This window comes from Elaeis guineensis, chromosome 1 (assembly GCF_000442705.2).
Source record: "Elaeis guineensis isolate ETL-2024a chromosome 1, EG11, whole genome shotgun sequence".
NCBI classification, from domain to species: domain Eukaryota; kingdom Viridiplantae; phylum Streptophyta; class Magnoliopsida; order Arecales; family Arecaceae; genus Elaeis; species Elaeis guineensis.
In genome coordinates this window covers 169,474,439-169,618,617 of record NC_025993.2, presented here as the reverse complement: position 1 = coordinate 169,618,617, position 144,179 = coordinate 169,474,439, and the positions used below count along the sequence as shown (strand labels likewise).

The window sequence follows — 144,179 nt, the reverse complement described above, 5'->3', positions numbered from 1 at the left end:
TCGGGAGTCGTCGGTCGGGTTCCCCGACCGAGCTCCCTGAGTCGGATTCCTGGTCATTGTACCGGAACCGAATGAAGAAGAAAGAGAAGAAGAGGAAGAAGAAGAGGAAGAAGAAGAAGATGGGACCACGAACCAGATGGATCCCTCCGGAAGCAAGAGAGCTCTGCCCGCGACGACTGAGAAATCGCCCGGACAAAGTTTCCCCAGCGAAATGGCAAATGTGGGTCATGGGTCCGGGAGGTCCTATATATATAGGGCCGACCGACGGCCGAGATGCTTCCGCGCCGATCGAAGGCCCTCAGATGCACGACGCGTGGCGCTCGCCGGTTGGCGGAGTATTCGGCGCGCCCCGTCCCGGGACGGCCGCACCGCCCACATTAAATGCCGGAGGGGGCGCCGGCCAACCACCTCGACACGCGGCGCGCGGGGCGCGGTTCCGCATTTATGCGCCGCGCCGATTCGCGTTCCCGATGGGACGCCTGACAGCGGCCCACACTTCCGCGATCGGCGCCGAATATCCGGCCGTCTGACGCCGTATCGTTCAGCGCCCGATCTTCTGACACCGACGTAACGTCTGACGACGACAAGACGTGACGTCTGACACCTGACGCCGACGTGACTTCTGACACCGACTAGACGTCCGGATCGCTTGGCATTTATAAGGCGTCTGACGTCGTATCAGCCGACGGTACGGTCGGATCTATGCGTACGACAAATCCACTCCCAGTCGTCCGGGATTGCTGCCCGAATGAAAGCATCGGCCAGCTCACCACCCGACTTAGGAGTGGAGGGGGGCAACTGTTGGGGGATACCCACCGACCGACCGACTGGCGGCCCGACCGACTGGCGGCCCGACCGACCGACTGGCGGCCCGACCGACCGACTGACGGCCGGAAGGACCGACCGACTGGCGGCCCGACTGACTTCTGCCCCAACCGACCGATTGACGGTCGGGGCGACCGACTGACGCCACTGCCGGCCATTCAACGGTCCATCGCCGACCGGAGATATGTCGGGCGTATCCATCCCGACCGACTGAACCCTGAGGTCCGATGGCCGACTCACGTGAAACTCGCCGACCGACAGAGGAACCCGACGCCACTCTGCTGGCCACCGACCTAGGGTCGGCCGACTCCTCCGATCGCCGTACAGCCGCCAGACCTTGTCAGCTCTGACAGCGACATGCGGCACGGCTACCTAGGGGCATTGTCCCGTTGAGGGCATTGTCAACCCTGGTGATTTGACAGCCGCACGGCGATATGACATTTTCACGGCGACCCTGACAGTCCACAGTGAGTTGACAGTTCCTCACTTGTCCGCGCCATTAATGACGGCGCCATACCGTGCTCCACTATATAAACCGGGGAAGGCAACAGTGCAAGGGATCGATCCGCTCCGTCTCTCCCAAAAAACGTAGGCTCGCTCCTCCCTCTCTCTTTCTCGATTGAGCTCTCTCTTCATTTCACTGTTGCCCAGTCACCTCTCTGACTTGACCGTCGAGGGTCCCCGCCGGAGCCGTCTCCGGTCAGTGCGGACTTTATTTTGCAGGTGCACGCTTCCCGGCGATCAGACGACGAGGCGATTGGCCGCAACAAGCTTGATTGGATTTGAGTGCAAATTCACTTGGATGCGGCAAGAAAGAAAAAAAAGCTAGAAGTACTTTCAACTTTTCATCTCGATTCTTAAGGTATCCTTACCTTGTAAAGGCAAGGAAATGCTCCAGAACAAAATATATAAGGCAGACTCTCTTTCGCTTAAGATTGTGCTCGAAACAAGGATAATAGATTTCTTCCCTGTAAGGCAAGGAAATGCTCCAGAAGGCAAGAAAGAAAAGATGCTTTACTAAGAAGTTCTTTCAACTTCTCATATCCATTCTCAAGTTATCCTTTTCTTGGAAAAAGGCAAGGGAATGCTCCAGAACAAAATATATATGTAAGGCAGACCAGCTTTTCGCTTAAGATTGTGCTCTAAACAAGGACAATAATAAATGAGTGAGACGGCCTCAAAACCACGGGAACCCTCCGCTGCCAGCGCCAGTCACCTCCCCATCTTCCAGGGCATGGACTTGCTGGAGCTCAAGAAGCGGGGGCAAGACCTCCGATCGTGGATCCGCGTCGACGCCGCGACTGGGAGCTCGCAGGTGATCGAAGTGGACAAGTTCACGATGATGCAGCGGTGCGACCTCCCAGCCCGCGACCTCCGCCTCCTGGACCCACTTCTCGTCCATCCTTCCACCATCCTTGGCCGGGAGAGGGCCATTGTCATCAATCTCGAGCAGATCCGCTGCATCATCACTGCCGACGAGGTGTTCATCACCGACTCCCCCGACGTCCATGTCATGCAGTACGTTGAGAAGCTCCAGCACCGTCTCACCGCCCAATCCGGGGACGTCCTCACCGGTGGGTCCACTTCACCGGATGACCTCCCCTTTGAGTTCCGGGCGCTCGAGACTGCAATCGAGGCCACCTGCACCTTCCTAGATTCACAGGTGCCATCTTGATTCCCTTGTTTTTCGCTTTACACTCCGAAGGCTCGTTTGGTTCATGGTCGTAGGGATATAGTTTTGATATATTTGATTAATCATGAGAAAATAATTTATTTTAAAATAATTTATGTTTGGCTGAACAATTATTTTTTTAAAAATATTATATAAAATATCTATTATAATAGATATAAGATTAGACCTTTTTGCTCCCAAACTTTATATAAATAATAATATATTATAACATTAGATCATAATAATTTATTATATTACTAAAATACTAATATATATCCATATTATATTAATATAAATATTACATATTCATATAAATATTAATTAATATTAATATATTATAAATATTGTAATATTCATAAGAATAACATTTAAATGATATTTTCAAAAATTTGTATGCTTCACAATTATATATTTGCAAAATCATCATCATTATCATTATTCTTGATTTACAATCTTAAAAGAATATTTTTGGAAAGAAAAAAAATCATCAATTTCCATCCCGTAGGAAGTCTCAAAACTCATCTCTCCCATGCATTTTCACTTTCATTATAAGAGCTTTTTACATTCTCTCTCCTTTTAAAACTCCAACCAAACAAAAGGACTCCTCTCCACTTTTCAAGAATTGCCACTTCCTTCCTCCACTTTTCACAAACCAAACGAGCCCTAAGGGTATGTTTGGTTAAGGAGAGTTAGTTCTGAAATAGGAATAGAAATGAGTGTCTCTCGTGCCAACCATTTGATTGGAGAAAACCCTATTCCCATTTTGATTATCAAGGAAGAATGAAAATGTCCTAATACCCTCAAATCCAATTCCAACTCTTATCTGGTATTTAAATCCCATTCCGATTTTGGTCATGAACCAAATGCATCAAGAGATATGGTCATTCCGATTTCCATTCTAATCTCTTCCCATTTTAATTCCAATTTTGATTCCGATCGTGTATCAAATGCACCCGAGGGCATGTTTGGTTGGTGGTAGTTGGACTCTAGAATGGGAATAGATATGAGTGACTCATATTCTAGCTATTTGGTTGGAGGGAGCCATTCCCATTCCGATTCTGGGGGGATGAAAATGCTCCAATCTCTCAAAATCTAATCCCTACTCTCCCCTAAGATTCAAATTTCATTCCGATGCCGACTCTAATTTCGGTCACAAACCAAATATGTCTAAGGATATAGTTATTATGATTTCTATTCCAATTCATTTCAATTCCAATCACAAACCAAACATGCCTCAATTTTGGCTGAAGAGGTCAAAATGAGTTCAGAGTTTGGGTGGTTGATGCAATATTGATGTGGGCAACCTTATTTAAACTACTTCAAAAATGAGGATTTGGCGCAAGGTTTATTTCTTGGATCTCAAAGATTCTGATAACTTCTACTTCTGCTGTCCTTCTCAACAGCAACCCAAGAAAATGATTTCTGAGCAAGAGAGGTCATAAACAAGGTAACCCTCTCTCCTTACTTCTATTCATTTTAATTACATGCATGCTATACAGCATGCGAACGATACATTACTCTTTTGTCGGACTACAAAATCCCAATTCAATATCATAAAGTTTATATTATATTCCTTTGAACTGATATCTGGTCTGAAAATAAATTTTCTCAAGTCACAACTGGTTGGATTGGGACTAAACTCAAAGGAATCTCTGGGCTGCGCCGTAATCTTGGGTTGTAAGAAATCTGAATTCCCAATTCAATACCTAGGTATTCCGCTTCATTTCAAATCGTTATCTAGGAATCAATGGAATATCCTAGTGGAGAAGATTAACCGGAAGCTCTCAAGGTGGAAAAAAAAGGTTCTTTCCATGGCCGGCCGACTCACTCTCATAAACTCAGTTCTTAGGACAATCCCCATCTATTGGATGTCGATTACCAGACTGCCAGCAGGTATCATCAAACAAATAGATTCCATCTATCAGAACTTCCTCTGGAATGGAACGGGAACCATTCTACCTTCAAGATATTGGCAAAATGGTCTAAGATTTATCACCCCAAAGTTCTAGGTGGATTTGGCATTATAGATCTTAAAATCTTCAACCAAGCAATGCTCATGAAATGGTGGATAAACTCTATTCAGCTAACTAAGGACCTTGGAAATCTCTGATACAACACTACTACTACCCAAAAGGGATAACTTTTACTACATCTTCATACCTCAGGTGGAAAGCCTCTACCTTTTGGAGGTCAGTTATAGATGTGGGTAACCTCATTATCCCATTTACATCTGTTAAGGTTGGCAACGGACAGCACACCATGTTTTGGATCGACTGCTGGATTACTGATCCTAATCTCAAAACAATTTTTCCTACCTTATATTGGCTGGCTATAAATAAGGATTGCACAGTTGCATCCTTCTCAAACAAGGATAGTTGGTCTCAAAATTTCTTAACCCTCACAAATTTAACTGCCCAATCCAATTTTCGGGAGTTAACAAGAATGCTGAGAAACTTCAGATTATCAAATCAAGAAGATAGAAGACTCTGGAAAAGGTTCCCTACATATTTATACTCTGTATCGGCCTGTTACAAATTTGTCATTCATGGAGGAGTGGTTTCCCATTTTGGAAAAATCATTTGGAAGCTTCCGATTTCGGAAAAATGCAAGTTGTTCAATTGGTAGTGCTATAACCACAAGATTCTTACTGTCGAAATCCTAAGAAAAAAAAGGATTTCACGGACCTAGCAGATGCTCCCTTTGCTACAATGATAATGGGTCAATAGATCATATTATGCTCCAGTGCAACTACTCAGCAAAGGTATGGAAGAGGACACTACCCAGATGCCACATCGCCGACCTTCCACTTAACATTGAAGACCTCTGGGATGAATGGATACAGAAGCACCGTAAATCGATAAAATTAGAGTATTGGAAATTTTCGCCTTGGTCACACTATGGACTCTTTGGAGAGAAAGAAACAATAGACTTGCAGAGGTTACGTGCCAAGAGCAACGAAGCCTTCCCACCTTCCACCAAACACGTGAGGTATTGTTCGCTCTAGAGCGAGGCCCAGGTCATCAATCCGGTGTTATAACCCCACCCCTCACGGTTTTGCCCCGCAAAAGGCGCCTCACGTGGGCAAGGGGGAGCCCGTGCTTTTAAGCAGTAGTCGCTCTTGACTGTAACCGATATGGGACTTTCGAGGGCTCAGCCTCCCGATGCCCGACCCACAACACAGCCCCCCCCAGTCAAGAGGGACTGCGGCGAGTACAGGGACGGGTTTCCACAAACGGTGCCAATGAAGAGGTTACATGCCAAGAGCAACGGAGCCTTCCCACCCGAAGAGGTTACGTGCCAAGAGCAATGGAGCCTTCCCACCCTCCACCAAACACGTGAGGTATTGTCCGCTCTGGAGCGGGGGCCAGGCCATCGACCTGGTGTGATAACCCCACCCCTCACGGTTTTGCCCTGCAAAAGGCGCCTCACGTGGGCAAGGGGGAATTCGTGCTTTTAAGCAGTAGTCGCTCTTGACTGTAACCGGTATGGGACTTTCGAGAGCTCAGCCTCCCGATGCCCGACCCACAACAAGACTATTTCACTCTAAGGCTAGATCCCTTAGCGAGACTGTTCGGATTGTTATTTTTCTAACAAAAGATTGGACAAAAAACTCAAACATGGAAGATCTACGTTCATTCCTCTCAGGCTTCTACACAGACAGCTTTAACGTCGATGCCTCTCAAAGTTTCCCTTATTTCAGCCTTCACTAAAGCAAAATATTCTCTTGTCTGTGTATATAAAATACTCGCCCCTTCCCTATAGATACGTAGGTTGGAGAATGAATGTTTACTTCAAACCTCAACTCTATCTGAGGTCATTGGGAACTGAATTATTACAAGTAACACATCTTTATGCTTTATTGTTCCCAAGGGCAAAAATCCTCTCGATGATGGGGCACCCACATGCAACTCCTTTAACATCCTATCTCCACCACAATGGGACAAAATTTTGTATAAAAATATGCATACTCATTAGGCTGTACCTATATTTATTATATAAAATTGCTGACAGGGGGGGAGTACCTTAGAGTATTTTATTGTCCTAATCCAAATTTAAAATTTTTTTATCAAACTAATGCATGTTTGAACTTATTTATTAAACTAATGCAAAAGCTAAAAATGTTATTTGGAATGATGTTTTTTGCTGAGAAAATGCCATTTCAAATGGTGTTTTTAGGCCTAGTCAACCTCCCCACTGCAGCCTACATGGAATCTAAAAAAAAAATTGATTTAAAAATATCATTCCGAATGGTGCTTTTAGCGCTGTCCCTTACGGTTTGACAGCTAGATTGAACATCTGCATCTTGGTGTTCAGACAGCGGTTGTGCTATTGGTGGGTCGGAACAATACCAGTTGGATTGCTATTCAGATTGCATCTGAGATTGTTGGAGCAATACCGGCATTTTTGTTTGCTTGTAAGACTAGTATCTGAATTGTAAGTACTATCTCAATTGGTTGCTCCGGTAGTGACAATGATGGTAATAATGACGGTGATGTCGGTGGTGCCTTGGATGGCTGCGGTGGTGGTGGCATCTTAGATGATCATTATGTCGGTTGGGACTCCAAACCTGAACTTGGACCATTTTTATGGGTAAATAGTCTTAAAAGAGTGAATGATAGTCTTGGAAGATTAGTCGAGTCTACTCGAAGTTAGTCCGAGTCGACTTCTGAAGTCCTGACAGCTTGCTTTAGCTTAAATTCATAACACAACACTTGAATTAACTCACAGCTAGTGCACATATCTGTTTAAAATTTTTAAATCCAATTCATCCCCCTCCTCTTGGGTTGTCTAGCTAGATAACATATTTTTTTTGTTGGAGCATGTCCCTTCAACTGACACCTTAACGTGATATGTTTCTCCCATACATTAAAGAAGTGGAGCTAACTTGTCTAAGTTTGTTTTTTACTATTTCAAGAGATGTAATTGAATTATTCGACATATTATTATTTTTTATATTTTGATTTATATAGTCCTTTTAGCGTGGCATTTCTTCTTTCAATCTTTCGAGACACATGTGAAGATCTGTATCCATGTCCACAAACCATAGCATCCTAACACTTGAAATTAAACAAGCAAAATATCTAAAGTAATCTCCGATAGAAACAACAATTAATAATATAAGATAGAATAAAAATGTCAAGTCTACAAAAAGAAATCTCATAGTGCTACAAATCCAAAAAATACTAAGTCCCATAAGGACGTCGTGGTGCCCGTGGTTGCCTGGACCTTCTCAGGAAGGTTCTCAATGGTCGCTCTTGCTTCTGTGTCATCTGTGATAACCCCTTAACCCCCTTAATAGGTGCTGCCGGAGCATCTGCAAGCTGAATGACCCCTTCAACCCCCTCATATGGATCCAAAGATGGGCCTGTAACAAAAGAATCATACTGACAGAGGACTGGAATAGTCCCTAACTGCTCAGACCATTCAAATGAAGACTCATGATGCCAACTGAGATCTGATGCTGTCATCTGGGGCACGTAGGAAGATGAAGGCCTTGGCATCTATGGATCAGGTGGTGGCATATGTACAGCATGCGGCGATGATATCTGCGGAATATATGGTGATGGCATATGTGGAACATATGATGATGGTGTATATCTCATATCTGGTGCATCTCCTGCTCTATATCAAGGCATGATGATATGCTCATAGCCAATTGCCATCAATATCTCTGAACATGATCTATCCACCTCCCACAATATCTGAGTCCACTCGTCTTCATCAGTCGTAGACAGAGCACAACGAGTGTCCAACATAAGATCCGACAAACGATCAGTCTATATAATAAAAATAAAATTAGCAATATATTATAGAACATAAAATAAAGAATAACAGAACTACATAAAATATTTTGCATTAGAGATGGACTTACCACCATCTGCATTGTCTCTCCCTATCCCTGATATCCGAGTTTTAAATAATTTGACCTCCCCACTAATAAAAATGGGTAATGGATCGGTACCACTTCATGTACTCCCGATCGTATGAGATACCCCTAAGAATAGGCTCACCAGAAACAATATAATGTCAGCGATCGTGCCATCTCTCAATATAGGTGGCATGTGTAGTATTCCGAACCATGTTGGACCTGCCTCATGCGTCATACCATAAAGAGCAAGTCCTGTGTCGCACATCTGTGGTATCGACTGACGTAGACCAAACTGTCTGAGTACAAGGTCTGAAAAATGCCACTCTACAACATCAAAGCAAATGAGAGGATCCATGCCATCCAAATATCCTGCCCATCAGGCACATATCTGGCAAACACGCTATAACATCCGGTGTGTAGGGCTCTCTGAAGAACTGATAAAAAAATAAATATATCTCCATTAATAAATATAAGTTGAATAGTACTTAAATTTTTTTTGAAATAATAGTCATAAATGTGAAATAAGTTACCCGTCTCTTAATATCATCTAAGCAGTCTAATTGATCTTTATAAGCACGTATGATATGGACGGACACATCCTTCACACAAAAAGAAACATTCCATTTGCAGATGTTGCTATTATAATTTGACTGTAACTAATTGTAAAAGTAAAAATATAATGTTTATAATATGAACTTCTTTCACCTAAATCCTCACAGTGCATCTAAGATGAATCGCATATCTTGGTCCATCCCTGCCGGTCTCATCTCTAAAAACTGCTGTCTTTTTGGATGGAAAATAGAAAATCTCTCCCAAGCCCATATCTAAAAATATCCATAGATAAATCATGTAACTAAATTATATAAATAAATATATATATAAAGTTGAAGAAAATGTATACCTATAGTAAAACTAAGAACCGATGTCTGATTGTGTAGGTCTGGTGGCTCTACAAAAACTTCGATGTAAAAATGTGAGGACTACACTCCCTCAACTCATGCAGGCCAACTGATGAAGATCCTCCAGTAGAGGTAAATACATCAGCTTCACTAGAGCCGATGATGTATCAGGTAAAAATGATCCTTCAAGCATACGCCAAATCTGGCTCCAAATGTACTGTTGAACCATCTCATCGGAAGCATCATCTAGCAACTAAAAATCCGCATAATAATCGAACAGCCATCTCAGCCTAAGTCTACTCCCCTCAAAAGCCTCAGTCGGAGGTGCAACCCTCAATAATCGCTCGCAAAGTGACTGCCACTGCGGTATCGTAAATGCAGGATCATGACCAGTAACTGGCAAACTGTCGACATGTAAACCAGTCAGGATGCTGACATCATGTAACGTGATGGTGGTCTCCCTAAAAGGTAAATGAAATGTATGACTCTCTACGCGCCACCTCTGAATCAACGTAGTGATCAAACCTACATCCATCTGTATCCGTCCAATACGATAGACGTCGTAAGAATCCAACTGCTGCAAAAGCTGTAAGATTTTATCCAAAAAAGGTGGGGTGCATGTCCAGAAAGACCGGTCTGACCGTCAACATCTGATCTGTTGCATCTCCTGAAACAACACCAAACAATGGAAAAGGTAACACCATTAATATCAAATTAATCGGAGCTGCTTGAGTGCAAAGTTAATCACCTCCCTTCATATATGCACTCTGATCTATGATCTGCCTGCAAAGTCAGAATGCTATGATCCCGAGGCCCTAGATGCAAAATGCAATGAGACATGATGGCTGAAACAACCTGTAAAACATATTCAAAAGAATATGGCATACAAAGATATTAGAAAATTCTCAAAGAATAAGGCAAAAGAAAAACATCAGCTCCACAATCAAAGGCACGAAATATACAGAACAATACATAACTCTGCACATACATAGAACAAGGATTCATCTCTGGACATATATTACACAACAGTTGAACTCTGAAAATACATAGAACAATGTACAACTCTGGACATAGACTACACAATAGTTCAACTTTCGAAAATACATAAAACAATACACAACTATGAAAATACATAGTGCAATGCACTCTGTTACCTTAAATTTCTTCCACTGCTTGAAGTTGATGTGTGTTGAAGTAATCTAGGACAGCGACGACGATCATGATCTTGTTCCTTACAAATGCTATAGTGATTCTTGCTTGTTATTTGCCTATTATCCATCTCATTTTGAAGTCTTGTTGACTTTGACCTGTCTTTCTGCTTAGATCTCAAACGATGATGATCAGGAATACATGTGAACATATGTGTGCACCTCCAATAGTCTTCATATGGTAATAGATAAAACTCACCACTCCAAGCATTCATGTATGCCGCAATTGTGTATGCATCATTCACGAATCCACTAAATATACAGTAATTTCTTGGTACATAGCTAAAACATGTGAATAAGGATATCTATAGATGCTCTACTTTCCACAAGAATATTTTTTTTTAGTTAAAGTCACAGTATGAGAATTTTCTCCACCTTTTGATCTTGTGCTTGCTCTCCTCGTAAACACTTCATATATGCCTCTTTGGAGGTTGAATGTTGTTACTTTGTGCTGGTTAACTTTAACTTGATCTTCAGCAATCTTAATTGTAATATGAGGAGTAAAAAAACTATTTGGATTCTTCTGCATATATCTTAAGGCTTGAGTAGGTCTCGTATTAAAGTATTTCACAAAAGGATAAAATATCATTTGAACATAAGTTGTAATTGGCACATTTTTAGCTTCTCATAAGACACTATTAAAAATCTCTGACAAATTTGTAGTTAAGACATCATAGCACGCGGGCAGAGTGGTGGCCGGGAGGGAGGGCCTTGGATGGAAAGAGGGTTGGGGGGTGGGGGGGTTGGATGGGAATAGGGGAACAAGGGGCGGAGAGGGGGGAAGGGAGGGGGGCACAGCGAGAGGGCGTCGGATGGGGGAGAGGGGGGAGGTGGGTGGGCATCGGTTGGGAGGAAGAAGGAAGAAGCTAACCAGAGGGGGGTGGGGGGCATCGATGGGCGTCGAATGGGGAAGGGCATCCGGTTGGAAGGCAAGCGGCAAAGCAGTGGTGGAGTGGGCAGCAGTGGAGTGGACATAGGGGTTTAATGGCTTCTGAAAGCATCATTTTGAATGGCGCTTTGGTGCTTTCAAAAGCACCATTTTGAATGGCGCTTTCAAAAGCGCCATTCAAAACGGTGCTTTTATTTTTTTGGGTTCCACGTAGGCTGCGAGGGGGAAGCTGACTAGGCCTAAAAATGCCTTTAGTAAATAAGTTCAAACGTGTATTAGTTTGGTAAAAAAGTTTTAAATTTGGATTAGTACGGTAAAGTACTCGCGTGCCTTCTTGCTTACCTCAAAAAAAATATTGATGTGGTGCGGACGACTTTTGATTGGCCTCCCTCTTGTATGAAAAATGGATTTAGTATTTGAGACTAAATCAGTACTCATTAATATGGTATTGGATTGCTTTGTTATTGGATATATGGTATCGGTACCTTAAGTGTTCTTTTTGCAGGCATATAACATACTAATGGAGTTGATGCTGGCAAAAGCCTGTTAAATGGATCTTGATTGATCATATAAAAGGAATGTTCTTTGGAGGATAAATATCATGGAAAAGTTTGTTAACTAAGACATTGGCCAACTTGCCCATGTTCTTATGCTTCTTTAGATGAGTAAGTTATTTGGACTTTTCGGTAGTACTTCAAAGGGTGATTGAGTTTATTTACCATTTCCTATCCTAGGCCATCTGATTCAATATGGACACTTTGGATTTGTCCACTAGCAACCACTTGTAGCCAGTTATCTGCATGGCTAATGTGGCAAATATATCAAACTTTGAGGTTGTTTTAGTATTGAACAGGATGACAAATTCAATAATTATCTTGAATTTATAGTATTTTTTCGAACACCCTTCTCCCTCAGTCCCGAATACCAATGCCCTAGGAGGGACACATGAGGAGGTGGAGGCAAAGGAGTGCTATACAAAGAGGAGGGCCAAACGAGGAGTAGATCTCCTAAGGCATAGGTGGTGGGCAGTGGCAACAGCGGTGGCAGCTGCATTGTTGTCGGAGAGGAAAGGTGAGGAGGAGGTGAGCATGTGAGGAGGAAGCAGTGACGGTGGTGGAGAGGGAGGGGAAGAGGGAGTGGAGGTAGTGGAGGAGGAGGCGAGCAAGGAGGAAGCTTTATTGAGATCTGCCACAAGTCCACTCCTTGGAGAGGGGGAGGATGTCACTCTCAGCCTGCCACCATCGAGCCCACCCTCCTCTTTCATTCCATCACCAAGATCCACCATTGAGGTGCAATGAACTCATGATTCGAGGACCTTATGGTTCTCAGCCTCCTAATGTACAAGTGAGTCCTCGGCGTCTCCTCCTTTGCCACCTTCACTCCCTCCTCTTCTCTCCAGTCTCGAGTATCCTCGCCTCTTCCTCCTCGCCTTCTCTCTCTAGCACTATCACTATTGCCACCTACTGCCTACGCCTCCAGAACATGGTAGGGAATCAACGCTAAAATGAAAGAAAGTAATAAATTTTTATAAAAAAAATAAAAAATAAGCACATCCAAAATAATAAAATTTTCCTTCTTTTTAAGAAAAAAAAAATGGTAATCCAAATTTAACTAATTACTATCCTGCTTAGAATGAAATCCCCCTAAATAGCCTCATTCATCAGATGGTTAAGATGTTTCCTACTTTTTTATAGAAAATTATAAAAGAGTACCATAGCATCTTCCAAGTTATTTTTCTATGGATAGTATTTACATATAAAATGGGAGAAATCTTATCCACCTAAAAGGTCGATAAGTTATTTTTCCATTAGCCTACTAAAATAATCTTTTTATTTTGTTTCTAAAATACCCCTAATCCTAATACTGTATTATATTATTATTATATTATATAATAATATATCAATAAAGTATAGTAATATAATATCATAATATATATCATATATAATATTATATATGATATTATATATAATATATTTATATATTATTATATGTATATGTACACACATGTATAAAGGATTATGAAAAATATGGATAAATTTTAGCAACTTATCCGGGTAAGTAGTAATACAAAAGAACATGGGCAGCATATTCCAGAACCACTTTTCAATGTATAAAAGAATATGGATAAATTATTTTTCTATCTAAATATTGTATGAAAAATACTTACCCAAGAAAATATAGATTTTCAGATAAGTTTTTCACCCACCCCCCTTAAAAAGAATGGGCCCTTTAAAAAGGACTTGTGATTCTACTTTAGTAAAATACTGAATCATTGCTGCTACAGAAGTTGTTGGATTGGCTTTCGTGTTGTTGTTGGAGATGCCCGAAGAATACTTATTTCTGGAAGGAGCTTTAGTGGCATTGTTCGCAGAATTTTGAATTGAAGGGTAACTTGGTTGATGGTGAGTATGCTTCATGATTTAGAAGTGTACCACATTGACCATCAAAGGACATGCTATGTCTATGAATGTTGAAACCAAATTATCAATAGTCCAATCCAAGGTATTGGATTGCAGTGTAAACAAGACCATCATCACTAATCGGTAAATAAATGCATGCCACCTCGCAATCTAGTATATTGACTTATGAGGATCCGTGTGGGCATGTATTTAGTCCTACATCAGTTATTCATTGGAAAGATCTTGGATACTTATACAGGGCTAAGAAATCCAAATAATATCTTCTGACTAGCCTTTTTGGATAAGGACTTGGATTGTTATAAATAGTATCAGAGTCGACCCAGCCTATAACCTATATGGACTAAGGCATATTGCAGCATGAGTTCACTGGGGCTAACTATGGGCTGATCATGGTGTTTATGAATGGATGCATAGATTTAGATCCTTAACCTGGTAAGGACATCAAGACTTAAAATAGAGGGAGTACGTGAGGATCCGTACGGATATGTATTTAGTTGCACATCGATCATTCGGTGGAAAGATCTTGAGTACTTATATAGGGCCAAAGAATCCAAATAACACCTTCTTACTAGTCTGTTTGGATGAGGTCTGTTTGGATGAGGTCTTGGGTTGTTACATGACTTGATATTCTGGAACAATCAAGATACCCTATTGACTTGAGCAAGAGTATCCTTAAGATGCATGATGGGGTCATGAGTGGTGTTGCTGTGATGCTTCGAATGAAATTGACAAGGTCGGTCCAATACCGAGCTGGAGTCTAGTGGTGAACCAAAGTGGTGTAATCTGCCAATGAACCTACAAAGAAGTCCACGAATCAAAGAAGAAGATCCTCCAGTTCAAGACCTTCGATGGTTAAATCAGCCGGAGCTCAAGAATAGATAGTGGAAAAAAGAAAAGTAGGGAGTAGGAGGAGTGGAGTGAGAAGAATAGAACTCAACTCCCTTTCAATGGAGGAACTAGAGAACTGAAGTTTCGGTAGAGTTTCTATCTTCAGAATCAAGTTCCAAACTTACCTCTGGAGACCTTTCTCCTCTTTATATAGAGGAGTTTGTTAGGCCATTGAAAGAGTTTGTTAGACCGTTGATAACTACCTGATTCAGAGGATCTTGTTTGTTAGGTGGTTTTAGATAACCATCCTAGTTTGTTAGCTGTTGGTTATAATAGATTGGCCAACTATAGGGAGATCGTGGGTTAACCCATGTAGAGAATAGTTAGCTCAGGGATTTTACTGTTGCTCACGGGAGGTCGGTCAAAATCCAATGTCCTTCCGATCTCAACTAGATGTAGATGTGGATGGATCAATTGGACATCGATATGAGGTCGGTATTCACCCGACCTGATTTGGAATGATGCTTCACTTGGAAATTAGTATAATGCGAATCCTTTCTGGTATTGCCACATGGCCAGAGATCGGTTAGGTGCACCAACAAGTGGAAAGAGCATATGTCTGAGTCAAACTGGATAATGTTTCATTGGAAGTGGATGCATCATGAATATGAAAACAAAATCAAGTGAGACCGAACTGTGACATAATTTCAAATGCAAATGCAATTGATATGGCTGACCAGCTATGAAAGAGAGAGAATTTTGTTTTTGTCAGGCAAAGATAATATATAGACAATTTCCTTGACAGTAGGGAGTTTATTTTTGCCTCTTTTTGGTTGCTGGACTTACTCTCATATAGCCTCTTGCTTTCACTTTCACAAAGAAATTTTGTTTTTCATATTTTGAAAATGTAGTGAAAGTTTGCCACACACAAAGATGACTGAAGAGATTTAGAAAATCAAACATGGGGTCAAAGATAAGATGATTTGAGATCTCTGGACCATACCTTGCGAACTTCTTTCTGCTTGCAACAGTTATATTCTTTTGTATTCACTCACGCTATGCTTCTATCAAGATCCTCCTGAAATGTAAACTTCCTATTTTTCCCTTGCTTTCCTCAAGTCTTTTGGCTAAACTGTTGGTTGAATCTCCTTCAAAATGGGGTACCTCTTCTTGTTGTCCATCACCCAACATTAGCTTGCATCACTTATTTTGACCTTAGAAGACTTTGAAGATAGCACAGTCAAAAAGAGTTTGAAGATAGCGAAGCCTCATCTGAAAATTGGCAGTTACCAAAAGTTAAGGGTAAAAGTATGGCCAACTCTCCTAACCACAAAGTTTTGTGCAAATTTGTCCTTTCAACAATCGGACATTACAGTGTATAAGGATCACAAATGGCAAACCAAAGAAAACATAAAACTTCATGTTTGTGGGGCTTCATAACCAAATTGGGTAGTTTAAAATGCATTCCTTGGTGTATTAGTGGCATGCTGACTTAGCATTGGAAGATCTAGATCATGCTATGCTGTGTCGTTTGGTGCCAATACTTGCATGTATTGGCATATCAGCAAGCTAAGTACTATTACACTGTTGGCTCTGTGCTAGAGCTGCATTTTTTGATACAACACATCATGTCGTGCTTTGCTGAAATCCATTGATAGAATAAAAGAAGCTTTACTGAGAAGTTCTTTCAACTTTTCACCTCCATTCCCAAGTTATCCTTATCTTGTAAGAAGGCAAGGAAATGCTCCAGAACAAAATATGCAAGGCAAACTACTTTTTCGGTTAAGATTATGCTCTAAACAAGGACACTAAATTTCTTCCCTGTATTTCTCAGCAAAACCTTGGATAAAGATGTTTCTCTTAAAAGATATCAAAATAGATCATGGAAGCCGTCCACCATAGGTAAATGACCACCACATCATTTATCTTTTGAAATTATTGCATTATACTATGCCCCTCTAAGCCTCAACGAATGTTGAGATTTATGAGCACATGGTGCTCATTCTTTCACAAGGGTAATCATAAAATTAAGGTTATGTGTGTTTGTAGCACACTAGCACTTAATAAAGACTCCATGCTGAATTTGAAATATACAGGATATTGTACTAATTGTCAGAGTGTGAAAAATCTATAATATGAAATGCATACAGAAAATTCTTCTAAAGTCTTCCCATCCACCCTGCTTGGCCCTCAAAATTCAGAAACAAATGTGTGCCTCTCTCTCAAACACTTAGTAATTATGCGAGTGGCAAGAGATGATTGGGCACTATTACATCACTTATAAATAACTTTGTATTGATATCATTTGACAAGATGAATGCATGTGGATTGTGTAGTCGTATTCAAAAATTGTTGCTGAGAAGGTGCATCTCAAAACATTTATGTTATCAATAGAATAACTCATCCATGGATGGATTCCTTTATGCATCCATAAATAGATGTCTCCTTGCTTGCTTACTCTTAACAATAACCTGCAAGAGAGATCGTTTATTTATTGGTTCTATAATTCTGAATTATACTATATACCACTGAAGTTCCGGGATTTTATACTCATGTCTTACCCACTTGTTCGACCAATTACCCAATGTGTATGATTAAATGGCTCTGTGCTGAACTGCAGAAAATTGATATCTCAATTATTATCACCACAGGTGTCAGGAGCCCACTGACTATTGCTGACAAACAGAAAATATTTGAGATACTATATGTATCTTTTTACAAGAAAAGCAATTGATGCTTTAAATTTTTGAGAAAGCATGAATCAGTCTTTTTAATTTTCAAGAAAATATTGAATGAGTCAATGTTAGATACCTTTTGTCACCATATGCAAAGGTGCTGTTGACAAGTGATTTAATTCTGAAAGCAGTTTTATTTCCATTTTCCCTGGTGAATGCATCCTTGATATTGCAAATGTATGCTTGAACTTAGTTCGAACCAGTTCATGAGACCTGATGTTGAATCTTCACCTCTATGTTACTTATTCTAACCTGAATCTTTTGTTTTCGTATTTGACTAATTGTGGATGTGATGTCTGATATTCATCTGCTGAAGTGCATAACGATTATTTATGGTTCGTGGCTTTCTGATATTAATATCATATGTGCGTGTCTGCATTTTGTCCCTGTATAGAAACTGAAGATGACTGTGAAATTCATTAGGTTGCTGCACTAGAAAGTGAAGCATACCCTGTATTAGATGAGCTAACATCAAAGATCAGTGAATTTAATTTGGAACATGTTCGTCGATTGAAAAGAAGGCTTGTTGCATTGACTTGGAGAGTTCAAAAGGTAGACCCGTAACATCAGCTGCCGCTTAGCAATTTCATATATATCTCTCCCTGCTGTTTTTAATACCATTGAACTTTTGCTTGGATAGGCTCGGGATGCGATAGAGCAGTTGATGGATGATGATGGTGATATGGCTGAAATGTATCTTACTGAGAAGAAAAGACGAAAGGAAGCATCATTCCACGGTGACCAGTCTATCCAAGGATTTGATTCTATTGGTGCTGGAGTATCAGGTTCTGTTCCAGTTTCACCTGTTTGTTCACCACCTGAACCTCAAAAGCTTGTTGAGGAGACCTTGATTCTTGCTAGAAGCAGACAAGATAATATGAAACGTTCTGACAACACAGAAAACGTAGTGGAGTTGGAGATGCTGTTGGAAGCTTACTTTGTGCTCATCGATGGCACTCTTAACAAACTGACTTCGGTAATCAATGAATTTATTTTTATAGCTTTGTCTAGCATAATTTAAATATCTAAAGATTGGTTGTCTGCACTATCTTTTCAGCTAACGGAGTACATTGATGACACGGAAGATTTTATTAACATCCAACTGGTATCTTTCCCTTCTCCTGAGTTTTATGGTTAGTGCTGTGCCTTGCTTGTGATTATATTTGTAAGTTGGACTCCGGCTCCACAATGGTCATGGGTCCTGTTGAGGTCTACTGCCCAGTCGTACCGACCCCATCTTCTCCACCCAGCGTGAGGTATTGTCCACTCTAGAACGGAGCCCGAGCCTTTGACCCGGTTAACACCCCGCCCCGCATGGTTTTGCCCCGCAAAAGGCGCCTCACGTGGGAGAGGGGGAGTGGTAGTACTTAAGCAGTAGAGTCCCTTGATTGTATCCGATATGGAACTTTCGAGCTCAATGCTCTCGATGCCCATCCCACAACAGAGCCCCCCAGCAAGGAAGTCTACTGATGCAGGTAGGGAACGGGTTCTCACAGACGGCGCCAATTGTTGAGGTCTACTGCCCAGTCGTACCGACCCCATCTCCTCCACCCAGTGTGAGGTATTATCCGCTCTGGAACGGAGCCCGAGTCTTTGACCCGGTTAACACCCCGCCCTGCACAGTTTTGCCCCACAAAAGGCGCCTCACGTGGGAGAGGGGGAGTGGTAGTACTTAAGCAGTAGAGTCCTTTGATTGTATCCGGTATGGGACTTTCGGGCTCAATGCCCCCGATGCCTATCCCACAACAGGTCCACAACCGACCACTCCACCTCGCACTGGCTTTTTATCATATTCGTTCATCCTCATGTGCTCATCACTCTATAAATTAGTCATGAAGAAGAAAATTGAAAGGGCAAAGGAGGCGTTTTACATAGGCGTTTTGCTCCATCAATCATGTGATGGGTCTCAAGTCTTAACTCGTTATGAAATAGTCCTTATTTCAAACCAGTATATAAGCTTTTGTCACGTGTTCTTCCCTCTAAAATAATCATGCGTATCGCACAAACTGAATGCTAGTGTTGTCGATAAAAGAATTGATATTTGTTTATCTTTTTTTTTTTTTTTTTTTGGAGAAAAGATATTTGTTTCTTATTTCTTAAACTGTAAAGTAGCGTATGTTCATCAAATGACCTGAATTTCTCTGCTTTCAGGACAATGTTCGGAATCAGCTGATCCAATTTGAGTTGCTGCTAACGGTTGCAGCATTTGTCATTGCCATCTTTGGGGTTGTTACAGGGATCTTTGGCATGAATTTTCCAGTAACATTATTTCAAAAATCGAGAGCATTCCAATGGGTGCTAATAATTACTGGAGTGTCCGGTGTAGTTATATTCTGCTCCTTCCTAGCTTATTTGAGATACAGAAGATTATTCCCTTTCCACGTACGTCTCAGATATAGAAAGTGGTTTCTCTCGGCGCTATCTGCTAGGCCTCCAGAAGCAGCAATTGCATAAGAGGTCGTCATATTTTTATCTCCTATATACACACGCACGCACGCACGCACGCCATTCTTTAGGTTTGTGGAAAAGACTAGGGGATATAATTAATATCACTACTGTACTGTAGGAGGGAATGTACCAGTGACGGTTCTTATTTTATTCATCTTAACCGACTTTTGCAATTTGTTTCTCCACGGATCTTGTGGACAGCAGAGATTTGCAAAAGTTGGTTTGTCTGGCTTTAAAGGAAAATTGGGTGAAGTTCACGAAAGTGTATTAAGTCAATGTTGGCTGAATAAAATAAGATTCAGTGTTGTGCCAGCGTCTCAGCGGCTTATATCAGGTTCCACGTTCTTTAGAGGCATTCTGGGCGAGGAGTTTCTTGCTATAATTGCAGCATTGGTTCCCACATGCTTGGTAGGGGCATTTCAATACCCTTGCATTCTACCAAAAAAATGCCCTTCCAAAAAGAAAACAAAAAAAAACGTTTTTCCAGTTAATATAATGCGCATTACCAAACGCGGTACAACCTTGTTACAAGTAGTACTTATATGTGAATTTCGCAAGCCCTGTCCTGAGTTTTCTTACTTTCTGCGGCACCTTTTTTTTTAAAAAAACAAAAATTCTAAGGGAATTGTTATGGTGTGGGTGTGTGTGTATTGGAAAGTGGTGGTTCATCCTAACCGTTGGTTATCAGAGGAAGATGAATGGCCAGCTAATATCGTGGATTTTTGTTTTAATGCATCAAAAGTATTTACCTAGGACTTTTTTTTTTTGGTAAACTATTTACTTGGGACTTTGTAAAGCAGCTGTTACAAAAAAAAAAAATCCCATCGGTGCTTTTCATCACTACATTCGTCCCCAATCTGACGTATATCGTATCTTAAAAAATTAAGACTAAAAATATATCAGATACGAACATATTCACATCTATATTTATTTTATTTAACAAATATTCATATAGATAGAAATATCTGATATAAAATTTTATATCTATATTTATTTTAGATAAATATTGGTACAAATAGGATATCAAAAATATGGATATAAATAAGGATATAAGTTGGATGATTAAACTTTATGACCACATAATCAAAAATATTATTAAGCAGATGATAAATAAGTTAATAGTATGTTAATATGGTCATTTATTTTTTTTTTAAATTTATGAGTGCTATATAAAATTAAATAGATTACAGGTAGAATCAGATATTTAGATAAGAATTTGGATAGTTGTTATTCTGTTGTGCTCTAATATCACTTGTTGAGGGAGGAAAAAAGAAGAAAGAGAGAGAAAAATATTATAAATAAATCAAGATAATGTGGATTGACCTCAAGTCTATCTCCATGGGGCATGCAAGCTCCACTATGAGAGATAAAAATCAAACAAATACAAGAGAAACTCATCACTCAACTTTTGTACAAAGATCTCTCAACAAGAAGTCTCAAAACTCTCACAAAAACTCTCTAAAATCTCTCTTGAAGCCTCTTTGCACGATCAGGATGTCACCGGCTATCCCACATAATAAACGGCTCGTCAATTGGAGCTATATAGGCTCCAGAATCACCGAAACAGTGTTAAATTAGGGAACCAAGTCTAAATCAAACCCTAGAACGATCCGTGGCCATTTGATCGTGACCGACTCGCTATAGAGCCATCCGATCGTGCGTTACAACTGTCCACAGTTTTGATCAAGCCCGAATTTCACCCAAACCATCCAATCTCGATCAATTGAGATATCAGCCATCGGATCGTGCAATTCTCTCAACCATCGGATCTTCATCGGCTGCGTTGTCAACCGTTGGATGGCGCATCTGCAGCAACCATCAAATCCATGCCTAGAATGCATCTCAGCCACTCATTAGCGCCATCGTCTGCAACTATCGGATTTTCATCGGATCGGCTCATAGCTGTCCGATCGTGCACTCACAGCCATCATGGGATAGTACCCAGATCACATCTCAGCCACCCGTTCACACCCATCGTTCCTGCCATCGGATCGCGCTTGGAGCAATCCCCGTTGTCCGATCCATGCACGACTATTAGACCACACCAAACCTCGATTCATGGTGGACTGAGCAAGCTAGTGCCCACACTCGCGGGCCATGCTTGCCTGGGCCGGCCCAGTGCGCTGCGCTGCTGGGCGCGGCCCATGCCGCCACCGGCTTGCGCCAGCCCATAGGCCATACCATCTCCTTCCGAGCTTTCTTTGCATATATCTTCACCATCAGAACTCTGTTTGGATTATTCTTAGGCTCGTTGAACTTATTTTTTCATCCTCGACCTCGTTCTGGGCTTGTTGTGGATCGAATTTCGAGATATTTTTCTCAATAAGCTTCATCTCGACTCAATGTTCAGCCTCTATCTGTCTCTGAGAGCTTGTGATCCATCTCGCCCTCATGTCCTAGGGCATGCTTGCTATCTCATGAATGGACAAATGTGGGAGTCGAGCCAGACCGCTCGATCCCACCTCCATCATGGACTATGACCACTCTAACCAAAGACCTGTTTGAGAAAATCTCCTGTGGCAATAGAAACTTCACTCTGTGATATCGCCTCTCGTCCTCTCGAGTCTCGTATCTCGTGCCTGATCTACCTCCACCTGGAGCTCCATCTCGCACTGGGTTCCTTCTGACTTCTGAAGCTCCATCTCGCATTGGGCTCCCTATCAGATAGTAATATTCTCTCGTCCTCTTTTTTCCCTCCAATATCATCTTATCGCCATGTAAAATCTTCAGAACACTTCCATCAACTCTCTACCTATAGCCGGTCGAATCCAGTCTGCTCAGTGAGATAAGATTTTGTCTGAAATCGGATATGTATCAGATCTTCCTCAATTTTCTCACTGCACCATCATGTGTCCTCTAGCTACCGTCCCGATACCTTTGATCGCACAGCTCGATTCATCCAATAGATGAACAGTGCCCTCACTGTTCTCTAAGGAGTTAAACAGCTTCTCTCTGCAACATACATAATGAGTGCGTGCAGAATGTAAAATCCATTGTTGGGAAGAAGTAGATATCTCATTAGATATCACTAGGACATCATCCTCTGACTTGCTACTGACTGTCGCTGCAGTAGCCCTCGTCCGATCTCTGAATTGATGGTAATCTCTGACATAATGCTCCAACTCATCACACCGGTAGCACCTGATCTTGCTGGGGTCCCTCGTCCTAGACCTGGATCGTCCTCCTCGCGATCCTTTATCGCTCTGTCTACTGCTACCTGCTCTTTCAGAAATCACCAAAGCTGAACTGCTGTCATCTAAGCTCGAAGCCTGGTTCTCTTGCTTGAGAACCTCATCCTAAAGAATCGCTACAATAATCTCGTCCATCTTGATGGTGCTCTTCCTCACTAGAAGAGCAGTCATCAAGGACTCATGTGAAAGAGGAAGTGATGCTAGCAAGATCAACATCCTGGTCTTCTCTTTAACCTTCTCACCTATACTGAGAAGATCGATAAGAATCTTTTGAAAGTGGCTGAGATGCTCCTGCATGCTCTGTCCCTCATCCATCCATAGTTGGTAGAACTGTCTTTAGAGAAAGAGAGTGTTGGTGAGGGACTTCGTCATGTATTACTCCTTGAGCTTTGACCACAGCACCGTCGAAAAAATCTCGCCGTGTATATGAATTACCACCTCATCTGTTAGGTATAAGTGGATGGTGCTCGTTGTCTGCATCTGTAGCCACTCTCAAGTCTTCTCCTCCATGGTGTCCAGCTTCTTCTCGTACAAAAGAGTGTTGATCAATCTATCTTGGACGAGCACGTTCTTCATCCTTACTTACCACAAGAAAAAATTGCTCTTTTCATCGAACCGATTAATCTCCACCTCAATTATGCTTATCTTCTCCATCTCTAATCTCGATTAACACCACCTATACCTGGATCATCTGGTACCACTTGTCTATGATAACCAGATTTTGATATCAATTATTGTGATCTAATACCACTTGTTGAAGAAGGAATAAAAAAAGAGGGAGACAAAAATATCATAAATAAATTAAGGTAATGTGATTAAGCCTCAAGCCTACTTCCACAGGACATGCAATTTTCACTATGAGAGAAAGAAAATCAATCATTCTTCCACTTAATTCTTGTACAAAGATCTCTCTATAAGAAGCCTCAAAACCCTCATAAAAGCTCTCTAAAATCTCTCTTGAAGCCTCTCTACACGATCAGGACGTCACTAACTATCCCACGCAATAAACGGCTCATCAATCGGAGCTATATAAGCTTCAGAATCACCAAAATAGTGTTACACTAAGAAATCGAGTCCAAATCAAACCCTAGGATGATCCGTGGCTATCCGATCATGGCCGGCTCACACCAGAGCCGTTTGATCTCGCATTACAGCCATCCACAGTTTTGATTAAGCCTGAATTTCACCTAGACCGTCCGATCTCGATCGGTTGAGATATCAGCCATCGGATTGCACAATTCTCTCAGCCATCGAATCTTCACCAGCTGCGCTGTCAGTGTTGGATGGCGCATCTACAGCAGCCATCAGATATACGCCTGGAACGCATCTCAGCCACTCATTAGTGCCATCATCTGTGGCCATTAGATTCTCATCAGATCGGCTCATAGCCATCCGATCGCGCACTCTCAGCCGCTGTGGGATGGTGCCCAGATCACATATCAGCCGTCCGTTCGCACCCATCGTTCCTGCTGTCGGATCGTGCCTGGAGCAATCCTCACCGTCCGATCCATGCACGACTGGTAGACCATGCCAAATCTCGATCCACGGTGGATCGAGCGGGCTGGTGCCCACGCTCGCAAGCTGTGCTTGCCTGGGTCGACCCAACATGCTGCGTTGCTGGGCCCGACCCGTGCCGTTGCCAGCCTGCACCGGCCTATGGCCCCTCCAATTGCCTGTGGGCCGTACCATCTCCTCCTGGGCTTTTTTCGTGCATATCTTCATTATTCGGACTCCGTTATTCATCCTGGACTTCATTTTGAATTTATTATGGATCGTATTTCGAGATATTTTTTTCAAAATATTCATATCTAGTTAATTATTTATTTATATTCATACTTATTTTAATGATATGTTATAGATATTAATTAGATATTTAAATTTTTATTTATATCTGAATAAATACAGATTAAAAAAAAAATCAAAACGAATGTTACCCGATCTATTTTTATCTAAAAAAAAATATTCCACGTTACACTGTCCCGCAGTCGCCTGCGAAAGATATCAGCGCGACGTGCACCCGGAGGAGATCCAACGGCTACATAAATCGGACGCCCCTGCAGTATGATGCCGCCGCGTGGCGTGCATCGTACGGCACCTTCGCAGACACCAGCGCATTAAACCGCTTCCGGCTGCCAATTTTGAAGCCCCACCTCTGTCCTCCTCAGAGGCTATTTCTGTAACTTCGCTTGTTCTCACTCCTATCTCTCGAGCGGGAAAATAAGAGGGTGGAGGCCGAGTTTATTTCGCCCAAGTCTCAGTTCCTCCAGATCTAATCTCTACTCTCTCGTTCGCCCGCCTACATTCTGTTCCCTTCTCCTTCTCTCCCCGTGAAGCGTCTTCTCCGCGTTTCTTCTTGCAGTAATGGAGCGAATATATGTGACGGTGAGGGCGAGACCTCTCTCGATGGAGGAGGCCAAGAACACCCCTTGGAGGATCTCCGGCAACTCCATCCACCTCGCCAACCAGTCGACCAAATTCGAATTCGGTAGGGTTTCTTCTCCTTTTCTCGTTTCTGATTTTAAACCCTGGGTTTTAGGTTTCTTGGTCCCAAGTTAATTTCATCTCCTCGGTTGGCAGATAGGATTTTTGGGGAAGACTGCAAGACTTTGGATGTTTACGAGGCTCGGACGAAAGATATCGTGGGCTCTATTGTTCGTGGATTCAACGGTACCCTAGTTACCGCACCTCCCATGAGCCTCCTTCCGTCCCTTTGTTTAATCTGTGTACTTTGTTTCTTTGTTCGTTCGTTTTCTTTCATTTGGTGTCACTTTTTTCTTTTCTTGATTTCTTTCATTATTCATGTATGTGCTAATATTTTGTACTTGTTTCAGTCCTCTGATTTGACGGGATTGCAAATTATTATCGTGATGTATGCCTTTGTTCGAAAAATTGTTCCGCAACTGATTATTTCTCGTAATTCCGCAACTGATTTTTCTAGCTGCACCTAAAGTGTCGAGCAACATATTGCGACATATGGGTGAGCGTTCCAGTATAGATAATGCTGTCTCATAGTAGAGATATGCCACTGGGAATGTGGAACATGCTAAGGGCCTGCTTGGCACTGTTTTTTTTTTTTCCTTGTTTCTTTCTTTCTTGCTTTTTTTTTTTTAATAGAAACATGGAATCCAATGCCGAAAACATGTTGGTTGTTCTATTTCTGTTTCAGTTTTTTGAAGCAACTTCCATTATTTCTAGCTTCCAGTTTTTTTAAAATTGGGTTTTCACCCTTATCCTCCCAACTTCTCTTCTTCCGCCCAATCTTGCCGTCAGCCCTATCTCCCCTGCCCAACTGCTTCGGCTCCCCGAGCCTTGTCGGCCATCTCTCCTCTTGATGCCAAGCTATCCCTCATCCTTAGCCCTACCATTGGCCCCATTCCCACTTCCTTTTCCTCTACCGCTCCCTTGTCTGCCTCTCCACTCGACATCTAGCTCTCTCTTGTCCTCAACCATGTCACTGGCCCCATCCTCCCTCCTTCTCCCTTGTCGCCAGCCACATCCCTGGCCCTCATTGTTAAATAATAATTATAAAAAAAAGAAACAAAGCAAACATGTTTTTGATTATCAGAAATCTGAAAAAAGAATTCCTGTTTCTAGATTTTTTTTGTTTAAAGAAAAGGAAAAGTGACGATGATGCCAAATGCAGCATAAGTTTGCATCAACTGACAATGATGCCAATTGCAGCCTAAGTTTGCATCTCGTTATAGCAACTTCATCTATATACATGTATAGGTCAGCGGTATCTAATTTGCGCTACCAATTGAATAAACCCACTTTATTAAAAAAAAATGCAAATGGTAAAAGTCCAGTTTATATAAGTTAGCTCCTGCACTTCAATAGAAATTTGAGGGTAATTTTTGAATTTCATCAGGCATATTCATTAAGGGAACCTATTACTTGGTTTGTTCTGACTATTGCATTCATATATAATGGGCATTGACATACAAGTTCACTGTTGGAAGGCTGCCAAAAGATTGTAGTTAGTAAATAGCCAAGTGAATATAATTGGTCATGGAGAGGATTGCCTTGTTCTTACTCTAAGTGGAATGGTCAGGTATTCAGGCTTATGAGACTGTCATGTTGTAAGTGTCTTGCTTTTCCAATTTGATCATTCCTTTTTTCATCAAAAAGTTTGTTGCACTGACATAGGAGTGTTTTACACTGCACAATTAGCATTGATATTTCACATTTTAAAACATGTGAAGAAGGCTATCGATTGTAAATCTTCTTGGGTGATCTGATTACCTGGTAGTGTTTGCAATATAAAGGTTGGATTTTTCTGATGGTATTATGTTGTGACCAAAAAATCAGGGTAGAGGCTAGTGATTTAGGTATTTTTACATTAAACATGAATGTTTTGATAATGGGGCAGTGACTTATTTGGTATTTGTTTTATTGCTGCCTGGCAAAAGAACTTCTTTATCTGCTAAAGTACTATCATCTGTTGCCTTTATAAAAAGCTGACATTGTTGTAACTGGCACACAGTCATTGTCACCATTCACTTGTATTTTAACTTTGTGATTGATAAACTTTGTCGACATTTCATGTCTTGTAATTAAGTTATTTTTCATTGGACCTCTAAACCATAAATCAGCATGAAGGTAAACATCTGTACTACAGGATGCATCTGTACTGTTTCCATTTTCTCATGTATAGTGATAAATAATTTAATATTAAATTTTTTCCTTATTTATATTTCCAATCAAATTGATGATACCATTAAACATGGCATTTGTCGTTTTATAACATCTCATGTGTTGTAAGTGTAGATTAATGCTTGGTTGCATATCCTTTTCTTTTTATGTTGCGGACAGGTACTGTCTTTGCCTATGGACAAACAAATAGCGGTAAGACATATACAATGAGAGGATCTGTCGCTGAACCAGGGATCATCCCTCTTGCCGTGCATGACTTATTTCAGAGTATCCAAGAGGTGTTTTTTTTTTTAAAAAATATAATTATTCTCTGTATTTCTATCTATCTTTCAATCTTTTCCTTCTTGTTGTCTTTCTGTATGCTTTGTGCTGACAAGATGTTGTTTCAAAGCTAGCTAATGTGGAAGACATGCTTCAGTGTTTCCGATGATACTTGATCAGTAAGCGCAAAAAGTTAATCTGCTGTATAAAATACCCAGTGTGACAGTTTAATTTCCAGTTGATGTTTCTCTTTTTTCTTTTTTTAAAATTAAAGCATGATATTCTGGGTTGAAGTATAACAATGCATAATCAAGATCCAGTAATTTATGAATGACAGTTTGAAAACACTGTGTTCTTATCCTGGACTAATGGACTAGTAAATTCACTGCCTGCCTTCCTTCTCCTTTAGTTGTGTATTTATTACTAATCACTGCAACCAGCCTTATGGATGAAGTTTCTGAGACTTTGTCCTTACATGCAAAATTGTAGATCTTCTGTAAGACCAAACAATTTCATTGAATTGAGTATGACTATATGTGCTCAAGCCTTCAAGACATTTTGAAATGGAGAATCTCTGTAGGAGAAGGTGCTATCGGAGAACAATTATCAGATTGAGATTTGAGGGGATGTGACTTGGTCAAAAAGGGAAGGGACATGGAAAAGAAAGAGAATTTAAACATTACTTCCTTTATCAACATGCTCCTTTTCCAATTCTTTATTCACATCTTCTATCCTGGTTATTCGTGTACCTTTTTTTGCCATTTCCTGATCCTCATAATTTTGACATTTATGCACAGTGCAACACTATTGGCTTTATCTTATATTCATAACTCCTAAATCAGTCTGATATATGCAAGCCCGACCCTTGTGCAAATTAAGAAATTAATCTTTGATACACTTTAGGCCAACATTGTTCTCTTACATCCTGACCCACAGACATCATTGACTGTAGTCTTATCCTATATAATTCCTCTGAAGCCTTACACACGCATGATGACCATACAGCACTTAAAAATGCCTCTACTGCATCCATCTGTATCTCTAGAAATTTCTCTGTTATCTTTTTGTTCTGATACAATTCCTTAGCATATTTTGCTTGGTGCAACTCCTAAGCCTTTTTAAGCATGTTCATTCCTTACCATTTCTTTTTTCATCTTGTTTACTTTGATCATTATAGTTGCTTAACATTCTAGACTAGACAACATTCTGGGTCTTACTGCCTTTTTATGAAAATTTTCTTAACTGGCAATATAGCAATCTCATCACATTGTATAAGCACTTCATCACTTTATTATTAGGATTTTTAATTCGATGTTATGTGTCTTGATTTTTTTTTTTAATTTTTATTTTTTTGAGGTTTGGGTGGGGTGTTGGTGGAGGAAAAATATAGTGGTAATATGAGATCAAACTTGAAACCAAGGTTTGCCATCTCAGTATCAGATTTCGTACTAGTAAAATCCTATTATAGTGTCGGTATGCAGTTCGATATGGTACGATAGTGTCGGTATGGGCTGGTATGGCTTACGGGTATGGGGCGGTATGGTAAACCATGCCTAAAACCCTGCCCAACAGGAGAGCATGCCAATCAATTGGACATCAAATGCCTTTTTATCCATCCACTGTTTTGTTTAGTAATATCACGATGGTGAAACTGCCTGGAATTTGTTTATCATGAACTCATTTTCATTCTTTTTCCTACATAATTTGCATCTTCGATACTCTGTTCTTGTTTTACAAATATTTAGACCCTTAATCTCCAAGGTTTAACTCAATATTCTCAATATAGCAGACTCCGATGCCTCTCTCATCAACTAATGTTGTATCCTGTGCATAAAAGTACACCGTGCTTTCTCATATTGCGTCGCTAAGTCACATGATTTTTCCAAGCGTATTGTGATAATTAAGGTTGAAAAAATATAAATTTTTTGACCACAGAAATTTGTTCCTTTCTTTTTCCTTTAGGATTTGGATAGGGAATTCCTTGTTCGCATGTCTTACATGGAAATATATAATGAAGAAATTAATGATTTGTTGGCTCCAGAGCATCGGAAGCTACAAATTCATGAGAGTATTGAGGTATTGAACATCCTGACTTATGTTAACATATCAGTATTCTCATTACTCATCAAATAATTCATCCCTCCCCTCTTTTTTGTGACTTACCTCCTTTTTGTTGAAGAGGGGCATATATGTTGCTGGTTTGAGAGAGGAAATCGTTACTTGCCCTGAACAGGTCCTTGATTTAATGGTGTTTGGAGAATGTAGGGCTCTCTGTATTTTTTCTTCATTTGACAGCACTAGTTATTTTCTAACAACTGAAAGATGATATTTATGTTTGTTTTCATCCATGCAGCTCATCGCCACATTGGAGAGACAAACATGAATCTTTATAGTAGCAGGTCTCATACAATATTTCGCATGGTACTCATCATGCCTTGGACCCACCCTATATATTTAACAATGAAGTTCTTTAGCCTTTTTTATTTACTACTTAAGTGGAACTTCAGATAGTTGAGAGTCGGGAAAAAGTTGAAGATAGTGATATTGTTGATTCTTGTGATGCAGTTCGTGTTTCTGTTCTGGTATGTGATGAAGGACATATTAGCCTTTATCACCTTTCTCTTCACTCTTTATTTATTTTTTTTATTCGCTTTCTCTCTCTCTCTTTCTCTCTCTCTCTCTCTCTCTGGGTATTGTTTGGATTGTCACCTTATGAGTAAACCTGAGAATTTTCTTGGTATGTTTAGAATTTAGTGGATTTAGCCGGTTCAGAACGTGCTGCAAAAACTGGTGCAGAAGGTGTGCGTCTAAAAGAGGGTTCCCATATTAATAAAAGCCTATTGACCCTTGGTACTGTTATAAAAAAGCTAAGCGAAGGTACAGAGAGCCAAGGGTAAGATGTAAGATTTGCTGCAATGGTTATTTTGACTAATCCTGTAAATTGCAAACAGTTCCTTACGGTGAAAATGTCTGATAGGGGTCATGTTCCTTATCGGGACAGCAAGCTCACTAGGATTTTGCAACCTGCACTCGGTGGAAATGCGAATACTGCAATCATATGTAACATAACGCTTGCACAGGTATGTTAATTAAATTGCCACAAATTCATTAGCAAGGACTGATTTTGTCGTATTAAAATATGGTAAGCCTTCGTATAAAGATCTTACTCTGTATTGTTTCCTTACCTTTCATGTTATTATGCTGATATGAATTCGTTAGCTATCTCATTCTTGATTCACATGATTATATCAGTAGCATTTTTTTGAAGTTTTATCACTGAACTAGGCCTCCAAATTTCTCCTTATGCTTAGTTCTTTATACTTATCATTAGTAGTTGCGTAATCAAGATCCAAGAAAGGATGATTTATAGCACATGTTGATTGCTGTGACATTCTCTGAAGCAGAAAACATACTTAGAGATACAATTATGCCTTAGGTAAAATAGCAGTAATAGCTTTTCACTTGGGTTATATGGTAAGAGGAATTGCCTAGCAAATGTAAGAGAAATTTTGAAGTGTTCACTTAGAGGAGAAAAAATTGGAGCACCTAAAAGATTCTTCCAAGTTGAAAGAATGGAATGATCTCATTTAGCATAAGCTTCTAGAAAGTAGAAAGAACAAAGAAATATTTGCTGCTACTTAGAATGATTCAGCATAGAATTGCCTAGTCATAAATGTAGAAATAACAAGGCTGTTGACAACTTTATGTTATTAGATATTCTTGTGCAACATGTTCAACTTATTACAAATCATTTAGGAAGAGTTTCATAAGGAGGGAACTATATCTTTAATTTCAATTTAAATATAATTGTCCACAACATTAAGGTGAAAGACCCAAATCTGAACTGGGTTGCAACATATTAATGAAACTTAGATCGTGAGGACAAATGTCTGATGCAGTCTGTCAATAACCAGATATTCTCCTTCTCTTGGCTGACTGTTAGGGGTGCATGAAAAATATCAATTACTGACATAGATAGGCTAATGTTTTTTATGGGGAAGTTTTCATGACCGAAGAAGGGGTTTCATGGATCCAGTCATGTATTAGGATTAAATTTTTGCATAGATCAAAGGGAACAAGGTATATGGGACCAAGTGTATGATGCAAAGGTGTTTAGACAACAATTATTTAGGATGCCAAAAGGATAAGAATTGACATGAGAGTGAGGATATAGGTCAAATATTCCAAGCAGCTCATGGGACATATCAATAATGAGGTTGGAGTATCTTATATTAAACTAAAACGTGACAGGGCCAAAATAGCTGGGATAATAGGTGGTTTAAAAAATGAGAGGGAAAAGGTGAAAGAATGTACCTTAAAGATTAACTGAACGAAGTGTTAATCCAGTGTTATACAATTACATTCATTAGGCAATGCATTGTAGAGTAGGTTGACATTTGGGGACCAGGATGGGAAGTGATATTTCTGACTCTCTTTTCACTTGGTTGGAAGAGTGGCCAAAGATGCTCCATGATGCTTGGGGATGTGAAAGAAAGATAAGGTCACCAGTCTTTTATTGATTGTAATGAAGATATGCTGCATTTATGTATAATATTGTCTCAAAGTTCGTCACTTTCACCATCTAGGAAGTAGCTACTTGGAATTTCATATTCTACCAACGAAACATGTGACACCATGGTTCCGCTCATGAATTTTTCTAGAGCTGTCAAGTCTCCTCAGATTTAGGCAAACTTTTTGATGATTGCTGAAAATAGTTCTTGTGAGTTTGATGATATTTTGCTAGAATATCAGAATATGGTCAGATCTAAATTGGTGGCCTTTAATGAACTAAAGTGTGCATAAATGACATGATGGAATTGTTGAGGATATGTTATTGGTTGTTCTTATTAGGGCCCTATCGGCCTCCAGAACTGTGCAAGTGTTGTGGCAGTGTACCTCCATGGCAGCATTGATGTTGAGAATATATTGGAGCACTGATAAATATCTAGAATATTCATGATGAGCCAAGTAAGTTTTTAGATTTCCAGTGGAGATGTGCCTACACCAAGGGCTGACGCACTCGGTCTGCATGTGAACATAATCGCAAGGGGGAAGTGGTTGTAGATGAGTTTATTAATGGTATCCTGAAGTACACTATTGGCAAATAGTGTAACATTGGTTCATGATACGAAGACATTTTTTGAAATTTAAACTATGAGGCATGCTATGGAGGATTATAGCTTAAGGAGCATATAAAAGGGTTCTAAGAGATGTAATTTAAGGAGTAATAAGAAAGATATACCTATGTAGAAAGTTATACAGAAATGGTTCATGAGTTGACATGTATGCTGGGAAAGTATCAATTGTTTAAAATAGTAACAGGGAGACAACTGAATTTCAAGTAATGGTGGCTCTAGACTAAGGGCACTAAAATCTGCTATATTTGTCTATTATACTTGACCTCCCTTTGTCTCTAGTTTCTTGGTTGGTTTGCTTGTTAGGTTGTTCCATTATTTGAGGCAATTTCTATTCTTTAAGTTGCTATTTTTTTAAATGCAGGTTCATACAGATGAGACAAAAAACACTCTTCAGTTTGCAAGTAGAGCTTTGCGTGTTACAAATTGTGCATGCGTGAATGAGGTCACTCTCTTTTTCGATTTATTTTGTTCACTTTAATTGTTCATGCACTACTAAATTGTCATGTTTGTTGTTTTTCTTTGAAGAGAATTAGCTTTTCTATATGCATTTATGTTGTTTCCATTTTTGATGTATCAGACTGTTTATCAACATAACCATGTGTTAAATTTTCTGTTCATTAACAGATTTTGACAGATGCTGCTTTATTAAAACGCCAGAGAAAGGAAATTGAGGAGCTTCGAGCAAAACTGCTGGTTTGTGTTGTTGCTTTGGTATGATTTTTTTGTATATACATTCAGACCCTTCATGATAAGCATTTTTTCTCGAAAAAACTGTAGAGCTCTCACTCAGAACATTTGGAGGAAGAAATTCTGAACCTACGAAACACACTATTACAGGTCAGTGATTGTCTTTCTTTCTTCTTTTGTATATTTCTTCTCTAAAAGGACAAATCTATTGTTTGTTGTTACACACATTCTTAAGTCAGAGATATTCTTTAGAGTGAGCTTGAGAAGGAGAGGATTGCTTTAGAGTTGGAAGAGGAGAAGAAAGCTAAAGATGACCGCGAGAGGAGATTGCTAGAGCAAGCAAAGAAAATTGCAAATCTTAGTTCATTGGTTTTATGTTCGGAAAGGGATGAGAAGAGCACATACCTCAGTAAGGTTACCATTTTTCTGTTCTCTAAATGATTGCATGTTATGATTCATCATCAGTTCTATGAATTTGAATTTTCTAATCATTTTATATTTAACTTATTATAGTTTTAGATAATTGTCATTTTATGTTTTTTAGTTCACTGATTGACCATGTGGTTTGTCTCTTGGTCCAGCTTTTCATTCTCTTGCTCAAGCTACCATAATGCCTAATTTTCCTTGTGCGCTTGTTAATTTATTTCCATGTTATAGATGAGAAATTTAGTCTACTTTTTCCAGCCTTGTTTTCTAACAAAATAAAATGAGCTAAGAGTTTCAATGCTTTCTTCATTAATTAGGTATATGGTGGATTTAATGCTAGACCACTATCTGATGGGACATCGTTTCTTCTAATGGTTTATAAATTATAATGCAGAACAATTTTTCTCCCAGTATCTTTTATGACCACTCCGTATTTTAAGGTTAAAGTATTCCTTTGTTTCTCTTCTTTTTGTTTCCTTCTCTGGTTTCAGATGTGTTTTTCTTTCTGCAACATACCAAATTATCATGCATGTGCCTGATCGTAAAATAATTCTAAAATCTCTAACCTGATTAATAGCAACAGTACTCATCTTGGCATTTGCCTTTTATATTTTTGTATGACTCATCTGATCTGGATACACCTAAGATATTATTCAGTTTGTTAGTAGCCTGTCTTTTTATGAAGTATATGTTCTGTATATTCAAGATTCTTAGCCCAACTGTATGAAATTAACAAATCAACCATCTTTTTCTGTACATCAACTTTGGCATTTTATCTGTTAGCTTGTCTTAATTTGCAGAATAAAAGACGGGTTACGTGGTGCCCAGGACCCTCTTCCAGGAAATGTACAAATGAGGTAAATACTTATCATTGCACCTATGGTTATATAAGATATATCATGTTGTAGCCTAACCACTTCCCAATGCACGTATTTGATCTATATGGTTCCTCATACTCCTATTTCTGGGAGTTCAGACTTCCACAGTTAAGAGTAGTCCCTTTAAATGATTCAGTTATGCTTTTTATAATCTTATATGAATTCCATTTGAATTATTTTTTAAGTGAAAGCCTTTTTAATTAGGAAGACAATTTTAGAAATTAAACATTACATACTTCAAATTCAGGTCCACACTCCAGATCAGGCAGCTAGTATCATAGAGCCTATTGTACACGAGCGAGATATGAGTTTGCCACTTCCTTTTGAAGAATTAATGCATGAAAATGAAGCTGCAATGGATGAAAATAATGGTGATGCCTGCTTACCTGATAGTGCTGAGAATGAAAATGAATGCAGGGACTTTCTTCTTCCTGATGCACATGCTTTGTTGCATGTTACAAACAGAAGAAAAATGCACATCAAGGTGGATGGCTCATTTCTGGTGTTTTGATGATTTCATTGTTTTCCTCCATTTTGATTTAGAAGTTCGACACTCAATTGCCTAAATTACTTACAGGGAGGTCGTGGATTGGTAGTAAATCATGCAGAATATGAAGACAACATTTTAGAATATGATGCTCAGGTTCCCGTTCTTCCCCATCTCTGCTTATATGCTATATTCCCTTTGCTTACTTGTAAATACAACATTGCTTCCATGCAGAAAAGGAATAAGGAGAGTGAATCTGAAAATGCAACCAGTAAGTTTGTGGAATCAGAAAGCACTCCTGGAAGGACAAGTTTCATCTCTTCGGCGAGTCAAATATGTGGGAGTGCATCTTGTGAAAGTAAAAGCTTAACTGCAAGAGAGTCAGAAGCAATTTTTGTGATCAAACAACTCCAGGATCAGGTTCTTTATAGGTCAAGTACACTATTCAAGTTTAAGATCTTAAATCTGTATTATGATTACATTATTTTTTATTTCATGTAGATTAAATCACTAGAAATGGAGAAGGTTGCAATGCAGAGAAATTTAGATAATGTTATCGAGTTGGCAACTGAACAGAATGCTTCATTCAGAGAGAAGTATGAAGAGGTAAAATCTGGCAAATTTTACTAGAATCTAACTTTATTTTGTGACGCAAAACTTCTTTTGCTTGTTACAGTCTTTAGTTGGTGTAGTTCAGTTTCCAGAATATGAGTTACCTAAATTGTTCATAGTAATCAGGCCTGTTCCTTTTTTTTTTTTTGGTCCTGGACCATGAGTTGGATTGCCTGAGTTGCCAATTCTCATGATTTTGAGTTGCAGTGAATATTAGCCTTTTTTTCTTTATCCACATCGATGGTTTATACATGTTCAGTTTTCTCATCCCTGTTGTCCCTGTGTTATTTTGCTTTGGCATGTTATATCATCCATGCATGCATCTCTTATCAAGCTTTATATTATAAATATTATATTGTAGTAGTTTTAGTTGTTACTTTGTATTGTTAAGTAAAGCAATTATTAATTCATTAAGTTAAAACTCTCCTTAAAAATTGGTATCATTGTGCACCATAGATCTGTAATCCTGAACCTTCAATCAAAGAATTGTCATGAATATATCCAAAGACAAGTGATGTCAGAAATAGACTTCAGGTCGTAAGTTGTGTTACATGGAACAAAGAAGTTTTTATCATGCTACAATCTATTAAATGCCACTATATAGTTGACTCAAAGGAACTCATACACCTCCCATGTGAAAAACGCATATTAGCAGGACCTAGTAAGTTTGTGAATATATAATTGAAACTTGTGATCCTGTGAAAATCATGAAAATGCCAATGTGCTTTAAAATGGAGATCTTGTTGAATGTAGCATCTTATCTTGATGCTGTTAAAAAATGGAGTCACTATTATCCCATGCTTAGTTCTTCTTGTAAGGAATTACTGTTATACAAATCACACTCACTAGCATTTATTTATTATTTTTTATGGAGGTTACTGTTAATCTAAGGTTTTAAAACAACCATAACGAGATGCTAGATTGTGGTCCTTTACTCAGTTTTGTTGAATGAAATGGGGAGACTTATCTCCTTTCTCTTCGGCAAGGTGAAAATTAGATTCATGAAATGGGGAGACTTCTCTCCTTTCTCTTCAGCAAGGTGAAAATTAGATTCATCGACTTATGACTCTGTCAGATTTTACTATGCATGTGGAAGTCCGATACGATCAACTAAATGAAGTCTAGGGATCATGTGTGTGTGTTTGCGTGTGTGTGTGTGTGTGTGTGTATGTATATATATATATATATATATATATATATATATATATATATATATATATGTGTGTGTGTGTGTGTGTATACATATACATACATATATATATATATATACATGTATATATGTGTGTGTGTGTGTGTATACATGTATATATATGTATATACATGCATAGATATGTATATACATGTATAGATATGTATATACATATATATAGATATGTATATACATATATATACATATGTATCTATATCCATATACATATGTATCTATATCCATATACATATGTATACGCTTGTGTATACATATATATGTATACGCATGCGTATTCATATATATGTATACGCATGCGTATACATATATATGTATACGCATGCGTATACATATATATGTATACGCATGCGTATATATATATATATATATATATATATGTATCTCTCTCTCTATATATATGTATGCATATCTCTTTCTCTCTCTCTCTCTATATATATATATATATATGTATCTATATATATATGTATACATATCTATATATATATGTGTGTGTGTGTGTGTGCGCGCGCGTGCGTGCATATCTACACACACACGTATGTATGTATGTATGTATGTATCTATCTATCTATCTATCTATATGTATATATGTATGTATGATAGATATATATAGATATACATACATACATACATATATGTGTGTGTGTGTGTGATTATGTTATTACATGCTAGTAGACATTTGCCATAAAATTCATCCACTGTCATTTGCGTGGCATTTGATTGTGACTTAGTCTTGTATGCAAAGTCACATAAATACATTTCATTCGTCGGCATACCTTGTAAGGATCAGCTTGATCCCTGCAATCTTAAAGGAGGCATCGCTAAAAAGCTTCAAGAGGGCTATCTTGTATGAAGTGTTGTGATTATCTTTGGATTTTTGTTATCCACACCTAGTAGCAAGAAACTTCTAGCTAGGGTGCTATGCCCACTTCAACAAACTTGTCCTTCCACCTGTTCCTTGGTGTTTCCTTATTCTAAACTTTTTTAAGGGATTTGCTCCACATCCCTGCATTAGAAACCATTTCTAAACCCGTTTCCACTTTTGTTTACTACTTACTAAGATCTACAAAACACTTGTATGTTGTATCTAAAACATTATTAAAATGTTGTGTACAAGGAAATTGATTGTTTGGGTCAGCATGTACAAACACGTATGTTTGTCGTAGTTGTTGCCTTAATATTCCCTTTCATCAAGCTGTCTTTATTGTCTTTCTCATTTGCTTAAGCATCAAAGATTTTCCATGTAGTACTGTTCTCTCAGTTGTTTGCTCTGTTACCTTGTATTATGCTTATTTTTATTCTATGTCCAAGTGAAGGATCATGACCTTGGGCATGCATTAGTTGGGTCTTGTTTTCTGAGGCTTTTATGCATCGCAATAGTTTTGTCTGTTAGAGGAAGAATTACTTGTCATACACTTCTGATAAATATTTAAGGGAACCAATTTCAATTTTTCTTGTCAAGTCAAATGTCGTATCTTCTTTGGGAAGTTGAATGCTGTGGAATGTTTAGGGTTGAAAATGAGGATGCAGAGGTTTCTGGGGCAATGGCAAACCATTTGAGTGTGTTTAGTTTTCAATGAAATCAATGCCTTGATGGCATTGGGAGTTCACATTATGTATCTTGCATATTGGCAAACATGGGTCAGTTTGATAGAACTGTAATTTTTTCTAGTTCAGACATATGGGCCATAAAGCAGCGTGCAGATTAATTCTTATTATCCTTGTATGATCCTCTTAAACAATTTTTTCTTTCTTTCTTTGCAGTTGTTTGGAAACTAATAGAATGGTTGTGTGGTGTAGAGTTGCTAAAGTTTCATTACCAATTGAAGTATTGAACATTAAGAATGAACCTTAATAACTTACTTTCTAGCTTTTACTAGATCCCTTGACAGAAAAATTGATCGTGCATACAGTTCTCAGTTTTATACTTCTTTATCATCTGCCATTGGTATGGGAGGTTTCCTAAGATTATTTCTTCCTATCAGTTTGAAACCAATGTATAGTCTTGTCACATATAATTGTAAGCTGTTTGAATTAAAAGTTTGATATGCCATCGATCATTGTCTCCTTTTTTGCATGTAGCTCCATCAAGTGGCTCTAAATGCACGTGAAGAGGCTAGAGTGGCACATGAACAACAAGTATCTCCTTGCCTATCTGTCATTTTATGTTATATTCATACCATCAAATCATTGACTTTTACTTGTTTTATTTATTAAACCCTTATGAATTCTTCCAAATTTGTGCTTTTCTTATTGGGATATGTATACTTCATGAGATTGTTTTAAGGTTCTTATTGGATGAAACTTTTATTTACATGGCATGTTTCAGGAAAGTAAAGTTGATTCATCCAGTAAGATTTTGATGGAAATCCAAGATATAGCATTGCAAGTTGATCATTCAAGAAATGTGGTTGATAATATTACATCCATTGTTGAAGAACTCCTGCAAAACTTCTCCATCCTATCAAATTTTTTCCTGGTAACATGTAAATCTAGCTGTTGTCTCCATCTATTATACACTACACATACATGATGCAACGCACACAACACACGTGCACACGTGCGCATGCACACATTCACATTCTTCCATTTGGAATTGTCCGAATCAGAAGAGTGGTTATTAGTAGCAATTTTCCAGATTATGTATGTTCTGTCAATAAAATAAGACATAGATAGCTGCCTTTGCCTTAATATGATATCGACTTTAGATGCTGCAATTTTGAGCACTGTAACTTTTATCTTGTCTGATGATCTACACTTTGTCAGGGGTGGGCCTTGCTGCATCTGCAAGGTTGCTCCATTATGTCCTTAGAATCATGGGTTCAAAACATGGAAACAACTTTGGTGCACACGGGAGTAAGGCTGCATACATATGACCCTCCTTAGACCCTGCAGTAGTGGGGGCCTTGTGCATTGAGATGCTCTTTGTTTTAAAAATGCTTTTGCTAATCATTTGAAAAATGTAGACTATGCTTAATCAGTCTTAGTTTTCACTACTCAAAAATGATGACATTCTTTTTATGCTCATGATCATGTTTGCTTGATTAGTTATAGTTCATAATTTTATTATGTTTAGTGTTAAATGTATTTTGGAGGTCTTAAAGCAACACATCTCTAGGATATATGGTGGCTATCATACCAAGAGATGCATCCAATCTTCTTCTGACCTTTGATTATGAAATGGTGCAACCCTTTATGAAAGAGTTGCATGGTGGGATACTCTTAAAGCATTATATATTGTGGCCTTTTTTGAGTTCCACTTATATGGGTTCATGGTATAGCCGAGGCACATGTCAGAGTATGAGAAGTTTGTGAGAGTACCCATTTTGATCCACTGATATTAGGCTTTTTCTTTGTACTATTCATGCAAGCATTTGTGCTCAAACTAGTTAAAGTTCACCCTTGATTTGTATTGTTGAAGTGCTCCTCAAGGCAATCTGGAACTAGTTCATTGTTCCTTGGGATCAAAAAACCAGTAAACCACCACAAAATTGTTTGCACTAAGTTAGGGTGAAATATTTACTCTAAAGAGAACTTCCTCTATAATGTGGATTAAATTGAGCGACATTTTTCTGATTTTCATTCATGCAGAAAATATGAAATACATTTTAGTTAGTTGTATTTGAGTTAGCAAAAATGAATTTCCTAACAATATTATTAATTGGTTACATGTTTTACACGGTGCACAAACTTTGTCTCCTGCTTTCTGACAAACATGAAAATCTGCACAATTAAAAGTGACCTGGTCAACTGGTTAGGTTAACCTATCAAACTCATTAACTGAAAAACCTTAATACTAGCTTAATCCAGTAACCTTGATGGTTCAATTTTTTATACCATTTCATTTGACAATTGTTGACCTGCTTGGCTCATGTCTTAAAAGTGAAAAGAAGAACGTTAAACTTAACTAGTTAGAACTTTGAATGTGAACCCTAATTCAGGGTATCTCATTCCCCCTTCCATATCCTTTCTACAATTATCTTAATCTAAGGTTAGGGTCCTGGGATTTGTTTCTTTTGATGCAAGATTTAGGGTTTTAGGGCCAAGAATTTACCTTTCTTGTTATTTCATGCAGGAATGAAAAGAGATTGCAAGTACTCAGGTTAGCATAACCTCAACCCTCATCTAGTGGTCAACTCATGGTTGACCAATGATTGAACCACGAACTCATGACCTGGAAACTAGAATAGTTTAAGCTTGAAAATATCAATTTACTTTTTCATTTAAAGGAGATTACAAATCTTTAAAAGAGGCACCTTCCAATAGCCTGTATAATACCACTACAACAGTCTTTGAATGTGACTGTTCTAAATTGTCTGATGAACTTAAAAATAAAGAGTTAAGAAAGATGACATATGTAGTTCCTAATGACAGCTGATATGATGTTTACAGTGTAATATCTTAGGTATGCTATTGGAGGAAGCTCATTCTTTAACCAATATGGGGAAGTCATTAACAACTGAGAAATGACATTGGCATGTGCAATGTAGCTATGGAGATCCTAGTTAGCATAGCGGCTTGGACTTGTCCAGATGGGTCCATAAAGAGGAGGATGATGTAATAAAACTGATATAACATTGTGACAAGAGAAAATTTTTATCCCTGCTCTAAAAGAACGCCAATGATTATGCTTGAAGCTGGTGTCCTGTCAGTAGGATAAGGCTTGTTGGTTATATTTCAATATTTTACCTGTCATTTGCTGCCACTAAAATATAATGCGAGTCTGCTTGTTGCTAGTGTTTTCAATAGGCCATTGGAGGCAACAATTTCTAGTATCAAGGTGTTTCATTATAGATTGATCAAAATGGGTTGTAAATCATTCTTACCATTTAGCTTTGTGCTATGACTTCCTATGGAGAAATAGCTTTAAGATGCTTTTTTTTTTTTTTGGGTTCTTGAATGCTTCTTAATATATTCACAATTTTCAACTGTCCCCTGATGTTGATGTACGTAATGGTACGGATCGCTTATCTTGCCATGTGATCAGAAATAATGTCATGAAAATAAATCACAAAAGAAGCAAGAAGCTAATTGGAAGTAAAGGATGCAAAATCAGTGAATGAAAGTAATGTATTTTTAGTATTTTATGAATAAGCTAATGGTTCAAGATAATTGAAGGCATCAGACCTCTCATCCTATTGAACCTTCAATGTCACACCTTAGGTCTTCATAGTGCTTTGGTCAAAGTCATCTGACATTGTACCAAGCTTCTTTTGACTCCATATGCACCCCGGATTTATCACACAACATCACACAATGCAAGAGATTTGAGAAGAACTCAGGAGAAGAATATTATTGATGCATAAAAATTTGAAGAGTACATGTGCATTCATAGGTTGTAGGGCCATTTACATGAAGATTGATGGATGCTTTCAAACTCTTTCTTAAGTTTTAACTTTTGAAATAACATGAGGAAATTCTACTTCGAAACAAATTTCCAGAACTAAGCACTATGGTAGATTAAGTTTTCTGATTGTAAAACTTGTGCTGCTAGACGTTTTACATGGCAAGGAAAATGTTGTCAAATTTTGCTAATTCTTTTACTGGTGGGCTTGCTCTTCACCGGCTAGCTTGTCGCTGTACTTTTGTTTCTGATGGTGGAAGGGGGCACCATTTGGATATTTTGACGGCTGGTCATCCATCATCAGTTGTTTGGACACACAGATGCTGGCATGTCAGCAACTTCTGGATCCTGCTCTCAGCTCTCTGTGTGCGCGCGCGCGCGCGTCTTTCTGGTGCCTTTGCACTGCTTCTAATGTGCTGAGGATGTTTTTATTTGGGAGTTTCTAGTGATTGATAACTTGTCAAGTTTGATCCTGGTGTTTAATAAACATCCTGAATTGTAATTATTCCCTGGCTTTTTTTTTTCCCCTTTTTTTATAATTGGTCCTAGCTCTTACATGCTTGGTATTGCTTACCTTTATATTCCTGTTGCTCAGATCTACTAAAAGGCCCAATTGTCGACATCATTTGACATTGCAGCTTTTGTTCTGTGCTAGTTCTGGTTTTCTAATTTTCATTACTGCTACTACATTTGGGCATATCTGTTGAATGCTGTTTTGACTTGTGATGATGCATAAGTTTACATATATGATGCATATTGGTTAACATTGTTATTTTCTATGAGGTGCACAATTCTGATCATGCATAAGAATAAATGGTTTGGTGCAGAATTGTGAGTTAATGGTTTTTGGTCTTTTCAAGAGAGAGTAGTGGTTCAGAACATGCATATTCCCTGTTAGGGCACAATGATTGACTTCTGTGATCTTAGATGCAAGTGAGTCACCACAACTGTTCCTGCTAAGAGAAATATAGTTGCTTTCTTTTCCACGTTCTTAGCTTCATGACAGAAGCTGGCTTTGCTTTCATCTAAAGCTTCTCAAGGGTTTGTGTTGTTTATGGAATGGACTTCTCATTCTAGTCCACCTAATCTTTGTGCTCCTCCTGTTATTCGCAATTTACCTTTTCTTTTCTATAGCTTGTCATATCAATATAGCCAATTTGATTGTGTTAGCTAGGTAAAAATTTCTCAGAGCTATCTTGCTTGTTTTTCCATGTTTTATGTTTATGTTAACCTTGTTCATGTTATGAAGGAACTCAAGTCATTTGCTAGTGAAGATGTGGAGCAGTTCAAGTCCATCATTAGCAGGCATGAGAAAGCATGCGGATTTATGAGGAAGAGAATTGATGAACTTGAGCTAGAAAAGGTGTAATTGAAATATCTTGAGATTTGGCTCATGTTACTTGCTAAACAAAAATATTTTAGGTCTTGACTTGATGATTTGGTTCAAATGCAGAACCTCTTGCACAATCAATCTGTCGATCACCAGAAACAAATCCAGGAGCTTAAATCTGATCTGGATACCTGGGAGAAGGCTATGGCTGTTAGTGACTATCTATTTATCCTCATGTCTTTTCTTTGATAAAATTGTGCTATGGTAAGGTTTTTGATGATTTGTTAGGAACGTGGTCTTCAACATGATTTGGAGAAGGATGAGCTCCTCTGTCAAGTCCTCGGTCTCCAGAAAGAAGTATCATGCTTATCATCTTCTTCTTTAACAAAGGAAAAGGAAAATCTGCGAAAGGAGCTTGAGAAGACAAAAATGAAGTTGAAAGACACAGAGTTCAAGCTCAAGAATGCCATCAAGGATAAAATAAAACTTGAGGTTTTTTTAGGCTCTGTTGTTTTTCTCTGCTCCTTTTCCAATCTTGTGCTTGCAATTGACTTGTTTATGTTGTTCGGAAAAAAAAAAAAAACTGTCCACAGAGTGAGAAAGCACAAGCTGAACGGGAGATAAAACAATTGCAAAGTCAGAGGGCTATTCTCGAACGCAATATTTGGAAGCGTGACTCTCTCATTGATAGAAGGCGTGAGTCAAAATCAACTGATTTTACTAAGCCAAAAGGAGTTAGCAGTGTAGTTGAGCAAACTCTCCAGGTGAGATTTACTAATCTTGAATGGTAGGACTGAATCTTGAAATTGTTCTATAGGTCTGTGATCTGTCTTTTACATATGAAATGGTACATTAATCAAATATTTTTGTTCTCCAAGCTAGAGACTAGTTGAGCTTGTTGGGCGAAGTTACCCAAATTCATTTTGCAACAGATTTGTAATTTAATTATGATTTGTTTCTCAAAATAGTACAAAGCATATCAACTGAAAAGGCAATTTGAATCCACTTATGTTCTTTATATTATTTGAGTAGATTTTCCTTGAAAGTAATGAGTGATTTAATGTTATCAATGCATCCAAATGAAATGGGTAGTGCTGTTTTCAGTCTGACTTTTTTAATTATGTTCTCTAAGAGCAAGTGTTAAGCATAAATATTCATATCAGCTGCTTTGGAGGCCAGCAACCCAAATTTATATCTATCAGCTGGACAAAATGACTGGTATAAGCATTGTATAATACAAAATTTAAATTATGTATATGGTATACATGTATTTCCCTTTTTTGCAACTGGTCAAATAATGAAATATGCAGAGGGTTTGCTGGGGAAGAAGCTATTCGAATGTTGCAGGTTTATGACACAAAGTTCCCTTTTTGTGTTTTGAAATACCTATTCTAGTTTTGAGGTTTATTTTGGTCAGCTCTGATAGCTTTAACCTGATATACGTCCTATGGTATTTTAGATAATTTACTACTAATTTCTTCCCATGAATCTTAAAAGTGGCGTGATGGCTTATGGTGGGACTGCATTATTGAAGTAGCCTAAGGCTATCTGACCATAGCCCAGGAAACCTAGATGATCACTCTGGTCTATTGCCAGCAACTGGCCAGGCAACATAATATGGTCACCAGATCATCTTTGACTTCATTTGTATTATCACTATCGTAAGATGTCTCGAGGCACGCATGGTGAACATTTTGTTTGAGTACTCACTGACAATTAAGAAGACTAACTGTATATTATAACCTACAAAATCTATACCAAACTCAGTAAAGTATATAGTATATACTGAAGTCATAGATAAATAAAACATAAAAAAAGGAAATAATGCATATCATTGTTGTTTTAATTCCAACAGTAGAAATTGTTGAGCTTCCATGGTCATTCAACTTACTGAAAGGCTTGAGGATGGATCTAGCATTTTGAATAAAAAAACCTTTTGGGAATGATTATTTAATACTTTATAGTTCAATTTGATTTTTCAAGGAGGTGCAGTTGATATATCCCACTTCCACATGGGCATCGACATGTTTTTTATATGAAAAGCATAAGAAAATTATATTTTATGCTAGGCTCCTGTCATATGTTTGATGGTGGATTTATGATTTTTTTTTTTTAATGGATGTGCATCATGGTTTGCTCCTACATTTGATTTTAGATTGGTACAAGTCTCATGCCCCCATCGTATTACAAGGATTCTGCTGCACAGATTTTAATCTTGAACTAATATCAAAGTTTGTATTGTTTGTGTGTGAGAAACCATGTATGGTGGACTCAGACACGTCTAGTGTCCAAGCATGCAGTCACCATCACAAGGTTGATGAGAACTTTTAGTGATGTTTATGGTTGTACGTGAACAATTGCGATAAGGCTTGTTTATCTTTGTTGATTGTGGTGCCTTAGCCTTTCTGCTAATAATCATGCTTGCTCTCTTATATTCATGCAATCTATCAGTCAATAGTTTAATCTATTTTTTTGGACATTCCATGTTGAGCTTTTAGGAAGACTACCAAAAGCTCGAAGTTCACGCTTTTGAGATGGAGGCTGAAATTGCTTCTTTAAAAGAAGCTTTGATAAGTGCAATTGGAGAAAAGGAAGAAGCCTTTGCGAGAAATGACTTCGTGAACTCAGAACTAGAATCTTTTTCTGACAAATTGAATGAAGCAGATAGCAAAATTAAGTTGTTAAACGAGGAGGTTGCTGCCGTGGTATGCTTGATTGTATCTCCTCAAATTTATTCAAGCAAGGCTTCTTTATTTTTATATTTGTCAGTGTGCTTTTTTCTCTATCAGTTTGTCTATTTCATACAAATAATTCATTGGCTGCATTTTGCAGACACAAAGGTTGCATGAATCTGAATTCTTTTCCAAGAAATTGGAAGCTTCTCTTGATTCACTGTACAAAGAGAAAGAAGAGATGGCAATGGTGATAAGATCCTTCCAAGTACCTCAGAAAGGAATGCTACTTTCATTTTTTTTTTTGTATAGTGCCTAACTGTTCTCATTTGATATGCAGCAACTTACAGATGCCCTTCTAGAAGTGGAGGCCGACAAGTCAAGATGGTCAGCCAAGGAGAAAGCTTTCACTGAGGCCAATGGGAGATTAAAGATATCCAATGATGAGATTTTGAAGTTATCAGAAGATCTATCAAAGGTATTCTTAGATATGAGTGTCACCTTAAGCCCTGGGCCATCAATTTTGTTTCACTCTAAGGTCGATTATAATAAATCTATTAGCTTGAGTTTGTCAGCTTTGCTGAGCAAGGAAGAACATTCTTAATGCTGAAATAGAAAGAGAAACTGTAGCTTCACTGATGCTGTGGACTACAAAGTGGATGTTTACTTAAGTATTAGGATATCATCTTAAAATCTATCAAAAGATGAAGGGGCATTTTAGTTAATTTATCATTTTTGCCCACAGGAGAACAAAAGGAAAGCTTCTACTACCACCAAAAAAAAAAAAAAATGGAACATGAGAGTAACATGTCCACTGTGTAAAATTCATCCTGCTAAACTAGAGATATTCCATCTCAAAGCTAAACTTTGTTACCTGATTACATTTGATTTATCATTGTTATTTATATGTATTGTAACATTATATTGGAAATAATTATTTGAAGACTCAAGGCTTGATCACTTCGAATATCTTACTGCAGGAAGGAAGAAAAAATTTTCTAGAGCATGAGTTCTTGTCATTCCTCTTTGTTTTCCTAATACTTCTTCTAAATTTCAAGTGATCTCTTTGTATCATTGAGGTTAATCTTCTCATAGATCATTTTGCAGCTATATGTTTCTTTGACCTTGTCTCATTAAATATTATACTTCAACTCTTTATAACAGTTAACTAAAATCTATTATTGTGGGTTATGGATGGATGGTGTCTCTCTTTTTTTAACCTGAAATGAGGACATGTTTGAAATTGAAAAACATAGAATGTGGAGTGAAAACACTTTATTCAAATTGATGCATGTGACTTTGTTTGTCCTAATGGGAAAGGGTAAGTTCTGTTCCTATTATTTCTCAAGAGATGTGCAGAATTGATAGATACGTCATTTGCAGATGATATGATGTCATTCTTCGATCAGAGTGTTCAACATTAAACTAAAGTATGGGAAAGCTTTGAAAAAAGCCTAAACTCAAGTGAACTTGTTAGAATGTAATATTAGTGGAGATATAGACAAAAATGAGGGTTTGGTCAAATTTGATAGCCAAGAAGCGCTTGAGTAAAATCATTTTCTTTAGCTGGCGTGGATTCAAAGAATCAGGTTTTACAAATTTGGTATGATAACTTTCATAATCACATTGTTGATTCAGCTTTGGCAGACTTTGTTGGATATATGTACTAGATTGTAATACGACTTGCCAAAGAAAGTCTTTTTTTTGTTATCTTGGATCTAAGGTTTTAAATCTCGTGAGACGGGATTGTTTCGATTTTTTCATGGAATGGGACGCGCCGCTGTCCTACCCTATCTTGATACTTAGGACAGAGGATATCCCAAGATGTCCCAATTGGGACGTTGGGATACTAGTGGGATAGCCCTGTCCCGACACATGGGATAGTATCCCGTCCCGATGTCCTACGGGATGTTTTGCTGGGACCTGAATTCTTGTTTGGATCTATGAGTCATAAGAATGGAGAAACAAGTGGACATATTTAGTAGTATCAGAGTAAGGTGGATGTAGTGGAGAGTTGCTTCTTGTGATGTTTGATAGTTCACACTCAAGGCTTAAGGAAATATGCTATAAAGCAACTCCAATGCCTGCAATATGTATTCATTAAGAATGGGCATTTAATAGGGCCCAAATGTATAAAATGAAGTAGAATGATGAATAGATCGATGTGCCTTAGGAAAAAGGAAGCATGTTAGCAGAAATAATTGAGGATAAAATGTGTGACATTGTCTTAGTATGGACCTGGAATCCTTTGAGCAACCACCATGCAATTATTTGTCATTTCATTGAAATCTATAATCAACCTTTTGATCAGATTTTGCTTGGCTGAGTGTTTGAAGCATGTGTATAGTGTTTGATGAGAGTAATTAGTAACAAACTTTTAAGTTCTGTGGGCAACCTAGGAATGTGTCACAATGAGTGGAAGTATGTTTCATGAGGCCTTTAAGTTGTACATAGATAACTACATAGTTTTTGCCTCAGGTACAGCATTAAACATGAGGCCATGGTAACAATCCAGAAGTAGCTATACCCTGATGGTAAGAAAAGCTCTAAAACCTAATATTTTTCAGAGAATTTCCTTGCTTATCTTTAGCATATCTAATGGTATATACATAAAGGACTGGCTGATCTTAACTGCTGAGACACACAGCTATTACTGACCCTTGAGTACCCACAGCTATTACTAATTCTTTCTCTAATGGTCCTCGAGCACACACAGTTATTACTGATCCTTTGCAAGATCATTATGGGACCTTTCTGAATTGCTAATCCATGTTAGACCAACATGGAGATGTGCTCCATTTTTCCATTGAGGCCGTACCTAAATCTGTGCTTGAGAGACAGCTCTCCATATGCTGATAAGGGATTGATTCTCAAGAAGAAAGGAGCCGTGGTGATCCTCTCCAAGCTGCCCATATCCCAAAGTGAATACAAAGTTAGATCTACACTGGATGTCACCTGGATCGCCACATCTATTCTCCTGAGGATAAGTTTGGTTTCAGACTCCAATTTGAGCAGGAGTACGCCATGCTCATTCAGTGAAAAGAAAGCCTATGTGGCTGACTATCTTTTCTCAGTATCTGATTGCCGGTTAAAGAGAATTTTCCTGATCATCCCGTAAGCTGAGCAGGGAATTCAGCATCAGATTGTCGGTTAACTGACCACAGGGCTTTGGATATTCTGTATCTATCAACTCACCATGTTGATGGAATATTAAATTTTGCTTTATAGCTGAAAGATTTGTATATCTACAAAGAGACATCAATTTGCTACATTGAACATGATATTTCTGCAGCAGTGGAGGCTTTGGAGTTTGGAGGGATGAAGATTTTGTGACAAGAAAGAAGTCATGAACTGCAAACATGTTTCATTGTTTTCTGCAATAACTTCTTTTTGAACTTTGAAACTGAAATCCACTGGATCACATTAAAGATGGAAACCTGAGAGGATCCTAAGTTTCCTGTTTTCGTTATATTCATTCCTTGTGGTCTAGAAGATCTAAGTTTATGTACTCCTAATAGTCTATGAGAGCAGTCATAATGATCTTAAAGGCAATTTTTAATTCTGTTCACTCACAGCTGTTAATGGCCTGATCTTATCTCCTTAACAGTTGGATTCTGATTAATAGCAATCTTTGTAGGATTAAAATAATGAAAGTCACTGTTGACCCCTGGAAGCATAACTTCTAATTAAGAAAATTTTCATGTTTGATTTTTTCCTAATAATATGTCCTCCATAAGAGATCCAATATGTTTGTTCATGCTCATATATGGAAAGATTAATCTTCATGGCAAATACCATTGCTTTTTATGAGATAAACTTTTTGCACTGGAATCATGAATGCAGCTGTTTTTTGCCTAGTGAACTCTTAGGGAAATGATACTTTGTTAGTGAGATCAACCGAGAGTATAGTAGAAAACCCCTTTTGACAAACTGACAAGCAGTGAACAAATAGGATCATAATGGTCTTGTGGAGTGCTGTAGGAGACAAGTTACTGCCACTTGTTTATGCAATAATGTTAAATTCTAAGGTCAACTGTTGGTAATGGGGTCTGGTGAAGGTTGACTCTAAAAAGAGTTGGTTATGAATTGAAGGAAGAGACTTGTTCGATGGATTATCACTGTAATTATTTCGCTGTTTTTTGGCTTTTGGAGATGCTTGTTCTATTATATCAAATAGCCAGATCATTGAGATTATGCATCTCATTTGTTGACATCTCGTATCTGAAACAACAGCCCTTTTGACTCTTCTCATATCTACACATATACATTCATCCTTATATTTTATATACAGAATCCATGTGAAGTTGCCCATTCAAAATTCTTGATGCAGATAAGAAGATTAACCTTGTTGGCTTTTCATCAAGTAAATGGTGGTTTGCTAATAGTTTGGGGGGTGTGTATTTGTGTGCATGTGTGCAGCTTACTGTCATTATGTACCTAAATTACTGCTATTCAACTAGTAATGTTTCAGTGGTTGAATTTAGCAACTGACCCTTTGATACCTTCGTGCCTACACTGACCCAGTTTGCACTAGTCAGGTGTTATTTGGCTTCTTATGCATGTTTCTTCTATGTAACAATTCTAAGAATATGTCATTCTTTAGATTTTGGCATCCATGTTATTGCTTTTTTAACATAATAAATAACAGATGCAAGATTTGCATGATTGACTGAACTTGCACTGCACACTTCTACATATTATTCTTATCATGGCGATTCTAAAATATAGGTGAGACATGAATTGGAGTCTTGCAGAGAACAATGTAGGGTACTAAGGGAAAGATTGGTTCTTTCTGAGGAAAATGCAGAAAGAGACAGAGAGTGCAGGTTTGTCAGCTTTTAATTTGTACCTTTTGCAGGAAATGCAGCCTATGTTATTTGAAATGTAACCATGTAACTGGTTTTTATATGCACATACATTACTCCTTTCAAATACTTAGCAGTAATTTATTGTTACCATTTGGAACTGGCATGCAGAGAGTTCTGGCCATATCCTATTATGCTTTCAGTAAAAAGTTCTGTTCTTTTTGTAATGCAAAAAAATCATGTCCATTTTGCCATTCTGGTAGATAGGTGGTTGTAAAGATCTGTTCAGTTCTTCTATGGGACATCCTCAATTCTGATCACATTTTTTAAGGAAAGTCATGGATTTTGTGATGATGAATAGTAAATGCTCTTATTTGTTCTCTGTTTAATCATAACAATTTATGTCTATGCTGCTACTAATTGAGATCACTCTATAATTTTGTGGATCATGTATCAAGGAACATAGAGAATAATTCACTGAATGGAAACAGAATCAGCTTCTGTAAATTCCAGTAATTGGGCGCAATTTTTTCCTCTTTTCGCGAACTTGTTTCTTTCAAGTGTGAGATAAAGTAGTGAAGTCTAGGAGCCTTATATTCCTGGCAACTGGCCACAATAAATTTGCTTTATAATTGCTTCTACTTCAGATTCAACTTATTAGGGTTCCTTATTAACTTAATTTCTTCTCAATGAAGCTCCTATTCTGAGTTAGCCTTTCATTATAGGACTTTGGTATATATGCAATCGTTAGTTGTTTGCATCCACTTAATCAACTTAAGAAGGAACTCAGTTTCATGACTGATCCTATGAATAATGAAAGATTTGTCTATAAACTGACAAAACTACCACCACAAGGCCTTAAATATACAAATTACTTTCATCTTGTTGAAAGTTTCCACATGATTTCCATACATCTACATGCACAATGACATGAATGCCTTGGTGGAGATTGATCGGTGAATGAGGAGGTGCATTCTACGATACAATAAAATATATGCCTGCAATAGTGCAATTACAGAACCTCCACTATTGTAGCATTACTTTTCGGCATGACTGAGTCATGTACTTAGACTGTCAATGAGACTTTTAGAAGCAGCACTGGAGGAGGAAAAGGGAAGGCTTCAAAGAATGATCTGAGTGCTAACCAGTAAGCATGATTGGATGATTAGGAGCGCTATGGCTGGTGGCTGTGGTAAAGATATAATACTGGGGTCAACCAATGAAGGTCCCAATATTTAGTAGCCATGATTGAGATTCTATCCTAAGTAATGACCATACTTTTGATGCCTTATTATCAAGATTAGTCATCTCCAAATATATGGATGCATGTGTAGAAAAGATGTCACCTCCAATGCAGGCATATCACCTCTGAAGAAGAGTTTATAGGGTGAAGAAAGTACTTGAAAGTTCATCCATCATACCTTACAACCTCTGCAGCTTGTTGACTTTGCTAGACAGTTCCATTGCTGGTTATTTTGTTTGCCATAATACGTTGTCACCAGCCTTGGCAGCATTTAGGTTTAAGTGTTGATTTGACCATTTCATAGGTTTATTTTGTACTCGGTATTGTCTCTTAAGGCTCGCTTCAATACCAGACCACACTGCTAGTGACTTCTCTTATGTCTCCTATGACTTACTATAAGCAGCTTCTGGGGTTACTAATCATTTTGCGAGTTGCTTCCTTGGTAAGATACAAGCTAAACTGCATCTAGGCTGTCACCTTGTTTCACATCCTCAATGCTCCTCGTTGTTAGCTGCAGTAATCTCCAATGTTCAAGATCTTTCATCAATGCTTCGCTATCCTCAAAAATCTCCATTGATTGGCTTTTATACTAAGGGTTGAAGTTTCTGAGAAAATTGAACATCCAATATGGATAGCTTTTAGCTGGAAGCGGCAAAAATTGACTCTGATGCAAATTCTGGTGTTTTTTCTCTTCTTTTCTAAGGACGAGTTTGGGCTAATTTCTTCACTGCTTTTAGTTAGATAATGACAAACTTTGGGTCATTTCTTCCATTCTTTATCTGGTGAAAGAGGCGGCTTAGTTTTTTTTGGTGAAAAAGGAAACAGCTTATTTGTGAATGGGTAACGATTCTGGAGTATGGAGAGCATTTCTTAACATCAATCATAAACAATTTCTTCTACATGCGAAATAGCCTTTTCTTTTCTCTTAGGCAATTTTTGAGGGGGGAAGATGAGAAAAAGGGTCTACAATGTAGAATCGTAGATGGAGCCCAGTAGCAGATTTTGCTCACAAGATCTGTGCTTGGATATGCAGGGACTGAGCTCAATTTTGTACATATTTAAATTTCTGTAATTGTACTTATATTTTGAGACTCCATAAGTTACAATTCATAAGTTGATAGTTGATATGATGGTAATCATCATTAAGTTCTAGTATATTTGTTGTTTTATTCTTGTTAATTTTGATTTGATAGTATTTACATTCTTAATCAAATCATTGTCAAACATGTGAGTGATATACTATAGTTTGAGGTGAACATGATTCTTTAATATATGTTAAATGTATTCATTGTTTAACAATAATTTTATAATTTTTGGCTTTCATCATGGAAACTTTAAAAACCATTCATAAAAGATTCCGACCAATATAAAATACTAGAAATATGAGTGGTATATGCTGTCTTTGGCTTATTTTTATTTTTGTATTTTTGTATTCTTTCAAGTGTTGACTAATTTGCTGAAACTTCATCTGAAAGTGAGCTTTATTGTTGTAGTACAATTTTAGTATCTCCTTTTCCTAGTAGTGGTCTATTATATTCCACATTTGTTATAATATTTGAAGTATGACTCAGCATAATTTTGTGAACAGGAATGGTGAGGAGGGGTTTGGTGGAGGTAGGAACATGTACCTTGTCTTTTCCAAAGTCACAACATCATTCTTTTACTCATGAACTGCAAATAGACAAAAAAAGGGTCCTTATATGCCGTTAGTCTATAGAGGGAGGGGGTTACATTTGAGGAAAAAAGAAAACTTCTGTTGATCTGTTATTGATGAATTACTGCTTTGGAGTTGGCGAGTTAGATATTGTTGTATGAAGTATGTATTATCATTGTGGTTAAACGATGACGAAATAGTGGAATTTGTGGATATTGATGCCATTGCATAAAATTTGATTATGTTTATCATGAAAACATATTATGCTTTTTTTACATATATGTAGAAAAGTGTGTACACACACACACACACACACACACACACAGACATATACATACATACATACATACATACATATATACATATATATATAGACACACACACACACACATATATAGATATAGATATAGATATAGATATAGATATATAGATATATATCATTTATCATATCCTAACTGTACTGTGTCCTGATTTATAGGTGCAACCATATGATGTGGTACCCATATCCCTTAATTATGTTATGCTTTATAACTTTTCATATTCTCCTCTTAGATGATCATTCATTACGCTGTTGCATTAATACACATGCACACTTCTTCTTGCATGATGTGCCATCAGTAGGTTGGTCCTCACACTAGCAACAAATGAGGTCTATCTGTTCATCATTGTTTGCTACATCCATTTTTGACCTGCAAGTTTTGCTCATATGCTTCCAGACATCACTGAGGGTCAGCCAGTTTTTCAAAACCTTTTACAATACTCTGATTGTTGGACCTTTCTATTCAAAGAAGTAAAATTTATTTACTTGTTGATTCACTGTCCAGGCATGTAGAGTGGTGTCTGCATTGCTATTCTGTATATTTATCCATCAATAGATATGTCATTGATTTTTAATGTACTAACATATGATTTTTCTCTGTCACACAGCACAATAAAGTCTACAGAGATTGCTCAGTTAAGAAATGAGCTTAAACAATACATAGTTGACAGTGTTGAACATGATAATGTGAGTCTTTCTGCAACCAACTAGTTCACTTCCAAGTTCAGTCAAACTTATATAAAACAATAATGACTTTTGATACACATTCAGGTAAAGTCAAAAGTTGAGCTGCTGTCATCGGAATACCATCTTGCTTATGAAGAGGTGCAGAGACTGCAAGAGCAATTGATCATCCTTACCAGAGAAAGAGATAAATTATCTCTTCAAGTCAACGAGATGGATACAGGATTCATTTTGTTAGAAGATTACCAGGTTTCACCTGTCTTAACCCATATGCAGAACATAGAGGCATCTTGTACACCTGTTACAATAACCATGCAAAGGAAAAAAAAAAAAAAACTTTCCAATTTCTTAATCTCAGTCCTGCTTGTGCTGGTTTAGTGATACACCACATAACATTGTCTAACTGGACAGAATCTTAAGAATCAGCTTCTCACGGTGACAAGTGAAAGAGATGATTTGATGTCTAAAAATGAAGAGATGAACACAGTAATAGTTGAAGCAGAAGTTCTTAGAAAAAAATATGATGACATGGTAAATCATCTGGTTTTTCTTTCAAGCATGAGCTTGGCTTATTTTCACTGATGCTTTCCCATTTCCTGCATTTCTTTTGTCTTCAGTTATTGAAAGCCAGAAGAGATTCAGATGAATTTGCTAGAACGATCTCAAGTATGGAAGTCAAGATGCATACTGTGAGCTCTCTTTTACTCTCTTTTTCCCCCCCTATTTCATGTTGACATGCATGAAAGAATTACAATGATTGTGTTAGCACAAGTAAATTAATGTTTTCTTTTCTCAGAGGACACAAGTATGGTAATATTATGTAGTCTTAGTGGACTTGTTATTTGCAGTTATGCCTGAGTGAGCATTATATTTTCCTGTTGTTTCACAATATAAATTGAGAAGTTTGGCAAAGTACACCTGACAGAGAGACTACTTGCTTTGATGTACTTCCACAACATGAAGCAAAAGTCACTAGTTATTTCCTACTCAGTCATTTTCTTCATCTTGACCAATTTTGTTTGATAAAACACTATGGATGTTTGTTTGTTATTTTTAAAATGGAGAATGTAATTTTCTTTTATTGTTTTACAGCATGTGTTTATAGTTGGAATAATTTGTATTGATTTCTCTATTTGTTGCACGAAGGAAACTCACTCAGGGTTACTACTAGCTGTTAAAGAAGATTTGTAACTTATTGGGTAGAAATAAATTGAACTTGCTCTGGTAGACCACTATAACTTGGTTGATTTACGCAAGACATGCCTGAGCACTAAGCCATTCTATATTCTTAATAAATAGCACAAGGCTTTATGCAGTGGCTGTTTTACTTTTCATTGACTGATGATCCATTTATACTTTTTATCCATGTTTTCTTTGCCAACAAGTTTTGTGTGGATGGCCATTGCCAATCATTTGCTTGTTTAAGTTATCATCATACATCAATATCTATATAGATATAAACAACTTGTTGTAATTTAAATGTTTCATCAGAATACCATTACAATAACTAGCATGTCTTAAGATATTTATTTCAGCATTTATTCCTATCATGGACTCTGTCCTCTGATAGCATAATGTTTCTTGTGTCAGTTCACACAAATTCCAGAAGGGTTTCCTTAGGTCTATCTATCCTAGCCTTTCCTACTGGTATCAGCTTGTTTTTTTCCAAAAGCTCCTCTATCCTTAAGTTATACATGCCCATGCTATCCCATACAATGCTTAAGCATTTTACCCATCACTGGTCCAGCTTTTGCACTATTCTGTCTCTCTCAGTTTCAATTAGTAAAAAACATCTTCATGTTTTAGTCACGTCCATCTTAGCTCTCTCATCTTCACTGTCCTAATTTGTGATACCCTCCAACTTAGTTCGAGCAAAAGAAAAAAAAAAAGAAAGATTCTTACCGCTTTTGGCTTGTTTCCAAATGGTGCTGAGCTGTTTTGACCCATGTTATGAATGGTAAGACTCCCACTACTTGACACCAAGTGGCTCACCAGTAGCTGGTAGACCCAATGCAAGTGCTGGTATTGGCTTGGCACAGGCTGATAGTTAAATCCATCTTACAATAGTCACATTCCAAGTGTGATTTGCTTCCATTTTTTGAAAATATGAAGTATGCTTGAACAAATATCCTTCATTGAATGTAACATAATACTCGAGCCATTACTTGTAACAAATACCTAGTTTCATATCATAGAACCAAGGATATGGATTTTATTATTTTCCCTCCCATTTGTTTAGGACAAGTTTTATTTGCTCTATAAATACTGTTGTATTAATATTTTTTTTTACGTTATCAGCTTGTGACCATGTACAACATCAAACTACATGCGATCAAATTCTGTCTTTAAGGATTTCTGATAACTGAACTATGTCAGCTAATATTCATGAATTGAACTCAAATTTGTACTTACAGGATGCTTTGAACTACAATAAAGAGAAGACAAAGCTCAGAATGCGGCTTCGCTCAATGCAGGCAAAGTTAGATGCACTCCGTGGTAGGTACAATGAGGTGATGGATGAGATGGGTCTCATGAACAACAAATTTGAAGAAGCATCCACCAAGTTAAAGAAGCAACTTGCCTCCTACGGAGTTGAAATACTTCGCTTAAAGAAGCAGCTTTCAACTGATGAATGACTTCTGGTAGACATCATTATATAGAAGAATAGGGATCCCTAATTGTGAAGCAATTTCTTGTAGACTTGTGTATTATATTTTTGGTTGTCTTGTTCATGGCTTCAAGTGGGTATAAATGTCTGAGTAATTTTACAATATGTAAATTCTGCCAACACTAATTATAAGCCTGGTGTTTATCAGCGTTTTGCATTCAAATTAATTCTGTATTTTCTGTTTTTTTTCCACCAGCTGTCTTTTCTATCATATGAACTATAAATATCATCAATATCATTCTCAAAAAAAAAAAAAAAAAAGCATCTACACTTATTCAATTATTTTTCCATGGTAGACGATTCTCCAAACTATTTTTATTCGAATAGGTTGTTCACAGGCTTGCAACCATACAATTAGCATCATGAGTCTCTCTGAACTTGTTCATGAAATACTTTGGGTTAGTTGCTGCCATTTGTCCAGATGGTTGTTGCCATTATTCTGTTATTGACTCTCCCTTGCTTATTCTTTGGCGAGCTTTATAAATTAGTTCTGAAAACTGCTTCCACCTCACATTGCAAAGTAATGCTTATTCTTTGACTCTCCCTTTCTTTTCTTTCACCATTTGCATGCCATGTGACAGTATTCTTATGTAAGTGGCCTCTGATATCCAGCCAATATCAAAATAACACTGTGGGTAAGCCTCGATAAGGCTAGGTAAGATTACAGAGCCAACGTCAAGCCATCGGTAGTTTTCTCCTTGTTAATTTATCATGCAGTGCTGTTTTTTTTTTTTGCGTTGTCAATATAAAACCCTGAAAATTTAAAAAATAAAGAAACATTACAAAGTTTAATTTGCATAAATTCCTCCATCCTCAACACAGACCATAGTTGTACAAAATTCGTCAGATAATTTATGGAAACTATCTGATATTTTAAAATGAAAATTACAGCAGGAAAAACGGAAACAGTCGACAGCAGTTTGTCGCAGATGGAGTTCCGGCAGAATACGAGATGAAGAAGACAAAAAGTAACAGAGGCCAAATCGGGGGAAATCTGATCTTCTCAAAGAGTCAAATATCACTTGAAATAATTCTGATTCCCTGCTTATATTTGGCCAATGCATCCCTACGGAAACCTTGAAAGAGGCGCTGTATGGTGCAGGCCAAGCAGATGTCCGAATTATCCAGGTTTTGTAGAAGCGGACATGACCAATACAGTTCCTAGTAGCAGTCGGCTTACCAAATCTGCCAGGCCGTCCAAATTCCTATCAAACTATTAACCAGTGTAGTCACCATTTATCACCGACTTCGAGTTTCATCACCAGACCCTCCTAAAAAACTTTATATCCGGTTTTCCAGATATTATTCAACCAAGAATGACGGGTCTAGCACCTAGGCGGTACCTTTTCAACGGGGTACAACCCCATTTGACAGTTCCAATTGTTCCTCCAAACTCTCGTCTATCAAGAGTCAGAGTAGAAAGAGCCACTATCAATCTTTTTAAGAAGAGAGAGCGAATGAGAGAGGAATGCAACACCATGTTGGCATTTCCAACTAATCATGAGGCTGGCAGAGCCAATGCAACCCATCCAGCAAGTCGGAGTACATTCTCCGGTCCATCGCCCCCCTCCTCCTCCCCAATTCCTCGAGCAGCTCGAACGCCTCCTCCGTCCTCCGTTCCCTGCACAAGCCCTCGAGGAGAGTCCTGTACGTCAAGATATCGGGCGCCATCGAATTGGCCAGCATATCGAACAACACCTCGATCGCCTCCTCGAACCTCATCTCCAGTGCCAGACTGCTGATCAGTGCCATGTAGACGCTGCTGCTCGGCACCAATCCCTTCTCCCTCATCTCTTTGAAGAACCCCATTCCTTGATTGATCCTCCCTTTCTCGCACAACCCTTTGGTAATGTAGCCATAGGTGAACTCGTTGGGCTCGCAACCGTAGAGGCCCATCTCCTTGAAGACCCGGATGGCCTCGTCCATCTCTAAGCACCTGGAGTAGGCCTTGATGATCAGGTTCACCGCGAAGGTGTCGGGGATGACCCCCGAGGCCTTCATCTGCCGGACCAGCGACCGGACGGCGTGGAGGTAGACGTAGGAGACCGGGGGCTTATTGAACCGCCGGAGGACGGCGCTGAGGAGCATCGAGTAGGTCTGGAGGTTGGGGCGGCAGGCGGCGGCGGAGGCATCGCGGTGGCGCTGCTGCATCTTCTTGACGACGTCGAAGGCGCGGGAGAAGAGGTGGCGGCGGGAGCAGCAGAAGTGGATGGCGGTGTTGAAGAGGGCGAGGTCCGGGGGGCAGGCGCCGGCGAGGATCTCGTCGACGAGGGCCTCGGCCTGGGAGAAGCGGCGGCCGGAGACGACGATGTGGAGCATGGCGAGGTAGACGGATGGGGTGTGGCGGTAGCCGCGCTGGAGGGCGGTCCACCGGAAGAGGTCGAGGGCGAGGTCGGGATCCGACTGGGCGCGGAGGGCGGCCTCCACGTCGTCAGCGGTGAAGCCCGGGCGAAGGCGCTCCACCCAGCTCTCGAATTGCTTCTCCAATGGGGTGCGGGTCCGACGGCTAGGGTTAGGGTTTTGGTCTGGATTCGGGTTTATAGGGGAAGGGTTTTGGTCTTCTAAGGAGGGGACTGAGCAAAGGGTGCGGGACGATGCGAGGAATGAGAGGGGATTAAGGCTAGGAGGGTTAGGCTTTTGGACGAACAGGCGTCGTTTTGTCTCGGAAAATATGGCAGAGAGGAAGCGAAAGCGATTGGACCCGACACCCATTGGCAACGGAGTTGGAGAAGACGACGCAGTAAACTGGTACACCAGCTGCTGCTTAGTTTTATGGCGCACGCCTTACTGGGCTCAATAAATTAGAAATCGTAACTGAGCTTGGCCCGGCGACTGATTGCTTGTTCGCTTCCGTCGGTGGTGAGGGCAATGCCACGGCAACTCAGAAAAAGGTCACGCAGTTATCTTGCACCGATCGCTTCGCACACTTCTGGTGCTGGGTGCTGATTGCAAGGAAGCAATGAGAATTTTAATTCTCTAGGGTTTAAGAGTCGAGGTGAGTTAAGCCCTCTCTAGGCTAACCTTCTTTCTCTACATATCACACATTGCATGGTTTCTAAGAATGCGAATGAGAATACACCAGGTAAGAACGTCCAGGCTCTTCCCATAAACCAACGAAATGGACCATCCAATGTCTTCCGCACATGGACAAATGCTTCCAAGGTTTTTCAGAGGAGTTGATAGGGCAAGAGTAAGAGGACTGATCACCATCAAATTTGTACCAAGAACAAGAGGAGTTGATAAGCTAACATCCCCCTCTCTCGTCACAGTATTATTTTCTTCAAAATTTTCTTTAAAATTTGTGCGTGAGCCAATCGCCATGCGTTCGTGCACCACACGCACCGTGTGCGTGGTGCACAAAGAATTTTTCAATACCAAGTACCAATATCAGTGTCCAATGTGAGGTCAGACCACATTAATATTATAGAGTAATTCTTTGTGCACCGCACATAATACTATTACTGTTGGATGGATGTCTAGTCAGGACATCATTTTTCAAGATCTTTTCAGTACCACACAATACAGCAGGAAGAAAGAAGAAATAAAACAAAACAATCAAAATGCGTGGATCAGTCACAAAAGAGTTTACCTCCATGGGGCATGCAAACTTCACTATAAAAAAAAAATTTTATAAAAGGAGATCTCACCTTCAACCCTCGTACACTCAATTTCTCTCTCACTAAAAGTTTCTCTCACAAAAGCTCTCTCTCTTGGAAGACCTCCTGAACCCCTGAAATACCTGGCGTCCGCTGTCCAAGAGCCTCCTGCTCTTTCTCTCTCTCTCTTCTTTGGGTTCCTTCTCGGGTTCATGCCGCCGCAGGTTTCCGTGAGAAAATCAGGCCAAAAGACCACCACACCCTCTTTCTGTGCCTCACAGGCCCTTTTAAAGAGTTAAACATGACTTAGATTAGGTTTAGGACTCCTTAATCAACCCAAATCAAGTCTGTGGATCGTCAGATCAAGACCGAAAACTTTCTGAGCCGTCCGATCACGATCGGTCCACGAAATAGTGCTGTGGACTGCGAGAAATGCGTAGAAAATGCCCACGCGGTCCACGCGGTCTGCCATGGACCATTCGATCCACCATGGATCGGGGTACAGGCCCAGGCAAGGTACCCGGGCCGGCCCGCGCATGCGGGCCTGGGCGCACCCGCGCGTGGGCCAGCGCACGGGCTGGGCCGAGCACCTGGGTCATGCGTCCCGCACGTTGGCCCCGCTTGGGCCGCGCGCCGCCGCCTGCGGCCACACCGCTGCCGCTCCACCGGCCCGCCGCCGCCGGCCGCCAGCGGTCTTCCGCCGCCTCGGGTCTCGTGCCGACTTCAAAAGCTCGTATCTCCTCCATCCGAGCTCCATTTGGGATGATCTTGGTCTCGTTGGACTCCGTTTTTCATCGTGAACCTCGCTGTGGGCTCAATATGGGCTGAATCTCGAGACGTCAAATCTTAACAATCTCCATCTCGACTTGATATTCGACCTCCTCCAAACTCCGAGAGCTTCTAGATCTCCTCGCCCACATGCCCTGGGGCAATCGCCTGCTGATCATGGATAGGTAAACATGAGAGTCGAGCCAGACTGCTCGATCCCATCTCCGTCGTATGCTGTGCTCCTCCTGACCTTAGACCTGCTCGGGGCATTGTCCTGCGGCAATAGGAATTTTACCTTGCGACGTCGCCCTCGTCCTCTCGAGTCTCCTATCTCGTGCCCGATCCGCCTCCTGGAGCTCCACCTTGCTCTGAGCTCCACCTGGCTCCCGAAGCTCCACTTCGCACTGGGCTCTCCATCAGGTAATAATGTCCTTTGCTCTCCTTCTTCCCCTCCAGCACAATCCTATCGTCGCGTAGCATCCTCAGGATTCCTCTACCAGCTACCGTCCTGTAGCCTCTCGAATCCAATCTGCTAAGTGAGATAAGATTTCGCCTGAAATCGGGTATGTATCGGACCTCCTTCAATCTCCTCACTGCACCATCATATGTCCTCCAGTTGACCGTCCCAATACCTCTGATCGCACAGCTTGATCCATCCGGTAGATATACAGTGCCCTCACTGTTCTCCAGGGAGTCAAACTGCTCTTCTTTGCAATATACATGATAGGGACATGCAGAATCTAATATCCACTACTAGGAAGAAGTAGATACCTCGTCAGATATCTTCAGGACATCTCCATCTGAATCACTGTCGGTCGTCGCTACAGCAGCCACCGTCCGATTTTTGAGTTGAGGGCAATCTCTAGCTAGATGCCCCAACTTCTAACACCGGTAACACCTGATTTTACTCAAGTCCCTTCTGGACTTGGACCGCCCTCGTTGTGATCTCCTATCGCTCCGTCTACCACCTTCTACTCCTCCAGAAGCCACCAAAGCTGAGCTACCACCACCTGAGCTGGAAGCTGGGTTCTCCCTCTTGAGAACCTTGTTCTGGAGTATCGCCGTGGTGACCTCATCTATCTTGATGGTGCTCTTCCCCACTAGAAGAGCAGTCACCAAGGACTCGTATAAAGGGGGAAGCGACGCCAGCAAAACTAGCGCTCTGATCTTCTCCTCAACATTCTCGCCAACGCTGAGGAGGTCAGTGAGGATCTTCTAGAAGTGGCTTAGATGCTCCTGCACGCTCTATCCCTCAGTCATCCGCAGTTGGTAGAACTGCCTCCAGAGGAAAAGAGTGTTGGTGAGAGACTTTGCTATGTACAACTCCTCGAGCTTCGACCACAGTACCGTCGAAAAAGTCTTGCTCAGCATATGGATCACCACCTCATCCGTCAGGTACATGCGGATGGTGCTCACCGTCTGTATCTGTAGCCGTTTCCAATCCCGCACCTCCATGATGGTCGGCTTCTCATCGCACAAGAGAGCATCGATCAACTCCTGTTGGATGAGCACGTCCTTCACCCTTACCTGCCACAAGGAGAAATTGCTCTTACCATCAAACTTGTTGATCTCCATCTTGATTGTTCCTATAGTCTCCATCTTCAGTCTTGCTCACCATCGTTGCAATCTGCGTCCTTGTACCACCTTTCTCTGATACCATTTGTTGGGTGGATGTCTGGCTAGGACACCATCTCCCAAGACCTTTTCAGTACCACGCGATGCAGTAGGAAGAAAGAAGAAACAAAACAAAACAATCAAAATACGTGGATCAGCCACAAATGGGCTCGCCTCCACGGAGCATGCAAACTTCACTATAAAAAAGAAATTTTATAAGAGGAGATCTCACCCTCAACTCTCGTACACCCAATTTCTCTTTCTCTTTGGGTTCCTTCTCGGGTTCACGCCGCCGCAGGTTTCTGTGAGAAAACTAGGCCAAAAGACCACCACACCCTCTTTCTGTACCTCACAGGCCCTTTTAAAGGGTTAAATATGACTTAGATTAGGTTTAGGACTCTTTAATCAACCCAAATCAAGTCTCTGGACTGTCGGATCAAGATCGAGAACTCCCTAGGCCGTCCGATCGCGATCGATCCACGGAACAGTGCCGTGGACCGTGAGAAACGTGTGAAAAATGCCCACGCGATCTGCCATGGACCGCCCGATCCACTGTGGATCGGGGTACAGGCCCAGGCAAGGTGCCTCGGGCCAGCCCGCGCGTGCTGGCCTGGGCTGCACCCGCACGCGGGCCCGCGCATGGGCTGGGCCATGCGCCCGCCTGGGCCACGCGCCGTCGCCGCCGGCCATCGGCGGTCCTCCGCCCCTCGAGTCTCGTGTCGACTTCAAAAGCTCGTATCTCCTCCATCCGAGCTCCGTTTGGGGTGATCTTGATCTCGTTGGACTCCGTTTTTCGCCGCGAACCTTGCTGTCGGCTCAATATGGGCTGAATCTCGAGGTGTCAAATCTTAACAATTACACCGTTCTATAATATTGGGGCACGTAGCGCATTCAGATGGGACGAACATTTAATACTGTTCAGCTTTTTATTTTTTTTAATTTTTTAATGATAAAAATACTCTTTATGACTTTCTAATATTTTATATGACTTCCTATAAGTGACTTTCTATGAATATATATGATTTCCTATGAATATATACTGTTCAAAAAGTCATATAACTTTCTGTGAATATATATGATTTTTTGTGAACATATATATGAATATATATAAATATATATAATTTTTTATAAATATATATTATTTTTTATGAATATATATAATTTTTTATGAATATATATAATTTTTATATGACTTCTCGTAAATACATATGACTTCTTGTGAATATACACGACTTCTGCGAATATATATGGCTTCCTATGAATATTATATGTTCATAAAAATTATGTATGTTAACAAAAAAAAAATCATGTATATTTATAAAAAAATATATATATTTATAAAAATTATATAATATTTTAAATAATATATATTTATAAAAAATTAATATTATCATTGCTGAAAAATTGAGGAAAGAGAAAAAAAAAAAAAAGCTGTGGCACAGTAACATTGCACCGCAATGCACAAAGAATTACTCTTACCGCGGTCCATTCAGAAAAATTATGGGCTGGGTGCATGCTGCTGAACTGTTTATAGTCAGATCCGGGTAAACGTTCTCGTAAATCCGACCCGTTACTATCACAGAGAGAAGAGACAATGAACGAAAAACACGGTAAAAGCCCTAGTTCTGCTGCTCTCCTCCAGAAGTCCTTCGTTTTTTTTTTTTTCAGATTTCTTGAGTTTTCGTGGGTTGATCCTATCAGCGAATCGAGGAATTTCTAATTCAAGGTGATTTTGCTTCCAGATATAAGAATTTGATCTCTTCCAATAATTGATACGTATATCTGTGAAAATACTTAAAGTTGTAGTGGCTATTTTTTTGAATCGAAATTGCAGCGCTTTCATCTTGAGGACATTGTCGGGTTTATTCGAAAATTAGTAATTTTTTTCACGCGCCGGTGGTATTATATGATTTTGATCTAAGATTTTTTTTTTGACCAAGATACTTTCCTTATTGCCTCATCTTTAGGTTGCAATGATAGTTTCGAGGAAATTGAATTCATGGGCTTGTACTTATATGCTCTTCGACCTTTCGGATTTTGTTTAATTTTACGATTGAAAGCTGGTGATTATGATTCCTTAGGGTTGATGGAATTGTTTTGTTTTACTGAAAAAGGAAACTCATTTCTTTGCATTTTTCTTCGTCTATTTTGTTCGATCCCACATTTACCAATTCATCATGTTGTTGTTTGTTGTAGTTTGAAGATTGTAATCTTTCTACATTGCGAAACTGAATTTTGTGTTCATTATTTAAATGTATTTCTTTCCAAATATCTATGCGCTTACAAATACATATATCTCAACTCACATTTGTTTCCTTTTGTTAGTCATTACTATATCCAAATGATAATTCCAGATCTTTCTTAAGTTCTCCAAATAGCGACTTTCTTAGAACCTATTTCGCCATGCCAATCAAGTGGATTATAGTAGTGTAATCACTGCAAGATAGGCAAAATTGAATTTGCATAACATTCCTTGTTTTCTTTTTCTTATCGTTGATTAGTGGCGAGGTGGAAGTGGATTAACAGCTGAAGCACTGTTACAGCAATGGTGGATATTTGGTGGTCGTTGTTGGGGGCTGCCATTCCAGCTGTTGTAGCCGGGCAAGCCATTAGAGTGAAGAGAAGACGAGCTGAGGAACAAAAGCTTAAGAGTGCTCGAGGGCGTGAGAAGAACTCAGATGATATCTTTGTCTGTGAGAGAGTCTGTACTTCAAAAAGGATGCTGAAGAAGGTTGGCGCATTCTCTAAAGACCCAACTCCTGATACATGTGTTACTGTTTGTGGTGTTTCTGAGCTTGATGCTTGTGCTGATGCTTGTGCACGGACTGTTTGTGTTAACCAACACCAAGTGCCCAATTGGAATGACATCTGCCTCAAACGGTGCCAAAGTGAATGCCTTAAGCTTTCTTCATCTTTGACTCTTTAGAGCATTTTTTGTCATGATGGTACCTTCATGATTTTACCATTCCAACAGAAAAGCAATACTTTCTTCCCTCTTGTTGATTTAATTAGTGGATCATGGAATTTGTTGTTTGTTTGTTCTTTTTGGCTATTGTTATTTTATAATTAATTTTTTGTTACTTATCTAGTTTTATAAACTATTGTTGTCTTCTAATGGTTTTGAATCACTTTGTATTATCTGATATCTTAACATGTGATCCCAACTAGACATTTTTTCAATGGTTATTTTTAATTTATTTATTTTATTTTTTTGGTCAGTTGAATTGTTAAGACATACATGCATATACAGTTTCAAAGTGTCAGTGTGTTCTTCTAGGGAGTTACTGTTTTGGACCTTGTTAATATATATATATATATATATATATATATATATATATATAGAGAGAGAGAGAGAGAGAGAGAGAGAGAGAGAGAGAGAGAGCTTGGCTTGGCTACACTCGAGTGGATCTCTACTCAGATCTGTTCAGGTCTAGATTGAACAATGGAGATCCTACATCGATGATCTGAGCCATTGGATATAATTTACTATCTCTAAATTTTTTACATACAAAAAATCATGTGATTGGGAGACCTTAGTGTATGCATCAAATGGTCGAAAATTTGGAAGTTTAAATAGTACAAAACAATGCATTTTTTTTTTTTTGACTTGATGTATAGGTTATGAGTCCAAACCACATGATTTCTGATGTATAAGCAGTTTAAAGGTTTATCACGTCTAGCTGCTTGAATCATCAATATGGAATCCTCATCGTCTGATCTAGACTTGACTGGATTTGAGTGGAGATACGCTCGAGTATAGCAAGTCTACCTATACATATATATTTGTTTGATGCATCAATGCCATTTTAGGAATGGGGCTTGTTTATTCTTGCTATATTGTCTAACCTCAGTTATTGGAAGGACTCACTAAGCGGTATATATAGTACAGGCATTATTGTACCGATTGTTTGTTGATTTTCTTTTTTCTGATTTCCTTTTTTTGAATTGAGCTGTTGAAAGAACTCACCAAGCAATATGAAGTAATGTCTACATGATTTTGTACTGGAATGTATGCCAATTGTCCTTGTCCTTTAGATATAGTGTTTTTGTTTGAGAGCACATTTAGATTTTTTCCCCCTTAATTTTTAATTAATGAAGCGACTACTACATTTAGTTTGTACATCTTAATTTTTAGTGTATGGTGGAAACATCATTATTGAAGCTGAATATTTTGCTTGTAATTTTGGTCCTAAGCCCTTGATTTCTTGCACCTACCATGTGATTTCTTTCGCATACTATCTAGTTATCGGAGGTTTGTAATTTGTGAACTTACAAAGAAATAAAGTGATATAAGGTCATGGCATTTGTCATAGTTGGTAATCTGCACATAATGGTGGTATATTCCAGTTGTTTCATGTTTATATTGAGGATTGACCATAAGAAATGGCTGTGTGCATATTTATTATTATATGGCTTCTGGAAGTAAAAGCATAATCATAACCTTGTCCAAACTATTTTCCATGAAAATTGTGGAACTATAACGATCAAAACCGATGTCATTGTTCTAATTTTTCAGAATGATTTTCTTTTTGCGTCCGTGTATTCCAAGTGCCTGTGCAGTTGTTCCAATTGTTTTCTTGACTTCCATCCATGTCCTCTCCTCAACTCTTTGACATGGATTCAGTTGCCTTTCTTTACAAATGCCCCCTTGAATGTTGGTATTATCTTAATTGATGTTCGGCACATACAATCTCTATTTGTTATCTACCATTTTATTTCACTTGGTGCTGCTCTGTTGCCTCTCCTAATAAACTCATTTCTCATCTTATTGATCATAATTATAGCTAGGCATTCATCTAAATGTTGACCTCTGTTATCCATCTTGTTTGCTTTATTGTCTTGCATTCTTTATCTTATTACATTTCTAGTCTTATTTTTCCATACTTTAGTTTTTTCCTTTACTATTTTATGATGCTCTAGAAGTAATCCCTCTTCATCCTTTCTGCTTGGATTCCTTTAGATGGCTTCATCAATTTGTTCATTCTTCAATGTACCCTTTTCTGGTAGTAACTGCATTTCCTATTCTTTCTTTCCCGAATTCATTTCTTGAAGTTGCATCCATTATGACAATGTTCCTTGGATACTGAAGCAAATGCCTGATAAGTTATTTTTCCGTGAGGAAGTTGTTCAGCAACATGTATTGAATGGTAAGTTTCTCCGTAATTGAATTGAGGCATTTAATGCTGAATTTCAGTATTCGCCAATCAAAGTTTCATGACTTCATACTATCTTACGGTCTTCATCTTTGCAAGGGTAAAGAACAATTTCCAATTGATGTCATATTTCCTTGTTTCCTTCACAATCCGCAATGTGGCATTGTTAATTAATTCGGTGTTTTGTTTATGTCATGAGGTGTGCATTGATTAATGAATTAGAATCTTTGTTACTCTCAACAATACCTATTATGGAGATTCTTCGCTTTTTCTTGTTTTCATTTTTATTTACTTATTGGTTAGCTTGTGGGGATTCTTTAGGCTTGCTTGCTTGCGTGCTGAGCCTATGAGTTGTTTTATAGTGGGCACCGACCCTGAAAAAAAAGAAAAAAATCCCAGTAAGCACCAATTTCCCCTGCATCATTTGTTAAAGCTGCTATGAGAACCTATGTAGTCATGCTTGTAGTCCTACATTGGATTTTGGGCATTTATATAGTATCAGAAAATCAAATAATATTTTTTTATTAGTTTTTTTTGGATGAGATCTTAAGTCTTTATAAATAGGATAAGAGGAGACTCTGTTCATAGTCCATGTAGATCAGGGAATATAGCAACATGGCACCATTTGGGTTATCCATGGGTTGGTCATCGTGTGTCTGATAATGATTGTAATATTTGTGATTGAGTTTAAATAGACTTTAGATCTGTGGCTGGATGATGACATCGGAGCTTAAAGGGTGGGAGTGTGTGTTATTCCATATGAGCATGTGTTTAGTTCTACACTGATGGACTAAGTAGATTGTGGATGCTAATATAAAGTAAGGAATCAAAATAATATTTTTTGGCTAGTATTCTTCGGTGAGATTCTAGGTTACAATATTTTTCTCGAAAAAGAAAAAAACACTCATCTCCCTTGTTTGAGGAAACTTGCAATCTTTTGTTGGAAAAGAAAGAAATATGCAATCCTGGGTGGCTCGAAGAGCCTCCAAGTTACTTTGTAATTGATTCCAACCATTTAAAAAAAAGATCTCAGTTAGCACCTGTCTCCCATGCATTATTTGTGAAACTTGCAATCTTTTCTGACAGGTGTTGGAAAACTTGTGATCTAGGTTCAATTCTGCCTTCATGAGGGTACGTGTGTATTTAGGGTTGGGCTTTTCCCGGGCGGGAGGAGGGTGCTGTAATTGATGTGCTATCGTAAAAGCCACGCTACGATTTTATCATTGAACTTAAATCTCTATCCTAGTTGAATAGGGTATCTTTTACTCTATTGATATTTGGTATGATGTATTTTACTTTATGAATGGCACTCCGGTAAAGGATTTTTTTTTTTCCAATTATAACATCTAATTGATAATCATTGCAATAGCCATAACTTTATCCCTCCGACACTTATTTTTCTGTCCTCAAGAGAAATATGGCAAAAGCAAAACATAACCTGAATTACAAAACATTAGCAGCAATGTTATTTTCTTTCCAGACTATTTCTTGAAAAAAGTTGTGAGCAACCAACCAGTTCTTGTTTCATTTCATTATCATGCATAACTGGAGAATTATTTGGTGAAACAAAGTTATCATGCATGAAAAAGAAAGCACCACCTTCTTTTCCTTTCCATATATCCCAAAAAATGAAACAAATCAAATTTTATAAATTCAAATTTTTAATATAAATCAACTTAATAACTGTTTTGCACAGAAATAGTCAGATATTTTTTGGTTTTTATTTCTTAATACAATGACACGTATTCAGAGGTCTCCCAACAAAATTTTCCTTGTACCCAAATATGAAACCGGTAACAGTCTAAGTATATATTGCATCTTCAAAAGATGTTTAGTATGCACGGTTGGATCATCCACTAATTGCTATGCATGTTGAGTGGGGGTGGTAATTGGGTCAGATTGAATATGGATCGGATCGATGCAAGTCGGATCAAAAAATTATCAATTTAAATTCGATCTGTTTATTAAATAGATCAAAAATTTAAATCTGAATTTGACATACTTATTAGACAGATAATCTGATCTGACTTATTTATTTATTTATTAAATAAATTAAATTAGATTAAATAGATCAAATATATTATATAAATTAAATATATCGAATTAAATATATCAGAAATAGATTAAGTAAGTTTTAAATAGGTTAAGCAGATTTTAAATAGATTAAATAGATTAAATAAGTTATCTGGCTCAAATCGATCTGAATATTAAACGGATCAGATATTTGAAATACAAATTTGATTTAAATATTAAATATATTAAATAGATCGATTTGTTTATAATTTGAATTCGTTTAGCTTAAATTCAAATCTATTTATGGTAGATTAAATATGGATTGAATTGGTAGATCAGATCATATTTTATGGATCTTAACGTAGAAAGTACTTTGCCGATCTGTCCAGGGGGTGATCCATCGAAGGACGACGAGTTCTATTTTTCCGTAAGGGTAGAACTACGATCCATGAACAAAACTATTCAAGAATCTAAATAAGTAATATTTTTTTAAAAAATCAATTTTTTCTCAAAATTAATAATTAAATAAGTTATATATAATTTTAGAATAAATTATTCAGGCCGCTCTCGAGGTTTGAATAATTATATAATTCCATCTATATTTCGAAAATATGTACATGACTCCCTGGCCAAATGGAGAAAGTTAAAATTTAAAAAAATAAAAAAATTTATTAAAATAAAAAATAAAAAATAATTTAAGATTCAAATAGATTAGATAATAATAATGTTAGTAAGCCCATTAGTTTATTTAATAGAAAGATATTGATAGAGGTTTATATGGCATGCATATAGCAAAAATTAAGTAGTGGAATATATTTTTAAAATTTTAGATAAAAATTTATAATTATTCAAATTTTGTGAGTGATAATTATAATTTATTTATAATTTTATTTTTATTTTCTTTACAGACTTAGAGTAAAATATGAAGAGCATTCAAAGCTTTGTTCTTTTTTTTGGGCCTTCGTATTTCAGAGTCAGAACGAGACCGGGTCGGTGATGAGAGGCTGAATCTTAAACAAAAATTAAAATAAAAAATAAAAGCAAAAATTAAAAGCTGCCGAATTCCCGACCGTTATGGCCCCGACAAAAAAGGGTGGTCCCCATTGGAAACGGCTGCCGCAAAGCAGCCCAAAAATGTGAGCCTCCTGCTTTTGCAACGAAGACCGTGACCAAGCTGCCCAATCTTTGATTCTTTTCCAACGGCTAGTTTGCCCTTTCCCCCAATTTAAATAGAGCCTAATGCCTTCGTCTCTCCCCAACCTCAGGTCACCATCCAAAAGCCACCAAAGTCCTTTAATTAAGCCTTCTCTCTCCCTCCTTTTGCTACTAATCCATGGCCTCGCTGCTCTCCTGTACCCTCCTCTTCCATACGCTTCTTCTCATCATCAGCAGTTCTGAAGCTAAAGACTTCTTGGTTGGAGGCAACACCGAAGCATGGAAAATCCCCTCGTCTAAATCAGATACCCTCAACCAGTGGGCTGAGGCAAACCGCTTCCAAGTCGGGGATTCCCTTGGTAAATTTCAATCCTCTCCTCTGCTTTCTCCTCTACCATAAAGCTTCAAGACCAAAGCTAACATTTTTAACTCTTCTTGACCCAGTCTGGAAGTATGACGGCCAGAAGGATTCGGTGCTGGAGGTGACGAGGAAGGACTACCTGAGCTGCAACACATCGAGCCCGATCGCCGAGCACAAGGATGGGAACACGGTGGTGAGGCTCCCACAGTCTGGGCCGTACTATTTCATCAGTGGAGCAGAGGGGGCCTGCGAGAAAGGGGAGAAGCTGATCGTCGTCGTGATGTCGGAGAGGCACCGCCAGTTTGGTGGGATCTCCCCTGCACCTTCCCCTGTGGAGTACGATGGTCCGGCGATGGCTCCGATGAGCGGCAGTCAGAAGTTGGCGGTGGGGATTAAAGGGGGCTTGGTGTGTGCTCTGGCTCTCATGGGTTTGGTGGGAATGATTCTTTGAGGGATTGCTTGATATGAATTTTGGTTATTTTTGGGGAAGGGGATTGGATTTGTTTCATTTTATTTATATAGGTTTGAGGTTTCATGTTCCTATGATACATAGCCGAGACTGCTTGTGATGTTTCTTCTATTGATGGTATACAATTTATATGTTGTCCTCATTGTTTTGAGCATTGCTTCCAAATATTTTCATGATTGTTTTGCTTATGAAAACGTCTCTGGGCTTCATCTAATTTTTGCGCACAAAAGATAGGGATTTCCCAACTATCCATATAACAAGAGTATGAAATTATGTACAAGGAACGAGCACAAGACAGGGGAGGAAGAGGCTAAAGAAAGGGGCCCTAACTTGGTCTGGCAAAATTCTCTTCTTCCAGTCTTCTCAAATCCTCGACCATATAACCATAATTAACAGAACCCAAGCAGTTTGAAATTTCTTCTTTGCGCTCCATTTTTTTCATTCCCATCATTCCAGAAAGATGAAGAGAGATCCTGGTGATTTTTTATCTTTTTTTTTTTTTTCCTTTCACTAGCAGATTTATAATTCATGAATGGTGTGAAGAGGAAATAGAGCGAAGGGAAGGCAAGCATGTGATCGCTATGAATGGAATGTGTGGTGAGTGCTGGTGGTTTTCATCTTTTAGCGCAGATGGGCGAAACATACTTGCTATTTTGGATTTTTAGTTCAAGCAAATTTTGTATCCGATGCTCTCCGAAGAAAGAGAGAGTAGTCATAGTTTCTTCTTCTTCTTCTTCTTTAGTCTTGGTCTTTTGGAGAGGATAAAAAATGTGTTGTTACTTAAGTAGGAGGATTGGTGTGACACACGGCATGGATGCGGGGAGCAAAGAGAATAGGACTGGACAAAAATTTCTAGTAGCACGATGGAAACGGATGCATGGACTAATGAGAAGACCATGAATTGGTTAGGACACTAAAGAAAAAAAAAAACTATTTTTATCTTTATTATTAGATGCTAATAGCGAGAGAACAACAGATTTTTTTTTTGAAACGGTTCAGTCGGCGACTGCTAAATCGCTTCCTTTACTTTCGCACCGCAGGCCAAACGCAAATACTGGTGTAATAACCAAGATTTAAAAAAATAAAAAAATAAAAAAATAACAGAGGAGGAAGAAGACTCCGAACCGGAGTCTTCTTCCTTCCCATTTCCGGCGAAATCAGACTCGAGGAGTCCGGCTAGGGTAGAAAACCTCCTCTATAAAGACCTCCCTTTCCTCCGTTAGAATCTTACAACAAAACTTCAAAGAAATTCAAGGGATTTGAAGGATTTTTGGCAAAAGAGAGCGCCGTGAGGGTTGATCAGAAGAGAAGGGCCGCCGGAGCTGTTTTTGACCGCCGGAATAAGATACGTTCCTTCTTCCTCCCTTTCGGATTAATCTCTCCGGCCTTTGGGTGCTTGGAAGCCGGCGAGATGCCGGTTCGGGCTCAAACAGGGACACCCCTGTTTACATTTTGTTTTTTTTTCTCCCCCGTGTGCCATCGGCAACAGCCACCGTTGGGGCTGTCACCGGGGCTGTGGATGCATTGCCGTCGGCTGCTGTCGGAGGGTGGCCGGAGTCGGCCCTCCTTGATCGCTTAAGGGTGAGAGGAGATGGAGGGGGACGATGCCCCTGTTTTGCCCCAAAGGAACCCACGGGAAAAGAAGAAGGAAGAAGAAGAAGAAAAGAAAAGAAAAAGGAAAAAGAAAAAGAAAAGAAAAAGAAAAAAGAAAAAGAAAAAAAAAAGAAAAAGAGAAAGAGAAAAATAAAAAATAAAATAAAATAAAAAAAAAAGAAGAGAGAAAAATTTTCTCTCTCCTCTCTCTACCTTCTTTCTCCAATTTCTCTCTCTAGATTCTCTCTCTATTTTCTCTCTCTAGATCTTTCTCTCTTTTTGTGGATTTTATCTCTCTAGAATCTTTCTCTACTCTCTCTCTGATTACATCACAGATCCTAGAATAAATTTGAAATAAAAATATGATGATTTGAGATTGCTCCGAAATTCGTGCGGTAGATCTGATCCCAGTTCGATCCTATTTGAAATTTGTAACACTTGATTCATATTGAGTCACCCTGATAGGACCTCTGATGATCTCGATCATGAGTGCCTCATCGAAAGGATACGAAAGTTTCTCTCTCCACTTTCTCTCTCTACTTTCTCTCTTTAGAATTTTCTCTCTCTTCATGAATTTTCTCTCTCTATAAGTCTTATGGATCAGTGGAGGATCCAGATACTTAGATAAACCCTAATTTTGGTTAATTCTGAAAGAGATCCTCGATTTGTGTTATTAGGATCGATTATCGGTAATTTCTTTATATGTGATTTTTATATTGATCAGGGTCATGAAGAGATGATTGTCCACATATGATATCGAGTGAAATATTTTGTTAAAGAAATTCATAAATCAAAAAAGAAAATTGATTTCTGTGCTTGGATCAGTCACTGATAAAGGTAAGAATCCCTGTACATGATCACTATTATATATGTGCTATTTTACTGTTGGTCTTGCATTATTGGTTTTGCATTGTCGGATTTGAGATCGATGAATTTATTATATCTGAGATACTGTTATTTGATTTTGAGCATGAGTATGTTATATCAATATATATGTGTTGGGTATAAAATTCCCTCAGCCGAAGTTCTTGGCGGGATCGACCCTCTGTACTTTCGACTACTGTTGGTGAACTCCCGTCGCTCCGTCCACGACTCCTACTGCAAGGAGGACTCCGCCCGGACTCCTACGGGAGCCGGGCTCCATCCACGACTTCTACTGCAAGGAAGACTCCGCCCGGACTCCTACGGGAGCCGGGCTCCGTCCACGACTCCTACTGCAAGGAAGACTCCGCCCGGACTCCTATGGGAGCCGGACTCCGTCCACGACTCCTACTGCAAGGAAGACTCCGTCCGGACTCCTACGGGAGCCGGGCTCCGTCCACGACTCCTACTGCAAGGAAGACTCCGCCCGAACTCCTACGGGGGCCGAGCTTCGTCCACGACTCCTACTGCAAGGAAGACTCCGCTCGGACTCCTACGGGGGCCGGGCTCCGTCCACGACTTCTACTGCAAGGAGGACTCCGCCCGGGCTCCTACGGGAGCCGGGCTCCATCACCAACTTCAACTGCTGGTAAGTCTTGTCCGGACTCCTACAGGAGCCGGACTTCGCCTTTGATTTCAATTGCAGGAAGACTCCGTCCGGGCCCCTACGGGAGCCGGACTCCACCTACGACCTCAACTGCAAGTAGACTACGTCCGGACTTCTACGAGAGTCAGACTCCGTCTTCTATTCCGACTGCGGGAAGACCTCGCCCAAACTCCTACGGGTACCAGACCTCGCCACCGACTCCAACCGAACTTCGGCCGATAAGTCTGGACCCCCTGACAGGCCGTATTAACGGCCACGACTCTGTTCCACTCACTGCGACGGACCCTGCGTAGCTCCATTACTCCCTGACAGGCCGTATTAACGGCCACGACTCTGCTCCACTCCCTGCGGCAGACCCTGCGTAGCTCCATTACTCCCTGACAGGCCATATTAATGGCCACGACTCTGCTCCACTCCCTGCGGCGGACCCTGCGTAGCTCCATTACTCCCTGACAGGCCGTATTAACGGCCATGACTCTGCTCCACTCCCTACGGCGGATTCTGTGCGATTCCACCACTCCCTGACGAGTCACGACAGCGGACGCTGCTCCACTCCCCGTAACTGATTCCACATGGCGAACCACGGCGATAGCCACGATCCCGCTCCACTACCCTCCGTAATAAATTTCTCTTGATTCTGGGCAACCCACGACCAGACGGTTTCAGGCGTCACTATCAATCTGTTGTCCCCTCCATCTATAAAAGGGGAACCCCAGATACGTTATTCCATAAGCTCTTGTTTTTACCTAGAAACTCTGCTAAAATTTCCGTTCGAGTGCTCCATTCTTGTTGAGGCAGAGAACTGACTTAAGCGTCGGAGGGTCTTGCCGGAGCAACCCCACCTCCGGTTTAGACTTCTTTTGCAGGTCCCGACGGTGACCGCGACTCCCTTGACTCCAGCTTCTCCGGCGCGAGCGAATTTTTGCACCAACAATATGTATCAGAGATTGATAGCATGATTATATAGATATGACATATCTGAGTTGATCATAATACAAGTCGGAATTGATTTGATGAAATCAATACATAATGATTAAATGAAAAGAAAGAGATATATAGTATGGACTAGCCTTGTCATGTGGAACAGCTCACCAGGAGCTTATGCCTGGGACAGCCCCCACTGGCTTATAGGTGAATCAGCCGGCCAGGAGCTCATGCCTGAGACAGCCTGCCAGGAGCTTATGCCTGGGACAGTCTCTCACGGGCTTTCGTACGTGGGACAGCCAGCCAGGAGCTCATCCTGGGACAGTCTTGAAAGACTTTTTAAGTGGATTCGATCCGGATAATGACTGAGGTATAGACTTGGATAGTCCAGAGCCGGAAAGAAACTGCTAAGAATCATGTGATTATGAAAGGAGAAATGAAAGATAAGACATGAAATAATTGTTGAATAAAAGTGTTTCATCTGTTAACATATGATGATGCATCTATTTTAACAAGACAGAAAATTTATGAATGTTTGCATTATTCTGGACATTGAATATGAGATTTTATATTTTATTGCTTATCCTTATTTTCAGACTATATTACTATATCAGTGTGATATAGAAATTCTTATTGGGCTGTAAAGCTCACACCTCTTCATCTTTCTTTTTCTTCTCAGAGTTACAGGACGTTCATGATTGGCTATGGCTTAGATTTATGGGTGAGCAGATGGATAGATAGAGTGTCATAGTACCTGATCAGATGATTGAAGAAAATTAATTTGTAATTATGCAAGGTTTTACGAATTATTGTTGAAATTAATTGTTATGGATGTTAAGATTGTAATGATTTATTTTGGCCTTGCATATTCTTTAGGGCTTACTCTAAGGAGTGTGCGGCCATCACGTATCCGATCCGGATGTTGGGTTCGGGGCGTGATAACTGATATGCAGTATCTTTTCCTCGACTCACCTAAACGGTCCATCCGTTCTATATGCATCTCTCTGACTTCTATAATGCAATAGAGTAGTTTTAATAATTTTGATTTCTTCCAGTATCACCGTTCAAGTTGTAATCTGTAAAAATCAGGCATCCATTATTTGTCCCAAATAACTTATTTTGCTATCCAACCACCTTACATAAAATTGTCGATGGCCAAGCACAATTTGTCGGTTATATAGAGACATAGTAGAGATAACCCTTTCCTAAATAACTCAAACTTTTTAATTATATGGAGGTTTAATTATTTTAAAAATCTTAAACTCTAAGGAAGTTTTCATTTTTACCATAAACTTTAATTTATCACAACCGAAACATCTAACTTTTAAAATATTATAATTATTTTTCTAATTAACTTATTTAACGATAGTGACAAAAATGCTTATGCACTATCATATGATGTTTAAGTTTAATGGATACTGATGTGGACTCCTTCTTTCTTTTCTCTTTTTTAAAATTTTTGTTTCTTATTTTCCTCCTTTACCACCTCCTCATACTATCATTAGCATCTTCATCTACACCACTATATGCTTCAAACCCTCTATCATGCCTATCACCGCCATCAAGACTACCTCCACCATGCCATCAAACCCACCATCACTATCTCTTCCATCATCCATCGCTGCCACTACCATTGATATATGGCACAAAGTTTGTAAAAAAGTTTTGAAAAGGATTTTGGTGTCAAATGCTCCGGGTTGGATCTTTGTGGTCAATGGGAGTCTTCAAACAATAAATTTTAATTTTGAAAAAAAAAATTAAAAAAGGTACATTGGTAATAATGGGATTTTGATTTCACTTAACTATGGTAAGATGATAGAAATTTTGAAGAAAAAAGAAGAAAAATTATGAATTAAAAAAAAAATTTAAGTTCATCCACTAAATTTATAGCACAAAATAAGTCCAGAAACATGGGCTAAGGTCCTGTGAAGCTTAATCTGCAGAAAACATAGAAGACAGAAACAAACTTTACTTCAGGCTAGTGGTCCTTTTAGTGCTCAGTGATCTACTGATGGAGACCTATGGTCAACAAAAACTCAAAAGCCAATATTTTTCCTCAACACAACTTTCGTAAATCTGGAAGGGCCTAAACTCTATTTGTTGTTATTTGGTATGGGCCTAAGATCCGTAACTTATTGGACTCAGTTTTAAAAATAAGCAGCGGATAGCATCCAGCTACCTCCTATTCCCATCAAAAAAAAATTTGTCATAAGTCAAAAGGATAGATTACAAGATCAAAAAGGATAAATTTGATAAAATTGAAAAGCACAAGAGGCTTAGTAAATAACAGTTGAACTATAAATCCACTACTTTCCGTACCTTAAAATCCTTCCACATGCTCTAATTAAATTATAGACAATGAATACAGAAGAAGATAGGAAAGCAAAAAAAAAAAAAAAAAAAAAGAGTAAAGAGCATAGTCTTTAACAATCATATAAATGGTGTTCTTTGCAAGTTTTTCAAAAATAACAAACGTCAAAACTTTTAGGATTTGAAAACTCTATCAAGACCTAAATAGGATGGTAGACCTAAATAGGATGGTGACGGCTTCGAAGGTAGTGGTAGTGACAGATTTGATGGCATAGTAAAGATAATCTTGATAGTAGTGGTAAGCATAACAGAGAGTTAGGAGAGCCAGTGGTGATATAGATGGAGGTTCTAGTGGTGGTGTAGGATCGAGGTGGTGGAGGGAAGGAAGAAACAAAAATTTTAAGAAAAAGAAAGAAAAAAAGAGCTCATGTCTAATAATTTTGTATTATATCAGTATCCATTAAACATTACATGATAGCACGTAACCGTTTCCATTCCGACCGTAATTAAATAAGTTAACAAGCTGAAAAATAATTATAACATTTTAAGAATTAGATGATTTGATTACAATAAATCGAAGTTTAGGATAAAAATAAAAATTTTTAAAAATTTAAAAATTTTAAAATAATTAAGTCACGTATAAAGGCAGGATCTAAAGATTTTTGTATAACCACAATGAAATCATAAGAGTTCCATGAACTGGCATGTTTGTGGTGAGGCGCAACCTGGAGACAAGGTCTGGCTCTACTACTTGTAGGCAAGAAGACCGAATCTGCATGGATTGGGCGCAAATGCCGTCTCTTTCTCTCGATATTTACGTCGTTTTACGCCGTGCGTCTGGAGAAGAAGAGGCCGCGTCACAATGCGGGTCGGGTGGAGATCTCGTATTATTCATGCTCAATTCCTATGACAAAACCAAATGTCACGAAGAAGAGGTCAAACAGCATGGTTTAAGATGACCGGGTTCTCGGCACGCAAGCAAACCTTTCTCTCCAGTTCCTGATCCACTCCGAGAGAGAGATGACGAGCCACGCGGCGGGGGAGTCGAAGCAGCCACCGAGGCCGCAGACCGGCGATGTGCTGCATCAGCGGCGGAGCCTGCCCAAGTGCCCGGCGGCCATGGCCGTGGGAGGATTCCTCATGGTGGCCACGCTCGGCTACTTCACCCTCTTCGCCAAGTCCAAGCCCAACACTACCCCTAGCGAGGTCGCCAAGGTCGTCGCCGGCGGTGGGGATGGCAGTGCTCGGCGATCCGGTTAGTGACTCCTGACGATGCGGGGAGACAGCTTTTAGCGAGCTAAGGAAGGATGCGTTCGTGTTCGAATTTTTTTATCTTTTCTCCTCTTGTCACAATTTTTTTTTTATAGTCTGGTTTATATGGTAAATCCATGGATGTGATCTGAGAAAGCACAGTTTGCTTTCCAGAAGGCCTTGCATTTTCCTGGTAGTTGATTCAAAGGAGAGCAAAAAAAAAAAAAAAGCAGCAGCAGCTTTTATAATTAAATTGTGATGATCCCTTTCTATAATGAAGATTTCGTTAATGTTGGTGTGAAACTGCTCTTTATCAACTAAAATTTTTTAAAAAAACTGTGATATTGCATGGAGTGGGAATTCTGATGTCATATATATGCAAGCCAATTTTATGGTAAATATTTGTATTTTATGAAAAAATATTCACTGCAACGATGGTACTATGTTACTGTTGTAATAAATCAATAAGAATGACTGAAATATATGAGATAATATGAGATATAATTTATGAAAATTGATGAACTATGCAGTAATCGGTGAAATATAAAAAATATTATTGATTTGTTATAGATTTGGCATGATGATACTGTTGTAATGTATATTTTTTTGCATTTTATGTACTGAAAGCAAAGAACGTATTCGTGCCAGGCATGGATGCAATAAATGCGTGCTTTCAAATGGGTGACAACGTGGCAAGCTTCTTCAAGGGTTTATTAAAAGGAAAATAAGATTAACGTCAAATATAGTTAGTGCGTTTTTATACTGCATTTGTACCTCGTGGGAAACTACTGTTTTGCTATCCACGGGAAGGGAAAATACAAAGTGAATAGGACTGAATTAGTGCCTTGGCTGATGTAGCAAGCCAAAGAGAAGTGTCCAGTTTGGCACGCTCCTGGTATACTCTGGACGAGCATGGGGACCTGAAAGGGAAGCAAAATTGGCTTGTCAATATCCCGGAGCAGTTGTTATTTATATTATTTAATAAACACTTTTTTTTTAAGATTAAGAAATATCAATTCTTACTTTCTGTTCTATACCCATCCCACCTACCACCTTACCCAAATACCAAGAAGTGATGCAGCCGGAACAAACACTGTTGTGATATTTGATCACCTTTCGATTCCTCTAGCTTACTGAATTTAGAAGGTGAACTAAGAGGTACATTTATCAAGAATGCTATAAAAAGAAGAAGAAGAAGAAGATTTAAGAGGAGGGCAGGAAAGTGATACTAGATGAAAGGCTTCACATTGCAAGACTGGGCGTAGAGCCTCCTCAAATGGGAAGTCTTCTACAATATATGAATAAACAAGTGTTAAGCACAAGTCCTTGGTTAGGTCACCGGCATCAGATCTTGAGAACGATCACAATATATATTAAATATTTATATTATATTATATTAATTTGTATAATATAACACAAGATAACCAGGTTTGTAATCTATATACGGTCCATGAAATTATATATTATTTACATATATAATTATTTTGTACAATATAATACATCATTATGATTATTGTAGGATATAAACTTATAGTATATTTTATCAATTATATGAGTATAATATATTATATAAATAAATATAAAACATAAGTAATCTCTTTCTGATATTATTACGCATATATCTAAGTCTAACAATGGGAAAGCGTCTCCTCTTGAATATTGCCTTTTTATGAGAATTCATGACGGACTGCACAAGACGCACAGGAGCGCGCGCAAAGAAAACGGGCTTATTATTGTTAAGGAATAGCAGAAGGCTTATTTAGATTTTATATTGTATTTTCTGCAGAAAATCTTCTGGACTGTACAAGTGCATGGAAATCACGATGGACAATCGAACCCCCTGAACCACTTGATGCATTAAACAATCTAAGTTTAAAAAAAAAAAAAAAAATACTTACACACCATGGATCAATATCAAGATACAGCTCAGTTATGAACTGGAGGCAAAAAGAGTGCAAAATACCACATGAATGGCATAATTTAGTCCTTGAAACATACACTAGAACCCTCCTTGTCTATCTGCAACGTACGGGAGAGTTAAATTCAGATTTCATGGCTACTCATGCTAGCAACTTGAATCAGAGCAATAAACTGATTCATATCTTGGGGCAGAACTGGAGAACAGGCTATCAGGACACAAAACTGAAACCAGATGCTAGACTTAGCAATACGTAACCTGCTGTTATTGTGACCCTTGCTTCCTTGCAGAAGCCAGCAACCAACCATCTGAACAATCTGTGCGTTCAGTCAATCTTCACTGATGAGTAGATCAGCCTCGTGAACCAGAAGCATGCATAGAAACCAATTGTGCCCGTGAGCACAAAGAAACTATACGAAGCAATAAACATGTAGCCGAAGTACAAGATAGCAGACACCAGCTTTGTGATCTCGAGCTTGGTGACGAAATAGAAAATTGAGTAAAGAAAGAGGTAGAGTGCAGAAGACCCTGCAGTCAGATAGGACCTCCACCACCACAAGTAGTCCTCGCTGCACAGCTGGAAATAGCAAAAAACGATGGTGATCTCGGCACAAGTGACAATGAGGATGAGAAACACCAAAAAAAGGAAGCCAAATATGTAGTAGAACTGCTGTAGCCATATTGATGTAAGAATAAAGAAGAGCTCGATAAATACTGCTCCAAACGGAAGAATGCCTCCTGTTAATATCGAGAAGATTGGGTTCATGTACCAAGCTTGTTCAGGTATTTGCCTTGGGATCTTGTTTGTTTTCACGGGATCCTCCGTAGCTGGTTGCTTAAACCCAACATAACTTCCCAGGAAAACGAGAGGGACCGAGATGCCAAACCAAAGCAATACAAGAGCAAACATGGTAGTAAAGGGCACAGCACCCGAAGACTTCTCTCCCCAGATGATGGAATTTAAGACAAAGAAGATGGCAAAGACGACAGCAGGAAACATAAAAGCTGTACTCAGAGTAATTTTCTTCCAATCCGTACCCTTGAACATCTTGTAGAGATGGGCAGAGGAGTACCCAGCAAACGAACCCATGAAGACCCAAAGTAGAAGCATGGCCGTCATGAGGGCACCTCGGTTTGATGGAGAAAGGAAGCCAAGGACCGCAAAAATCATGGTCACGAGTAGCATTCCAAATAACTGGACGCCTGATCCAACATACACACACAGCAAGTCTGAGTTAGCTGGGGGCCTGAAGACGTCCGCATGGACCAGTTTCCATCCCGTCTCCTCTTGGGCTTCTTCTTGAGTTTCCAACTGGTTGTACTTGGAAATGTCCCTATAAAGTGTCCGCAGCATGATCATGGCCACCATGCCCGAGAGGAAGAGCACGATCATCAGTGAATTGACTATAGAAAACCAGTGGATTTGGTCATCCGCCATCAAAAGATAGGTATCCCATCGAGATGCCCACTTCACATCACTCTCCTGCAAGGAAGAGAGAAAAAGAAAAGATGAGCAAATTATCCTTGATATCATAAATTTATGCTCCTATGTACGTATGCTAACTTGGTTCTAGCTACCGATAATACCACAAACAGCACCCGGCCGGTTAGACACACCTTAAACTCAACATCATATGTGAATATAATTTCTTTATTTGCTTCGACCTCTTGTGGGTAGTCAGAGTTTGAAACGGTCCGTTGTGAGTGAGGATCACAGGTGCTCAAGCGTGTCTTGTTACCATTCCATTCACCTTCATATTCATGTCTAACACTGCAAAGAGAAAATAGAATGATGTGTACATTCCCAGTCCAGAAAGGAGGTAGAAGTTACACACACCTGGTCAGGCACATGCAGGATGCATGTATGTACATAACTATGCTCGTACGTAGGACGTACTCACATATGTTGCGCATTTGTATGTATTTATTCATGCATTTTTGCATGTATATATGAAGGATTGATTTACATCCAATAAAAAGTTCAGTCAAGTCATCAAATTTATAGCGAACCTGAATGGCTTGACCTCAAACCCCACTATCCTCGAAACGTCCAATTGCTCATCCTTGTGATAGTTGACAAGAAATGATAAATGATTGTGGATGAAGTATTTTTCATCCTTGCTCTGCACAAGATGAAGTTTCTTTACATTAGCATCATCGACTGCTATCGAAATTGACATCATCTATAACTATTGACATTCGGTGTTTACCCCGGTATATTGTCCCTTGACACCAACATAAAATCCATGTTGATAAACTGTAGGTGAGTCCTGATCCCGTCTTTTTATGGGAACAACCAGTGGAAGGTTGTCAAGGATCCTGAAACATGCAATTTGCTTTGTTAGGTAAACGATTGTCCGTTGCCAAACACATTTTAATGACAGCAATTTGTGTCAGCAGTAGATGCCTCACATGTTGACACAGTACTCATCATCTATCTTTTCGTTGAGGTCCTTCACATCTTTGTCATTGAGCGTTATCCTGCACACAATCCGACACATCTGGGGCTCCCGCATCTCAAACTGGGTAAGGAAACATCTAGTGAGGGAAATCTCTAAAGAAGGCACTAAATAATTGATAAATTGAAAATCTCAAACAAATGAGGTATCTAACCACATAGAGAGAATTCTCTATACGATCACCACGAAGAACTTCTCCAACATTTTCTGCACTGTCAACAATGGAATTTGGCTGACAGTAGGGTAGAGAATAGTACGAATATGGAAGCTGCGTTTTTGTAGAAGTCAGCTTGTTGACCTTCACCTGCAACGGATCTTTCTGCAGCCAAAACTCAGGGGACTCACATAAATAATATAATATGGGGAAATATGTCAAAAGTGAGCCGAACAAGTCACACAGGTAACTGCATGATCTCAGCCAATATAATAAAGGTAAAGAACAAAACCATCATATTACTGGATACCCAGTGAAAAGTGACTTCAGTTGCATTCTAGCCTATCAGTATCATGACCATGGACAATATTCAAAGTGAAATGTCATTCTTAATCAACAAATCTTGTTTTTATTTGTATGGTGCCTGCTCGATGGTTTAAGTTATAATTTACTGAAGTTTGAGCATGTCTTTCGGTGGACTCATGGCTGATTTTGAGCATCAACCTTCCATGAACTACCTTTGAATTTTCATAGCCAGCTAAACTTTGGAAATTAGATGGCCTGCCATGAATTTAAGAAAGTTCATTTCTGGTGGTCGAGGAATGGAGACTGTCCAATTAGTTTCAAGCAATTATCTCTCATTCAACCAAATAGCAGCACTTCTCAGGGTACCCTTGACTTCAGAATTTTGCCAACTGAGAGGAGGGAGGAAGGCAAGATCTGATGTGCGGACAATTTTGAAGGAAGCAAATACTGGAAATGATCCAATTCTAACGAAATAATGCCACGTGAAAATCGACGTCCAACTAAATAATCGTATTCCGAAGCGACCAAATGTCTGATGTGTAAAAACCCAAAATTTGGATTGTCTACATAACAGCGACTAGGGCATCAGTTAGCAGCCACGTATGTTCGTGTGCAACCACAGCGTGCACTGGGATTGAGTATGAGAGAAGGCTCAGGGAAGCAGGAGGGGGATAGCATCTCTCTTCTCTATTATCGAAAAAAAGAAAATATGATACGTAAATGCAGAAAATAACAAAATAAAAAATAAAACAATGTTAGGAGAACGAAGAAAAAAATTAATATATTAATTGTAACGGCCCAGGTTTTGGGCCTGTAAACTTTTGACGGTCCAAAAAAATAAAATAAAAATAAAAATAAAAAGAAAGAGAAATATGATTTGGACTGACCTTGTCATGTGGAATAGCCAGCCAGGAGCTTATGTCTGGGACAGCCTCCACAGACTTATGTGTGGAAGAATTTTATCCGAGAAAGATCATGAATAATTTGATCCGAGAAAGATCATGAATGATTTGATCTGAGAAAGATCATGGCCACTTTGATCCGAGAAAGATCATAAATAGTTCGATCCGAGGAAGATCACAGAAATCGATCCGAATAAAAGATCGTCGCATGATCATGGTTAGTCCAAAGCCAAAAAGGGATAAAAGATTGTCAGTTGAAGATGTGAAAAGATGAAACATATAACATGTAATTCAATAATGAGTGAAGATTTTACTTGATGATATGTGATGATCCATATTATTAAATACATATTTATGATAATATTTCAGTTATTATATACATATGAGTCTTCACAAATTATATTGATTTCAGAAATATTATTTTTATCTACTGGCTTGATGTACATGTGCAGTGATTCTTACTGAGCTGGAGAAGCTCATATTTCTTTCTTATTTTTTTTCAGACTCACAGGATGCTTAGTTTGGATGGTTTGGGCGAGAGCAAATAAGAACTGAAGCCTTTAGTAGTTTAGTTAGTTTAAATTCTCTGATACCAATGAATATTTGAATATTTGTATTGAACAAAGTTTATATTTGATTTGAAGTTGTGAATCGATTGATTTATTTGATATTTACTTGGTTATTTAAATTTTGAAGTGTTAAATTATTTAGGCCTTACATGATCCTCAGGGCGCTGCTCTAGGATTGTGTGGTCGTATCACGTGCCCAACTCAGGTGCTGGGTTTGGGACGTGTCAGAGTGGTATCAGAGCCTAGGTTTAGGAATCCTAAGGTCTATTTCAGAGAGAAAGTATATGAGTAAACTTTTAGATGGAAATTGACTAATATGAGATATTTTTCTTAAATTTCCTGACTAAAGTGAAACTGTGTAGGTTGACATGGCACGAGGGACTGAGCGTGGGCGAAATAAGAGACCTACCAGATTTGCGGATGGCTCTAATGCTTGGGAGCCAGCTATGCAACAAGAAAATGCTCCACCCTCACCGGATGATGATGCACCACAACAAGAACATCCTACTGAGCCTGCAGAGGTCACTCCTGGGAAAAAAACTCTAGGAGAACCTGAAATTCAATTTGGGGAACAAGTTACTGCAGCTCAGTTAATGCAAGTACTGGTTCAACAACAAGTGGCTGCAAGGGAAGATATGAGGAGGATATTAGAAGTGCAGTAAGGACAACAACAGCAGATCATATAACAAATGTTTCAGGAGCGACAGTCCCAGCAGCAACAAGGAGCTGAAAATCAGTATGAATGTCAAATCAATTTATTAGATTTCAAAAAGTATGCACCACCGGTATTCTCAGGGACCTCAGATCCTATGGAAGCTGAAAGCTGGCTAAAAGCAATAGAGAAAGTTTTCCATGCTTTGAGATGTCCTGCTGAAGATAAGGTCACTTTTGCCACCTTTATGTTACAAGGTGAGGCAGCCGATTGGTGGGAGATGGAAATTGGAAAGATGGGGCCAAATGATGTACCTTTTACATGGAAAGAATTTAGAAAGGTCTTCTATGAGAAGTATTTTTCCCAAAGTATCTGACTCCAAAAATTTCGAGAGTTCGATCGACTGGTACAAGGCCACATGACAGTTGCTCAATATGCAGCCAAATTTGAAGAATTATCGAGATATGCCCCTGCATTGATAGTTGAGGAAAATGTTCGAGTCAGAAAATTTGAGAATGGATTAAGGGATAGAATCCAACAATTAGTGACTGTATTTGAGCTGCCCACTTATAAGGAAGTTGTCAACAAATGCTTAATAATAGAAAAAGGACTTAATGATGCTCAAGTAGCAAGAGAGAAAAATATGAAGAAAAGGGGTCGAGCAATTGATTCTCAAGGTCAAAGTAGCAGAGCCTTCAAACCAAAGACCCCAAAACCAAGCCAGACTGCCACTGAAGGTAAAGTACAACCTCAAGAGAGCATTATATATTATAGGTGTGGAGGACCTCATTTTAGACGAGATTGTACGTGGTCCAGGGGACAATGTTACAAATATGGACGAGATGGTCATAAAGTAATTGTATGCCGCAGTAGAGGAGGAGTACAGAGTCAGCAGATGCCTCAAAATTATCAGAATACCCCCGCAAATCGGGCACCCCAAGATGTACAAAGACAAGATGCGGGACAACAAAAATCAAAGATCCAAGGATGAGTCTATGCACTTACACAATAGGATGCTAATGCTTCTAACTCAGTGGTGACAGGTACTGAACCGATCTCCTAAAGTTCTTTTATATATATGTCATAAAATATTATATGCTTAGATATATATGGACATATAGCCCTGAATGATAAATGAATATCTGACAGGTATGATTAAAATAGCATCCAACGATGTCTATGCTCTCTTTGATCCTGGAGCTACCCACTCTTTTATAGCAACTAGTTTTATTAAGAAGACCAATGAGATGTCTCCTACACCTTTAGAAAATGATCTCTGTGTCTGCACACCAAGTGGAGAGGTGATCTTGGTTAATTCAATTTGCAAAGATTGTATACTGAGTATTGAAAATAGGGAGATGAAAGCAGACTTATTAGTCTTAGAGATGAAGGACTTTGATCTAATCTTGGGGATGGATTGGTTAGCAACATATCATGCTACAGTTGATTGCTTCAAAAAGACAATAATGTTTCAAATTCCAGATCAGTCAGAGTGTAGTTTTAAGAGTACTAAACCCTTCTTTCACCAGAAGTTCATCTCAGCTATCCGTGCCCAGAAATTTCTTAGAAAAGGATGTGAAGGATTTCTAGCCACTGTATTAGACACTCAAGATAATAAGCTCAGGTTACAAGGTATTCCTATTGTGAAGAAATTTTCTGATGTTTTTCCAGATGACCTGCCCGGACTACCTCCTGATCGAGAGATTGAGTTTTCTATTGACTTGATCTCTGGTACGAGTTCAGTTTCTAAAGCCTCTTATCGAATGGCTCCAGCAGAATTGAAGAAATTACAAAAGTAATTACAAGAGTTGTTGGACAAAGGATTCATTAGACCTAGTGTGTCACCTTGGAGAGCTCCAGTACTTTTTGTGAAGAAGAAAGATGGTAGCCTTCGGCTTTGCATAGACTATCGAGAATTAAACAAGGTAACAGTGCGAAACAAATATTCTTTACCACGAATCGATGATTTATTTGATCAGTTGCAAGGGGCACAGGTCTTCTAAAAAATTGATCTTCGTTCTGGCTATCATCAGTTGAAGATACAGTCTGGAGATATATCAAAAACAACCTTTCGGACTAGATATGGGCATTATGAGTTTTTAGTCATGCCCTTTGGTTTAACCAATGCACCGGCAGCCTTCATGGATCTTATGAATCGAGTGTTTGTATCATACTTGGATCGATTTGTAGTGATATTTATTGATGATATTTTGATTTACTCGAAAAGCTCACTCGAGCATGAAGAACATTTGAGGATTGTATTACAAACTCTGAGGAAAAAGAAGCTGTATGCAAAGCTACAATAATATGAATTTTGGATGAACAGTGTTACTTTCCTCAGGCATGTCATCTCCAAGGATGGTATTTCAGTTGATCCAAGGAAAGTGGAGGCAGTAGTCGACTGGAGCCGACCTACTAATGTATCGGAGGTACGTAGCTTTTTGGGATTGGCTGGCTACTATCGAAGGTTTGTGGAAGGTTTCTCTTGTGTTGCTATGCCTCTATCTCGTCTAACACAGAAACAAGTAAAGTTTGAATGGACAGATGAATGCGAGCAAAGCTTTCAAGAATTAAAAAGATGATTAGTGACTGTTCCAATCTTAACCATTCCATCCGAAACAGAAGGTTTCACTATCTATAGCGATGCTTTTCGTAAAGGCCTCAGTTGTGTTCTGATGCAAAAGGAAAAGGTGATAGCTTATGCCTCTCGACAATTGAAGTCATATGAGCGAAATTATCCTACTCATGATTTAGAATTAGCAGCTGTGATTTTTACTTTAAAAATATGGAGGTATTATTTATATGGAGAGCATTGCGAGATTTTCACGGATCATAAAAGTTTAAAATACATTTTTACTCAGAAGGAGTTAAATTTGAGACAAAGAAGGTGGTTGGAACTATTGAAGGACTATGACTTGACAATAAATTATCATCCCGGGAAGGCGAATGTTGTAGCCGATGCTCTAAGTAGAAAATTTTCTGGTGATTTGGCTGCTCTAATCACCTCACAAAAGTCTATATTGCTAGATTTGAAAAAATCAGGAATTGAAATACGACTACATGATTCTCAAGTTCAACTTGCAAATCTTGTACTACAGCCTACTTTGATTGAAAAGATTAAGGCAGCTCAAAAGGAGGATTCATAGTTACAAAAGGTCATAGAAGCAGTAGAATCCGGTATACAGACAAAATTTTTGACACATGAGGATGGGTCATTGAGGTTTCATAACAGACTATGTGTTCCCAAAGTTCCAGGATTAAGGGACGAGATCCTGGAGGAGGCTCACTGTTCGGCTTACACCATGCATCCTGGAAGCACAAAAATGTATCAAAATTTGAAAGAAAATTTTTGGTGGTCTGGTATGAAAAGGGATATTGCACAATTTGTAGCCTAATATTTGGTATGTCAACAAGTAAAAGCCGAACATCAAAGACCAGCAGGACCATTGCAGTCTCTTCTTATTCCTCAGTGGAAATGGGAGCATATTACTATGGATTTTGTGACTGGGCTATCTAAAACACTTCGGAATAATAATGCTATATGGGTAATTGTTGATCGATTGACGAAATCAGTGCATTTCTTACCTTTTCGAATTGGTCTTTCCTTAGAAAGATTGGCAGGCTTGTATATAGAGCAGATAGTACGACTGCATGGAGTACCAGTTACTATTGTGTCAGATCGAGATAGTAGATTTGTTTCTCAATTTTGGAAGAGCCTTCATAAAGCTCTTGGTACCAAGTTAAATTTCAGTACAGCTTTTCATCCTCAAACTGACGGACAATCAGAACGAGCCATACAGATCTTAGAGGATATGTTAAGGGCTTGTGTCATGGACTTGGGCAGAGTATGAGATAATCACTTATCATTGGTTGAGTTCGCTTATAATAATAGTTACCAAGCAAGCATTCAGATGGCTCCTTTCGAGGCATTATATGGAAGGAAGTGTAGATCGCCCATTTGTTGGGATGTGGGAGAAAGAAAACTGTTGGGATCAGAAATAGTGCAACAGACAGTGGAAAAAGTACACATGATCCAGGAACGGCTTCGTACAGCTCAGAGCAGTCAAAAGAGTTATGTTGATAATAGAAGAAGGGAGCTGGAATTTCAGGTAGGCGATCATATTTTTCTGAGAGTTTCTCCCACTAAAGGTGTAATGAGATTTGAAGTTCGTGGTAAGTTGAGTCCAAAGTATATTGGCCCTTTTGAAATTTTAGACAGGATTGGAGAGGTTACATATCGGTTAGCATTACCGTCGGCTTTATCTGGTGTACATAATGTGTTTCATGTATCAATGTTGAGAAAGTATATTCCAGATCCAAGTCATGTGGTGAGTTATGAACCTTTGTATCTTCAGAAGGATCTGACTTATGAAGAATATCCAGTACGGATTGTTGACAAGAAGGATCAGGTGTTATGGCATCGAAGTATTCCTTATGTGAAGATCCAATGGAGCAATCATAGCGAGAGAGAGGCTACATGGAAACTCGAGACAGAAATGAAGATCAAGTATCCACAACTCTTTGAAAACTCAGGTATGTAAATTTCGAGGACGAAATTATTTTAAGGAGGGGACATTGTAATGGCCCAGGTTTTGGGCCTGTAAACTTTTGACGGCCCAACAAAAAAAAAATTTACAAAAGGAGGAAGACTCCTAATCGGAGTCTTCTTCCTTCCCGTTTCTGACGAAATCGGACTCGAAGAGTCCGGCTAGGGTAGAAAACCTTCACTATAAAGACCCCCCTTCCTCCTTTAGGATCTTTCAACAAAAATTTTGAAGAAATTTGAGGGATTTATGGGTTTTTCTCAAAGGAAGCATCTGAGCGGTTGATCGGAAGAGAAGGACCGCCGGAGCTATTTTTGGCCGTCGGAACAAGGTACGTTCCTTTTCTATTCTTTTTGAATCGATCCTCCGGCCATCGGTGTGCTTGAAAGCCGGCGAGATGCCGGTTCGGGCTCAAACAGAGACACCCTTGTTTATGTTGTTCTCTCCTTCCGCCGCCGGCAGCAAGGAGGGGTGGGGCTGCCACTGAGACGGTAGCCTCGCCGTCGTTGAGGTTGCCGGGGAGGGTGGCCGGAGATGGCCTACCTGGCCAGATGAGGGGGAGGCGCTCGGAAAGAGCTCGGGTCTCCTGTTTTTGATCGTGGGGAAGAGGAGAAGAAGCCTCTTCTCTCTTCTCTAAATAAAAAATTAAATTATATATATATAAATATATATATATAATAAATAAATAAAAATAATAATAAAAAAAAGGAGGACATAGGTAAGAGTTTCGATAAACCTCAATAAATATTTTTTTTAAAAATTTATTTGGTTAAATTGATTTATTTGATAGGAGAACAGTCCAACGACCAGGGGAACAACAAGTAGGGTTTTGATTTTCAGACTATAAGGCTGTGAATTTGCTTTATGATTGATCGAGGTAAGAATCATTATACATGATCATCATCACATGTATATACTATTTTACTGTTAGTTTTGTATCGTTGGATTTGAGATCGATGAATTTATCATATGTGAAACACTGTTATTTATTTATGTGATTGCGAGCATGAATATGTTTTTACCAATGCATATGATGGCATGATTATATAGTTATGACATGTTTGTTTTTGAGTACACTGCAAAATTTGAATTGATTAATATTATACGTCCATGAAAAAAAAATAAAAAGAAAAAAAAATGGTTTGGATTGATCTTGTCATGTGGAATAGCCAATCAGGAGCTTATGCCTGGGACAGCCTCCACAGACTTATGTGTGGAAGAATTTGATCCGAGAAAGATCATGAATAATTTGATCCGAGAAAGATCATGAATGATTTGATCCGAGAAAGATCATGGCCACTTTGATACGAGAAAGATCATAAATAGTTCGATCCAAGGAAGATCACAGAAATCGATCCGAATAAAAGATCGTCGCATGATCCTGGTTAGTCCAAAGCCAAAAAGGGATAAAAGATTGTCAATTGAAGATGTGAAAAGATGAAACATATAACATGTAATTCAATAATGAGTGAAGATTTTACTTGATGATATGTGATGATCCATATTATTAAATGCATATTTATGATAATATTTCAGTTATTATATACATATGAGTCTTCACAAATTGTATTGATTTCAGAAATATTACTTTTATCTATTGGCTTGATGTACATGTGCAGTGATTCTTGCTGAGTTAGAGAAGCTCATATTTTCTTCTTATTTTTTTTCAGACTCACAGGATACTTAGTTTGGATGGTTTGGACGAGAGCAAATAAGAACTGAAGCCTTTAGTAGTTTAGTTAGTTTAAATTTACTGATACCAATGAACATTTGAATATTTGTATTGAACAAAGTTTATATTTGATTTGAAGTTGTGACTCAGTTGATTTATTTGGTATTTACTTGGTTATTTAAATTTTGAAGTGTTAAATTATTTAGGCCTTACATGATCCTCAGAGTGCTGCTCTAGGATTGTGTGGTCGTGTCATGTGCCCAACTCAGGTGCATGGGTTTGGGGCGTGACATTAATTGCTCCAGACAGGAGCAGCTTGGGAATATGGATTGTTTAACCATCAATGGAGCAATAAATAGGAGAATACAAATGATAAAAACTTACACATTCATACGGTCACTGAGAAATCCTGAAAGGTTCAAATAAATAATGAGAATAATCGACATTTCCACCGTAAATGCCAAATCAAGAAATTTTTCAATACGAATTTCCAAAGGAAAGAACCGAAGCAGGAATCCAATCAAAGCAGACAACAAACCCAGCCTTTACCAAATAGAAACGAATTAGACTGCATGCCCGATATTACGAAATCCCTATAGCTTCACAAACAGATCCCAACAACGATGGGAATCGGTGAAACCGGATCTAAAAGATCAAAACGGCTCGAATAAATGAGAACAGAAACACCCTACTACAAACGAAATTATGAAGAAGCTGGGGTTGAAACCAACAAGCGAGGCTGCCTTACCTTGCGGAAGTCCGCGGGGGCGACGCCGGGGAGGTAGAAGCAATCCACCCGGATGGCGTAGAGCAAGAGCACCACTGCGATCCATAGGAGGCGAGCCCGCAATCGAGGGATCTCCATGGGAACAGAGAGAGAGAGCGGACGAGAAGGAGAGGTCTGAGATAGAAACGAAGACGAAGAAGACGGAACTGCGATCTCACTCTCCTAGTCAGGATCTCTCTCTTCTCTATTTTATATTTTACATTCCCCAATTTGCTAAAACAAGAAATTTTGTTACTCCCCCACACACCCGGAAGGATCGGGCATCCCCTCTTCCTTTTTTTGAGATGGAGTTGGTACGAACTGTGAAGCGACATGAAAGAGTTTCGAAGAGGACTTGGCATGCGATGATGCAATCGGAGGATCCGCCGTCCGTTACGACCCACGTGTGCATTTTGGTCCTTCTAACCTTGATCTTGACGCGGAAGAGATGGTTCGCCGCGGAAATCACGGATCCGCATTGATGATTCCATGCAGTACATTATTTATTTTCCGATTCCCAAATAATTTTAACTAAGTTTTCTCTCCCAATTCCGAAATAACATTTCTGGCCCTCCTTTCGCCCTTTACCACCAGTCCACTCCACCACATTCAATCGTGCCAGAGAGTTAGTCGGCCATCCCGGAGTGCTCCAGATCAGCGTCCAAGCCTAGATCAGGACTCAATTGAGTTCCAGCAACAAGCTTCAGTTGTCGGATCCAGTAGATTTGGGCAACCAACAAGGTCAAGGTGACTCGATCCACATGGAAGCCTCCCTTTGACATCTTCTTCCTTCTCTCGGTTTGAGCCCATAAACTCATGCCATGATGCTCTCATGTTGGTCCCTTTCTTCTTGACTTGGTTTGGGGCAATGGCCTGATACCTTACCATCTCATGTGGATTGGGTCTCATGGTAACTTGCTTTATGTACACACAGATATTCAAGAAGTGGCAGGGACCAATCTTGTCCAGTAGTACAAAAACAGACCATAGATTTCCTTATCTCAGCACATGCAACCAAACAACAGTTAGATTTGTCCTGCAATCACTGCGCGGAATACTGCATGTCGCCGACAAGCAGAAATTGAATTTATCCTCCAGATAAAGAATCTTGGAGGAACAGTCAAGAATAAAGATTGCTATCCCCAATTTTTCAGTCAGCAATTAAATGGAGCCTTAGTTGCTAATCAACTTAAAAATGAAGAATAAAACAAAGTAGGCCACCAAGTTATAATTCTGGTTTTACTCGGGACTTTCTAGTGTAGAAAGATAGTTTTGAGGAGCCGAAATTGGCAAGCTAGTTCATTGCACTACAGAAAAATGAAAAATTGCTGATGCTTTTCTTGGCCTTTACCAACGTTAATAAGTATTGCTAAATGGTTCCACAACACTTCCAAATACATCGTGTGCGCGTCCATTATGAAGACGTAGAAATTCCACCATCGCAAGACAACGACGCTTATAAGCATTGCAAGTGTTAAATTTAATGATGGTTATAAGCGTCGCAAAATATTAAAGTTAATGATGCTTATAAGTGCTGTTTAATCCCTTAGAACCATGGTTCAATGATGCTTATAAACGTTGACAACTGTGGAAACTAAAGGATGTTTTTCAACGCTTATAAGCATCGCCAACTATTTTAGACCAAAAAAAATAAAAAATTTATATAAAACCTGATAATAATCTCTTATAACTACAAAATCACTGTAATTTCTTACACCATAATAATGAGATTTGATTTGCTGATATATTTTGTTAGATGCCCTAGTGACTTGCTCAATGTGAAAAAATCCAATTGGTCGGTTGAACCAACTTCATCTTTATAATTGTAGAGACATTTTGTACTTAGATTAGCACTGGCCATAGAGATAATATGGCCCAATACCGTTACCCTTTTGATGTAGCACTTCGACTAGAATCCGGAAGTGCTAGGGCGGAACCCTCGCAGTATGGACCTAATCCGATTTTGATTATATTTTGATGTATCTGTTTTGGTGAGATATGTTGTCTTAGAGATATGAGTATTTTTCTAGGATTTTTTTTTCTCTTGTACTCTGTAATCTCAACGATTCAAGATAGTGAAAATTTTCTTTCTTCTCCGACTGTGGTTTTTCTCTTGATTTAAGGGTTTTCCACGTAAATCCTATGTATTTGCATTGTTTTTTGTCTCTTCGATTTTTTGTTTATTGACGTCTTGCTACAACAACGATGGATGATTAATTGCTAATTGCTTGCAACTCTTAATACAACAACAAGCCATCAGCAACAAATTAGTACAAATGTACAGTTCCTTAATATAGAGCGAAACCAACGTCCACCAAGAGATTGTTTGCACTAACCTCATAATTTAATGTAATAAAGACTGATCTAGAACTACTCACAGGGAAAGAATACAGTTATACTGCTCTGGTCTTTTTACTAACATCTGCAACGCAGCCATAAATAAATGCAAGTTGGCCATAGCAAGAGGAACCTGACCCCAAATGCAACCAATTTTGATTAAAAATAGATTAGCAGTTTATTGATTCTATTCTGTCCCTCGAATGGAAAACTGATGTGGCCTAGATAATATCTGCATCCTAAATCTATACAAATATCAAACATCTTATTGGAGAAGAAAAGAAAAGGCTGGCCATTTGATTACCTCTCAATCATCTTATTGGATCAATTCTCTTTCCTGCACATAAAAACTAGATGGCTTTTTCAACTTTACACATATAATGTTGGCATTCAGTCTGAACCTTCAATTTCCAGCTGTCATTGGCAATTGCAAGCTGATTGAAATGGCCTCAATTCATCAAATAACATACCTATTTATCTCAAATATAATCAGAGATTGGAAGCCTTAATCTATTGAATTGATTATGATCTTCAACTTCTATAAATGCATAAATGATTATTATTTTAAAGAAAGTTCAGGAGGGTTGCAGCATGGTTTTGCTATAAAGTTTGAAGCCAACGGCTTATCTGGAACCTAGAACATGTCAGACTTTTGGGGCCACAACATGGACATGGAGAACAGCTGCAGCAAACAAGCTAAGCAAACTTCAATGTTAAGCTTCAATACAATCTCTCGCCCTGATATGCTGCTCGACTTTAATAAAATCTCTCGCCCTATGCCGTTTCTCAACACAATGGCTATCGCTATGCTGTTTGGGAGCACATGACATCAGAATACAGAGAGCTTTCTAACGTTTCTTATGTCCGTCCGTTGTTCATTTGTCTTACCTTCTTTCTATGTTATCTTTGGATTTGGTCTTCTTTGTTTCTTATGCGTGACTTTGTTGTCTTCTGTTATCCTTGTACTTCCTTTCTTTCACCTTTGGGTTTGTCCTGATGTTGGGATATACCGACTAACCCCTGTACGCCGACTTATTCTCAGACTGGTCCGACCGACGCCCGACTCTACCCACCGGACAGACGGACGACTCCGACAATGACTGACGGCAATGACTGCCGACAATATCCAGCCGAACCCATATTACCGACTCACTATCGGAGATGGCGGCCGACGTCCGACTTCCACAAGGCACCAGATCAGCCAATGGTGTTTTCGAATTGTCACCCGACGTCCCAGCAGCCGAATACCGACATATAATCGGCCAGTCCGCTCAAATGCCGTACAACTGCTATGGGCTGTTATCCTGTCAAGGACATGCTGTGCGACCGCCCTGGGGCATTGTCCTGCCAAGGACATAGGTTAATCCTGATGACCTGACAACCCACACCGATTTGACAGCTCCCGACGATTTGACAACTCCCCAGTTGTCTGCACCATTAATGGCGGGACCATACCGCATTCTACTATAAAACGGGGTAAGGCAACAGTTTTGGTAAGCATTTTTAAGCTCTCGACAAGCTCTCTCTCTCTCTATGGCTGAGCCCCTGATTTTTTCACTGTTGTCTAGTCTCCTCTCTGATTTGACCGTCGGAGGGTCCTCACCGAAGGCATCTCCGGTCAGTGAGGACTTTCCTTGCAGGTGCGCGACCCCGGCGATCGGGCGACGAAGAGATTGGCCGCAACAGATTTGGCACACCAGGAAGGGGGGCTCGACAGAGGTAAGACAGCGAGCCCCATAGAGCTTGAAAAATCTCTCGAGATGACAAAAATCAAGGCTCAGCGATCGAGAGCCATCGGGTCGGCGAGGCACTCTTCCCACCGGGAAGAGGCCACTCCTTTACCCTCTATGGCGGAACCCAGCTCTCCACACCCGGTGGTGACCGCGGAGGCACAGATCGCGACGATCGTGCGGCAAATGACCGTTCTGACGGACGCGGTCAAAAACCTCCAGCAACAACCGGCTCAGTTGCCGCAACCGCCGGTGGAACAACAGGCGGCACACCCTATGCCATCCAGAAGCAGCCGCTGACGCCCACGTCAGCTTCCGTCTCCTCCTCAAGAGCGGCCGTCTCGGCACTCCCACCGAGAAGGGGGGAGATGGCCACAGCGTGACACACGCCTGTCTCGGCGTCCCTCCCTTCCCAGCTGGAGCGAGCGAGGAAGGAGAAGCGGCCGCGGACACCATCCGCCTCACTCTCAAATTCGTCGGGAGGTTCAACCTCTAAAATTTCTCAACACCGACGGTTGGACGACTACGAACGTAAGTTCGAAGAAATCAACCGTCGGCTTGCCCAGCTCCAGGTGAATGGTCAGAAGTCTTTGAACGACGTCAACTTCTGGACCACCCAATCTCTCTCCCAACTTATCCTCGACGAATCGATCCCTAGTCGGTTCAAGATGCCTCATGTGGAGCCTTACGATGGCTCCATCGATCCAGTTGACCATCTGGAGAGCTACAAGGCTCTTATGACAATTCAAGGGGCAACCGATGCCCTCCTTTGCATCGGCTTCCCCGCCACACTTCGTAAAGCTACCAGGACCTGGTACTCCGACCTCTGCTCAGGGGGTATTCATTCCTTCGCGCAGCTCGAGCATTCTTTCGTGACCCATTTCAGCACCAGCCGAAAACCACCACGAACCTCAGACAGTCTTTTCTCCCTCAAGCAGGAAAAAAATAAGACACTCCGATACTTTGTGGTCCGATTCAACGCGGCCACACTTGAGGTTCGGGACCTCAACGAAGACATGGCTATCTCGACTATGAAGAGGGGGCTAGGGGGTCCCGATTCACATATTCCTTGGACAAGACCCTTCCTCGGATGTATGCCGAATTGCTGGAGCGTGCGTACAAATACATGCACGCGGACGAAGGAGCTTCCGACCGGCGCCTGACCGAGAGCGCGAGCCAGAAGGAGAAGCGGAAGAAAAATCGGATCCCTGCTGAACCCAGTAGGCCCCCCGATCGATAAACAGGTCTCGTCCCGATGGCGGAGTCCGAGACCGACGCATCGTATGTATGACTTCTACACCCCTCTCTCTGCTCCTCGTGTGCAGATCTTGATGGAGATTGAAGGAGCGGAATATCTACGACGGACCCCACCTCTGAAGGCAAAGGGCCTCGATCGGAGAAAATACTGTCGATTCCATCGGAGACCTACGGCGCGATCGCCGAAACTACGGCTCGATCGTCGACGACGCATCGGACTCTTACGAGAACCGTTCTGTCTACACTAACGGAAGGCCGGCACTGGCGATGAAACATTTCTAAGTTGAAGCCGTACTCCTTCCACAGTCGACTCTCGATCAATGTGGTTGGCTAACTTGCCGACTTAGCTTCGACTAAGAAGGACAAAATGTCAAGATGATCACGGTCGCACTCGCGACATACCGACTTGGTCACGACTGGTCGAAGGATATTCGGCTTGCCACCGTTTATCATACGTTCCGACGTGTTACGCCCGATCAAGGGCCGGACAATGGATATTCGACTTGTCATCGTTATCCTATCCGAATACGTCGGATACTACTCGACTATCAGACTCTACGGGATGATCATGTTGACATACTACACCCGACCAAAGGCCGGACAACGGATATTCGACTTGCCATCGTTATCCTATCCGAATACGTCGGACACCACTCGACTATTAGACTCTACGGGATGATCGTGTCGACATACTACGCCCGACCAAGGGCCGGACAATGGATATTCGACTTGCCATCGTTATCCTATCCGAATACGTCGGACACCACTCGACTATCAGATTCTATGGGATGATCGTGTCGACAAGCTACGTTCAGGGATTGACCGACACCCGACTCGATGTGCATGCCCGACCAAGGGCCGGACAACGGATATTCAACTTGCCATCGTTATCCTATCCGAATACATCGGACACCACTCAACTATCAGATTCTACGGAATGATCGTATCGACAAGCAACGTTCGGAGATTGACCAACACCCGACCCGACGTGCACGCCTGACCAAGGGCCGGACAACGGATATTTGACTTGCCATCGTTATCCTATCTGAATACATCGGACACCACTCGACTATCAAATTCTACGGGATGATCGTGTCGACAAGCTACGTTCAGGGATTGGCCGACACCCAACCCGATGTGCACGTCCGACCAAGGTCCGAGCGACGGACGCTCGACGTAGAGTCGGGATGACTTTCGACCATCGGATCCTATGCAACCTGTACGACGTCAGGATGCTGGCCTGCGATCGAGGCTTGCTCTGCCCTTAGCATGGCGCATGCCACTGACTACTTTGATCGGCTATGCTGGATCCTACCGGACGTCCTAACGAGATATGTCGGAGCTACGACCTATACTCTCGGGGATGGCTCGGCAAGCCATACACTTTGAACCACATGCGGAAAAAAGTTTGAAAAATCTTTGATTTTATTTAGTTGAAATTAGACTTACAAAATTGGACCGAAGTCCGATTACAAGTATCAAAGGCGAAACAAAAATAAAAGAATACAAAAACAATGGAGCAGACACTCTGACTATTCATCGGAATCGGCTTTCTGCACCGAAAATAGTTCGAAAGCAACCGGTGTACCCGCTCGGGTCGGAGTGGGATCGGAGGTTGGAGCCACCTCACCTTCGGCAGCTCGTTCCATCGGCCCAGGGTCGGCCTCCTCCGCAGTCGTCGGCTCCTCCGGCACAGGGTCGGCATCCCCTTATGCGGCTTGGTCCTCCGACCCCGGAGGGACGACGCTGCTCAGGTCGAGCTTCGAGTGCAGACTCTGAATCGCATCCCAGGCTCTTCGTACCCCACTCGGTAGGAGGCGAAGCCGCTCTCGAGAAGCTCCTCCTGGTACTCGTCCGAGCCACGGAAGTCCTCCACCGCCCGGCTCAGTGCCTCTTTAGCCGACTCCGCCTCGACTTTCGCTATGTCAGCGTCGGCTTGGGTGGAGGACAGATTCTTCTCAACCTTAGCCAGATTCTCCAGGCTAACTCGAAGTTATTCGCGCTCGGCCTCGAGCTCTGTAATGCAGCCGTCCCGCTCACACCGCAGTCGGTAAACAGAACGGATCTTGCGCTGAACCTGCTCGTGGGCCGACTGAAGCTCGGCCTCCGAGGCAGCCAGGTCGTCGGTGAGTCAGAAAATCTCCTCCTCGAGCCTGACCTCACGATCGACCGACAGCTTTAGCTATTCCACCAGCGTCGCCTTCTCGGATTCGACGGTCTCGGCCCTATCCTTCCAGGCTGCCCGGACATCGCCGAACCTCTGGTACCCAGCCTCCAGCTCGGACATATTGTAGATCAGCTGCAAGTAGAAGGCCGGTCGTCAGGAAAATAATAATGAAGAAGAAAGAAAAAGAAGAAGAGCTCACTTGGATCATGGTCGGGTAAAAAGAAGAGAGCATCTTGGTCACCGACCGACTCTTCAAGAGCTCCCGGTCGGTCGGGAGATTGGTTGCCTGACACAACCTCCAGGCCAAATTGTGGTTGGCCAGGGCCGACGCTCCCTCGGGAACATGAACGTCGGACGACGCGATGCGGTCCGCCGACCTTGTGTCGTCCATCGGTGCCATCGGAGCCTTCCCTCGATCGTCGCCCAGGCCCGAAGATTGGAGAAGGACGGAAAACTTGAACTCGACTGAGTTCCTCCCGAGGGTGCGACGGGAGCCGCCGCAGGACGTTCGGGCTCACGTGCTTCGACCCGAACCTCCTCCACAGGCGGGGGCACCGATACTCCTTTGGCTGCCCCCTCTGCCGCCCCTTCCTCGAACAGCGCCTCGGGTGGCACCACCGACGCCGATAAGGCGATGACCGGTTCGAAACCCAACGATCGTTCGGTGTCGGGCTGTGCGGCCGCCCTCGCAACGACGGTCGGGGATGATGTCTGGGGTCTCTTGGGGGGTTGCGAAGGTCTGGCCCCGAACGTCGGTCTTTTTCTCGCCGCATGCTGCCAAATGTCAGCATTTGTCAGTCTTACTCTCGACGGCATGCCTGCAATTTCAACGAAAAGTTAGCACAAGTCTGAAGACGGATGAAAAAGCCAAAAGACGACCGACAGACCGAACTGTACCTAAGCGGAGAACCGAACTCAGGTCGGCGTCATACAGAGCTTGCTCGGTGACGAGCTCTCTCTGCTTCGGCACCGACACATCCTTCAGTCGATGAAAATCCTCTCGGTCTCCAGCCTCCACCCGACTGTTTTCATTCGGCTGAGTTCGAGGGTCGCCCCAGCGAGAAGGAAACCCTCAAAATAACGAAGAAGAAGCAAAGAAAAATTGGTTCTTCCATCCGTGGATCGATGATGGAAGATCGGTAATGAACGAAAGATCCTTTCGGAGATTGAAGAACCACCACCCTTGGGCTTTTGGATGGGGTCGGAGGACAAAGAACGTCCGGAAGAGAGAGATGCGGGAAAAGGTCGACAAGAGCCGACACAACAAGACGAAGCTGATTATTAATCGGATTGAGTTCGGCACCAATTACGCCGGGCAAAGCCCGTAATAATCCAAGACATTCCGGACGAACTCCGAAATCGGAAAGCGAAGACCTGCCCGAAGGTCCTCGATATAAAAGGCCACCTGGCCCGGAGGTGGGTTGTTAACCCGACCCTCAGCCCCAGGGGCGAAGAGTTCGAACTGCTCCAGGATACCATACTGCTCCCTGAGCCGTTCGACGTTCGGCTCTGAAAGTGAAGAAGCCTTCACCTCCAGGGTCGATCGGGAATCCTCGGTCGGGTTCCTCGACTGACTTCCTCGAGGAGAGGTTCTAGCCATAACGCTAGCCCCAAGAAAAGAGAACAAAAAGGAAAATGCCAAGGATGCAAGGAGACAAGAATGAAAAAACTTCGAGAAGAACTTCCAAAGAAGAAGGACGGAAATAACTACCTGAAACTGGGAGACAACTCGACAAGGCCTCAGCGTCAGAAATAGGGCAGTAAAAAGTGAAGTTTTACATGTAAGTGGCCGCATATATATAAGGCCCCTCGACGGTCGAGATGAAAGCGTGCCAAATGAGGGTTTTTCAGATGTCGACACGTGGCAGCACCTGGGCCCCTCCTCGGTCCGATGGTTCAACGCACCTGCCCCAGATCGAGCCACGTCGCTTCCATCCGCGTGAACGGTTCCGGCCCAATAGCCCCCTAACGCATGGTAAAAAAACCGCATCTTGGAATTAATTAACCGACGGCGATTTGCGTTCCCAATGAGACGGCGGTTTGCGTTCCCAATGAGACATCTGATACCGGATCGTCCATTGGTATGGTCGTCAGAGTCGGAGCATGACGTGATGAAAAATCACTCCTTTCGCCCGAGGCCATAGCCAACGTGTTAACGCGGGCCAACACGACATCGGACTCAGGAATGGGGGGGCAACTGTTGGGATATACCGACTGACTCCTGTACGCCGACTTATCCTCGGACTGACCCGACCGACGTCCGACTCTACCCATCGGACAGACGGATGACTCTGACAATGACTGACGGCAATGACTGCCGACATTATCCAGCCGAACGGCCGAACCCCTATCACTGACTCACTGTCGGGGGTGGCGGCCGACGTCCGACTTCCACAAGGCACCAGATCAGCCGACGGTGTTTTCGAGTCGTCACCCGACGTCCCAACAGCCGAATACCGACATATAGTCAGCCAGCCCGCTCAAACACCGTACAACCGCTATGGGCTGTTGTCCTGTCAAGGACATGCTGTGCGACGGCCCTGGGGCATTATCCTGCCAAGGACATGGGTTAATTCTGATGACCTGACAACCTACGTCGATTTGACAGCCTCCGGCGATTTGACAACTCCCCAGTTATCTGCACCATTAATGGTGGGACCATACCGCATTCTACTATAAAACGGAGTAAGGCAACAGTTTTAGTAAGCATTTTTAAGCTCTCGACAAGCTCTCTCTCTATGGCTGAGCTCCGGATTTTTCACTGTTGCCTAGTATCCTCTCTGACTTGACTGTCGGAGGGTCTCCGCCGGAGGCATCTCCGGTCAGTGAGGACTTTTCTTGCAGGTGCGCGATCCCGACGATCGGACGATGAGGGGATTGGCCGCAACACCTGGTATGTTATTTTTGGTTTGTTGCTTCAGTTTCTCTTTTGTATTTCTCTAGGGGTTGGAAGTCTTTTGCTGCAACGGACATTGTTATTTCTTGGAATTCCATTCCCCTCTTTTCTTACCCAAAAAACTTGGATGTTAAGCTAGTTAAGCCTGCAAAATGCGAACCTACAAGGAAGCCCTCCGGACATACCAAGTTTTGCAAGGGAAGGGGGTCTAGACTTTCAAGTTTTTTATGATTTTGCGGGTAATCAAACGTGATCCCATAACCTTCCAATTAAGTTTGAGAACAAAGAATAAAATCTTCAAAGCTTTTGAAAGGTTTGGACAACAAAATTGTCATCAGTTTGGACTATAACTTGCATTGAGCAACGGTTGGGACTATAACTTGTATTGGCAGTAAAATGACATAAAACAAACCATTATCTTGCTAAAATTTCCAAAAGATTTTTCCTCGTTTGTTGCTGCACTATGATAGTAACTATGCCGTTATGGCAAGAAATACTTTTACACCAAGAAATAATGAATAACAGCAAGGACTGGCATAGATTTTCTTGTTATAATTTTACATTAATATTGAATATTCTTAAAATGAGTTCTAAAATAACCATTACAACTTTATAACACTTGGTTACCAGCTCACCGTACACATACAATGCATCTTCATATCATTTAGGATTTTTTGCATGTATATCCTCTTAAATTCAAATTTACTTGAATATCTTTTCAAAATTAATATTTATATATACATCCTTATAAAATACTTATTTTGCATATATATCATTCTTTTTTCTTATTTTTTTACATATGTACCCACATTATTTAACATTATTAAAAAATTAATAATTTAAAACTTAAATGATTAAAATATCTTTATAGGTAGATGTGCAAAAAAAAATTTACAAGGATATATATATAAATAGCAATTTCATGTGAGGATTCATGTAAATTTGAATGTTTAAAAGGATATACATGCAAAAAATTCTAGTTTAATTTTATCTATTTAATCTAGATAGATTCAAATCCTCTTACTCGATAATGTAACAACATATTACATAATATAACAACACGATGATGATATTATATAATATTTTATATATTAAAATACTATATTATATTTTATTTTTAAGTAAGCTGTGATGATTATGTCCATCTTATAACAATATGATATATCTTATATACTTCACAAAGATATTTTTGATAAAAATTTTTAAAATAAAATATAATAAAATTATAAATTCTTATTATTACATAATATCCAAATCCATAACTATATCCATTCGATGCAAATGTACAAGCTCTTCATCTAATATCAGGTTTAGATACTTCTCTTAGAAGCATATTATTATATATTAAAAGAAACATGAATGGTTACGATCTCTTTATTTTCTAGATAAAATAATTTTGATCTATCATTTGATAAAAAAATTATTTTATCTACGTAAATTAGTAAATTAAATAAATTTATTATTTTAGTTGTATATGCTAATTTTTCTCTATTAGAATAAGAAAAGAATTAACAAACCAAGAGAGATGTATTTATGTTAAAAATTTTTTATATATATACTCTTTCAAATATTCAAATTTGTACGAATACCCTCATAAAATTACTATTTGCATATATATCCCAATAATTTTTTCTTTTTGCACATCTATCCTTAAGGATATTTTAGTCATTTTAATTTTAAACAGTGTTAGATGATATAGGCACATATGCAAAAAAAGATATTGTATGAGGATATACATGCAGATATCAATTTTAAAAAAATATTTATGTAAATTTAAATATTTAGAAGGATATACATGTAAAAAATCTTATCATTTAACCATTATATCGACGTAACGTAGAAAGGTGCACAGAATTGCAGACTGCTATAACATTATGATGGCCATAATTTAAAACCCTGAGCTACATTACCCCGCAAGGAAAACAAAGATATGTTCTCAAGAGCACATTATCTGGCTTCGGCTGATAAATGGCACATTTTAGAGTTGTCTGTCCAAAGAGCAAAGTTAAAACATGCTAAAATTCTGAAATTTAGAAGGGCAACAAATATCTTAAATCCACAATAAAAATTCTTTAATTCGAAAGAATAACCCAACAAACTATTCCAGTTATGAATTTTTGAGGTTGCTCATTTGAAGTACCATACAGATATCATAGTGGAGGCATTTGCTTCCCAAATCATTTTGCATTATAGCTGTCCAAAGCTTGGATATCTACAGATAAGCTTCAGAAGAAGAATCCAATAGCCAAGTAGCAATCAATGGTCAAGCGACATTGGTTTCCAAGTTTTCAGCCTAGAGTTTCAATTGTATTGCAGAACTCGAAGCTTTGGGACACCTTTTATAGAACCAAACTCTGGTGTCATGCATTGTCCTCACATATTGACAATATTCAATCTATAAAGTTTGCTTTTGAGACAACAACTCGGATTAAAAAGCACATCAAATTATCAATGGATTAAGAAGAGCACAGGAACAGCCCCTATCAAGTCAGAAACACAAAAGAATATAACTGCAACATGACAGAAGTTCAATATGGTCTAAATGATACATTTGACTGATACAAGCAGTCATATATATTCATTACATCTTCTGTAATCTTTCAGGTGGTAATTTGATGCAGCAATCTCTAGGCATGGTGATGAAACCTTTAGCATTTAAAGTACCCTACAGGAAATATAGTGGAGGCATTAGCTTCAAAAATCATTTCGCATTCACATTGTAGATGCTCGAGCAAAGCTCGAAAATCTAGAGTATTCATCTTTCAGAAGAACTTGTGGGTTTCCTTGTTCAACCTACAAAGAGATCAACAATACAATCATTTTAGAAAAAAGAAAGAAGGAAAAAGGCCTTTCAGTTCATATCATATCAAATAAATCATTTTAGCGTTCACAAACCAGATATAGGCAACAACTATGCAATCATGTATAACAACTAGCACCTTAGATACAATTATAAACAATACCAGTTATGATAACGCATAAGCATGAACCATGGGACATCAATTATGTCATCCACTTTGTCGCACAGGGATTTGAATTCACAGTTAGCAACATCAATGGACACAGAAGAATGAAATAGAGAAACCTAAGTTGGATAAGTAAGTGTTGGAATTTCGTAGGATGCGCATGCATATGGATTTCAAAATTTTTTTCATAAACAATGCAGCGGATTTATAGACTAAAACACCTTTTAATCTAGAACATGCATGCATAAGAACAAAGCATCCAAAGGTCTACTTCATATGCTGAAATTAACACATGCTGATTTTAGGCTGAAAATAAAATATATGATCGAATCACATACCTATTTCACTTTTTCTTTCTTCAAATTTGGATCTAGAAGAAGATAGATTCCACCTTAGCCACACAAATGTCTGACCTCTATGGGTATCCACTCAGGATCAGTCTGGATTGATCTTTTTTGATGTAGATCTTTCTTCTCCAAGAACAATCTTCCTACGAATCTGAACGAAGACTGGATCTGTGATCAACTCTTTGATCATTTCCTTGATTTTCTTTTCTTCTTCTTGTTCCTGATCTCTTTCTCTTGATTATGATGCAATCAAGACCTTGAAACCAGATTGGAAGATGGACGCCCAAACTCCTTTTGGGCGTGTAAATGGTGGGACGTCCAAGAGTCTTGGACGTGTGAACCAAAGGGAGGAAGAGAGGGAGGCGTGGGGGCTATTTGGGAGGCTAGGAGCAATCTGAAAATCTGATGATAAGACTAAGGAAGGGCCCTCTTAAATAGAGAGCAATTGGAGTCCTAACCAAAACCAAATCAGCCATATAATATGAGTCCTAATCGCATTAGGACTCCTTGTTTTCCTCATTTTTTGACCCCACCCAAGTGAAACAAGGGTTGGCCCCCTCTAGGGCTCTCTCTCACACGCCAAAGGGAGGAGGAGGTGCGCCCCTCCCTTGTCTTTCACACCATCCATCAAGTGGGCACGCCCACACTTGATTAAATCAAGTGGCGCCCCTTAATTAAATCAAGGAATCAATTTGGGGATCGAACCTCTAATAGACATGATCCAAAACTCTAAGCATCCAACATTTGGAGCCCAATGAATCTAATTCAATTAGGTTCATAGCAGATAATTAATACGAATTAATTCTTATTAAATAAGCAATCCAAGTTACATAAGAAATTGGATTTAACCATGTGCTAGCAAGGTTCTCTTAAATCCAATGGGATTTCTCCGAATCCAATTGAGACTTCATAAGCTCAATTGCTTAATCCAAGTCAAATTCCTTTGTTGTGTGACCCCATAGGTTTAATTCTGTCTGATAGTGAGATGTACCATGATCTTTATCATAGTATCATTGAAACTCTTTTCAATGGATCAGAACGATTTTATTCTAACTCAACAAGGATCGTCGATCCAAAACAATCCTAATAAGCTCTCACAATCCACCAGTGACACCTAGCAGTATGTAGTGGCAACCCAGCAAAATCAAAAAAGAACCTCAAGGTGTAGTTTCCGTATGATTCAGTCCCTCTATCGTGAGTCCCGACTAAATTACAAGCTATGGATAAATCGTCAAACCTCAACATCAGTCATATGATAAATTCAATCAGCTCAAGTCCAATTGTGATTCTCATAGAAACTCCTTTCCATCAATCACACTGTTGTAACCACAGACTTATAGACTTAGCCTCTCAAATCATATAGGACCACTCATTTCTATCAAGATTGATAGATTCCATCTAGATGCGTACCCTACTCCTACAATGGACCAACTGTTGCCAACATACACCACATGATCTTAAGTGGCTAAGAGGCCATGTTTCTATGTAGTCAAACTCCAGCAGCCTCACTGTGAGTAATCGTGTCACCGCAAATCAAAAAATCATTCACACAACTACAGCATCGGGATGATTACTGACGATTGAGTAGAAATCCACGTGATCTCTCATATGGTCACGCTCAATACTAGTTATTCTCTAACAACTACCCACACTTGTCACTCAATGTCTCTACACTGTATACTAGAGACTTATCTACCTCGAAGGAAGCGATTTGTGCGCCGGTCTATCCAGATTGATCACCGTCCTCATAATGATACTACGATCGGGAGCAATTTAGAAATTAATTATACATGCCTCTAGTTCTCAATACTTTGAGAATATGTATCTTAAGCATTAATTCTTTAGACGATTCAAGGACACATCATACTTGAATAAAAAATAAAATCTTGCCCTTTTATTAATCAAATCAATATTTTTAAGTACAAAATTGTGTCCTAGAATAAGACAATGTGTCAGCCGAACTGGCTTCTAGAACATACATCCAACAATTAGGTGCCCCAATTTATATTTCAGCTCTATGACCAAAACATACTCTGATAAGTGGAGATTAGATGATTGAATCAGTTCTTTTTAGAGGGCATTTGGGTCACAAATTTGACTATGATTCTACATGTCCAAGAGAAACTACAGTTTGCTTCAAAAAGATTGTATTGCTATAATGGAAATCAAAATTAGCTCTCAGTTCTCTGAATGCAATTGGTAGCTTGCATAAGTCCATAAGCCTAATTTTTAAAAAATGAGAGGTTATGAAACCTAAATATTCCACCAGAAAGTTGCCTATATACAATTTTCCAGCCTGAGTGCTACTTTTGATGAATATTGGTATGCATATTATCACATGTACATACACCCATATTACAAATATACACAATTCTCTCCATTTTTCATGTATGTATGTTGTTGTTTTGGTCGCGTGGGGGTTTGGGGCGGGAAGGTGTGCTGCTAGTACCTCGTTTATCACCCCTTTTGCTCCTTCAGGCTTTTAGGGTTTCCTCATTTTCTTTTTCTTCCCCCCCATACCATTCCTTTCTGACAGTTCTTTTGTTTCATGTTTGTTTTAATCATCAAGCTCTTTCCCATCTCAGCCATGTTTGATGATCTTTGAGAAGCCTCTTGCTGACTTCTGCATCAACCACTGGTTCTTCAAGTGTTCCTTGTTAAGATCGATCTTTCTATTCCTGTCAGGAGCTCTAACTCCACTCATTTTGACTGTCCTTCATCGCCTCCCTTATGCCTTCCAGATGCTTCTTAAGAATATCTATCTCCCATAATATTCAGCTCAATAGCAGACCCCAACTGGTCTGGGATTAAGACTTAGTTGAGTCTAGTCTTAAAAATAAAGTTTTGAAGTAATCTAGAAAACGCCATGAATATGAGAGAGAATATAATAATAGCATTAGAAAATGAATATAGAAGAAAAAAACACAGGATAGTACTTACAAAATATACAATTAGACAGAAAAGCCAAAAGGTTCCAAAAGTTTCTCCATCAGAAAACAGGGCAATAAAGGGGCTCATGTATGAACCTAAGAGTTGAGAATAGCATGGGAAGACAATAGAAGTCCAGGATGGAGCAAGTGAAAAAGAACTTGACATGTTTCTTGGGATGGAACTTACAGCCTTAGGCAAAGGATAAATGCTTAAAAACAATGCGTACCATCTTCATCGAATAAATGAAATTAGGTTACTGGTTATGACCAGAATTGTAATATTTAGCTATAAAAACCGACAGATTCTTGTCAAATAAGCAATAAAGATTAAACTAGTTGACCAGAACTTTCCCTACATGCATGCATGCATGCATGCATGTATGTATATATATTGGATATACATATAAAAATTGGTTTACTCTTACCAGGTTCCCATGGTCAAGAATTAAAATCTTGTCCATGCTCAACACTGTAGAAATGCGATGGGCTATTGTCAGAATTGTCATGCCTTTACATTCATTGGAAATTGTATTTTGTAGTATCAATGCTGTCTGAGTGTCAACATTGGCTGTGCACTCATCCAAACAAAGTATCTGCATTAAAAAAAGCGCCATTTGTGAAGCAATATTCTAATTGAATTTTCCTGGCTACGGTTAAAAGATAACTTGCAAGGCTAAGAATAGCAATGTTTGAGTTAGATATATAATGCAACTTAAATTCTTCCTAAGTCTTAACAATATTGATTGTTAGCTATTTGTGAGACAATAATAATGAATTCTTGTATTGAAATTAATCTGATGCTAAGAATTGGTTTCAATCATTGATGATCAACATGCTTTTCAAGCAGCATGACACAAAATTGTGATCAGATAAGTACACAAAAAAAAGAGTCAATTTTTTGAGAATAAAACATATAACATTGTAAAACAGAGTCTATGCTGAAGATTATGGAGTACATAAGACAGAATCATTACTTTCAAAATTTAAAGAACAATATATGCTGAAAATCCTGGATCAGCAGCATAGATATCAACCATCTATACAATAACAACCACACTCTAAAACTCAGCCTTATGTTTGAGATAACTTATCAGCTATTTTCAGTTGGTTGATTTCAATGGTAAAGGCATAAAGCATAAATGCTGCACTCAAGATCACAAACTCATCAATCAGTCATTGACGCATTATCCAAATGAGAAGAAAAAAGTTAGCATGAATTGACTGAAATAGCAGGAGACGATGTCTGTGTGCATGCACACATGAGCTATGCTTTAAATCCTGGATCAGTGTTTTGGCATTATATATATCAAACAACTATATGAGATATGGTATAAGCATATAGCATATCCATTTTACCTTAGATCATAAACTCAAATGGCTGATTGATGCATTATGCAATTGAAAAGGGGCAAAAAAAAAACTGCAGATAAATTTACTGGCAACATCATAAGAAGGTGCATGTGTCCTCCTTGTTTAAGAACCAAGACTTCTTATACCACTTAATATATTTAACAATACCACTGCAGATGCATATTCTATGCACAAGAATGCATGCACACTCAGGCACAAACAACATATGAGCAATGATAACCATACTGTGAAACTTACTCTTATGCTTGAAGTCAACACATGCACTCCATTAAGAACACAAACTCGTCAATTGTTGATGGATGCATTATCCAATTGAGAAGAGGAAAAAACACATATAAATTGACCATCATGGCAGGAGGAGATGTGCACTCCTTGCTTAAGAACTGAAACTTTTCCACCACTAATAGTATATTTAAGAAAATTGTTGGAGACAGCACATGGAGGGCTATAGCCATTGTCAATTTGTCATTATATATGTAGGTCCACAATAGTGGATTTTCTTGCAAACAATGCAGCCTTGCATCTACAATTTCATGGTGTAAAGCAATAGAATTACTTTCCAAGCTTGATACAGATTCAAACTTCGTATTGGAGATTGACCAATCTGCTGTCAATTTCAGTCATTGGTTTCTATCTGTGTGACCTCTGGTCTGCATGATTTCATCCAATGGCAACACCTGCCACATGGTGGTCAAAATATTGCAACATGATCACCAACCAGTATGAAATATTCATGCCAGACAGCCTATCATCCAAAATGGCCCACTTGATTGTCATATTCCACAACAGGTAAGAATCACATGAAAGGTGTTTGACGATCTATGTCCTCATCCATCCCTCCCCCCCCCCCTCCCTCCGCCCATGCCACAACAATGTTGCAACATACACAATGGTCACTGATTCTGCAGAAAGTGCACTATTATGCTATTCTCATGATGAAACCACACATTTTGCTTAACAGCTGTTTTTGGCAACACTTTTCATAGCTTAAATGTCGGTTTAACTAAACTTCATTACATCAATATTGGTAAGTTAAAAAGACAAAGAATTATGCAAAATAAAGTAAAATAGCTACAGCCTTCCAGGAAAGTTGCCATAGGAAAGGCAAGAATGAACTTTTATTAAATATTGGTTGTCCTCTCAGGCGAAATAATAAATTGATCTCAGTCTTTGTTTTCCCTTGTTTACTGTTTAATCCCACAGTCAACACCCAATCACTATAATTTTCACCATAAATGAAACTAGAAACTCCCGGCAATCGTCAACACATCCTACTAAAACAACAGCTCAAAAGAATAAATGTCATTCATTTCGCTGCACCAAAATTATCTCAGAAATGTGAGAACACATGCTCCCAGGTTTAATGTCCCATATATTATTTTGTGGGAGGCTTGGAGCTAATAGCAAAAATAAACTCATGCGCACATTTTTAGGAAATTATACTGGTCAATAAACAAGGAACACAGCTTTGGGAAGATGCCTATGTTGTACCCTTTTTAATCTAAACAAACCCAGATTTATCTGTCACATAGCTAAACAGGTACGTGCATATCGACATATAGCACTGGTATAATGAAGAAAATAAGAAACTATTCCCAAACAGGAGAAAATGTTTACAAACAACGAACACACATTGTTAGTATCAGCAGCACCAGTATGACAACCAAACCGTATCCAAACAGGAGAGACTAATGTTAAACACAAAATAATGTGTGCTCCATTCGGATGCTATACTGGTCAATGGCTTTGGGGAGGATGTTTACACTGTACTAATTTGTTTCATATCTAACAGATCCAGGTAAATCAATTAATAATGCCAGTATAATGAAGAAACTATAAGAAAACAGGAGAAAATGTTGATTTAGGAACTTCCAGTGGTTGCATTTAGTTGAAGACATGCATGCTACAGCTGTTGATATGCATTATATTTCTATTCAGATAGAATACATAAAATACTTAACAAAGTTACAAGCATAAAATTCTTAATTTCTTTTGCATGATAAGTCATATTGGAGTGTCTTGCCTTAGAAGACTTAATAATTGCACGTGCAAGGCATATAAGCTGCCGCTGACCAACTGAAAATGATGTGCCGCTTTCTTTTACATGAAGGTCAAGCCCGCCAGCTGATTCTATCTCTGCTTTAATATGGCATTTCTGAAGAGCTTCCCAGATTTTTTCATCTGTTGTCATACCAGATGGATCTAGGTTTTCCCTAGGACATGCAGAAGACAAAATTTAAAACCTTGCATGCTTAAAATTAAATACATGAACCAGGAAGTACATAGTACATGTTATGCACTAATATCCCATGCATTAAAGAGACTACAAACATGTTAATTTGAGAAACATAGGAAAAAAACAACTTTAAAGGGATCATGATATAAACTTCATTGCTTGGAGGTACCTTAGAGAGCCTTCGAATAAGAATGGGCTTTGGGGAACTACTGCAAAATGTCCACGAAGATTCCTGATAGCAATATCAGCCACATCAATGCCATCAACTAAAATGCGCCCATTACAAACGGGAGTAAGGCGAAAGAGTGCATTAAGTACACTGGATTTTCCAGCTCCTGTCCTTCCAACAATTCCAACCTAGCATGGTATAATAAATATGGTTAGAAAAGATACTGCACGGCGCACGCTATACCAAAAGCAAGTGCGATAACATCTGAAGGACTGATCAGATAACATGCATGTGTAGCGCAATCTATCAACTAAACTGATGTCTGCATTTCTGTAACAGGACTCCACACTGCACTGACCTGCATGCCTGCTGCAATATAAAATGAAACATCATTTAGAGCAGCTGGCAACGATGGCTTATATCTAAGAGTGACATGTTCAAAGACAATCTGTCCTTGCATAGGCCATTCTGGATGCACGGATCGTGATCCCTGAAGTCCTTCTTGAGGAATATCCATGTACTACAAGAAGTAGAAAATGAATCAGTGATAGGTCAATGTTTCAGTGGACCATTAGAAAGATTATCAATTCACCTCAACCACTCTCTCAACAGAAACCATTTCCTTCTCTGTCTCTGTGAAACTAGTAAGAAAACTGCTCAACAATGAGACGACTGGTGCTGTGTAAGACAGGGCCAAGCCTACCTGCAGTCAATCAAACTATCCCTAAGTTTTCTACAGGCATAAGCTTGAGATGACCTCTACAAATATTGACTTTGCTGAAAATTAAGATCTAAAGAATGTGAGTTTTGAGGGTCAAGAATGTGTTTCACGGGAAAACTTACCAGTCCAGGTGTACCAAAGCTAAGTGGAAAATTGCCACGGCAACCAATAACAGCCATCACAGCAATGAATAAAATGACAAATGCTGCCAGCAACTAAAACATTTCTCTGGTCATTGCAACACGTGTGACTCTTGAAAACAAACACTATTAGTGATGAAAGCTAAATATCCTATAGAACCAGCTCCTTCAAGTGGTTGATTATATGCAAGAGAGTTCAATAGTATAGAATGAACATGAAATTTGCTAAAGAAAAAAGAAAGAAAGAACTATACTTGGAGCCGCAGAGAGAGCCACAAACTTGCTGTTAGTTCTGAATAGGAAGTTTGCTGATACAGTGTGACATGCTCCATGAATCTACCCATGAAAAATTCCTGTCCATTTACCTCATTAGGTGAAAAATTTGTCTCAAAATAAAAGTTCTGAAAGTTTAGTAAGACCTTGGAAGTCAAAAGCTTTTGATATTATCGGAAGTATTAAAAAATATGCTAGAGCGAGCTGCAGAATTTCTTTATCTTCTGGATTAGAAATTGACTTCACCACAAAGATACCAATCATTCATGAAATTGTAAATCTGCATAATTGAACTCTCTACATGCTTGATATTACTGATAGCTGTTGACCTCTCACACAAGTCACATCTAAATCAGAACTGTAAGTTCTAGGAACTCTGACCTAGGGGTGTGCGAAAAACCGGCTGAACTGTGAACCCAATACGAACTGGTCTTCTTGGTTCGGTCTATAACATTTTTTTTTTTCAAAATTCCGTTTGGCTTTGGTTTGAGAAAGTCTTGAACCAAAAAAATTTGGTTCGATTTCAATTGGTGTTTTCTGAAAACCGATTCAAACCGACCCCACCCAACCTATGTGTATATATATACAAATATATACATTCCAACCGACCCAACCTGACTCGACCCACATATGTCTATATATATAAAAATTTCAATTTCCTATTATTTCATATATTTTGTTTTATATATAAAATAGAATATCAACCCGATAAACCGAACCAAACTTTTGGGTTGGTTTCAAGCAGTTTTTGTAGATGATCGGCTTGGTTTCAGTTTTAGGAAATCGGTTTAAATTGGTTCAGTTTTGGGTTTAGCTCCAAACTGACCCAACCTGTGCACACTCCTACTCTCACCCATTTATAAGAGGACATGATTATGTGATGAAGACAACAGAACAGGTCAGATGAATTTGCTAGATTACTTTCATGTTCTCTTTAATTAACTGAAGGCATGTTGTGTTCCAATAGCGAGAAAATCATTGGTCATTATGAAAGTCAAGTTAAAAATTCAAAACAAAAAAGTCTAAGATATGTTCACACGACAGCAGAATCTCATTTGCAATGAAGAAGCAAAGAGGGCCAAAGAAGCATGGGCCTCAAGGATTTCTCTTACAGGTAAACTTTCTACAGAGCACAAAGTGAAAAGGAGCATTAAAAATAAAATTAAAAAAAATGTTCTCTATCAAGCTCTGAATTATAAATTAAACTCTCGCCTAACCAACTTTTGCTATTGGTGTTTGCAGTGTGGGAGATAATGCCTGGATGAAGTAGTGCTTGGATGGTGTTTACATATCATAGCCATAGGTAAAACATGAACAAATTAATCAACTTGACCACCACTAATATATCATGACATCTGCACAGCTTATTACAAAGATACACAAACAGTCAAAAATATGCACAGCATATATAACTAATATTTAGATATTTGCCAATATACCTTGCTGGTGCCAAAATAAATATTGTTTGTGTTACTAGGGGTTCAATTTTTCTCTAAGAAGTACTTGTAGATTCAAGAACGTTTTAGGCCTAAAGTTTCATTAGATGCCTGTGGATAATTTTTAGTATCACCTTTTTTCTTATAAATCAATTGTATACTCTTTTCCTCCATTCATCAGGTATGTTCTTGTTCTCCAAAATTTTATCTAATAAATTAGTCAACAAAGTTAGTCCCACATCACCTAAATGCTTCCAAACCTCAATATGGATTCCATCAGATCCAGCCATTTTTCTTGCATCTTTTTCATACCTCATTTACTAAATACTCTTAATAACTTAACATTTCTATCCTCGACGGCACTGGTAAGGCATCCTAAATGATCTTAATTTTCATTAAATAGCTTATCAAAATAACCTCTCCATCTTTCTTTGATCTTGTCCTCCTTTACTAAAACTTTTTAATCCTCATCTTTGATGAATTTAACCTGAGTCAAGTCTCTAGTCTTCCTTTTTCTTAGTCTTGCAATCTTATATATATCTTTTCCCCAATCTTAGTTTCTAACTGATGTAAGTCTTCATACATCTTGAATCTAGCCTCTCATACCACTTTGTAATTCCTTCTTAGCCCCCTAATAACCTACGTATGTGCCTCCATTCCTCCATTCAGATAGTTTTCTACAGCAGTCTCTTTTTGCCTTAACCACCAATGTTACCATCCCATCCATATAAAACTATTTTAACTTTCATTAGAGGCTTGTAGATAATTTTTCTTAGCAACATAAGCATCCCATCTATACTAGAGTAACTATTGTGAATGCATTGCATAATATTTCTTGAGAGAGGTTTAAGGATTATTGATTGTGTCATAAAGCAAATAAAACATGAACCAATGTCTGATCATGGTCCTCTATTCGCCAAGTCTCGGGTAATCAGCGAGGACATGCAAATTACCATTGCACAGGGACACATAGATTCAGAACCGAAATAGATTTCCTCACCCTTCTTTCTATACTGCATCAAGGTGAGTGAATAGCTTAGATGATACAACTTATCATAGAGGACATTTTTGATACTTCTGTAGCTTTTGAATAAGTCAAGATAGAGCATATATGCAGAGAAGTTAATGATGTAGCTGACTGACTTCCCAACTAGGGAAATTGCCAACGCATAAATATGGATTGGTCTTCAAAATCTTATTATCTGTTAATGTAACTCAACTAATGTATATGGATATCTCAGCCACCCAGAGGGATTGTCTTAGAGAGGGGTTCTAATGACCATTTTTTTTCTTTTTTAAAAAAATACATGAATCAAAATCACATGATTTAGCAATATACTGCAATAAGATATGCCTGATAGAGAGTAAACATAGAAAATAAATACTAAAATGAATAAATTTCATAATGAGGTTACCAGAACAAAACTAGTATACCATATTTTACCTCTTTTTTAAGTGCCCTTATAGTTGATGACCCATCCAATGTTTCTGTGAAACATGAATAGATAGGTGAGCGAGAAACACTATCAAGCCTCCTCAGTTCACGTGATGTGGACCTATAGTAGAACTGCAATACAACAATCATGACAATTAAACTATCCTTCAGCTCTTTATATGACTACATAGAGTGAATATTTTTGTTTTTCAAAACCAAACCGCGAAACAGGTTCAAAAATAATATATTATTTTGTCATTAACATCCATGTCTTAACATTAAAATGGCAAACAGCAGTCCAATATTTCATTCTGATAAAACCCAGTTAGGCTGGACCCTGTTATTTCCATTGTAATAGTAAATGATATTTTAGGAAGGTGGTCTGTTCTTTAGAGGATATCGGCATTACTAAAAGCTCGCCATAATCTTAACTGAGGTACAATTGTTGGGCAATAGGAATAGTCCCACATTGAATAGGTAAAGGACCTTTGTTGGCATTAACCTACTAGCTTAAGCCTTTGGTCGGATACTTTGATATGGTATCAGGACCAACTGTCCAACTGTCTCTCTTGCCTACCAACATCTCTGTGCTCCCACTTACTAATCCATGTGTCCATCCTTTCGCACTCAACATATGAGAGGGGGTGTTGCCATGTTGGAAAAGGAAATAGTCCCACATTGCATAGGCAAAGGACCTTTGATTGTACAACATATTCATAGGCCTCTCCACCTGCTAGCTCAAGCTTTTGGGTTGGGGTGTTGCCATGTTGGAAAAGGAAATAGTCCCACATTGCTAGACAAAAGACCTTTGATTGTACAACATATTCATAGGCCTCTCCACCTGCTAGCTTAAGCTTTTGGGTTGGACTTTAATAGAATATTATTTAGATCACACATACAGATATATATATATATATAAATATAAATATAAATAAATAAATATATATATATATATATATATATATATATATATATATATATATATATATATATATATATCCCAAATATAGGCTTATATCAGTTTGTCACGATATTATAGAAATTAGGAAATGAAATGGCTTATGACAATCAGAAGAAAATTGTGGGAGGATAAGTACCTGCAATTTGCTGTACACATACCACAATGGAAACAACAAAAGCAAGAATATTATCTGCACAATGTTATGCATGGATGACAAGCACAGTTAATTTGATGCAAAATTTTTGATAATGGAGAATAATATAAAATTTGATCTTTTATCTATATAACAAAGAGTTATGTCACCTGCACATAGGATAAAACCACCACAATGCCCAATAAACTATAGAAATTGGCCAGGAGAATGTTGAGAATAAAAGGAAGAGAATCATCAAGTGTGTACAAATCTGAGGACAATCTGCATGAATAATAGAATTTGTTGAATAGGAATTTTTGAACCGTAAGAAGCTTTTATAAAACCATAGTAATAATAACCTGTTGAGTATGCGCCCACTAGGATTCTGGTCAAAAAAATGTACTGGTGCATTGACAAGCTTATTCAGAAGCTTGTTATGCACCTGAACTGCAGCACGTAGACCGCCATATGCAAATGAGAATGCCCTTGCTAAAGTGAAAATGGAGTTTGCCAAGCCAAAGATGGAGAGAATAACCTATAGAAACAATCAAAACTTAACTAGTATGCTATGTGAGAATATGTGTTCCTTGCATCAAGGAGATTTTCAACATATAAACAACAAATTGCTTTCATACGATGGCATAATTAGCTCATGATAGTAAGTTCGAAGAATGAAAAGATGCAAGCTTACCAGATAAAATCTTGTGTTCTCAGTTCCAGTGGTAGTATCAACCCAGTAAGATAGCCAGAGATCATTTCCATTGCGAGATGCTTGCATCAAAAATGCTGAAACACATATGACAAAAACAACAGGCCAGCTCGCAAAGGTAGCATAACACCTGTTGAAGTGAAGAGAATGATTTTTCAGTCATACAAGTTGAGAGAAAACACCAATAAATTTCACTGGCCTAGTACTATATAACAATTTAGATATTTTGGTTTACACTGCAAGCCTTTTATAATATTTAACAAACCTTAATGAAATACATCACTCACTTATAAACACTAAGTTCAACTCTTCCCTCTTTTCTAAACTCCGTTTCAGCAGTCTCTTGTGCTTCCTCAGAAGTCATTGAGAAATCACTCTCTAGCAGAAGATTAGACCTCAATTCATCAGAAGCACATATTATGCTTTCTTTTAATAGGAACTTTGAATTATTTGGTACATAAGTTGCCAAATACGGTGACACAAAGAAACTGGCTGACATCCCAGCCCACTTTACATGCCCTCTATCCATGATCACAATCATATCTGCAGAAGAAATTGCCTGTATAAAGACAGAAAAAGGTTATTTTTTCCTCAATATTCTCTTTCGAAAGTAGAAAAATTTTAAGTTATCCACCATCTCCAGAAGACTACTAATATTATTACAACTCTTTAATAACTTATGTGTAGATGGAATATCCAAGTAAAACAAATTGTAACCATATAAGAAAGTAAAACTAGTTGGTACATGTACTAGCATATGTTTCACAGAAGTGCATGATGATATTACGTCAGCACCAATAAGAAAAAGTGAAACAAGCAAAGTGGCAACTTTATTGTCCATGAAATTCTCAGGAATGCATGACATTATTATAAAAACCATTAATTTTTATTCATGTGACCATTACGATAAAACATAACATATAACTTATTACATCAAGCAAAATAGTGGTGAAGGATCTCCTCATTGCAAACCTGAACATTATGGGTACATAGTACCCGTGTTTTTTTATTCACTAAAGGACCCAGTATAGTTCTCTGTAAAATCCAGCAAGCAACTTGTGAATCAACTGCACTAAGTACATCATCCAGCAAGTATATGTCAGAGTCACAATAGACAGCCCTGCAATATTTTAAGGTAGTTTTAAGGTTAACAGACAGTGGTCTAAACCTCATAATGACAATTTCTGCATAAATGAGACTTCACCTTGCCAATGCGAGACGGGCTCTCTGCCCACCAGATAAGTTGACTCCTTTCTCTCCAATATATGCAAGATCACCTCCAATCATCAGCGAAATGTCAATGTCAAGTGCACATGCCTGTAATACTTCTCTGTACCTGTTTTAAAATAAAATTCCTAATATCAATCAAGAAGTACAATGGAAATATAGAACAAAGGTAGAATAACTTGCAACAGAACAAGATATTAACCTCCATAGAAATACGAAAACAGGGCTTGTTTGAAATGAAGACAAAAATAAACATTTAAGGAAGGCATTTTCTCATAAAAAAGGTAAAATGTTACATATACAGAAGTCCACCTTCTAGCATCATACTCCTTTCCAAACAAAATATTATCACGAACTGAACCAGACTGGATCCAAGGAACCTACATCAACCATTGACAACAATCATAAAAATATTCTACTATGATTATAGTTTCATTTGAACTAGAAATGCAAGGATAACCTGCGGCACATATGCTAATGATCCACGGGATTGTATAACACCATGAATAAGATGCATCTCTCCCAGAATAGAATTTAACAAGGATGACTTGCCAGAACCAACCTGAAAACAGACAACCAGCAACCAAGCATAGAAGATGAAAATAATGAATACAATACTGAGACCACAAAAATAAAGTAAATCCATGCTTTGATAAATTAGATTAGATTCGACATTGTGTGTGTGTGTGGGTGGTGTGTATGTGTGCACGCACGCACGTGCATGTGTATGTGCGTGTGCGTGTGTGCACCTGGGTGTGTGCGCGCGCGTGCATGTGTGTGCGTGTACCTGGGTGTGTGCGCGCATGCGCGCGCGCGCACGTATGTTTGTGTGTGTGTGCGCCTGGGTGTGGGTGGGTGTGTGTGTGTCTCTATATATATCCATCCTTTTGTGGGTGTGTGTGTGTGCGTGCGTGTGTGTATGTCTATATACATCCATCCCCCAAAAGGATATCATGAATAAGGGTTACTGTAGACCACATTGAAAATGAAACCATTTCTGAATACACTTTGCAATCACAGGAGACCATGGATAAAAAGATAACTAGAGATAAAAAGATAACTAGAGATATTTGTTAGAAACTAAAGTGGATGTAGGGTGACATATCTCAATCAAAAACCATGGATCATCTATTAGGCTAGATGTATGAAAGTTTCCCTAGCGAAGACAAGCATTGAAAGAAGTGAATTTTACTAGTCAATACACTTTCATAGTTACTAACTTGGTCATCCTTCAAGTATTAGTCAAACACAAAATAGCCACTGATCATAATGCATGCCACAAATATTTAGTTTTAACGTACATGTCCTTTAAACTTAAACAGAGCATGGAAGCACGTTACCAATGACTCTCAACATGAAGTCAACCATAGACAAACTGGACTTGTTTTACTAAGCAAGGCAGCTTTAGGCAAAAGGGGAACGTGTCATAGAACCTGAAGGCGAATTGATGCTAAGATGACCAACCAAATCATTTGCCATATTGAAGATTATGAAATTATAGAGCAATATAATCATCAGTTGCAACTATGGAAAAAACAAGCTGAAGACAACTATCGATGGGCATGAGAAATTATTCTCCAATTTCTTTAACCATTTTTCCTTTTTTTTTAAGGATGTAAGCCTCTATCTCATCAAATAAAGAAGTTTCAATTCAAGGGGGCACAGAACTTTTCCTTATTTTTTTGTGCTCTTTTGGTTTTTTTTCTTCAAGATTTTAAAGCCTAATGCAAAAATTAGATATACCATGGCAACTCATCATATGATATCTGATTAAAGGCTAGAATCAAGACAATTCATGGTGTATAAGCTTCTGACACAGTTGCCAATATATGAGCTCCCTGTAGTTACAATAATATTTATAACATCTATCATGCTTTGTTGATGTTTGAATAGCCGCATGTCCCACTATTGTTTCTATCATGAGTTTGAACTTATGGTGCAGATATGTAAATATAGATGCGTAACATAAGTTTCTATTGACAAATTACCTGAACCTATAATATATATGCTGTTGTGAGGATCCATGTGGGCATGTATTTGGTCCCACATGAGCTATGCACTAGATAGATTATTTTAGGCCACGAAATCCAAATAATATGTTCCAGCTAGCATTTTTGGGTGAGGTTCTGAGTTGTGACAAATGGTATCAGAATAGATCAAATTACAGGAAACTATAGCATGGGCCAATTTGGATTGACTACAGGTGAATTGTGATGTTTGTGATTGAATTTGATAGGATTTTGACCCTTAGCCTAATGAGGATGCAGGGCTTGAACAAAGGGAGTATGTGAGGATCCGTGTGGGTATGTGTTTCATCCTACTCCCACATCGGCTACTCACTAAGCAGATCTTGGGTACTTATGCAGGGCAAAAAAATCTTAATAATACCATTTGGCTAGCTTTTTTGGCTGAGGTCCTGGGTTGTGACCGCTACGTAACAGCCAACACATATATCTAGAGTCTTATAACCCTAGATTTGTATAGATTAGTTAAAAACTATTTCGAGTAATGTTTCGATATGCTAGTACATAGACTACTACAAAGCATTAGTTTCATCTTTAAAAATAAAATGAATAAATTAGCATATCTTATAGTGCATCATAAAGATTTTTTATGTTGCACTATATGTACGACACGATATACATATAGCCTTGAATAGAACTAGAGATGCTGTCATGATCAGGATCTAGTAGTAACTCATAAAGGAGGTCAAATTGGATCCAATCATTGATTGAATAGTGGATCATAAGATTCTTCTTGATTTCTTGGAAAAGTTAATATAGAAAATGTAAAAAAAGAGATGATTGCTAGATGAATGAAGGAAAAAAGCCATACACTGTTACACACAAGAATTCTAGTTTCGACCAGCATAAGCACATATATAGCATGTCTAATGAAACAACATATCTAATTGTTCAAGATATTTATACAATAGCAACTTAAATATCGCAATCATCTAGCTTTCTACCAACTACTTGGGATTGGCTTTATGGACCCACATTCGCCAGGTATTCCTATCTAATGCCACCTCTAATATTATTCCAAGTTTCCCCATATCCTTTCTCACAACCTCCATCCATGTTAATTTAGGTCTCCTTTTTCTTTTATTAAACTAAAGTACCTATCCTTATAGGAGCCTCCTCAGGTCATCGCTTTATATATCCATGCCATCTCAATTGATTTTCTATCACTTTATCCTTAATTTGTACAACTCCTATAACTCCTCTAATATATTCATTTCTTAACCTATCATTCCTAGTTTTACCAAGCATCCATCTTAACATTCGCATTTTTTCCATGCTAAATTTGTTTTCATGTACTTTCTTTATTGCCCAGCACTCTAAGCCATACAACATTACAGGTCTTTCTTGTTCTATATTGCCTTAGGTCTCTAAGCAATGCATCTATCATACAATATTCCAGCTCCACATCATCCAACCAAGTCTAATTCTATTGCATATATCTTCATCTACCTTCCTATTATTTTGTATGATAGGTCCTAGGTAATGATATCAGTCAGTCTTTGGTATCACTTTTCCATCGATCTTAATTGATATTATATTTTCATTCTCATTGTTATTAAATTTGCATTCCATATAGTTTGTGTCTGTTCTACTAATTTTTAAATCATTATCCTCTAAAGTTTTCCTCCATAATTCCAATTTAGTATTTAATCTAGTTTACTTTTCATCAATCAATAATATGTTGTCCATTAAAACATATACCATGGTACATCTTCCTGAATATTAATGCAAGCTCATCCATATAAGTATAAAAAGAATGGGTTAGTGTTGATGCTTGACGTAAGCCTGTTGTGATTGAAAAAGCATTTGCTTTATCATAGGCATAGCAACTCCTAACAGTTGTCAATGCCCCAATATACATGTCCTCAATAATCCAATATAACATTTATATACACCCTTCCTTCTTAAAGCCCATCTGATCACTTTTCTTGGCACCCTATCATAAACTTTCTCTAAAACAATAGAAACTATATATAGATTTTTCCCTTTTCTCTATAATTTTCTATCAATTGTCTAAGTAAAAAGCTAGCCACTGTTATTGATTTTTCAAGGAAAATCCAAATTGATTATTTAAAACAATTGTGTTTTACTTAATTTTTGTTCAATTACCCTTTCCTATATCTCATAATGACTCATAAGCTTAATTTCCAATAATTAGAACAGTTTTGTACATCACCAATATAGCCCAGTCCTACAATGCTTCTCTAATCATCTAGCATTTTCTTAGTTTTTATAGTTTCATTAAATAGGATAGTAAGCCAATTTAACCCAATTTCTCCGATAATTTTTCAAAGCTCAATAAGTATTTCATCTGGCCCTAATGCCCTGACTTTTTTGCATTCTTTTCAAAGCTATCTCCACTTTGCTTTTATTAATTGTACAAATAGAACCTTGACTTCTCCCTAACTGTACTTTTTTAATAACGATCTATTTCATAAAATCCTTATTTAACAAGTTTTCAAAAATAATGTCTCCATCTTTCTTTAATTTCCTTATCTTTCACTAATATCCTGTTATCCTCGCTTTAAATACATTTAACCTGATCAAACTTTTAGTTTGTCCTTTGCCCATCCTTAGCTAGTTCGTAATATTCATTCCTACTTTCTTTTGAATCCAACCTATCATATAAATTAGAAGCCTTACTTACAATCCTTTTAGCATCTTTCTTATTTTATGAAATGGTAAGAAATTTGATAACAACTCTTATATATCAAATATCAATTGAATTATTCTTTTTTTTTTTTGGGTTGTGTATGCTACAAGAAAAGTTTTCAACCATTGGTTTAAACATGCCATTTGCTTTTGACTTCACAAACTCCAACATTTCTCTTTTTCTTTTGCTTTTAGAAGTTAAAAACTGCAATAAGTTGTTAAATTTATGTGCTCAAGCCTCAAGGATTAAGTAATTATAGAAGTTATAAAATCAAACAATTCATAGAAAATGCACTTATAAAGTTCATTATGTTGCTACAAATGATTAGGTGATATTTAATGATATAAGGGGTTGTATGATCCATAATATGGATCTAGATCACATAATCCTGAGTTCCTGACTAATCCCAGTACAGGGGTTACATCCAGATTATTTAAGGCCTTTTTGACTGGAAGGGACCTCCAGATTTTAACATTAATGGCCACAAGCACAATATACAATACTATAAATCCTAATAGTGATAAACAGAAAGAAGAGCCACCAGTCAGCCAATTTAGCAACATTACCACATCTTTTTTTGTTTCTTTCCAAATCCGTTACACGATAACTTTACAGACACAATATTTATGCCTTTCATGTCACTCAAATAAAGTTGGTCTGGATCCTTAAGATCACTTTTTCTAACTAGTAATAATTCCAACCTGATACTTGCTCGCATTCATATAATTATGACCTAAAACCAAGGCCATTTGAACGTCTTCCAGACAAGTAGAGCAAGCTTGGCAGATCCCTAAGATTTATTTTTCCTGACAAGTAATCATCCTAACCTGAAACTTGTTACCATTCATACAATTATGACTTAAAGCCAAGGTAGTTCAGAGATTTTCCATAGAAAAATTCAGAAGACATCAAGCAAGCTTATGAACAATCAGGTGCTGATGTAGGCAATGAAATCCAATTCCTTCTTCAAATTCAGATGTTATAACAAAAACCTCAAAAAACAAAGTTAACATATTCACCTCCCCAATTATGGCAACAAAGATGCCCTTTGGAAAGTCCAGTGAGATGCTATCCAAGATAACATTATGCCCCACCTCATAGCTGCTAGACCAAACACAGCTTGCATTTTGGAAGACAATAGCTCTGGGATTAGCACTGGCATCAACCTCACTTTCAAAAAGGCAAGGTGAGGGACCATATGTGTTTAGTCGTCCACCAGAAGACTGTTCCCATTCAGAATTGTGCTCAGGACAAGATAAATATTTGCTCAATCGCCTGGAAGATACTATTGCCTGTGATGTATTCCACATTAAATGTAGCATTTTGAGCACCATACTTCTAATATGATAATAATAACAAAATGAAAAATAATAAACAAACAACTTACCTCAATCAATCCATTGATCACCCAAGGGAAAGAATTTAAAGGAGAGATCAATGTATTGAAAAGTGCCACACAAGTGAAAACCTGCAAGAAGATAAATTTGGAGGCATTTGGATACACAAATTACAACTAAAGTGTGAAGTGTTTTGAGAAATAAAATATCATACAAATGAAACAATAAGCTTCATTTTGTTACCGTAGCAGCACTTAATGAGTGGCCCATCAATGCGAAGATGCCAAATGTAGATAGAGAGAAAAGTGTTGGTGTTGTTGCCCAGAAAAAAACGCACCATGCATCCAAGTATTTCTTTGTCTAGAAATGGTTGCATTGATCTTCAGTATATAAATTCTAAAGCAACAATAAATTTCTTTTAGGTGACAGCTACATACTGAGAGGTGTTGCACTTCCATTGCTCTTCTTTCCATCAAACGCTCAGTGAATAGATGCTCCCAGCTATACATTTTTAATGTCCGGATATATGTTAAAAGTTCTCCAGCACCTCTGATCCTGTTCTAGTATGCAGATTGTCACAAGTGAATTATGTGCAGGAAAAAATGAGGTTTTGCAGGCTTTAAGCAAAGATAGCATACAGAAATAGTTTAAAAAGAAATCAAAAATGTTAACTGTTAGAGTTCTTTGATTCTGAAGGCTTAAATATTGCAAAATATGAATTTTTATTTTATAGAAAATAATAGGCTGATGTAACTCACTATCCCCATGACTTATGGGCATAGATACTGCCACAGGTTCTCGATAGAATACGTGATACCCTGATATATGCAAGATTTTTGAAAAGTTAGAACAGTTTATGAATGTAGAAAAATCACATTCATGACCAGGTTCTCAATGGACTTTTATCTATTATGGATGAGATATGACAAGAAGCAAAAACTGGCTATGCAAATACATATGTAGAACTAAAGTGAATATAGTGGTTTCAGAGAATTTTATTTTCTTAATGCAATGCATGTATACCATTCTCTTACATTGATTGTGCATAGAACAGCAAACTGAGAAGTGTAAGAGTTCTGTAAGCATGGGGCACTGGCTCATTAGTACTGTTGACTACTCTTCCTCACCAGGTAACAATTGTGCTAAGCCTTATAATATTTGATTGAAGATTCTCTCTAATTCCATGAGTGTTAATGATACAAATGCAATTTACATTACATATAATAGTTACATTTGGTTGCTAAAGCAACATTTACTTTCTTCCCTAGCAGGTATCCAGAATCTCTAACTTAGATTTGACTTCATCAGAATTTGGTAAAATCAGGATACATGACCCTTATTTGGTTTCAACTCCCTGCAACCGTGAAACAATGCAGCTAAACATAAAATAAAAGACTATAAGATTTAATCCATATATTTTTTTCAATTTTGTCTCATAAGAATTTGTTTTATTCTTTCCTACTACAGCATAAATTAACCAAACCAAATTGATATACCTCTCATCCTTTTGTTTCATCATTTTCTCTGTTGCACTTATAATCATTGTGGAGATCCATTTATTGACTGCATAGAAAGTGGTGATGTCAAACAAAAATGCTGAGCCATTCAGCAAACATATGATGAACTAGGAATATAAAAGATAGAGATCCCTAAACTACATATATAATTGCATTGATTGATTAAATGATTGATAATATCAACATTCATCACAAGGATGTAGATAAGAAAAAGACGGGGCTAATGACCTCAATACCAAAAAAAAATTAGTGATATCCATACCTGGTATAAGCAAGATGGTTATCGCAACACCAGAAACGAACGCAAAACTGACCTGTGTATATAGAAGATACAGTGCCACTCCTATCTGCAATGGCAAACTGGTAAAATATACAACGTCAAAACTAGATCTAGAGAGAGATGTTTTTTTTCTCACAATGGCAAGTATTTCATTAGCAAAAGTGCAAAAAAGTAGAACTAGAATTAAACCAGATTTTTTTTTTCTTTTTGAGTCTGTCTTATTTGCATTATTTATCCACCCTTCTAACATCAACACACACCAACATGCTGTAATTAATTGACATGACTAATTAGGTATAAGCACCATTTTACACTGTTTGGTCAAATTTGATGCTGATACTCATTATGTTCAAATCCAGAATGCATAAAAAAATGGAAAAAAAATTAACAAGCAATTATCCAACAAGATTCAAGAGCTTATAAACAAAGAGAGGCATGGAGGGACAGCAGCCAACTGCTCAACGCAGTTTGAAAGGAAAAGGAAAGGCAATTGCAGCTCCAATAGACAGAGTAGAGAAGTCAGTCCACTTAAACTCAGAGACCAAGAAGAGCAATAATGATAGTTCTGATGATCATGGATCTGATGGCCATAGAGGGAGTGAAGGATATGAGACTACCATTGATGAGGCATAATTATTGAGTGGTCTTCAATTCACTGATCAATCCTAATTCATGTACGCCATACAGGATGGGGACTACAATGTACGAGCTGGTACAATCCACGAGAATACAATTGCATACAAGATATGGGCTCCTCTAAGTCATTGAGGAGGATACGATGCAGTTGCAAACGACCTTGCACGTAGAGTGAGATCCACAGACATCGAATTTTGCATCATACGTTGGATCCTATTACACGTAGCCACAGGCAGCCTATGACCCATATAAATATCGATATGGTGCGTCTAAGGCATCATCTTTTAATGGCTACTACCCTACACCTAAAGCATCTTACGGGTCTGATTGTGCTGCCGAAATATTTGGATGGGCTTCTCTTCAGTCATATTATCAAACAAATGATTCTTCCCAAAGCCAAAACTTCAATGAGAGATTTGAGACCAATTATGACCTAGGATGCCTTATGGGATGAGCATATTGAAATACAAAGCCACATGATTGGAGGGGTGGTCTTATGTGCCCCTTAAGTACATTAATGATCCCAGCATCTATAAGAGACATCGACACTCCACCAGATTTTATATGTCAATATGTATGTTTATTTTAAATATATCTAATTAATTGTATGCATTGTATTTCATTAATTTTCTTCACAAATACACTACTTGTTCTACTTTAATTCCATTTCATGATATAATTATAGTCTATTTAAGGTCAAGAAGTATCATTCAAGGTGTATCGGGTGATAAGAATATCAAATTAAGATTTTAACACTAATAAAAATATCAAAAGATATCAAGAAACATCAAAATAGAGACAAAATTATTCAAAAAATCAAAAAAAATGATTACATTTCATTAAATGTTAAAAATTTAAATTAAAAAAAAAATAGACGTGCCAGTCTGATGACCAATACGCCATGGTGTACTATGTGTCAATATAGTAGCAAACTAGTACCATACGAAATCAAAGGCTAACCGGTATGGGTATTGGTGCCAATTCAGCCAACCTTGCTTCATAATCTGTAAAATATTGCCTAATCCATCCTAAATTAAGCCCACTTAGTTTCAATTGGGCTTAAAAAACTCTTATTTGTATTTTAGTTCCTTTTTTTTTTCACCTAGTTCCAACTCCACTAAACATGAGCTTAATGAAATCCCCTTCCTCTCAACATGCACTCTATCCCCATCCGACATTAGCAACTACAGTTACGCTTCATCTTTCACTTGTTTTGGGCACATTTCATTATAGTTGCATCTTTTATTATCATCTTAGCCATTTGATCTCTCCTTTATTATCTGCTTTGATTCTTTTTTCCCTTCTTTAATCCAAGCATGAAGAAGAATGTTCCATTCAAGAAAATGTATTTTTTGTATGTATGATGCTCCATTAATAGCTCAAGTAGTGTGTGCTGCACTAAGGGAATGGCTTGTTCTTGCACTAGCGGAGATAGACCTGATGAAAAGGATGTCATAGGTGCAGACCCACTAATCATAACAGCTTTTCTATTCTTATTTGGTCCTTATTCCTAGCCTCATGTCCTTAGAAAGGCTATATATTGGATCATCAAAAGAAGCTGCATGTTCATGCTATCAACTTATAACGAAATGAATTACTGGTTAGAAGGATGATTGGGATGTTCTGAACTTTGTTCGCACTTCTTGGAGGATCCTACTTTCTATCATCTGTAAGGATTTTGGTCTAATCAATCATGTTGCTTATCTTCCACAACCTACATAAATGCAGAACTTTAAGCAACTTTTCCTTTTTTTTGCGTAGGTAAGCAACTATCTTTTAACAATACCATAACCACCCCAAGCTAGGAGCTCAGTAAGCCTAACTACAGAAACTGATTAAGTTATGGTTGTAAAAGTGTTCTAACCTCTTGCTTATGACAATAATAAGCTACTTCAACTTATGACCATCACACCATACATGCACATATGCATATGTGCATGCGCAGACACATGTGAGCAAAAGCACACACTTGCAAACATGCAAGTATGCAAGCAAACTAAAAACAGAGAAAAATATCTTTTGGAATTATCTACCTTGATAATGGAAGCAATTGGAATTCTCCCGCCTAAGAAAAAGACATTGAGGGGGCAGTTGGTTGGGGGGAGTTGGGTATGGAATGGGAATGGAGATGGATGACTCCCATTCCATCCATTTGGTTGGGGGGAGTTCTATCCCAATTCCGATTCTGAGGCGGAATAGGAATGGCCCAATCCTCCTAAAAACCAAGCCTCACTCTCCCCTAAGGATTCAAATCTCTATTCCGATTTTGGTCATGAACCAAATGCTTCGGGGTATATGGTCATATTCCCCATTCCAATCCATTCCGACTCCAATCGCAAACCAAACACCCCCTGAAGGAAGTTGATTTTCTTTTCTTACACTAGTTAGTTTGGCTAGAAGACATTGATCAAGTATTATCTTGATAATACCATTACAAGTCCAAGTTAAGATGGTTGAGAGTGTGGAAAGGAAGTACATAGGGTATATAGGAGGATTACAGTTAAAAATGAAAGATGAGTGATAAAGCAACTAACTTAGCTATTGATCAATAAAACTAATTAGAAAGTCAAGCAAAGACATCATTTTACAAAAAAATTATATAAATAATAGAATCAGAAAACATGGGAGAATGCATACCGATGGAGCCAATAAAAGAAGAATCCTAGAGGAAGATTTCGATAATGCCAAAGTGCATAGCTTGGACTTGTCAGGAAGATGACAAGCAGAACAATGATGACAAAGGTGAGTCTCTAATGATGCACCAAATTTATTTAAGAAAAACAACAATTTAAATTAACAATTAAATATTAAGAAAACACATTCTATCACCAAGAAGGTATTAGCTATTCAACATGTTGACATTATCTTAATCTCTATGAAGCTAAAAATGAAAGTCAAGAGGATTTCCTATACCTCCCATTATCTTCATCCTTGATCAATATTTCTAGTAAGTTATCCACGATATGTTGTTGAATTGATTCTTTTGCTATGAAAAGTGGGATATCAGTTGAGTCAGAACAATATGTGTTTAGAAAAAGTTGAGTTTTCAACAATGTTGGCAATGAGCCAAGCTAGTGCAAACTGATGGTTTCATTGGTCCAGAAACAAGAATTCTAGCGCAATGCAAGGGCCCGTACAAGATTGACAAAGCTTTGATAGACAAGCTCTAACCAAGGTCTACCAGCCATATCCCCCCCAGTCTCAAGTCTTTTTTTGGTAAGGCCCCTAGTCTCAGGTCTATTCCTTCTTTTCTATCTCTATACATGGGAAAGAGGAGAGTCTGTTTGAGAAAAAGGGAATCACATATGGACTTTCATTGTGGACTCAAGGTAAAGCTGGACATAAAGCATACAACAATATGTAGGAAAGAGATAGTGGAAAGTAGGGAGAGAAAGAAAGGTGAGGAAGAATCACAAGAATTGAGTACCAGGAAGGAAGGCTAGAATACTCGAGAGGAGGTCACATGCCTGTATATGAGAGGAATATTGTATTGATCTTGGAGATGAAGATGCTAGTCTTAACGCATGAGAAAAAAGGTATTCTCTAAAGGTGAGAATGACAAAAATGTGAAAGCTTCATAGTGATTTATTACTATATCAATGTGTAATTTAGAAACTTTAATTTTTACATGATGACCTGACTCCAAACCTCTTTTAGGCTCTGCCTATCAGTAGAAATATATTTAGCAATCAACAAGAATCTAAATATAACACAATCCAAGAATACCTTATCAGCAGGAATTTAAATATATATGCAAAATCCAAGAATACCTTATCAGCAGGGATAGCAATCAGCAAAAGTCTAAATATAGCACAATCTAAGAATACCTTATCAGCAGGGATCTAAATATATATGCAAAATCCAAGAATACCTTATCAACAGGGATCTAAATATAGGCTGTATTACTATATTTTTCTCTATTAAAGATCTATATAAAGAGACTCTCTGATCCAAAAGGGAAAGGTAATTTTGGCATCCCAAACCATCTCTCTATTCTTGTTCTTGTCATGGTATCAGAGCAAAGGGCTTCTAAAACTACCGTCCTCATCTAGAGGGCTTTCTGGAGTCCGCTGCCCTCATTCAAAAATTCTTCTGCAGCATCTTAAGATCGTGAGAATCTAAAGTCTGATATTTTTTTGAGAAACTTCTGTCAGGTTCGTTGCATATTTCTGTTTTGATCTCTCTAGCTTTCGAAATCTCTGTTCCTGATGGATACCAACACCAAAACTGCTGTAATTCCTGTATGTTTTAATGGGAAAAACTATTTTTTATGGGAGTTTCATTTAAGATGTTTCATTATGGGTCAAGAACTTTGGGGTTTTGTTGATGGAAGTGAAGGCCAGCCTAGGAAAGATAAAGGAAATGAAAAAGAAGTAAAACAATGGCAGAAAAACAATGCAAAAGTGATGAGTTGGATTGTGAGTTCTGTTGAACCTTAAATTGGAATAAATCTGCAGGCACACACCACTGCTGCAAGTATGTGGAGTTTTTTAAAGAAGTTATATCATCAAGACAGTGATTCTAGGAAATACAATATTGGGATTGAGATTGGTGAATATACTCAGGGGATAAAGACTGTTCAGGAATACTATTCTGGTTTTATGAACTTGTGGTTGGAATACAACTCTATCATATATGAAACTGTTCCTACGGAAGCTTTGGTGACAATTCAAACTTTGCAAGCCAAAAATATGAGATCATTTCCTCATGAAGTTAAGATCTGATTTTGAGACTGTTAGAGGGACTTTGATGAATCGAAAACCTGTACTTGATCTAGATGAGTGCTTTCAGGAGGTTCTTCGTGAAGAACAACGGCTTCTCTCACAAGGAACTGCCAATAATTCTAAGGCTGTAAACTATTCAGATCTTGCCTTTCTTTCTAGGGAACAACCTAGAGCTAAAGATACCCAGCAGTTACAATGCTATTCATGCCAAAAATATGGACACATTGCTCGAAATTGTAAGAAAAAATTCTGCGGGTATTGTAGGAAGGGAGGCCACATCTTGACTGAATGTAGGCGAAGACCTCAGAACAGAGGAAAGGCATACCACACTACAGTTGGTTTAGCTGAAGAATCTTCTCCTCTTGCCACACCTACTGGTAATCACTCAATCACTATTGAATCAATTCAAGCTATGATTCAGTCTGCCTTGTCTGCCATAGGAATTTCAGGTAAAAATACTTCTAGGCCCTGGTTGTTAGATTCTGGAGCCTCCAATCATATGACATCCTCTTCCCAAACCCTTTGTTCAATATCTCCTTACCATGGTCAATCTAAAGTTCACATTGCTGATTGCTAAATATATTCCTACTGATACTGCCAAGATGGATAATGCATAATTCCTATTTCTTAATGTTATCACTGACCAAGGAAAAGGCTTGGTTAAACCATACAACCAAGATCATACTTATTCTTTATGACCAAACCTAAAACCTAAACCTGATTATATCAGGCCAGGTTGGTGGTTCATGACAAAAGCCTGACTACCCGATAGTCCTAATATTGAAATAATTTATATTTTTTACTGCATGACCATGTTGAGTTCTACTTCTTAGATGTTACTCCAGATTTGAAGAGTAATTTTGATGGGAACCATGGTATAAGTTATACCCTCATTGAATTCAAAGAAAGTTCTTCGGGGCCAAAGTGTTCATCCCACTTCGCTATCCATGACACAGGAAATTATTGTTGACTTGATGTAGCATCAGCTAGATGGCAATACAAAAGTAGGTTTACACTTGAGCATGAAATCTACTGAGCTAAGAAAGACAAGAAAACACAATAGTACATACACAATAAACAACATGCAATGCTCTTACAGAATGTCATACCTCCACACATCATGAAGGCTATTACACAAATTAGCTGTCCGATCTGCATCTATAGACATGAAAGTTTGAATTTCTCCATCAGAAAAATTTGAGCGTTCAGCTAGGTTAATGAATAGGCACTGCCAATTGCAAACCAGAAATTCATTATGAATAAAAATAAAATATGAAGGAAGAACATATGAATATTTAACTAAAGAAGCCGAGACCGTTACATATCCCAACAAATTGGTTATAGCCCGTAAATTTATAACAACAGAAGATCTTCTTAGAAGCATCAATTACCACCTTCACTGCTCAGATTATCAGCATTATACATTTATTGGATGCCCAATATCATAAGATAATCTACATATACAAGTGAAAGAAAAGAGCCTTATGTTTTAGAACCTAGGCCAGTGTTTCGGCAAGAAGATATTTATATGAAAATTATCGCATATCATTTGTGTTTCAGAAACCAATATCTTTTTCCCCTCTCCTTTTGTTGTGTCATTTAGTTGTCCACATAAATTATTATTAAATTTACTCTTTTAACTGCTTGAGCAAGCAGTTGATTGCTTTTTCTTTGTCCAATCATATAGCAAACAAAGAGTATTTGAAAAGAAAAAGCAGACATAGTTGAGTAAATGATCAAACATGGAATAGGTTTTTTGTGGGGGGAGAAAAAGGGAAGCGACTAGCCCCATCCAATCACTTCATTATGAAGGGTATAACAACTGAGAGCCAATCTAAACCAGACAAATCCCAACAACCAACAAAGCCCCAAATCCCCAATTAAAAATTCAAATTCAAAGCACACCATACCCTGAACCCTTAATCTTTTAGATATCGTGAGATTTCATGTTGTGGCAACGAAAGCTTTATTCTGAGATTCAGCTTACATGTAGTAGAATTAAGTGATATATAATAGAATAAGAAATACATCACTGCCTAGCTCAGTAGATTAGTGTGAAGTGATCACTTTTGCCAATATGAGTACATCATTCACATTTTAAGACATGTGGAATATAATATCCATTGCAATTGTGCATATAGGTGACTCTAACTAGAAGAGCATATGTGTATGATGCAAGTATGAAATAAATCCACTGTAGGGAGCAACACCCCAAACATATGGAATTAAAATACAACATAGTCCCTCCCAACATATAGAATTATAGATATTCAAAATATTAGTCTATCATCTATGCAGCCTTTTATGTAGTCCACAAGACTCCATCACATTCATGGCAGCTCATAAATCCATCACTTTCAAGTAGAGATCTGAAAGCAGGTGGCGGTAAGAAAATCTAAACCAGAGGTTGAAAAGATGCTTAAAGAATATACTTAAAAATACATTGTAGATAGGAAAGGCAAATTATCGGCAACCCACTACATTGTGCTTCAACTCATCCAAAGCAAGATAATAAGTGGTTTAAACACACAACATGTGCTTGGATTATGAAGAAAAGAAATTTTCTCTGCACAATATCATATTAAAAGAGAAATAGGAAAACATTAATTACTTCATACAGATAAAGGATTAAAACATGTTTTCCAGTAACAAGATGGATGAAACAAGCTTGCTTTACCTTGCGATACACTATTATCATGATGCTTGATCGCAGCATCAACTTCAATTTCATAAGACGAAAAGTATACTGTGTGTCTAGAAAGGATCTGCACCATAACAAGATTTTGTCATTGCAGTGTAAGACAATTGTAGGAAGATCTAATCTCCTATGAAGCATTTCACTTCAAAAATATAAAATTCAAATGTCCAATCAGATACAAATGAATAATAAACACTAATAAACTGTTCAAGATTAAGAAGCAAATCAAAAGAAAAAGAAAGTAGGATAACTAGAGGCATTCTTGTGCTCTAGTTAAGCAAGAATAAGAAGTTAAGGACTAGAAGGTTTCTTCCAATAAATATTTGAGTTGTCAGAGACTCCCCAACAACAACATTGAAGCCATATTTTTTGAAAAAGAATCTACTTCTCCAATCAATTTTTGGGTCCATCAGACCATTTATTAGGCATGAACTTTGCCAAGTTTACACAATAAGAAGTGCATGATCTTATAAACAAATCCAACCTTTGATCACAAAATAATAGCTTTAAACACCATTAAAACTAAGCTTACTAAATCTTCTAACTAATATATTACTCCTAAAAGGTCTCAAAGTCTACTCATACGAAAGTAAATCTCCCACAATTTAAAATTCATGTGACAATGCATATCCATAATTTCAATGGTAGTGCATCTTGGTAAAACAACAGGTTGTAATTTTTTGAATACATTTGAAAGTTGTTCTCACTTCTGATCCAACTCTAAGTGCTCCCATCTTTAAATTTTGCTTTTTTTTTTTTTTTGCTAAATCAGTATTACCACAAATGTTGGACACCTTGAGTTTCCATTGACATGAAACCTATTGTTTGGACCCTTTTTTTTTTGGTACAGTAGTTTGGATCCTTTTCATTCCATGATGTATTTCAAAACTTGAGCCTTGTTAGAGGAGCCATAACAATGTTCATTATGGCAAGAACATGCCAGTTATGAATATGCAAAGGAGCTAGGCCACAAGCCAGTACATGTCACCAATACTTTGCAAGTACCTAATTGTTTTAAAACAGTTTTGGTACTGGATACATGTCAGATTATACATGCCAGATATATTTTTATCAAGTGGCCTGACATGCCAGCTTAGAGAAAGTTCATTGTGTTCAACAATGGAATCCAATGACCAATTTATTCTATACAAAAACCCCTTTTCCAGTTGCTTTCCTCAGTGCAACTTCATCAAGTGAGGAAGAGGGATAAAAAGCCAGAGGTGAAGAGAGCAATGGAGAAGGAAACCAGTGGCAGTGGGATACAGCACTAGTGGCAGAGGAAGACAATGGTTCTTCTGCACCTCCTGAACTGACCCAACGGGCAATTACCCTCCTCTTTCGATCTATTTTTTAGATTGATTGATGTCACTCATTCAGGTGCTCAAAAAACTATCAATGATCATAAGTTGCAACTTACAACTCTAGGATTTCTAGTAAATTAACAAAAATTTTCATATTATACTCACAAGCAAAAATATTTGTCCTGTGTTACCCCCAGCTTTATCGATATCCTTTTTTTCCTGGACTAACCATATCAAAGTCAACATGTCTCTACACGACGTCTTCTATCTGTATCCTATGGCCATGTCCATGCTTCTTTATAAATTGTGTGCAAAATGAATTTTGAACCATACAAAAACTCGGTTTACTTGCACTTAGCACTGCAGATGAACTAACAGCAGAAAATATAATATATAATCAAAACAAAACTAGGTAGTTTATTACAATACATACTTCAAGATGGATGTAAAACCCAGGGAAAGAGCTAGAATATATCCATCGACGTCTCCAGATCCTGAATAGATGGAGCAACAAGTATCAAAGTGTCAATGTTAGTTTAATTCCCAAAGAGCATCAAAGATGATTAAATGGTTCAAGAAACTGCAGAAGAAAATACAATATCTATTATAAGAGATTTTTGTGTAAAAGTAAAGGTTTTGTTGTAATCATAAAAGAGACTGCTAACTTGTAGAACATGATATGATGATACAAAGATTCATCATGAGAACTTTTTTGACATTGATCTAGAACGTTTAAGTCAGTTTGGAGTTCTTTATGCTTATATTTGATCAAATCAAAATGCATTAGCTTTACATTCATTTGCACTGTAATTATATATATTGCATTATGCATGCTTATCTTTTTTATTGCATAAATGTGTATGCAAGCTATACTCACATTCACTGGCGTTTATTGGATCATTGCTTTTCAGAATACAGGATGACTGTTTCCTGCATTGCTATTATTTTAGCCATGCACATATAAGTGTCTGGGCAGACAACAGATCTATCATCTATCGCCTATGCTGCCTTTGTGAACAAACCGATCTGGTTACGTATAACATCGGTCCTAAATGATGCACTAGGATCTGAATATCTAGAAATATAGAAACAAGGGAAGCCAAACAGGATTTTCTTTTCTTTTCTTCTCTTCTTTTGTGTGTGTGTGTGTGTGTGTTTGTGTTGGGGGGATGTGGGGTGGGTGGAGTTGCATTGGGGGGGTTGTTGCAGAGGGATGGAATACTGATTTTTTGACTGACTACCCCCAGCACACACCCCCACCCCCATGTTCTTCGTCTGTCTAGAAAGACCATCCAGCACATCACCATCATCAATTCTATCATACAAGTTCTCCTTGTCCCATTCCTCTCCCACCCCCTCACAATCCACTTTCAACAAATAGCAAGTTTGCAGTACTTCCAATTTCAAATAATGATCTTTAACTCTTTATGTTTCCATAACATATGCCACTAAAACATCCAATTTTTGTTATTATCATTCCACTCCATCCTCTTCTTGACTTCCATTATTGAACTTGTAGAGTTGCAAGATTATATCCACTATTCTTGGTTGTCATATATTCCATTATTACTTCAATCTTTATGCCCTTTCCCGTAACCCCTAACTATCTAGGGAACAACTTGTTCATTACTTTCCAAAGTCCCGCAGCAAATAGGTGTTCCATTTTTTGTTCAGCAAAATCTTATCTGAGACGATCCTGAACCTGCAGACAAATGTCATATATCTAAATGGTGTAAAAATGTATCTTATATATGTATTTCTCATTTTTTTCATAGATCAATGTATCACATATCTTATATATGAACCTTCTACATGAATGCAGCCAAATGTCACATATCTTATACACGTATATCTCATTTTTTTAATAGATCAATTTGTCTCTCACATGTTAATAAGCAATTTATCCAAGGTGCATAAACTAGCTTGGTCCTACTGATAGATCTTTGATTTCAACTATTTATTTCTGCCATGCTAAATCAGCATTTTTGTAAATTAGTAAAAGTATAACTAAAATTACTCCACATAACCAAATGTCTTAGAAAATATCTTAACAATATTATACCTAATATAACACCACTAACATGTGAAGCTATCAAGCAACAATGAAATATAGCACTAAAAATTTCCATTAATTAGATGAACATAGGTCATAAAACATGCAATGTTGAGAAAGAAATAAGTTTGATGTAAATCAACACCTTGTTGAAGAAACTGAATTAGCCTATTAAGAAGCAGTGGCACAATCAAGCCAACACTATCATTTATTGCCTGCAAGGATTAAAAGATCCACCACTTAGTATGTAACTCAAGGAATCAGAGAATGAAGTCAATACTCGACATTTTTTAACATAACAATCCAGCCATATCCCAACAATCTGGTGTCAGCTTGTTAAGGGCATCAAAATTTCATTATTAGTTCATAACTTCACATAAATTATGCGGAGTTGTGACCAAGCAATCTACAATTAAAAGTTTTGGGTTATGATAAACTTTGATTGTTACCCACGCATTTAATTATAATTATCTAGTCAAAGTTAACTTGGTTAACAAATCTCAATAGGACTGGTACCCCATAATAATTAAAATGTTCTATTCAATTGATGAAATATAAATATAATCTAGATGGCTAATTATTCTTATGCCATGAATTGTATTGTTGCAATTAACAGGTTGCACAAAGAGCTGATTGTATATAATAAAATGTTAGAATTGAAGTTAAGCATGATATTGTCTATGTGTGCATGCCTAAAATGGAGGCTATTAGGTCCCGGTGGTGCATACTATGATTGAGTTGCTTGTGCTCCATTGTACTGATACAAATTAACACCACAAGATCACTTCGGATTTCAAGGGGTTTCAAGAGCTTATGGATTCAATTCAAAGAAGACAATAAATTTACACGATACATGAAGAGCGGAAATGTGCCAAATTGTGTTTAAGCTGGTGAAAACATCACCAGAACTTGAAAATATTTACTCAAACACAGTGAAGTGAGTGCCTCGTGCTATATTTGATAACTCATTTAGTAAGATGTATTGCATTTCATAGACAAATAAAGATATTGATATTTTTCTGGTCAGGAATTTTAATTAAACATAATTGTTGATTGATATCCCTATATCAGTTGATTTGTGTCTGCAAATCAAGGATTGTAATTTATTTCCATATCTAGAGTAGGAGATATTTGTCATTGATTTGTTTTCTATTGTAATTGATTCATTTCCTATCGTAACCATGTAACCTCATGTATAAATACAAGATGCTTAGGAGACTTCTCCTTAAGCAATTTTGATTATCAACAGTCTTAAGTTAGTATCAGAGCTTTTGTCAAAATCCGATGGACTCACTGTCCTCCGTGGAAAAGCTTCTAGTCAGTCGGATCTCCGTGCCGTGCATCTTTCCGGCAAGCCCCGGCAACACAGTCTCTGTCCCCTCCTTACGTTTCTACCTCTGTTTTAGTTTTCGCCGTTCTGCCCCTGTTTTTGGTCATCATCTCGTCGTCAGATCTGTTCAGTAAATCATTCTCTCATGGCTTCCACATAAGACTCGAAGAAGGGCTTTGTTTCCTTCGCTTTCTCTGGCACTCCTACCATAACGTCAGAGAAACTCAATGGTAAAAATTTTTTGGATTGGTATGCTGCTGTTGATGTATGATTTTTAGGTCAAGGACTCTCCAAGCATCTAACCAAGAGGGCAGAAGATATTGATGTTGATGAGAGGGACCAATGGAAGAAGGTTGATTATCAGTTGGTGTCCTTGTTATTGCAGTCCATTGATCCAACGCTGTTAGTGCACTTCCGCTCATATAAAACATGCTATGACATATGGAAGAAAGCTCGAAGCATCTATTCCAATGATATACAATGTCTGTATAATGATGTCCATAACCTGGCAACACTCAAAATGACAGATCATGACCTACCCTCATATCTAAACAAAGCTCAATCCACCATTGAAGAAATCAAGTTGATACTGACCAGTGATAACCTTCAGAAGACATTGGACAAGCTTGACAACATGTATATAGTGTTCGTTCTCCACGATCTTCATAAAGATTTTGACTCTGTTCGGAATCAAGTTTTGACAAATCCTAATATTCCTACGATGGAGGATCTCATTGATCGTTTGCTGCGAGTTCCTCCTCTGAAAGCAACATCTGGAGTTGGCTTCCAAACAGTCTTAAAATCTTCAGCCTTTGTCTCTAATACGGCTGACCGTGGAGGCCGAGGCCATGGTCGTGGTGGTGGTAGAGGTAGCCGTGGATCTAGTAATCGCCCTCAATGTTTCTTTTATAATCGCTTGGGCCATACTCCAGACCGGTGCTATTCTTTGCATAATTTTTTAGAGAAATCAGCTAATGTGATACAATCTCAAGCACCGGATATTGGGAGTGACAATCATAATGTTTTATCAGACAGTGAATACAAGAAATATCTTCAGTTTAAAGCTGCCCAACAAGCTTCATCTTCAACTACTGTAGCCCATACTGGTAATTCTACAGTTTGCCTCTCTCATTCTTCGTCTGGTGGATCCTGAATTTTGGATTCTAGTGCTTATGACCACATAGCTGGTAATTCTTTCCTTTTCTCAAAATTATCATATCCCAAAACACCACATTACATCACCCTCACTGATGGCTCTAAAGCTAAAGTCACAGGCATCGGTCAAGCTACACCTCTCCCTTCTTTATCCTTAAATTCTGTTCTTTTTATATCAAGTTGCCCCTTTAATTTAATTTCTATTAATCAACTTACTCGCACTCTTGACTGCTCTATAATCTTTACTGTTGATTCTTTTCTTGTACAAGATCGGAGTACGGGACAGACGATTGGTGTAGGATCT

The 144,179-nt window shown here is 38.7% G+C and overlaps 7 protein-coding genes across 18 annotated transcripts in view; 4 read left to right on the top strand and 3 right to left on the bottom strand.

Moving 5' to 3' along the window:
• The first annotated feature begins 1,821 nt into the window (after window positions 1-1,821).
• Window positions 1,822-20,094, top strand: LOC105060314 (magnesium transporter MRS2-B). 2 transcript variants are annotated; one of them, XM_073248092.1, is made up of 6 exons: window positions 1,822-2,488; window positions 17,769-17,897; window positions 17,986-18,130; window positions 18,245-18,321; window positions 18,403-18,450; window positions 19,497-20,094. In XM_073248092.1, exons 1-6 carry the CDS (start codon window positions 1,988-1,990, stop codon window positions 19,797-19,799), a joined length of 1,203 nt encoding a protein of 400 aa, XP_073104193.1. In that variant the 5' UTR covers window positions 1,822-1,987; the 3' UTR covers window positions 19,800-20,094. The 2 variants fall into 2 exon arrangements, with proteins under 2 accessions (XP_073104193.1, XP_010942283.1); XM_010943981.4 differs by having other exon boundaries at window positions 17,986-18,321.
• A 5,106-nt stretch (window positions 20,095-25,200) lies between these two features.
• Window positions 25,201-58,263, top strand: LOC105060167 (kinesin-like protein KIN-7I). 4 transcript variants are annotated; one of them, XM_073248083.1, is made up of 34 exons: window positions 25,203-25,469; window positions 25,562-25,651; window positions 27,797-27,915; window positions 29,861-29,974; window positions 30,078-30,159; window positions 30,252-30,319; window positions 30,406-30,480; window positions 30,646-30,791; window positions 30,876-30,978; window positions 33,398-33,478; window positions 33,661-33,729; window positions 33,814-33,873; window positions 33,976-34,137; window positions 34,950-35,006; window positions 35,275-35,511; window positions 35,605-35,670; window positions 35,749-35,934; window positions 36,016-36,120; window positions 39,413-39,469; window positions 39,660-39,809; window positions 43,924-44,037; window positions 44,128-44,214; window positions 44,293-44,496; window positions 44,598-44,768; window positions 46,503-46,709; window positions 46,837-46,926; window positions 47,017-47,154; window positions 51,405-51,502; window positions 54,313-54,348; window positions 55,306-55,384; window positions 55,469-55,630; window positions 55,793-55,912; window positions 55,999-56,070; window positions 57,796-58,262. In XM_073248083.1, the coding sequence occupies exons 1-34, from the start codon at window positions 25,346-25,348 to the stop codon at window positions 58,015-58,017; spliced, it is 3,951 nt and encodes a 1,316-aa protein (XP_073104184.1). In that variant the 5' UTR covers window positions 25,203-25,345; the 3' UTR covers window positions 58,018-58,262. The 4 variants fall into 4 exon arrangements, 3 of the variants coding, with proteins under 3 accessions (XP_073104188.1, XP_073104184.1, XP_010942077.1); XM_073248087.1 differs by lacking the exon at window positions 55,793-55,912 and having other exon boundaries at window positions 25,202-25,469; window positions 57,796-58,263; XM_010943775.3 differs by lacking the exon at window positions 54,313-54,348 and having other exon boundaries at window positions 25,204-25,469.
• Window positions 58,264-58,809: 546 nt separating this feature from the next.
• LOC105060168 (pentatricopeptide repeat-containing protein At3g25210, mitochondrial) lies at window positions 58,810-61,226 on the bottom strand. Its single transcript, XM_010943776.4, has one exon. The coding sequence runs from the start codon at window positions 60,759-60,761 to the stop codon at window positions 59,544-59,546; it is 1,218 nt and encodes a 405-aa protein (XP_010942078.1). The 5' UTR covers window positions 60,762-61,226; the 3' UTR covers window positions 58,810-59,543.
• A 4,297-nt stretch (window positions 61,227-65,523) lies between these two features.
• On the top strand, window positions 65,524-67,060 carry LOC105060169 (uncharacterized protein At5g64816). Of its 2 annotated transcripts, none has more exons than XM_073250886.1 (2): window positions 65,524-65,637; window positions 66,529-67,060. In XM_073250886.1, exon 2 carries the CDS (start codon window positions 66,573-66,575, stop codon window positions 66,951-66,953), a length of 381 nt encoding a protein of 126 aa, XP_073106987.1. In that variant the 5' UTR covers window positions 65,524-65,637; window positions 66,529-66,572; the 3' UTR covers window positions 66,954-67,060. The 2 variants fall into 2 exon arrangements, with proteins under 2 accessions (XP_073106987.1, XP_073106986.1); XM_073250885.1 differs by having other exon boundaries at window positions 65,617-65,753.
• A 5,354-nt stretch (window positions 67,061-72,414) lies between these two features.
• On the top strand, window positions 72,415-73,320 carry LOC105060170 (early nodulin-like protein 15). The gene is made up of 2 exons (XM_010943778.2): window positions 72,415-72,707; window positions 72,793-73,320. Exons 1-2 carry the CDS (start codon window positions 72,527-72,529, stop codon window positions 73,158-73,160), a joined length of 549 nt encoding a protein of 182 aa, XP_010942080.1. The 5' UTR covers window positions 72,415-72,526; the 3' UTR covers window positions 73,161-73,320.
• A 9,313-nt stretch (window positions 73,321-82,633) lies between these two features.
• On the bottom strand, window positions 82,634-95,017 carry LOC105060171 (transmembrane 9 superfamily member 8). Its single transcript, XM_010943779.3, has 7 exons — window positions 94,709-95,017; window positions 85,316-85,480; window positions 85,115-85,224; window positions 84,913-85,021; window positions 84,713-84,825; window positions 84,320-84,473; window positions 82,634-84,185 (listed from the first exon to the last, which is right to left on the bottom strand). Exons 1-7 carry the CDS (start codon window positions 94,823-94,825, stop codon window positions 83,028-83,030), a joined length of 1,926 nt encoding a protein of 641 aa, XP_010942081.1. The 5' UTR covers window positions 94,826-95,017; the 3' UTR covers window positions 82,634-83,027.
• Window positions 95,018-107,539: 12,522 nt separating this feature from the next.
• LOC105060172 (ABC transporter C family member 13) overlaps window positions 107,540-144,179 on the bottom strand; it is a 51,268-nt gene continuing 14,628 nt past the window's right edge. For 3 of the 7 annotated variants that reach the window (XM_073248061.1, XM_073248067.1, XM_073248069.1), the window contains 28 exons: window positions 141,536-141,605; window positions 139,771-139,831; window positions 138,016-138,103; window positions 136,448-136,566; window positions 129,961-130,058; window positions 129,678-129,744; window positions 128,619-128,736; window positions 128,425-128,541; window positions 128,232-128,312; window positions 127,864-128,136; window positions 122,628-122,729; window positions 122,480-122,547; window positions 122,145-122,276; window positions 121,913-122,060; window positions 121,228-121,499; window positions 120,923-121,070; window positions 120,591-120,766; window positions 120,402-120,513; window positions 120,235-120,288; window positions 119,147-119,269; window positions 116,248-116,346; window positions 115,976-116,068; window positions 115,725-115,835; window positions 115,491-115,652; window positions 115,133-115,320; window positions 114,751-114,940; window positions 111,782-111,949; window positions 107,540-107,778 (listed from right to left, as the gene is read on the bottom strand). In XM_073248061.1, the coding sequence (XP_073104162.1) occupies window positions 107,695-107,778; window positions 111,782-111,949; window positions 114,751-114,940; window positions 115,133-115,320; window positions 115,491-115,652; window positions 115,725-115,835; window positions 115,976-116,068; window positions 116,248-116,346; window positions 119,147-119,269; window positions 120,235-120,288; window positions 120,402-120,513; window positions 120,591-120,766; window positions 120,923-121,070; window positions 121,228-121,499; window positions 121,913-122,060; window positions 122,145-122,276; window positions 122,480-122,547; window positions 122,628-122,729; window positions 127,864-128,136; window positions 128,232-128,312; window positions 128,425-128,541; window positions 128,619-128,736; window positions 129,678-129,744; window positions 129,961-130,058; window positions 136,448-136,566; window positions 138,016-138,103; window positions 139,771-139,831; window positions 141,536-141,605 (3,522 nt within the window). In that variant the 3' untranslated portion in view covers window positions 107,540-107,694. Of the gene's footprint in view, window positions 107,907-111,781; window positions 111,950-114,750; window positions 114,941-115,132; window positions 115,321-115,490; window positions 115,653-115,724; window positions 115,836-115,975; window positions 116,069-116,247; window positions 116,347-119,146; window positions 119,270-120,234; window positions 120,289-120,401; window positions 120,514-120,590; window positions 120,767-120,922; window positions 121,071-121,227; window positions 121,500-121,912; window positions 122,061-122,144; window positions 122,277-122,479; window positions 122,548-122,627; window positions 122,730-127,863; window positions 128,137-128,231; window positions 128,313-128,424; window positions 128,542-128,618; window positions 128,737-129,677; window positions 129,745-129,960; window positions 130,059-136,447; window positions 136,567-138,015; window positions 138,104-139,770; window positions 139,832-141,535; window positions 141,606-144,179 lie in introns of those variants that run through there. The other 4 variants (XM_010943780.4, XR_002163208.3, XM_073248072.1 and 1 more) reach the window with 4 other exon arrangements.

Excerpts from the sequence above, each read along its gene's own strand:
- LOC105060314 (XM_010943981.4), top strand. The coding sequence starts at position 1,988 with ATGAGTGAGACGGCCTCAAAACCACGGGAACCCTCCGCTGCCAGCGCC. Across the intron at positions 18,322-18,402 it reads CTCTTAACAAACTGACTTCG|CTAACGGAGTACATTGATGA; the intron begins GTAATCAATGAA and ends CTATCTTTTCAG. Across the intron at positions 18,451-19,496 it reads ATTTTATTAACATCCAACTG|GACAATGTTCGGAATCAGCT; the intron begins GTATCTTTCCCT and ends CTCTGCTTTCAG.
- LOC105060167 (XM_073248083.1), top strand. The coding sequence starts at position 25,346 with ATGGAGCGAATATATGTGACGGTGAGGGCGAGACCTCTCTCGATGGAG. Across the intron at positions 30,792-30,875 it reads GAAGGTACAGAGAGCCAAGG|GGGTCATGTTCCTTATCGGG; the intron begins GTAAGATGTAAG and ends AATGTCTGATAG. Across the intron at positions 35,935-36,015 it reads TCAAACAACTCCAGGATCAG|ATTAAATCACTAGAAATGGA; the intron begins GTTCTTTATAGG and ends TATTTCATGTAG.
- LOC105060168 (XM_010943776.4), bottom strand. The coding sequence starts at position 60,761 with ATGGGTGTCGGGTCCAATCGCTTTCGCTTCCTCTCTGCCATATTTTCC.
- LOC105060169 (XM_073250886.1), top strand. The coding sequence starts at position 66,573 with ATGGTGGATATTTGGTGGTCGTTGTTGGGGGCTGCCATTCCAGCTGTT.
- LOC105060170 (XM_010943778.2), top strand. The coding sequence starts at position 72,527 with ATGGCCTCGCTGCTCTCCTGTACCCTCCTCTTCCATACGCTTCTTCTC. Across the intron at positions 72,708-72,792 it reads CCAAGTCGGGGATTCCCTTG|TCTGGAAGTATGACGGCCAG; the intron begins GTAAATTTCAAT and ends TTCTTGACCCAG.
- LOC105060171 (XM_010943779.3), bottom strand. The coding sequence starts at position 94,825 with ATGGAGATCCCTCGATTGCGGGCTCGCCTCCTATGGATCGCAGTGGTG. Across the intron at positions 85,022-85,114 it reads GATGAGTACTGTGTCAACAT|GATCCTTGACAACCTTCCAC; the intron begins GTGAGGCATCTA and ends TGCATGTTTCAG. Across the intron at positions 84,826-84,912 it reads TCAAGGGACAATATACCGGG|AGCAAGGATGAAAAATACTT; the intron begins GTAAACACCGAA and ends CATCTTGTGCAG.